General features: G+C 41.1%; 1 protein-coding gene across 2 annotated transcripts; it reads right to left on the bottom strand.

Annotated features, from left to right (window-relative positions):
- Positions 1-46,018: 46,018 nt before the first annotated feature.
- CUNH1orf87 (chromosome unknown C1orf87 homolog) lies at positions 46,019-124,960 on the bottom strand. 2 transcript variants are annotated; one of them, XM_019449095.2, is made up of 12 exons: positions 124,843-124,960; positions 123,656-123,775; positions 105,995-106,229; positions 92,962-93,102; positions 92,137-92,400; positions 90,244-90,365; positions 86,351-86,513; positions 79,627-79,724; positions 67,043-67,107; positions 57,996-58,075; positions 54,294-54,501; positions 46,300-46,460 (listed from the first exon to the last, which is right to left on the bottom strand). In XM_019449095.2, exons 2-12 carry the CDS (start codon positions 123,760-123,762, stop codon positions 46,300-46,302), a joined length of 1,644 nt encoding a protein of 547 aa, XP_019304640.2. In that variant the 5' UTR covers positions 123,763-123,775; positions 124,843-124,960. The 2 variants fall into 2 exon arrangements, with proteins under 2 accessions (XP_019304639.2, XP_019304640.2); XM_019449094.2 differs by lacking the exons at positions 54,294-54,501; positions 57,996-58,075; positions 67,043-67,107 and having other exon boundaries at positions 46,019-46,460.
- Positions 124,961-142,605: the final 17,645 nt, after the last annotated feature.

Genomic DNA, 142,605 nt, shown 5'->3' with positions numbered 1-142,605 from the left:
TTCCCCATTATCTGAAAGTTGAAGGCATTTCTGTCATACTGAAAACAAACTTAAATGTGCCAAAAAATGTTCGTGTGTCCTGTATTAGTATATCTTTGATGCCCTGGAAATCTGAATGCTGATCTAAACTGGCATTTAGAATATTCAAGAAGAAAAAAAATAGCTACTTTAATACCAACTTCTTAGATTTCATGAAGATTTTGGTGAGGAACAATAATACGTAAGTATTGACTAAACTCTAAAAGTTCCTTTCTGGGGCGCCTGGGTGGCTCAGTCGTTAAGCGTCCGACTTCGCTCAGGTCATGATCTCACGGTCCGTGAGTTGGAGCCCCGCGTCGGGCTCTGTGCTGACAGCTCAGAGCCTGGAGCCTGCTTCAGATTCTGTGTCTCCCTCTCTGTCTGACCCTCCCCCGTTCATGCTCTGTCTCTCTCTGTCTCAAAAATAAATAAATATTTAAAAAAAAATTAAAAAAAAATTAAAATAAAATAAAAGTTCCTTTCTATAAAATATAAAATACTCAATATTTAAAAGGAGTCAGGCAAGGGAGATCAGTATTTAATACTGGATATTTTGTGTCTTGTGTTTGTATCATAGTATTAAAATAGCAAGTGTAACATTTTAATATTTGCTGATACACTTTTATAAAAGTAAATCCTAACTTAGTAAGCTTTTGTAAAAAACGAAGGAGAAGTAGTGATTTTTTCAAACAAAAAATTGAGGGAGTTTTCTGCCAGTAGAACTGCCTTACAAGAAATGTTAAGTTCTTCCTAAAGAAGTAAAAAGTTATAGGTCAAGAACTCAGGTCTACAGAAAGAAAGGGAGGGCATTAGAGAAGAAATTAATGAAGGTAATGTAAATCTTGTGTTTTTCTTATTCTTAATTTATCTAATAACAGTTTGATCAAAATAAAGATAGCAGCAATGTATTCAGTGATTATAGCTTATAAATAAGTGATGTGAATGATGAAATGTAAGGGAAGGCAGTAGGAAAACTATTATGAGGTACCTGCACCACTAATGAAGCAGTGCAGTGTTATTTGAAAGTGGATTTGGGTCATTTGGACATGTGCGTTGTAAATTCTAGGGCAACCACTTAACTAAAAAGCAGAAATGTAATTGATCTGCTTGAGACAGCAGAGAAAATGGAATTGTATAAAATGCTCAGTTAAAACCAGAAAAGGCCGAGGCAATTGAAGCCAAAAATAGGAACAAAAATCAAGCACAAGGAGTAAAAAACAGCAATGCATGTGGTAGATATCCATACAACTGTATCAACAACCACTTTAAATGTCAGTGGTCTAAATACGCTCATTAAAAAACAGTCTGTCAGAGTGGATAAAAAAATGACCTCTTTTAGATTGTTGTCAGGGTATAGAAATGCAACTGATTTTTGTGATTTTTAAAATTTTTTAAAAAAATTTATTATTTTTGAGAGAGAGAGAGAGAGAGAGAGAGTGCAAGCAGGAGAAGGGCAGAGAGAGCACCGGGCCGGGGGGAGGGGGGCGCGGGGGGGAGACAGAGGATCTAAAGCAGGCTCTATGCTGACAGCTTAGAGCCCCATGCAGGCCTTGAACTCATGAACTGTGAGATCATGACCCGGGCTGAAGTCCAATGCTTAATTGACTGAGCCACCCAGGCGCCCCGAAATGCAACTGATTGATTTTGTATCCTGCAGCTCTGCTGAATTCATTTGTTAATTCTAACAGTTTTTTGTGTGAAATCTTGAGGGTTTTCTGTATATAAAGATTATGCCATCATGAAAGAGATAATATTAGTCTAGCTTAAAAAAGAATAAAACAGGGGCACCTGGGTGGCTCAGTCAGTTAAGCTTCCGACTTCAGCTCAGAGCATGACCTCATGGTTTGTGAGTTCAGGCTCCCATTGGACTCTGTGCTAATGGCGTGGAGCCTTCTTTGGATTCTCTGTCTCCCTCTCTCTCTGCCCCTCCCCTGCCCTCTCTCTCTCCAAAATAAATAAATAAATAAACAAACATTAAAAAAAAAAAAAAAAAAGGAACAAAACACTTGGGAATAAAACAAGGAAGCAGGGCACCTGGGTGGCTCAGTTGGTTAAGCGTCCGACTTCAGCTCAGGTCATGATCTCACAGTTGATGAGTTCAAGCCCCACATACTCCCACTGCTGTCAGCACAGAGCCCACTTTGGATCTTCCTTCCTCCTCTCTCTGCCCCTCCCCCACTTGCACTCTCTTAAAAGTAAGTAAACACACAAAAAAAGGAATTAAGCAAGGAAGCAAAAGGCCTACACACTGAAGAGTATAAAACATTGTTGAAAGAAATTTAAAAAGACAAATAAGTGGAAAGACACCCCATGTTCATGGATGGGAAGACCTGATACTGTTAAAATGTCCGTTCTACCCAAAGTGATTCAATGTGATTCCTATCAAAGTCCCAATGGCATTTTTTTCACAGAAATAGAAAATATAATAGCATAATTCACATGGAACCACAAAGGACCCCAAATAGCCAAACCAATCTTGAGAAGGAAGAGCAAAGCTGGTGGGCTCACATTTCTTGATTTTAAAACTTCTGATAAAGCTATAGCAATTAATAAAGTACTATAGTGGCATAAAAAACAGATATGCTAATGAATGGGACATCATAGCCCAGAAGCAAACCTGCATACAGATGGTCAAATGATCTTCATCAAGGGTGCCAGATTTACACAATGGGGAAAGGATAGTCTCTTCAATAAATGGTATTGGGAAAACAAGATCTACCTGCAAAAGAATGAAATTGGACCCTCATCTTACATTATATACAAACATTAACCCAAACTGGATTAAAGAATTAAACATAAGACCTGAAACTATAAACCTTCTGGAAGAAAAACAGGGGAAAGTCTTCATACTTAAGTGAAAGGGCACTTTTGAGAAAGCGCACATTTGAGAAACAGATGCATGCAATATTCCCTTCACAAAGCTTGTGTTCAGATCATTGTAGTTAAGAACTTCAGTGCAATGTGTCCTGAGGAGACTGATCAGTATAGATGAGATTTCACCCTTGTAAGGTATTAGATATTTCAGAACTTGTAGCTGAATCTATTTTCACAACCCTCTCTCTAAAGTGAAGTGATTATTCCCGTTTTACAGATGGTCCAATAAGTTCAGAGCAGTGAAGTGTTTTGCCAAAGCCCACAAAAGCAGAATAGGTGCCACTGTGAAAATAGGAACCCTAGTCTTTTTATTCAAAGACATGTACTCATGTTTCACTATCACTTACAAGAAAATAGATTATAGCGACTGTGAAACAGGGTACGAAGGAGTTGTCACCAGCATCATTCAAAGAGAAATCACAATAGGTTATCTGGAGAAGAATGTGTCAGGAGGAATGCTGGATTAGAAGGGCTTTAAGACTCTCTAACACTGGGGGGCGCCTGGGTGGCGCAGTCGGTTAAGCATCCGACTTCAGTCAGGTCATGATCTCGCGGTCCGTGGTCCGTGAGTTCGAGCCCCGCGTCAGACTCTGGGCTGATGGCTCAGAGCCTGGAGCCTGTTTCCGATTCTGTGTCTCCCTCTCTCTCTGCCCCTCCCCCGTTCGTGCTCTGTCTCTCTCTGTCCCAAAAATAAATAAAAAAAACGTTGAAAAAGAATTTTTAAAAAAGACTCTCTAACACTGAGCTTCTATGATTTTATGAGTCCTCCAGGGAAAACAGAGTTAGATATATAGGGATGGATGTATACCACATACCCTTTAAAAAATTATTCTTATTTTCTGTTCTTTGCAGGTAATGGGTAGATACCATTTCGTGAAAGATAAAGCCATCCGATGCTACGTGATACCCTTTGATTTATATATAACTTTTTAATGGGTTGATGTTCAAATTTTAATCCTAGAAAAACTGATCATTTTTCTACAGTGAGGCACATTTAAAATGCCTCTCTTATTTATGTAAATGTATGGCGAGTAGCCCCTTTTGCCCTGGGATTATGGTGTGAAAAGCTTTTAAATCACTTGTTGAAGTTTATCATATACCCAGAAAAGTGCACAAATGATAAGTGCACAGCTCAGTGAATTTGCAGAAAGTTAACTCATCCTGTATAAGTAGCACACAGAACAGGAAATAAAATATTACCAGCAATCTGTCCTCTGCCACTTGCCAGGCATTATCCTTTATCCCGGGGTAAGTTTTACCCTGGTTTATAAAACTCCAGGTTGTCTAATGCTTGTTGAACCAAGCTGAACCCTTGCTGGTCTCACTCAGGAACCAGTGTTCCAGGAAATATTTAGGTTGCTATTTTTTAGATCGAATTTTGTTCTCACTTTTGATCATCTTACTGACTTTATCATCTTCAGTGTCTGCCTCCTTGCCCGTTTTCACATCATCCCTTCAGACTCTGGCTGTTCAGCTGGGGTCCTTCATTCCTCATTGGAAGGATATGAGCTAAGTTCTGAGAATATTAAACACCTTCACAAAAGAAACACGGTGACTCCAGTCTTGTAACTGTTGTTACAATTGTTTCGGGACATGGGATTCGGGCAATTGTTTTGGGACATGGGATCAAATCTTCCCCTGTGGATTATGGGGCTCGGTTATCGAGAAGACGTGAGTACCGATTGACCCTAGAGCTGGATCTAGGCAAGATCTCCGCATCCCCTCCCCTGTCCTTGGAATGTACAGCTGGCTTGCCTTCCCTGCTCCCAGAAGCTACCCCAAGGATACAACTTTATAAGTGTGGTGTTGAGACTATCTGGATGGTATATATGGCTGAAGCCAGTTAAAGCCTCTCTATAAACTTTTAAGATTTGGCAGCTGGGTGTGGAAACCTAGTCATCTTGTGGCCACCGAAGACAATCCTGTTTTAGATCCAATAGCAAAAGCACAATCTATGAAAGAAAAAGTTAAGTTGCCCTTCATTGAAATCTAAAAAAATCGCTCTGTGATAGATGTTCTTAAGAGAATGGAAAGTCGTTGGGGCGCCTGGGTGGCTCAGTCGGTTGGGCGTCCGACTTCGGCTCACGTCATGATCTCACAGTCTGTGAGTTCAAACCCCATGTCGGCCTCTGTACTGACAGCTCGGAGCCTGGAGCCTGCTTCGGCTTCTGTGTCTCCCTCTCTCTCTGCCCCTCCCCTGCTCATGCTCTGTCTCTCTCTGTCTCAAAAATAAATAAAAACATTAAAAAAAATTAAAAGAATGGAAAGTCGAGCCACAGACTAGGAGAAAATATCTGCACAAAATATACCCAATTAAATATATCCAAAGTATACAAAGAATTCGTAAAACTCAACAGTACAACCCAATTACAAAGTGGGCAAAAGATCTGAACAGACACCTCGCCAAAGAAGATATACAGATAGCATATGAACAGCTCCTTGACATTATATGTCTCTGGGAATTGCACATTTGAGCAATAATAAGATACCACTGCAAACCTATGACAAAACAAAACAAAACAAAAAAAAACCAAACCAAAACAAAAAACTACAATACCAAATGGTGGTAAGGATGTGGAGCAATGGGAACTTTCATTCATTGCTCGTGGTTGTACAAAATAGTACAGCCACTTTGGCAGATATTTTGGCAGTTTCTTACAAAGCTAAAGATAGGCTCCCCGTAGGATCCAGCAATCATGCTCCTAGGTATATATCCAAATGAGCTGAAAACTTATGTCCACACAAAAGCCTGCCCGTAAATGCTTATAGCAGCTTTACACATATTTGCCAACCACAGAAAGCAACTGAAATATTCAAAAGGTGAATGGATAAGCAAATTGTGATCTGTGGATACAATGAAATATTATGTAGCAATAAAAAGATTTTAGCTATCAAGCCACAAAAAGACATGGAAGAAACTTAAATACTTATTTTTAGTGAAAGCAACCAGTCTTAAAAGCCTACATACCGCATGACATAATGGAAAAGGCAAAAAGTATGGAGACAGTAACAAGATCAATTGTTACCAGGGGTTTGGGGGATGCAAGTAGGCAGTGAACAGGTGAAGCACAGAGGATTTTTAGGGCAGTGAAATTATTCTGTAGGATACTGTAATTGGATACATGACATGCATTTGTCAAAACCCATAGACCGGTAGAACACAAAGAGTAAACCCTAGTGTAAACCTAGGGACTTCAGTTAATGATAATGTATCAATACTGGCTCATCAATTATAACAAATGTATCAAGATGTTCAGATGTGAGTACCAGGGGAGACCGAGTGAGGGGGAGAATGGTGTTATGTGGGAACTCTGTAGTATCTGCTCAGTTTTCTGTAAACTTAAAACTGCTTTAAGAAAAAATCTATTCAAATGACAGAACTTTTCATTGTATCAATGCTAAATTTTTTTTAAAAAAAATTTTGTTTATTCATTTTTGAGGGGGGTAGGGGCAGAGAGAGAGGAAGACATAAAATACCAAGCAGGCTCCAGTCTCTTGAGATGTCAGCACAGAGCCTGATATGGGGCTCGAACCTGTGAGCTGTGAGATCATGACCTGAGCAGAAGTCAGACACCTAACCGACTAAGCCCCCCAAGTTCCCCTCAATGGTAAATTTTCTAAATGTGATAGTTTATTATGATTATGTAGGAACATCCTTTTTTTTTTTTAGTATATACAGGCTAAAGTGTTTAAGGTTAGATATTATGATGCCTGTAATTAATTCTCAAATGGTTCAGATAAACAGAAAAGGGGGGGAGGTTAGGAAGAGAGGGGAAGCTGAGGAGGAGGGAAGCAGGGAAAACAGGAGCACAAATGCAGTAAAACCTAAAAAACTAGTGAATCTAGGAGAAGATTCTAAGGGAGTATTATGAATAATTCTTTTGTAAGATTGACATTTTGGGAGAAAAAAGGTAAAAGGGAACTATAATATAAAGAAAAGAGAATTAGGGGTGCCTGGGTGGCTCAGTGGTTGAATGTCTGACTTTGGCTCAGGTCATGATCTCGCAGTTCATGAGTTCGAGCCCTGTGTCAGGCTCTGTGCAGACAGCTCAGAGCCTGGAGCCTGCTTCACATTCTGTCTTCCTCTCTCTCTACCCCCTCCCTGCTCATGCTCCGTCTCTCTCTGTCTCTCAAAAATGAATAAACATTAAAAAATGAAAAAAAAAAAAAAAAGGAAAAGAGAATTAGGTGATAGGTCAACAACTCATAGTCTATTCCTAGTTTTGTTTCTTAATAGCTGTAGGGGTTTCTGGAAATGCTTTGGGGCTTTCTGAACAGCACGCACTCTCTTTGGCACTGAAATGGAGACTGGCCGTTCTTAATTATCCTCCTCAAAATAATCGCAGGGCCACCCCAGTGAGATAAAGAGGGTGAAATTGATCTGTGAAGTATCTTTATTATTTTATCTTACATTCCCCCGTTCTTTAAGAAGTTTCTCTCTGGAGCATTTACTTTCTGCAGCACGTAGTTGACATTCTCTGATACTAAAATGACTCAATTTGAAACTTTTAACTTAATAACTTTCACAAACTCACTTATTGCTATGCTCCAGAACAACTGTACCAATTCATTCCACCACACATGAGCACACACACGCACGTGCAAATGGTGTCACTGACTGCATATACTTGTAAGTTATTGCCTTCCTTTGTGTTATTATTTTTTAGGTTTTTTGTTCCATTTAGTTTTGAGATGACTTACAAATATTATTCATCCAGCATATCTGATAAATACAGAAAAAATTGGGGGGGGGTATGGAAGTGCTACTATGATAAAGCTATATTTCATTGGCTATTGGAGATAAAAATTGAAGTGATAAGATGATGCATGTATATTGCATGTGTATTATATGTACAATATAAATATATATAAATTTATATACAAATATATAGTATATATAATGTAATATATAATATATGAAATATATATTATATATTTATATAAATATAAATGATGTATAAATAGAATTAAATATTTGATTCTTAAGAATAAAGAAACAATCTTATAAGCAAACAAAAACCAATTCTAGAAAACTTACAAAGGGACAGGATTGGAGGACCATTTAAAGATTTAGAGAGGAGGCTTCAAAACAGGACAAAATCTGGGACTGGATTAAAGCCTGTAAGGGGAAGAAAATATTTTCCTTCTTTCCTTTCAGGTCCTTTGGCTGGAATTATAGTTAAATTGATAGAAGACAGATCAGTGGGAGAAAAGCAAATTTAATTTTGTACCTAGGGGAGCCCCAAGAATATGAAACTCAAAGAAGTGACCAAAGCAGCTTTTACACCTTTTAGACAGAGAAACAATAATTTTTGAAGAATTGACAGTTCAAAGGGGTTTGCATTCAAGGTAGCAAATTGTAATGATGCAGTTACAAAATTTGTTTGTACAGCCTTCTTGGCCGTGAATTTCCTATATCTGGTGATAAGAATGTCCTCTTACCCTCCAGGTGTAGGGAGGGTTCATTTCACATGAGGAATTTATTTCCTAAAGCTTTCAGGAGGTCAGAGGAGAGTCAGAGTGTCCTTACTGCACTGGCTGTTTCTTAAGTAATTTTAATTCAAAACAATCAATATGCCAAAGCGGCATGTTTTAGGGCAGCCTCCCCTGAACCCCATAAAGATATCTGTAGGCATCTAGGCTGCAGGAATCATTCCACTATCCCATCTAGTGCTGCTGGAAAGCATGAACTCGACCTCCTTTCCCCATCTTTCAGGGCTCCAAAATTTGAGATTCCTGCCGGTCTAGCTTAGATTATGCACTTGCTCCTTTGCTGGGGGATTCAGGTGCCTTGATTTACAATCCCATTATGGTGTGACACAGTGGGGAAGCTGTAATTTCCCAAAAGAAAACCGGGGTGCTGTTAAGATATAAGAGATAATGGATGCTAAATGGTCAATAGGTATATATATATTTTGTATACATATGATATATATATACACATAATGATTTATACATACATACACACATATATACATATATATACACATTGCTCTATGTGCAGTATATATAAAAGGTATATAAATATACATATATACATTGATACACACACATATCTATACTTACATATTGCTATACACACATTGCATCATACAACATATGACACATGTTTACAGGTGATAAGAATCAACAAGAAATGGCGAAATGGGATGGATAAGATAGAAAAACGAGGACGCGGGTGTGGTTAGAAGGTTGGCATTAGTGGGGAGCCTGGGTGGCTCAGTCAGTTAAGCATCCGACTTCAGCTCAGGTTGTGAACTTGCGGTTCCTGAGTTTGAGCCCCGTGTTGGGCTCTATGCTGACAGCTCAGAGCCTGGAGCCTGCTTCAGATTCTCTCTCTCTCTCAAAAATAAATAAACATTAAAAATTTTTTTTAAAAGATTGGCATTAGTGTTTGATGCCAATTTTATCCTAATGTTGGTACAGAAAAGGTTGGGAATTAGAACATTCAAAGGTTCTATATAAATTCAAATATAAAATATATTCAAATATAAAATAGAGCCTAAACTTGAAAATTCCCTGAGCAGACAATACCATGTAAGTCATGTAAGCAACACACAATCTAGCTTATTTTATGAACATAAGCCAAACTTAGCTTGGATCGTTTTTTGTAAATGCCCTCATAATCATAAAAGAGACTTCAGTTACCTTCCCGAAACGCTGTAAGATTATCTCTTTTACCAATCTCCTGCTGTCTAGAAACGCCCACTTCAATAACCAATCCTTTGTAATGGTTAAATAGCTTCCTAATTTTGACTGTATAAGCCATCCTCCATAGTCATGTCTCTGAGCTTCATATCATTTTGGGGCTGGAAATTTCCCAGACTGTGAACTGCTATTATGTGCACGATAAACTCTTAATACTACTTTGCTGATCTGGTTTAATTTGTACTGTTTCTGAATTTTCGGCAAGGTGAAGCCTGACGAAATGGCTGCTGATGAAACTTGTTGCAAACCGTAGACAGTGACCAGGTACCAAGGACACTTAACCCTTAACCCTGCCCTAGACAGGTGGACCTGGTGAGGTGATATGTGTGCACACGGCAGCTGCTGAGGAATAGTATTCATTTATTGCTCAACAACCATTTATTGAGCACTTATCACAGGTTGGTTTCTATTCTAGGCACTGGAGATACAGTGGTGAAGAAGACAGGCAAGGCTCTGGCTCAGGGGACATTATGTTCCAGTTGAAGGCAGCTAATAATAAAACAATAAGAAAAAATCAGATAGCCCTATGCACTATTCAGAAAAGTAAAATAGAGCCAGGCCAAAGAGCATGATTAGTGGTTCCCTAAGGCTTACTGGTCTAGGAAGATCTCCCTGAGCAGGGAACTTTTTGGCAAGGAGCCAAAAATGCTAGTGTAGTTAAGGGCGGGGGCAGAATCCATAAAAGGACTAATGGCTCTATGGTGAGAAGAAACTTGGCATATTTGTGTTTCCAGAGCAGAGTGAAGAGGATGAAGAAATAAAAGGGTTAGGGGAGTGGTTGAGAGATAGGAGGAGGGAGATCATGTCAGGCAAGGAATTTGTAAGCCAGGGAAGAAGTTTGGGTTTTATGTGAATTTTGATCAGAAGCCATTGGAGTTTTTTAATCAAAAAGTGACATGATCTGATTTTTTCCCCCTGTTAAATGACACTGTCTTCCTTGAAGAAAATGGATTGTAAGTGTGAGAGCAGAAGGAGGGTGGGGCGCCTCGGTGGCTTGGTCAGTTAAGTGTCCGACTCTTGATTTCGACTCAGGTCGTAATATCACGGGTTCGTGAGATCAAGCCCCGTGTGGGGCTCTGTGCTGACAGCACGGAGCCAGCTTGGGATTCTCTCTCTCCCTCTCTCTCTGCCCCTCTCCTGCTCACTTCTGCACGAGCATGTGCATGCACTCTCTCTCTCTCAAAAGTAAAAATAAAACGAAACAAAAAATAATAAAAAAAATAGCAAAAGAAGGGAGACTGGTTAGGAAATCATTGTAGTAAGCAGACTGGTAGATAATGGCTTAGCATGACAACAGTAGAGGGGATGAAGAGAAGCATTTTGGATTCAGGATAGATTTTTGGAGGCAGGGTCTGTAAGATGGGCACGGTGATGGAAAAAGTAACCAAAAATAATGATGGCAATATCTCTTGGTATGTTACTCAATCCACATAACCATACTCTGAAGTACATGCTGTTATGAACCCATTTTCCAAATGAAGAAATGGAGGCACCAAAAAGTAAAGTATCTAATTTTTGACAATTAAATAAAACTAGGTCACTGTTCTTATTGTATGTAGGTAGTAGTGCTATTTGTCAAGATGGGGGCAGCTCGGGGCACCCGGGTGCACGGAGCCTGACGTGGGCTCAAACCAACAAACAGCGAGATCATGACTTGAGTTGAGATCAAACTGGATGCTTAACTGACTGAGTCACCCAGGTGCCCTGCCCTGCATTTAAGAAATTCTTGAGTGAAAATGTCTACAGGGTAAATTCATAAAAGTAGACAAATTGGATCAAAGAGTTATGTTCATTTAAATGCTGATGTAACTGGTTTTTCGAGTCTCCACCACCTCTGTATGAGGAGGTCTGTTTCCCTACATACTTGCCAACTTAGAACTAATGGTTATTTGCTGATTGGATTAGTGAGGAATGATTGCACTTTTTTTTCCCAATTTTATTACTTATTATTTTTAATTACATTATTTTTAACCTCAAAAGTGATGTGGTGCATATCTTTGTAAGAGACATTTACATTTATTTTTCCCTGAAATCATGACCTTCACCCAGTAGTAGACTTTTATCTATTATTTATGTTATTTTCTTCATGGTTTTCCTGGTCTTTTTGGATTTGATTCTAGTATTTTTACCATATAGAAGTGTTTGTTTTTTAATGTAGAGTCAGAATTACCATTTTTTTTCTTTTTTTAGGGCTTCACAGCTTTGTGTCATGGTGAGAAAAACTATCCCAGCTGCAGTAATATAATTTCCCCACATTTTCTTTGAATTCTGCTGTGGTTTGATTTTTCCTTTAATATTTTTGACCCATCCGATCCTTATTCTGCTGTGAGAAGGAGGTATAGCTCTAACTTCATCTTTCCCCCAGTGGCTATCCGTTTACTAATTAATTCATCTTCTTCCTACCGATTTAAAATACTATATGTTTTTTTTCAGAAAGTAAAATATTCTTTCTCCCTCCCTCTCTTTTATCTATGTATTTACATATGTATATATGTACCTATCTATCTATTGATCGTCTAAGATTATGTGAGCCCTCTGTCTGTTGATCATTCTATCTATTCATGTGCTAATACATGTCTTTTTTTTTTTTTTTTTTAAATTTGAAATCCCAGAAGCTTAATTATTTTCTTCAATAAAGTTTTAGCCTTGGTCCCCCTACTCCACAACTTTCCTGTATTTCATATTTTTCTGGCTATTCTTTCCATCTGATTTTCATTATCGACTTGGGAGTCAGCTGACCTAGCCAATTACAAGGGAGATCATGGTGGTAAAACCTGATTCTATTGGCATCAAATCACATCTATCAGAGTCTTCCAGACTCTCAGAAGTAAGAAGTCCATCCTTCTAGGTTCTCGGACAAAGAGCTCTCATTTCCTCTCTTTCTTATGCTTCAAATGTAAATCAGGAAATCCAGTTGAGGTGATCTTCAAAATACATCCAGGACCCAAGTATTTCTCCCCACCGCCTCCACTGCTGAAAATCGTTTCACAGGTTATCATTATCTCTCACCTGCATCATTGCAAAAGCTTGGTCTTCCGGTTTCTGTGGTTGCCTTTTGAAACATGCCAGCACATTCATGCCTGAGCAGTTTTTGTTTTTTGTTTTTGTTTTTGCTTTTTTCCCAACGGAGCTAGAAGTTGGTCGCATACACGGCAAGGGAGTAGCAGGTAGGATAGCAAAGGAGAGGCTGTCTGGCAACAGGCAGCGGTGGGGGGCTGTAGTTAAGGCAGGGGGAGTGTGAGGTATGGGAAAGTATGGAATTGTGCCCAGTTGTAAGTAGCCCATTGGTCAGCTAGGGCCTATGGCTATTTTGAAGTGGGTCACCTAAGGGGCTTGTTTAGCCTATTGGTCATTGTGGACCCTTCTACCTTTCTCAGGTCTCCATTGCTCAAACCTGTTGCCTTAAAGTGGCCTCTGCATTCCCCTCTGATAGGTGGACAATGATGAATCTTTGGCATTTGGGTGGAGGTCTCATCTTCAGTAGCTGCTTCATGCTGGGGGAGACATACTGTCTCTACCTAGACTTGTGGGTCCATCAGGGGTTCTGTGCAGTTCAAGACTAGAGCATGGTGTTTTATCAATGTGTTGGTAGGCGATTTGAGCGAAATTCCTTGGTGCCCAGGTGCATGGAATTTAGGGGAAGGAGATCCTCTGATGGTATGGGGTGGAATCCTTATTGAGCCATCATTCGTATATGGAATTGTTGGATTCTAGAAGAATCTCTGTGATTTAACAAAGAGATTGAAGAGGGTGGGACCAATAATCAGGAACCAATAGTCAGGAATATGAGCATTGAGGCCAGGGGTCCTAACAAGGGAAGAAGCCAGGATAGCCATGACCAGGTTTCTTTCCAGGAAAACCACCTTTGTGCTGCATGGTCCCAGAGGGAGGAAGCCACTCAGATGTGTACAAATGTATTTTGCCTGTAGATCAAGGAGGAAGCTGGATCCAAAGAAGCAAGGGAAAAAAAGGGAGGGGGGCCTGAAAAAAGCAAGGTGGTGGCTGTACAGATTGAGTCCATAACATGTGCAGATTCACCCTGGATGAGCTTCGGCTCCCAGTTGTGCCGCACGTTGGGGGGACAGAGTGGGAGAGGCAAGGAAGGGGGTCCTTTGCCCTCACAGGATCTGGCTGTCTGACCTGTTCACCCTCAGGCCTTCAGACCCTACCAGGGAGCCACCTTGGCCAGAGACCTTCAGTTATCTGTACGAGGGTTAGGCTGCTGAAGGGCCGAAAAGAGAGGAGAGGGAAGGAAAGATCCCTCCTAAGGGCAAGAGGGGCAATCCCTCATGCTTTTGGGCAAGGGTGGTCTGGCTGGCTCTCTCTGGAGATTCAGGTCCTCACCATGGAGTAACCTTGGCCAGAGGTAGTCAGTTCCCCAGGGAGGACCAGAGCCAGGGCTACAAAGAGAAAGTCTGGAGAAATTCCTGGATAATCCAGGGGATGTCCTGGTCTGGCATAAGTTTCCTGTGAGGTCACCACATGTGGGAGGACCCAACCTCGTGGAGGCCAGTGGTGTGGGTGGTGAAAGAACTCACTCAAGGCAGAACAAAGGGCGTAGAAGTTTATTGAATATACTGCAAGGGAGCCATGGGCAGGACAGCAAAGAGAGACTGTCTGCCTCAGCAGTTCTTTAAAAAAACAAAATCGGGTCATATCATTTGTCTGCTCATACAGCTGCTGAATGGCTTTAATCCTCACGATAGCCCCAAAGGCCCAGTATCATCTGGTTCTTGTCATTTCCCTGTCCTTGTCGGTTACTCCCCCCTTTCAATCTGCTGCAGTCATGGTACCTTCCTGGAATGCGTCAGGCACACTCCTGACTCAGGGCCTTTGCACTTGCTCTTTTCTCTCTCTGCAGTGCTCTTCTGCCAGATACCTGCACGGCTCTGTCCCGAACCTCCTTCTGGACTTTGCTCAGAAATGATCATTTCAAGAAGGATTTTTCTGACTGCCCTGCATAAAATGACAAAGTCTCTCCCTGCTGTTCCATTTTTCTTTATGGCACAAATTCTCATTCTGCATGCTACAATGCTCTGATTTGTGTTTATTCTCTCCCTCTGCTCCCCACTAGAATGCAAACTCCACAAACAGAGGTGATTTTTTTTTTTTAACTTGCTTCACTCACTGTGGTATCACCAGTGACAAGCACATAGTGGATCCTCAATAAGTATTTGTTGACTGACTGTGTCACAAGAAGAAGAAAGAGGAGGAGGAAGAGGGGGAGGAGGAGGAGGGCAGAGGGGGAGGGGAAAAAGGAGAAGGAGGAGGAGGAGGAGGGAGGGGAAGAAGGACAAGGAGGAGGACTGGAATTCACATCTTGGAAGAAAATAAAGCAATCTGAAGGAGACATTAAGGAAAGTAGGTCAAATATCCAGAAGATAGTGAAAAGATGAGCTTCTGTAAGGTGAAAATGGGGTATTTCACACGTAGCAAAATAACTCATATTTGTATTAGCACCAATAGAATTTCTTTTTTTTTTTTAATATATGAAATTTATTGTCAAATTGGTTTCCATACAACACCCAGTGCTCATTCCAAAAGGTGCCCTCCTCAATACCCATCACTAGAATTTCTAAATGTGAAAACATAATCTTTGAAATTATTATGAGACTTAATGTGTGTGGTACTTGTTAAGTACTGACTTCATTGGAAGCAATTTAAAAAAGATTTTTAGAAACTAATTTAATCTGAGGAAGGTGAGACAGGGAAGCCAAAGCACAGAAGAGAAGGAGCTTGCCCAGAGTTATTTGGCCATAAGTGGTGAAGACAGGATTTAGACCCAGAAGACCTGTGCTCCCAATCTTTCCTGTTGTGCTGCTTCTCTGGCTCCTTTCATTTCCCAACTGTACTGTTTCCTTTGGTCATGGCCCTGCTTGGGACTTATCTGTATCTTTCTTATCTATAAGATGGAGGTAATGGGGTTAGCCTACATGGTATGCTGAACTTTGTAAAGCAAGTGGGGTTCACAAGTGGTGTTTACCGTGGTTATAGGTCCTACCTATGGGATGCCGTCTATGCACTTTGAAAACTAAAAGAACAGGTAAGAACTTGACATGGGAATCTCAAGGACTGCTAATGAAAATCCTAAAACACCCATAATTTCCAAAAAGTGCGTTCTCCCAAAGACAGGCAACGCTAAACGCCACCAGGGTGTGTGATCATTTAGGACGGTGAAATCTGCAGGAAGTTCTGAGAGGAGCCTGAGAACTTTTGGGAAGCAGTGGGTTGAGTCCGCCCCCATGTGGTCATAAGGTGAAATTACAGAAGCTTAGTTGCTTGGGGAATTCTTGCTCCGTCCTTGTTGCCTTCTTGCTCTGTCCTTGTTGCCGTCCAACCCATGTGCCTGTGTCCCAGATCTAAGGCCATTGGTGGAACTCTAGCCATGCCAGTCTTTATCTCAGAGAAAGGTCTTTATCCCTTGTTTAAACTGGTCACGGGATAAAACTTACTTAGGGAGCATAGCATTTCTAGCCTTTTGTGATCTGAGGCCAGTTAACCTTTCTATCCTCGGTTACATCCAAGGGCATGTCTCTGTTCCCTATACCTGCCAGACACACTCCTTGCTCTGGACTTCTGAATGTATGATCCCCTGGCCTGGAATGCCCTTTGCCTCCCTTTATATCAGAAGAAATCTCTGTAACTTTGAGCTAAAAAATACTGTGGACCCCTGTGTCCTTGCTACCAAGAGCCTGAGTTATTTTTGGAGGAATGCAGTGCTTTTGTGAACTTGCATACTCCAGACCCTAGCACTATGCAACCCACTAGCAAAATTGTGACCTTGCTTTCAAATATTCTAAATTGCATTTTATCGTAAGAGTTTTAAACAATGGAAAGCAACTAATTCGGACACCCTTACTTCCCACCTTGACTAATGAACTATCCTCTTAAATGGTTTCCCTGTTTTCATTCTTTTTCTCCTTCAGTCATTCTCCAAATAGTTGCCAGAGTGAAATGTCTAAAAAATGACATTAATAGACTACTAAGTTGCATGGAACCCTCTGCTGGCTTTCCATTACTTGCCAAGTGCCCTTCAAACGTTTTGATTATGCACATTTATTAGTAAAATGCTTTCAGCATCCACACATAACATAGATTTGTTTAGGTATTTACAAATCATATTAGGTACAGCTATAGTCGTAGGTCATGTATGTTATAAAACATAAAAATAAAAAAGTTAAAAATAACAATTCTTACAATGTTTTAATTAACCCTGTAAAATATCTTGCTGTATTAATACTCACATTTTTATGGTAAGAGCGATATTATTGGATGTACTTGAGTATTTTTGAAACTTCTTATTTTATTTCAGTTTTATTTGAGTACTTCATTTCCATGGCTATTGTTAGCAATAACAATAGAAGCTCAAACATTTTTTCAGTATCCCAGCAGAGAATGAATGAAACACTTGGTGCAAATGAAAATCCATCTGGAAACTGCCGACTTAAAGAAAAGGATCTGAACTCTCCAAAATGGCTTTCGGGAGTCTTTAAAGCTTGACACAACCCACTCTTCCAACTTGGCTCTGAGAATTGTTTCCTTTGAAATACTTGATCCTAGACCTTCCGGACAACTTACGGGTCCCAGGTGGCACTGTACATTTTCACATTTTTGTGCTTTTGCATATGCATGAAACGCCCTTGACCTCTTTTGTCTGCAGTCAATTTCTAGACATCTTTCAAAAGTATGCATATAAAGGCCATTTGTCATTGAGCTTTTCCAAATTCCAGCCCTAAACCCTAGACTCAATTGCTTTTTCATTGGGTACTTGGATAACATCTTTACATCCCCCCCCAGCTACACACACACACACACACACACACACACACGCACGCACACACACGTATATATATTTTAGTGTATTATAGATGTTTGATTTATTTGCCCAATTTTCTGCAAGACCAGCAAAGAAACTATCCGTTGACAAGTTCCAAGTTTATGGGAGAAGTTCAAAAAGTGATTTTAGAATGAATGAGTGAATGCCAATAATTGCCATCGAGTCTGAAGACTGCATATGTTTCCCAAATAGTTCTATCATGAATAAACCTGTCACCTCCAAACACGACAGAGGCAGGTCCCAATCTCTGTGGTGGGATGCCTTGATCTCCTGTGGCGAAAAGCCCATATTACTCTTCCTTTGCAGGAGACTTCTTGCCAGGGACTTTTCATAATGGCCCCAGTCACCCGGGGTTGTTCTGCTCCATTGCCTGTATTCCGCCCCAGGACTGCTGCTCTTATCTGTGCTACCCCTCACTGGAGAAAGAGGACAATATCCTGTGGATATTCTTGAATACATAGGTTTATTTTCCTTGCTTCTTTCCTTCCTCCCTTCCTTCTTTCCTCCCTTCTTTCCTCCCTCCCTCCCTTCCTTCCTTCTACCTTGTTCTCTATCATCCAACCTGAGAGGATTTGGAGGAACATGGTCCAATTCAAGAAGCCAACAGGAAAATGAAGACTTTCTAACAATTAATGAATTGAACCTTGGGCTGCACATTCTGTTGTTAACTTGACGTCACTAGCACTCCACCCAAGGACTCTAAGAAGCTACGGGCTCCATTTGCTGGAAACCGCTTCCTATGGGGTTTCAGGTTAGAACTGGCCAACGAGCAGCACTAGCAGGGGATTTGGAGGATGGAAGGGAAGGAGAAGCAAGAGTCAGCTGCAGCCCTACGCCAGGGCAGATAGGGAGTTCTCAGAGGTTTTCCTACAAGCTCTTGATACTATTTGCTTTGCTGCTACATAGTTGGCCGGAGCTTCACAGACATCTTCATCAACTTTATGGCGAGCTCTTTAGAATCACCCCCTACAATTCCCAAGGCTGAGTGTTTGGTGTTGGCCCCCCTGATGGTTGCTCTTCCAGCGACTCCAGTGAATGTTCAAGTCCTTACTCCCATAAGGAATGCCTTCTTCCTGGAATACATGGAGTTGTTGCTGTGTTGTTGACCAAACTCTGCCACCTCTTGTGGTAGTGAGGGGTATAGAATGAGTTAGATAGTTGCGTTGTTGACCAGCGGTAGCGGGCATTGAAATCATCCCCAAACACAGGGGTTTAGAACAACAGCCATTTCATTGGCCCCCATTCTGTGGGGTAGGACTTTGGACGTTCAGAGCTCAGAGAGTATGTTCATGTCAGTTCCATGTGGTGCTGCCTGCAGTGGCTTGACTGAGACTGGGAGATCCAAGATGGTGCCATGTAACACCTGAGGCCTAGATGCTGGCTACCTGCTGAGGCGCCTTGATTCTCCTCCGTGTGGCCTCTCTCTCCACGTGGTCTGCCACCACTCAGGAGTCGCGACTGAGTTTCTCTCCATGGCTTCCAAGAGGGGAAAGCGGAAGCCACGAGGCTTCTTAAAGCCTGAGACCTGAAACCGCAGAGCAGTATTTTTGCCACATTCTGTTGGCTCCTTAAGAAGGGAAAAGCGACAAAGTCACTTTTTAAGGAGTACGGGAGGGAATGTAATGTAGCAGCCACATTTGAAAACCATCTCCACAGTAGCTGAGGAAACTGAGATATACAGAGGTTAAGTAACTTGCCCAAGGACACTCAGCTGCAAGGGGTGGGGGCAAGATTTGGCTCTGATCAGTTTGACTCACATGTTCCTGTTTCCTACCACTATGCTACCTTGCCTTACAAGTTCCCTTTTATTTATTTCTAAAACTCTTCCTGACTACACGTTTATGTGTCCAATTTCCATGGCCCCTCCCCTCCAAAACGCTATCTTCTTATTCTAATCTTGAAATAAATAGCCTTTGGGGCGCCTGGGTGGCGCAGTCGGTTAAGCGTCCGACTTCAGCCAGGTCACGATCTCGCGGTCCGTGAGTTCGAGCCCCACGTCAGGCTCTGGGCTGATGGCTCTGAGCCTGGGGCCTGTTTCCGATTCTGTGTCTCCCTCTCTCTCTGCCCCTCCCCCATTCATGCTCTGTCTCTCTCTGTCCCAAAAATAAATTAAAAACGTTGAAAAAAAAAATTAAAAAAAGAAATAAATAGCCTTTTAACTCAACCCTCCACAACATTTCTCTTTAAGGTCTCACATTAAAAAAATTAAGCAAAAAACCTGTCTCTATTTCAGATAACTAAGTCAGATACCTCTGAGTGTCCTAATACTTTAGTTAGTATATGGAGTCTTTATGTTTTACTTAAGCCTGTCAGAACGCTGTACCTGGGCTTAGATCTTGTTTACCTTTCTATCTTTTGGATCCTATAGCATGAGGGCTAGTGCCTCATCGGTAATTAACAAATATTGATTGAAGAAACATGCAAACAAGCCCACCCTGTTTTTTAAACACCATTCTGGCTCCTCTGTGCCCCGGGAAATGTTTGGTCATTAAAAGTAAGATCTAGGACCTGGGCCCTACTCCTCTTAGTGACTCAGAACCCTCGAGGCTTCTCCCCTGCCCTTGCTCTTCTCCTGTTCCACGTTCAGCTAATTTCTGGCCTTTGCCTTAGTATCATGGCGTTGGCTCAGTTTTTAAGTGATGGTTTTGACATTCTTGGTTTTGACCTTTAATGACTTTTGAGAGCCAGTTTGGATTGGATCTTACCTCGCTTCCCATGTCTGTCATTAAGATCATGGTTTCAGTGGCTCCATTATAATCTCCACAGGAACGGGGACAGTGTCTGTTTTGCTCACCGTGACTAACTACACAATACAAATTTCAAAAAGTATTATGTGGGTTGAACTAACTGGTGCCCGGAACCAGGCCCACCCTGGCCCCTGATGAGACTTCTGTTTGAGACAGAGTGAATGACAGAAGTATATAATGAAGTGCTATGGGCTGCTTTTGCACTAGGGAGGAGCATAAGGACAGATTTATCAAGAGGGGCTTCCCATAAGCCAATAAGCTGAATAATCTCGAGTGAAGCATGCTTAACATAGCCATAATGAACCTTGTGTCAGAGGGGCCAACCGGTTGCCAATTCTCTATGCATATGGTGCTCTTTTTTGCTAAACTCCCCTGGAGCTCCTTTGCTTATTTAACTTTCCTTAATAACCAGCAGATGGCTTCTGTCTGGGCAATCATCAGCTGGTGCTTAGCAATGGCAGATTCAAGAGGAGGCATGGGACTTGTTAGGGGTGGGGGAATCCAGATGCCAACATACAGAATGCCAGGTGAAGTTATCAGGCATTGTCTAATTGGTGTTGGAGGCAGGGAGGACAGCTGAGAGGGGTATTAGAAAGAACCCTAATCAGGGAGCCGGGCAATGGCGGTGGAAATCAGGAGTAAATGCAGAGCAGAGACTAGTTCTGTTCTGAGTGTTCACCGTCTAGCTCTGTGTATTATGCATGCAGGTATGTAGTCAATGTACAGGGAATATAAACTGGGGCCCACCATTTATTCACATATCCTTCCATTCAACAAATGTGTGTTGAGGTCCTAACTGTGCACCAGACCCCATCCAGCACAGCCAGGCACTTGAGATACAGCAGTGAACAAGACAGGGTCCTTCTTGTATCTGTGATTGGTTGGCAGGAACATAGGTCAATACATTCATGCGGTACCATAAGCAAACAAATGGGTCCCTTCCCTTTAGAGGAAGAGATTCAGGTAGGCGGCACAACGGCATGGAAAGGATATTCAGCAACTGGAAGAGTCTCAAAGACTGGGTAGTCAGCTGACTGACAGAAATAAGCAATATCGTAGAGATGGAGAAAATCTAGGAGAGTCCAGGAAAAGCTCTTCTCTGGTTGGTCTTAGTCTTGCTGTGTAGAGTATGAATAATGGCCAGGACATATGTGATGAATCAAACTCCTTACAACAGTGGAGGGCTGCCCTTTGTTTCAGAGTCCAGGCCTGCTCTCCACTGGAATGCTCACCAAGCCCCCATAACCTATCTTATGGAGGCTTATGGTCTGGTGACGAGTGGGGGAAACATTCATTTATGCGTTCAGCAACTGTTTATTGAGCCTCTTCTCTGTGCTAGACACTGCTCTACGCCCTGGGGCTACCATGCTGGGTTACATAGAGACAACAAAAACAGACTGCCCTCATTCTAGAGGAAAACAAAAGAAAAAGGCAACAAATAAATATATGATATTATGTCTGGTAGTGACAATTGCTGTGAAAGAAGATGAGGTGGATTAATTGGCTAGAGAGAGACACCAGTGTGTAGGGGTACTTGAGTCAGGGATGGCCTTGTTGAGAAAGTGGCATTTGAATGGGGACCTAACTGGACTGAGGCAGGAGGCCGTGTGAAGGTCACGGGGAGAGCATCCCAGGTGGGGGAGAGCATGTGTAAAGTGTTTCTGATGTGGTGAACATTTGGTAAGTCTGTCTACTTACCAAGGAGACCAGTGTGGCTAGAGTATAATCCAAGAAAGAGAATAGAAGATGAGTCGGGAGCAGAAGGCAAGGTCGTATTTCGTAGAGATTTGTAGACGAGAATAAGAAGTATAGACTTTATTCCAGGAGTGACAGGAAGACATTGGAGGGTTTCACCTAAGGAATGTTGCGGGTGTGAACACTTCTGCGTGTTCCTGAACGCAATAGATGCAGGCATGTTTTTCACCTATGTTACATTCGAATCTATGCACACACGTAGGACATTTTAGAAAGAGCACAGCATTGTTGTTTTTTGGGTTTTTTTTTTCCATGTTCAAGCTTTGGCTTTGTCTTTTTATCCCAACTAATCTTAATGGGTGAAATAATTTACAAGGAAAAACAGGCACTGCCTCTGCATCAATGTGCTACACTGCACAGGTTTACTAAATGCTAATTTATTCCACCTTCATTTTACCTGCTGGTTCAAAGGCTGGCAGCTTGTGTTCGTTATCTGAATGAATAACTGAATATTGATGCCATTGGCATTGCCCAGTGGACACTAGATGATGCAACACAACGAGCAAATGGTCAGGTTGGGATGGAGTTTGGTGATTGTCTGAGTTCAGTGACTGCCAAAACACCAGGCTGGCACTCTACCTCACAAGTTTAAAAGTGAATCTGGCCTCACTCTAGGGTCTTTAAACCATCTACTCTGGGGTGTTTATCCCACCGATCTCTGAGAAAAGCCCATTCCAGTTCTTGGTGACAATTCAGGTTTTGAATATTTCTTTGTTTTCCCCAGTGATCCAACTGGTGAGAACTGATGAGATACTATCATTTTTAATGTTTCAGTAATTGTTAGAATTGTTTCATGTTATCCAGGACATTTTACTTTTAAACAGCCTTATTGAGATTATGATTGACTTATATATGTATAATCTCACACTGAGATGCAGTTGTCTCATTTAAAGCATACGATTCAGTGTTTGTTGGTATTACATTATCAAATTATATATAAACGCAACATTACATCCTATGTTATATTTTTAAGTGTATAATTCAGGGGCATTAGTTACATTCACAGCTGTGACCATCACCGCTAATTACAAAACTTTTCCGTCATCTCAAACAAGAAACTCTGTGAAACAATAAGCAATATTCAGCAATAACTCCCCCAAACCTCCACTATGTAGTCCTCAGTAACCTCTAATCTACTTTCTATCTTTAAAATTTTGGCTATGCTAGATGTTTCACTTAAGGAGATGCATACAAAATTTGTCATTTGTGTCTTGCTTATGTCCCTTATCATAATGTTTTCAAAGTTCATCCATGTTGTAGCATATATTAGAACTTCATTGCTCTTTAAGACAATGATATCCCATTGTGTGTGTGGAACCGTACGTTACTGATGCATTAGTCTGTTGGTGAACATTTGGGTTCTTTCTATCTGTTGGCTATTGTGATTAATGGTGCTATGCACATTGTTGTAGAAGTATCTGTTTGAATCCCTACTTTCCATTGAGACAGCATCTTGAACTAGAACTTACATGGAATTGGGAGTCAGGAGGCCTCAAGGCTAGCCCGGCATCTGTCTATGAATAACTATAATTTCCTGTACAAATAACTTTCTCCCTGGGCTCAGTTTTCTCATCAATAAACAAGACCAGCTTTAATACTTTTTTATTAGAATGCTTTTAGATACTAGAGTATAAGATTTCACTCGAAAAATAAACACATAAAAGTTTTATTCTATTGGTGCAAGCATATTTTATAAATTCACATCTATAATGCAAAACACTGACTATCATTTATGCTGTTTTGAAACCTAAGAAATGAAATACGAGACTATTAATGATGGTTTTTATCTATTTGGCCCACTGATACATCTCTTTTTGCAAGCAGAAGACCGTTTACCTCATTTTTCTTCAAGGTGTTGAGTGATTTGGTCTCTGATTAATCATGGCAATAAAGAAAACCCATCTGAACCGGTTTAAAGCAAAACGTAAACAAGTATTAGGAGGTCAAAGGAACTCCAGGTTAGATAGAGAATAGGGTCTAATGGTTGCATGGGCAGAACAATACCCAAATGCCTTTCTGGAATGCCTTTCATGCTGTCTCACCTCCACCAGGTACTGGCAGTGTGGAGACAGAGAATGTGAATACTACCTGGAAGACATCTGGCACTGACGTCAATGGAAGCTCACATCAGCACTCTTTGCCATCTACCCGCTCCAGGAATGGATTTGACCAGTGCCTGCTTCCTTACAGTGTGTGTTGTGAATGAAGGTTTTGCCAAGGTGGCAACTAACGGGCAGGGCCTAGGTCACATACCAATATCCTTGCCGTAAGGGAGACTGGAAAAAGTTAAGTCTGACTTCTACTTTGGGGAGATGACATAAATCACACAGGGAGTTCCCCAAATATAAGAAATATATAAGGTTCATGGTTGGCCACCAATTGGACTGATGTCCCCTGAAGTCTTGATTTCTTTCCTCTGGAAAATGAGATGACTATTCCATATTGTGAATTTACTTAAAAAATTATAGGTTGATAAATTCAGCAGAATTTGAGTGATTATGAGGGTTTTCAATGTGATTGATTGCTTTTATTCTGAGTGCCATGGAAGCCAATAGAAGGCTTTGAGTGAGAAATGACATAATCTGGCATATATTTTAAGAGAATAAACTCTTCATGCTATGTGGAAAGAAGATTTATATTGGAAGGGGATGCAGTTGAAGCTTGGGCCTGTTAAGAGTCTATCGTAATAATGTATGGGAGCTTTGGCCAGGATGATATTTGGAAAGTCACAAAAATAGGTCGGAGTGAGGATACATTTTGGGATGGGAGATTATAGGACTTGCTAATAGCATGGATGTGGAATATATGAAAAATAGAGGCATCGAGAATGATTGTAAGGTTTTGGCTGGATCAACTGAGTTGTCATTTTTTTGAAAGAGGGCGAGGCAGGTTTGGAATTGTGATGGTGGTGGGGAATTAGTTCATTTTTTGGAATTGTTAAATTTGAGATAACACTTAGACACACAAGTGAAGATACCTAGTAGTGAGTTGGATGCCTGCAGTTCAGAGTAGAGGGCCAGGCTGGGGAGATAAGTAAACACTGGGTGTAGGCGGTATATACAAAGCCATGGGCTAGATGAAATCAGCCTGAGAGTGCCGGTGGACAGAGAAGAGCAGTGTTCAGAGAGCGGACACCTGGGCTACTCTAACTCTATGCTACAAACACAAAAAGAGAGTTATTATTATGCTTGTGAGAAAAGACACAGAGCATAAGAGACACCATGAGTGGCCCCCCACTGCCAGAGTGGTCCAGCTTGTCTGTTCGAAAGTATGGACTCACCAGATACCCTTTTCCTATGCCTGCTGTGTGGTTGTCCAGGCATCAGCATCCCAATGGAACAATGGCAGTGAGCTTGGTGTCACAGCATTACTCTGACCAACACAGGCATTATGACTTTGTGCTAATTGGTAAGTTCTCATGTCTTTGGTGTATGGCAAGGTTCATTTCTTTTGGAGGTGTTGTGGTATTCAACATCTACCTTCTGACCTGTATCGTAGATCCTTCCTGGTCCCGTCATTAGTTGACCCAGGAGCGGGAGGGTAGAAGACAGACGTAATATTGGTTAAGCTTGACCCTCAGTCAGGTAGTAATGTAGGCTCAGCCCAGTCTTCTTATGGTGGTGCCTCAACTTTTCATGGCAGCGTTCTTCTCCTTCCTCATCTTTACCTGTGTCCAAAGCCTTCCGGGGCAGTCTTTACTTAGAGTCCTTCACGAAGACATTTATAAAAGGCTTGCTACATCCTGGGTACCTTAAGAATATTTATTGTTTCATTTAATTGAATTATCAAAGCAATCCTATGATGTACATTTTCCTTAATTCTTACTATCCCCAGCTTACAGATGAGGAGACTGAGGCTCAGGTAGATCATGCAGCTGGTAAATGGCAGAACTGAGAAACAAGTGCGGGCCCGTTTGACTCCCAAGCCCGCGTTCTTGCTTTATTGCACTAATGACATATCTAATGTATTAAGAGAAAACACGTGACAAACCTGTGAGTGGTTGCTGGTGAGGACTCAGTGGGTTGTCCTAGGAAAAATGCAGGTGCGGCTGATTAAAAAAAAAAACCAAGCAAACAAACAACACAACAGTTGGATTTCTTCAGCAGGAACATCTTTGCAAAAGCAAAGAGTGGGAATGGAGGCAGATGGGAAGCTCCAGTTGTGACTGTCTTCACGCACCAGCTAAGTTGGCTGAATTCATGTTGGAGGAAAGAGGTAAATAGTATACATTTTCATCCAGGTCACCAAACCAAACACCTGTGATTGAAGTTTTTACTTTCTGGGTGATTGTTAATGCACTGTGAAGTCACGGCATTTATGTCTCAGTGTCAGTGGGGGGTGGTTGAAAAGGACAAGTTATTCAGATCAAGGAAATCTAAGGGCTTCAGGCAAACCTACTCCCCAAACCAATCATTTTGCATTTACAGTGTATATCTAATCTTCCTCCTTTTTCTCCCACTGAAATGTGACCTTAGCCTTCATCTCTGAGCCAACCAGCCTTTGAGCAGATGCGGTTTTATGGCTTTGGTTGAGAACTCCAGATACAAAAGCTTACACAAGTTTTAAGAATGAGCTGAGATAACTACGAAAGAAAGCTCTTGCTGGAGGGGCCATGAAGCCAGGAACAAATCTCCAGGCCATGTAATCACAAGGGGTTTATGCAAACCTCTTAAAGGAGGTTTACACAAATACACATCCAATTTCTCCTTTAGAAAGGGCTGTTCCTTTCCAATGAGTCAGTATTTAACAGAGCTTGGCAAAGCGTGAGCCTGTCAGCTGGAAGAAGATGAGGTTTTAAAACCCAACCTATTCTTTAAAGGAGAAAATAACCCTTAAGCTGCATTAACATGGCCTACCATGAGCAGCAGGGATGGGGATTCTGTTATCAAGGCATCCTCTGGGCTGGCGTTTCCTTTCCAGGCTGCAGCAACCTCTGCTTGCCTGCACCTGCCTTGTTATCTGCCTCCTGCAGACGAGACTTGCCTTTGTGTGTGCCGTCTCTGAGTATGTATCTGTGAGCAAGGCTTGGCTTTCTGGGCTTTAATTTTGAATGAGATGGAAAACACACTCGACACAGCCTCTGCCTCCTATGTCTACGTCGTGGGGCAAAGTTCACGTTCATGTTCCTATCTCATGAGAAAGAATGGGCTGCACTGGGTGTAGACATGATGGGATTATGCTCTAACGTTAAGTACTGAAATACTGGCCCTTTGGGGTAGTATCATACTATTTTATTAATACTTTCACACATCTGAGTCATTTGTGTCTTGAGATCAAGATCAAAGACTCAACATTTTCAAAGCATGTGAAAAGACACTTTGCTGGACAGTCTTCCAGCCTGGCCAGGTCTGCAAAGCTCGCATCCCCAGGAAGCCCCCAGGTCATGTATCACACAGCTTCTATTGCAGGAATGATTCTTCTGTGCTCTCCCAACTGGGCGGAATGTGAACTGAAAGAGATGTAGGTAGTCCCGTGCCCACTGGGATCTCCATCTGTAGATGGTAACATTGCATTCAAGGAAACAGAGGGGAATCCAAAATGGCTTATTTGAAACCAATACTATGCTCTCAACACAAACCCTGTGGTGTCTGCCCCTCTTTGCCCCTTCCCCGAAATGTTTGTTTAAAAACCATCTTCAAAGTTACCAAACAAGAGATGGGATTATTTGAGTGGCATCACTTAAACATACTTGAAATTATGTTATAGCCCTGTCTTTTCACTACTCTCTCTCTCCTTTCCCCTGTTACCCTCCTCTCTCTCTCTCTCATCTGTCTTGAATCCCCACTTCATTTCTTTCCCTTCTTGGCCCCAGTTGTCCTCCACAAGGAGGTGGCTAGACTCTCCTAGCAGAGGACAGCTGGTGGGGTTGGTGGAGAACCAGGGAGGGGAGATGGGAAAGAGGTACAGAAGGTAGGGCAGCTGGGTGCTGGCTCTCATGCCAGAGGGTCCCAGCAGAGACATGGGGCACCCCAGTTCCGGTCATCAGCACTGGCTGAACAGACAGGAACAGTGTGTGTGGTTCCATGGACTTGTCACCAGTCAGAGGATGAAGCTGTGGGGGAGGTGGGCAGGCATGAGGGGCACTCATAAGGGGAGACAGAGCACACAGATTGATAAAAGGGCAGTTCTGTGCCATTTTTGTGATGGCATGTGCCTCTCTCAGTGGCTCCATCCAAGGCGGAACTCAGTGGCTCATGCTACGTAAGTTTTGAAACCACTGAAAAAGTTTTAATCAGGGGGAAGCAGATGTTCTATAGCCCTGTGTATGAGGAATAGGACAGCTGGAGTTTTGAGTTCCATTCCTACATGTAATCTTCCTTTGTTGTAAGGATGTTAAATGAATGCAATAAAAAACCCCCTTCATATTGTTGTTCGTTTTCAGCTTGTTGAAGACTGACCTGTTTCCATGAAGGAAGAAAACCATGGGGTCAACAGCATATCTGTTGAGTCATGTAAAGGCTCAATAAATATTTGATGATAGTTCATGTTCCATGGAAATGTGTTCTCTGTGTTTGTTGTTTTTTTTTAATTTTGTTATAAAAGCCTAGTAATCCCATGGCCCAAGTCTCTCAGGAGTCTGATGGATGCTTGAAACGGATCCGGTGATGATCCTATGTTACAGCTCGTAAAGTATTAGAACTGAAGGGGCATCTGACCCACCTTGCACAGAGGAGGAGAAATGAGTTTCTCAACGACACCCGGAGAGTTTTTCACAGAGAGAGGAATGGTTGCTTGATTTACTGGGCAAAACTTCCCACATACCATTTGCATGAAGCAGGAGCGTGGGACCAGGGGTGGGTATTTTCACAGCCCTGAGAGCCAACCCAGGGAGCTCTCTGACCTCAGCTTGCTCTTACTTATTCCCCATTACTGCCTCAGATAAATCCTTCCTCAACCCGTTTCCCTTACTGCTATCATTGTTGGTTGGAAACCCTATCGGGAGCTTCCCAGGTGTAATCAATCTGAAACCAGGCCCCCTACAAGGAGGGCAAGGAGAGATGGAAGAGAGAGGTAGACCACCCCAGGTTGGCAGGTGGCAGTTTTAACAAGCGAAGGGACTTACACACGAGGCTTGCCCTGGGCGCCAGCAAGAGAAATAAATCTCTGCACCTGCTCACCCACCAAGTCTTAAAAGTTTATAAAGAGGCCTCAACACGGTCCAGTCACATATACCAGGCAAGTGTTCTCAGCCCCACATTACTGTCTCCAGGCTGTGTCCTTGCAGCAGCTTCTGGGAGCAGGAAAGGGAAGCAGAACTCACACCCTATCGCCAGGGGAGACGGGGGTAAGGAGCCTCCAAAGGTCCCAGGTCAGCTCACGGGTCAACCAGCGGTCACCTTTTTTGGATGATGTTCCCAGTCACCTCCCTGGCCCTTATGGGGCAGAGGCGGGATGGCCTCTCTACTTCAGATGCTTGGGCCCAGGCATCACTACATGCCCTTCTTCTTACGTGCTTGGTATGGCTGAAAAACACTGGGGTGGAGGTTTAAATGAGATTTTGCTAAAGGAAGGGGGTGGGGGGCATGGCGGCCAGGCTTGCCTCTTTCCTGAAAGGTTGACATCATCAGGAGCCAGGTTTACCTCTAGACGGCTGCAGGGTAATCTCCCACCTCACAACCTGGAGGGACATTCAACCCGAAATACAAATTTACAGCAGCTGTGGGAGTGCGTGAGCTTTTTTTTTTTTTTTTTTTTTTTTTTTTTTAAACAGAGACAATGGGCTTCTTTTCCCGCTCTCTCCTGTGTTTATTTCCTGTAGATTTCTCTCCCTTTACACAAGAGGGCGCTGGAGCCCACGGTACTGCGTGCCTGGCTTGGGGACCAGGATCCAGAGAAAGACAGGACAGCGTCCTGGGTGTGTTCCAGGTGATGGCACCGGCCCTGCCAGTTCTGGGTTCAGGTACTCAGTTGGTGTTCCTGATGCAGAGATGGGAAGGGAGCGTACAAACCCCGCCTGGCATCCAGGAGTGTGGGGGTTCTGGGCCCCTCTGTGAGAGAAACACTGGCCAAGCCAGCTTGCAGGGTATCCGGCAGGGAGTGGCTCTGTGAAAACCCACTGAGGGACTCAGGGTCTGTCAGTCCAGAGAACAGGAGATCGGGGTGAAGGGATCTGGCTCTGCATTTTTGAAGGGCTTTTTCTGGAAGAGAGACGAGGCTTATTTCCTGTGGCTCCAGCAGCAGAGCTGGGACCAATGAATACTGTTTATCAAGAAGGGGGCTTCAGCTGAACACAGGAAGAACTTTGTAGGTGTAGAAAGCAGCACGGTTGAGGCAGTAAGTGCGGGCTGTGGCCTGCCATCACGAGCTCTGTGACTTGGATGAGCCACTCAACCGCTCAGCCCCAGTCTTCTTTTCTGTAAAATGGGGATAGTGATGTCTACCTTGTAGGGCTGTGGAGAGTCATATTTGAAGAAAGTACTCAGCATAGTGCCTGAGGCCTCAAACAACCCTATGAGGCCAGCATCGCTACTCTTATTTTGCAAAAGTGGCGTTCGTTCGGAGAGGATAAGAGACCTTGCCTAGGGTCTCGAGCCCCTGAGGTTACGAAGCTAAAATCCTAAGCCAGGTCTGTCTGTCTGCAGAGCCGCACTCCCGCCAGGGCACCATGCTGCCTGCCTGTGTCAATGTGGGGTCTTCACCCAGAGGGCCCCTGGGTCTGGCGAACTGTTGGCGGGTTTATCTATCACACACAATGACGCAGGGGCACATATGTTGTTCTGGCAAAGGCGAGGCACATTTTCCAATGTCGGTCGAAACAGTGGATGAATAATACAGGGAGAGGGATCAACAGAAGGGGCAAGAGGAGGCCAGAACCGCATCAATTCCCCTGCCCCCAACAGGGGCAGCAGAAGGTGCAGCTGGCGGGGCCCCGGAGTGGAGCCGCCAGCCCAATCATCTTGCCGCTGGGTTGTGCCCAGCTTTCCCTCCCCATTCTTTCTCGTTTTTGACACTTGTGATTATTACCAATCCTGGTGGCGCTGACGCCCGGGAGTGCAATGGTTACCATGGCATGCTTAATAGCGAGAGCAGATGTTTGGCAGGCTAACTCCATGCATTCTAAACACACAAGGCGAAAGTCGGTGGAGGGCGTAATTGATTTGCTGGCTGCGGAGGGAAGCCAGCCCGAGCCCGCGCTGGGCCAGGGCACCATATACTCTAACGCCGCACACAGTCTCCTCATGAGCTGACCCCTTGCAGGCCCCTCTGGCCTCACGTGTTCTCAGTTCCCACCTGCTCCCTCAACACCTGCAGCCTCACAAACAAGCTCTGATCTGTCTCCTGTCTGGGCCTTTAAACAAACTGCCGCCTCTATCCCCAACCCCTTCATGTGGGCAATGCCCACAAGCCCCTCAGTCCTCAGCTTAGATATCGCTCTCTAGCATGCCCTCATGAAGTCCCTGTTGACACGATCACCCTGTTCCTACCCTCTCATAGGACTTACTCCTGTTCTGTGATTGCTTGTTTAATTGTTTACCTCCCCCATAGAAGGTGAGTCTCTTGAGTACAGGGACAATTCTGACTATAATTCGTATAAAAATTACGTGAAATAAAAACTTCTCTCCTTTACCATTCAGTATCCCATTTCTTGCCAAACACATCACAAGTTGGTCATGACTGCAAGTGCCCATGTCTTCCCTCCACACAGGATTATTATTATTATTATTATTATTATCTGCATACAAAGTACACTTTCCTACCTCTCAGCCTCTGTTGGCACCATGAACTCCATCCAGAAACCTGGTGTCTTCTTATTCACGTGTGCCTTTTCAAATCCTGTCCCTCAATCAAGACAGCTCTCAACTGCTGCTCAATCTTCTCTGATATACCCTCCCCCAAGCAAATGTGATCACTTCTCAACCCCACAGGCCCCTTCCCTAATACCCCCACTCCCACCCCACACTTAACTCCACAACATACTGTGTGCATCTCCTTCAGGATCCTTGACCTTCCAAGATTCGGTCAAGGACAGTGGAGAGCCCAAGCTCTGGCCTCAGGCCTGAGTTCATGTCCTGAGCCTACCAGTTACTTGTTATGTATAACTTGCAACATGTTGAATGACCTCCCAGCTTCATCTCTCCCTTTATAAAAATGGATATAATCACACCTACTTCAGTGGGTAGGCATGTAGGTTAAAGGAGATAATATGTAGCTCAGTGCATGGAGCACAAAAAGAACTCATTAAATGGTTGCTATTGTTAACTCACTATTTACCTATTTGCCTGATGCTACTCTCCTCAAGGAGAGGGCCTTCCTTGAGGTCAGGTGCCATAATTCCTCTGCACCACGATCCAAGTTCATGGCTTCCTTTATGTACAACTGGGCGAGTGGAGGAAACGTACCCACTCCATTGAGCTCTACTTTCCTTGTCGGGAAATTGGGGCTATTAGATAATAGATGTCTGAGTCCCTTTTCAACTGTAAAGTTCAAAAATAATCCGAGTCAACTTAAAAGAGCTAGTATGAGAGGGACGTGCATGGAGCAAAGGCATATTGAATTTCTGCTTCACTGTGAAGATGCTGGGGATGAGGCCAGTTTATAGTTGATTATCACCCTGGTGACACAAATGGTTTGCATTCACCTTGCCCATCTAGTTCTGAACCAGGTAAGGGAGAGGCAGAGGAAGAAGAGTGTATGTGTGTGTATTTATGTATGTGTAAGCAGCCATGTGTGTGTGTGTATGTGTGTGTGTGTGTGTGTGTGTGTGTGTTGGGGAGGGAAATGGTGGATAGCGAGGAGGCTTTCTGGGGATAGAACTGCTGAGAATTTGCCTGAAATAAAAATAGACACTTTGGTTTTGACATTATTTTCCAATAACCGCAACTAAGAGTAAAGAAACTTCCAGTGTTATGATAGTGACTCAAATATCAAATTACTAAAGAAGAGTGAGAAAGCTTTTACAAATGGTTTCATGTCGGGTACTGACAAAAGTGAACATTTGTGAAGGTCACTGAGCTGGCCTCCAGCTGGGTGGGGGGTAGGACTGGGAGGATTCTGTCATTTCAGTTATACCAAAGTTTTCAAAGCCTTTTGTCCTATTTTAATAAAAATTCTGTGATTTTTAAAAGCTTCTTCAAGAGAAATACAACTGTGGCTCGTATTTCTCAAATTATGAAGTGGATTTTTTGCGTCATGTTTTCAACAGTTGCAATTTCTACCTCTTTGGAAGGTCTATGTAGGGGATACATAGTCCTTCCACATGAGCCCAATGCTCTCTTGGTTCTGGGCTTATGTGCATGAACCTCAGGTATTTCCCACTTGGTTGAACTACAGTTAGCTTGTTCCGACTTCCTCACTTCTGTTCATCATGTGAGAGGTGAGAATGAAGTCTCTGGATTATTGCCTCTCTATACTTTAAGGGTTTCTCTGGCTCCCACCATAAGGTGATAGGCCCACACAACTCTGAGCTCTGGAGAGCTGGATTCTAAATCCGGATTTGTCAGATCTGTTACACTAAATCTGCTACACCTTTGTTACACCAGGAATATATTTTCTCCATTATGGGCCTGAGCTTCTCATCCGGAGAACACCAAGGTTGGACTCCATCATTTTCTGTGTCCTCTCAGGTGATCATATGGTTTTTCTTCATTCATCCGTTGATATGGTTTTTGATTGGTGAAACCAGCCTTGCATTCCCAGGATAAACCTCATTTGGCATTATACATTTCATGTATTACTGGACTTGATTTGCTAGTATTTTGTTAAGGATTTTTGAGCCTATGTTCATGAAGGATATTGGTCTGTAGATTTCTTTGCTTATAATGTCTTTGGCTTAGGTATCTGGGTAATCTAAGAAATGAATTGGGCAGTGTTCCCTCCTCTTCCATATTCTGGGAGAGTTTATATAGAACTGGTATTATTTCTTCCTTAAATGTTTGGTAGAATATTTCAGTAGTCTCCATCCCTTTGAAGGTTTTTCATATTCTAGTCGGTTGCAGGATGATTGAAGGTACTTCCTGGAGTAGCCCACCTCAGGCCCTTTGAAGCTCCCTGTGAATGGAGGAACAGTGGAACCACTTTTCTGCAGACCGTGTCCAGAGGGGTCCCCTTCTCTAGTCACTTCTGGTGCTATCTCACCAACTTGTCAGTCACAATCTTCCCATAATGATTTTGCGTCTTTTGAAAGACAGCATGGCATGGTGGAAAAGCTCAAATCCTTGGCTCTAGCGTGTGACCTCAGGCCCACATCCCTGAACCTCAGAGAGTCTTGCTTTCTGCATCTATAACTGGGCACAGTAAATTTTAGTTGACAAGGCTGTTGTAAGGATTGAAGGAGATAATACTTAAAAATGTTTGGCATAGTAGACTCTCAACGCATATTAGCCCCCTTCCCGAGAAAATAGGAACACCCTGTCCCATTTTACTCAGGCCATGGGATCCATCTGGATCAAAAGCCTGTTTACTCACCTCTGAATGTGGGATAGAGTTTTTCTGAGGGGAGTCAGAAATGCAAAGACAGAGTTGTTGTTGTTTGTGTGTGTGTGTGTGTGTGTGTGTGTGTGTGTGTGTGTTTTGCCATCTGTTCAACAAGACAAATGAGTTTACCTTGAAAATAGTCACATTACAAAGTGATTGCTGGATGGGAACAATTTGTTATAATGCTCCAATTCCACTGCTTCTTTCCCAGTGGAGAGAATGCCCTCTTCAGTTACTGAGGCTCCATCCAGAGCGTTGCTTCCTAATGGGAACTGGAGAACAGGCAGCCATTCAAATTCTAACTGGGGCCTAGAAGGATGGTTCCTTTTGATTGGAAAAAAAAAAAAAAGTCATGAGTCAGCCGCTTAGGAAAATGCCTCACTGATGATATTAGTACATAGAAGCAATTTCATCTGTCTGGGAAGCGCATTTTCAAGAGGCAAGATTGACAGGGCAGAAAGGACAGAATGTTAATGAAGCTGTCAGAGGGGATGATAGTGTTGTTTCAGTTCTTGGCAGCAGAGGGAGCTGTTGTTTTCTAATCCCGAAATAGCTACTTGGCAGGAAGGTGACATCATGGAGTCTGAGGGAATCTTGGCTTCTTGTTGGCTGTCATAGAGTTCCACGATTTACTTAGGAAAATTGCATTTGGGTAGCTCTTCGCCCTCACTAGGAAGAACCAGTGGGCAAAGGATGGTTAGTCATAGTATTAGCTAGCGCTCTGCCTAAAATTTGCTACGAGTCAGTCAAGTGTTCTCAGTACTTCATGTATATTAACTCATTAAATTCTCACAACAGCAATATGAGGTAAGTCATAATATTTCTAAGCCCATTTGGGGATGAGGAAACTGAGGCAGTCAGGTTTTGTGATTTCTCCAAGGTTACACGGCCGATAATTGTCTGTACTCTTAGCTATTAATAAGTTGCATTTGTGCTTTTGATTTTATTTGATTTTACCAACAACCTCTATGAGGTAGGTACATTTTATTACCATTATTTTATTAGTGGAGAATCTGAAGCCAAGGGAGAGAGAGAGACAGAGACAGAGAATAAGGGAGAATGACCTTTGCAGACTTTGGACTTGAAGTGTTCAAGACGGTTTCAGTGCTAATATTCTAGGCTTCCTATAATTGGCCAATAACACAGAAAAAGAGTTGGAGATCAGGACTCAGTTCCAAGCCTGACTTATTCTTATTGCTGCATTGATTCCCACACGCCTCCCTCCTCTGTGCAGTGCTATGTGGGAGTGAGGTATCACAAGATGCAGAAGCCTAATCTCTGAGCTGTAGATGCCCTGGACTACATTGATGTCTCCCATATTTGAGTTTCTCAGCCCCTGGATCTAGAAATATAGGATGTGATGTTATCTCTCTCATTTGGTAGCCTGGTGACTTTGACCTTTGGTTTCTCTAATCCATCTGGGGAAGTATGTTTTCAAGAGGCAAGGTAGAAAGAAGAAACAAAAATATCATTTTCACCACTCACTACATGAGACAGGGAGAAGGCAAGTCCTTGGCCCCCCTGAGGTTTACTTTCAGTAAGATGGGTATTTGGACCACACAATAGTGACTCTTAGGGTCAAAGGTCTCTCTTAGGGTTGACATTCATTCTATGAAACCACAAGTTTATGTAAAGCCTCAAGTCTATTATTAAATCTTCATATGACGGCAGGAGACCTCAACCCAAAGGAACGACTCTAATGCAAGATTCTTCACCTTGGCACTATTGACGTTTTGGGTTAGATAATACCTTGTTGTCTGTGTGTGTGGGAGGTGTCCTGTGTATTGTAGGAGCAGCATCTCTGGCCTCTGCTCATGGGATGCCAGTAACACCATCACCTCCTTGAGTTGAGTTGGTAGTACCACAACCAAGATACAACCCCTAATAGTGGAAATGTACATACTGCGGTAGACCAGGAGGACAGATGCTTTAGGTTGATGATGATGATGATGATAGGTAGATAGATAGATAACGTTTTTATCACTGGCTACTATGTCCCACGCCCTGTCTTACACAGTCACACGTGTAAGTCACATCCTCTTTTCATCTTCACAGCCGCCCTATGAGTTTGGTAGTGTTAAACCTGTTTTATTGAAGAGGAAACTGAGGCACAGAGAAATTAAATAACTTGATCAAGGTCACATAAAGCTCATAAATAGTGAGCTGAGACTGTATACTTCAGTGATAACACCATCTGATCTCCTCACGGTAGTCCTGATGGCAAGACTTAATGTGTGGGCCACAGACTGGTGTTGGCCCATGGACTGTTTGCTTAAATCTGTGTTGGAGTAAATCAAATGCATCACTAAGCACACCATTTAGTTCGGCTAATATTCTTTTGTAGCCAGACTTTCTCAATGAAAGAAGCATTGCATAGATGCATAGATTTGTACGATGACACAGGCTCCTTATCTTGTTACAGGCAAACATTTTGTTTGCAAGCAGGCACAGAAATGAAAATGTTATCTAATATTTGCACAGAACTTTACCACTGACACACTGTGCTCCCTTCTATAATCTTACATACTCCTGATAGATGTGCCTTTCCAGACCCTATGAGGCTCACTGAAGAGGCAACATAGGGTAGACTCGCTTTCTAGTTGAGGAGACTGAGGGTCATAAAATTAAGTGATTTGTTCTTGCTATTAAGATAAGTTGTGGGTCCAAAATATAAGTCCAAGTTTCCTAATTCATAGTTCACTGTTGTAAGTTCTCAGATAGGACTGTATTCTGATCATATCAGTAAGTGGCTCTCTTCCTCCCTCCGGCTCCATTGTCATTGTAAGGACATAAAAATAGATTACCTTTCTTTCACAGGATGCTCTTCTATTATAAGATGACAGGGTTATCAAAAGAAACAAAATCATAATTCTTTGGTCAGTGTACTTCCCATTCAAAAAGTCGGAATCTCTGGTGTCGTAGAGAGAGCCTGGGTTTTGGACTCGGTCCTAGCTGCCTTATTTACAAATGTGATTTTAGGCAAGATTTTAAGCCTCTCTGACCCTCAGTTCCCTCATGTGTCATATGGGCAAAATCACATTTGCTTGTTGGATTGTTGCAATGGTCAAATTACGTGTATGCAGTGTGTACAGTGCCTACAAGGTCAAGTGCATGGTGGGAGCTAAGTCAATGTGACTTTTCTCTCCTTCCTTTTATCTAGCATTTACTTTTTGATCCACTTCCAGATCTCTAAAACTGTCTACTACGATAGTAACTAATAACAGTGGAAACTAATCTTTATCACTAATGCACAACCCATCTGGGAGAAAACCATTCCTTCTTAAATCAGGACTAATCAATGGGGCCTCAAGACCCAGCTCCGTCCTACCACGAGCTTGTAGGAACAGATGGAAAATGGGCTGGGCAGATGGAAAAACTCCATTTTCCAACAGGAATTATTTATTTGTGAAGTTGGAACCCCTTGGAATGAATATTTTGAATTAGGAGGATGAAATATTGTAAGATTCACAACAGGGCCATGAAATTAACTAATGCACTGTGACTACCAGCCTCACTGTGAGGCAGGGAGTAGGAATAATAATGGGGCCTTCAAAAAATGGTTCAAACACATAAATTATTTACTTGTGTGTGCGTCAGTGTCAATAACTCCCTTGAAGCTGTTCTGCCGATGGCGTTATCCTTCATGTCCTTCCTAAGAAAGGCTGTTCTTATGGCAAGGTCCTTTGCCTTGTGATCAGATTATTATAGAACATGAATATTATAAAATACATGGCTATCATTTTATGAGGCCTGGGTAGTGTCAGACACTGTATGTGGGGTTTTCCATACCTTATATAGCCTTGATAATGATCCTGAGAAGTAGGTACCTTAAGGCCTGCTATTTTACAGATGAAGAACCGTAAATTCCGTGAGGTTTGAGGTTTCCTGCCTCTCTTCTTGTGTCTCAGAGCTTTCCCCCCATAGCCGCTGAACAATCGAGACGTTCATCCGACCACACCACACCCCTTTGTGCTTCGTGTGGAATCTTGGCTGGGCATCAAGAGCCTTGAAGACCCGATTTTATCTTCTCCAGCTTTGCCTCCTCTGCTTTCACCTGGAGCATCGTGCTTCACGTATATGTAACCACAGCTCCCAGAACGGAGGGTGGGGTCGTGTCTCAGGGGTTTTGCTCATCTTGCTGGGCCTACCTGGCAGACTCAGCCCTGCCCCCCAGGTACCCCACTCCCATCCCTGTTTTAGACGGTTGCTTCTCCTTTGCCAGGACTTGGCTCAGTCCTGAAGGTTATAGGAAGCCTTCCCTGACCACAGCTGTATCCCATCACTGGGCTGAGCTGTGTGTGCCCCTGGGTATGCTGTGGCCGAGTACTCCTGGCTTTTCTCTTGCACAGCACTTGCACTCTGTTGTGCTCAGCTGCTTTAGTGTCTGCCTTTGCTTAACAGACGATCAGTCCTGCCTCCCTCATCTCTGCATGCCCGGTACCCTGCACGGCTCTAAGCACAGTGGGGTGTTTGTTTTTGTTGAACTGATGAATGAATAAATGAACGGATGGATGGATAAGAATGACAAATGATTCCTGCCAAAGCGTCCATGTGGTATGTCTGTGGTTTTCGTGATGGCCTCAGACCGACAAATTGCTACGTTATCCATATAGGAATAAGTCACTAATGCCTCCCCAGGATCCCAGAGAGGGGTGAGGGAGACCATAGCATTGGCTGAGTGGTGTTCTCAGAGTGAGAAGGATTGAGTGGGGAGAGAGGTAAATGGGAGTGAACTTTCATTTTTTGATCCACTAAGTACCAGGATGAGAAGCTACTGACAGGGCAATTCCAGACAGCGATCAGTATTAGAAGGAAGGAAAGAAGGAAGGAAGGAAGGAAGGAAGGAAGGAAGGAAGGAAGGAAGGAAGGATGTCCAAGTTAGTGGTATTTGGGCAAGGGCATTTCCTAGGAAGTCTAGGATTTTGGGAAATTCACTCAAACTGTTTACTGAGGCCTGCCCATTGTACATGCTCAGCAAATACTTGTTAAATAAAAAAGAGAGAACTATACAGGTCTGAGTTCCTCTTTTCCCTCCTTAGACACAAGAGACCCAGGGGAATTAGAAGCCCAGAAGGAAGCCCTCCTCTACGGTGGAGGTCTTCGCAGGTCTTGGAGCTGGGAAGGTCTGTGTTAAATTTTGACTCTACCACTCTTTTGCTGAGCCTCTGAGCCTCTGAGTGTCAGCTTTTCACTCCTAAGTGGAAGTAATCCCCACCTCCTAAGGCTGTCATGAGTATCGGGTGAGATTATAGTACCTGGCTCATAGTGTGTATCAATACTGAGAGTTCCCTTCCCCTTCCTCTGGGTTCACTGAACCTTGGCAGGACACAAATCCCAAGCCCTCCCAGTATGTGGGAACACAGTTTCTTGCACCCTGCCAATCTTGCTCTTGGGATGGGGCACACTTACTGCTGGCAAGTGGATAATAAGCCGGGATGGAGTGGAACTGGCAGGTCTGGCAAGGAGTGGCCACTAAGAGCTGTGTAAGGGAAGGTAAGTTCTTATCTCTGTCTCCAACTCCTCTTCCACATTTAGCAAAACTACAGAATTTCTCTGAATCTCAGCATCTTCATCTGCAAAATGCTCACCATTCTTCTTGAATTTCCCTCCATCCCTGGCTGATTCTTGTATTTTTTCCCCTCAGGATAGAGGGTTTATCTGGAAACATGCCTTAGACACTGCACAGGACATCACAGTTGACCTGGTGAGAAATCATTTGCTCCAGGAGGTGGGGGAATAATGAACCCCAAATATGTCTTCCAAAGGCAGGGTGCGGACTGGATCTCAGGCTCTGGAAGCTCCCACTGTGTGTAGGACTTTGTTTTAGGTCTTCTTGAGAAATAACGGGCATCTGATTAGACCAGGCCTTCTGGACCACAGGTCAACTAAGGAAACTAAGGGAAATATTGATGTAATTACAAGTGTGATGATGGTTATAAAAGAGCAGAGGAGAGTAATTCAGTTTAGGGATAGGGATGCCTTCTCTCACCTTTTCTGACATTGGGATAAGGTGGCCAAGACCTGGCAAACCTTGACATGTTTCATAACCCAGATATTCTGTCATTCATGTTGTTCTATACTGGAAAGGAACTACTCACCTTTACCATCACTGACACATTTTCATCCATCTCTAGTGATTCTGAGGATGGAAAGCTACTGAATTAGAAAGAAGCCTACTTTACGGGGTGCCTGGGTGGCTCAGTTGGCTAAGCGTCCAACTTCAACTCAGGTCATGATCTCACAGTTCCTGAGTTCAAGCCCCGCGTCGGGCTCTGTGCTGACAGCTCAAAGCCTGGAGCCTGCTCAGATTCTGTGTCTTCCTCTCTCTCTGCCCTTCCCCTGCTCACACTCTGCCTGTCTCTCTCTCTCTCTCTCAAAAATAAGTAAACATTAAAAAAAATAAAAAGTAAAAGAAAGCAGCCTACTTTATTGTTTATCAGTTCTGATTGTTAGCATGTCTTTTCCCGGGTTGAGTCAAATCCATCTATCTATAACTTGCCCAATTCCTCACTCTACTTCTGGACCCATAGGGGAACAGAACATCTCTCTTACCTGCCTTTCTGTTTCTTTGCTCTCTCTGTCACATGCTGAATATGAGGGCAGGTGGTTCCATGGTTGCATAAGGAATAAGAAATGTTGCTAACCGAGGGCAGCTGGTGGGGATATTCTGAGATTGAGATGGTTTATATGGGATGGGCTGTTTATTCAGAGGTACACACATTGGAAAGTAAAAATGGAGAGTAAGTCAGTGTATGATTATGGAAAGTTTTTAAAAAATATTTTAATGTTTATTTATTTTTTGAGAGAGAGAGAGAAACAGAGCACTAATGGGGGAGGGGCAGAGAGAGAAGGACGCACAGAATCTGAAGCAGGATCCAGGTTCCAAGCTGTCAGCACAGAGTCTGACGTGGGGCTCAAACTCATGGACTGCAAGATCATGACCTGAGCCGAAGTCAGATCCTTAACCGACTGAGCCACCCAGGCACCCCTGGGAAGTTTTGTAAGTAAGGGCACCTTCCTGAGCTCTCTCCCCAACTCGAATCAGGTCTGGAAGAGAGATCCTTTCTTTCTATCTTTCCCTTTTTTGTTTGTTTCTGGGTTTGTTTTTAAATCCCTGATGCCTAGAAGAGCCAGGCACAGGGTTAGTGCAGGTGTTGTTGCATTGACTGATCAAACTTTACATCCTTTTTGGCCACAAGGGAGGGTAGAAAGAAGCCTAAAGTGGAGACCAATTTTAGATGAACAAATTGGAGCTTTTTGGAGCAGGAATTGTCTTAGAGATGAAAAGTAGTGAGGTCCACATCCCTGGAGGTGTTCAAACGTAAGGAGTCTGAAAGAAACTCTGCTCAGAGACAACATGAGAATGTTGAGAAATAGTTTTGCTGGTTGGAATCTTCCAGGGATTGGCCTATTGATCAGTACTTTGGAATTCCAGTGAGACAGGACCTGGGTAGGGGTTCCCTCATGGAACTGTTCAAGATTGTATGGGAGAGCAGGATGTGTGTTTTGAGCAAGGGCTTGGTACAAGGCACCAACTGTTCTCCAATGGCTAAGTCTTCGTCAGAGCTCAATCTGCTTGTGAATTTGTCTGGAATGCATTCCTAGCGGCACCATCTGTTTGGAATTGTCCTACCATCTGACCATTTATCCTCCATCAACTCCCCTCCTCTGGGCACTCTCACTGTCAGTTAAGAGTCTACCCATTGCCCAACCTGGATAAACTGAGTCCGAGGAGAGACTGGACAGCAGACAGGGGAGGAGGAGGGAGACCTTCCAATGTATTGGCATTCAGGGCCATGTTGTATCTAGGAAGTCCCCACCAAGCCTTTGCACAGAACCTGGAGAGAAAGCATGTGGCTGAGCCAGAGCCATATTGTGCTCCAGGCAGTCTGATGGCTCCACAAATAATATTGATGCCTTTTGTTTGGAAACTCTTTGTGGAGGTTTCCCATTTCCCAACAAGCCACGCTAAATGCTGGGCCTCCCCCAAGCCACTGCCTTTTGCATGGTCCCACAGCTAACTGTGCAGGCAGATGAGGGGCCCTGAATGCTAATGAGAGGAGTGGCTGGCATTCCTGAGGCCCCCCAGCTCTGAGAACCCTGGCCTTTGTTGCTAAGGAGCGTTGGAACTGTAGCTGAGAGGCTCTAACGAAGGGGGAGGCAAGGAGAGAAAGAGAAGAAAGGCCAGCATTTGTTTGCAGAGCTTCACAGTTCTCTGGCCAGCTCCAAAGCCGTCCAGTTGCTGATCCCAATTAGAATATCAAACCCCGTATTGTTTCTCTTAATGATCTTGGGAAATTCCTCTGAAGAGTCAGCTAGCACTTAGCAAACTCTTTGGATTGCGTGATCTATACAGTTGTGTTTCTGCTTGTGTGAACACAGGATGCCAAGAGTCCTGAAAACACCCTTCATTTCAGTCCCCAAAAGGCAGTGATGAAGCTGGCAGAGCTGGAAGAGGGCAGAAAGCCCCAGGGCTTCAAACGTTTCATGCGGGGGCTCCATTCTACAAATGTTTTCCGGGTGCCCACCTGGGGGTGAATCTGGGTTCTGTGCTGGAGACGAAGGTGAGGAAGACCTTAGCCCTTTCTGGAAGTGACCTCCAGACTTGCTGGGGAGACAGACCACACATACTAGAGAAAATTCGCTCTAATGTGACCGGCAAGGCACTGTTGGGCTTGAAGTTGTGCACTGGATTCTAATCCTGACTCAGTCACTCACTAGCTGTTGGTCCTTAGGAAAGCACCTTTTACCGCCATGAGTCTCAGTTTCTTATCTGTACAATGGGCATAGTAGTAATGCCAGCATAGTTAGGTTACTATGAGGAGTCAGGGCAGGTGGAAGAATCAAGAATAAGAATGTGTAGGGCACGGTCTCTGCCTTCCAGGACCACACAATCAGGGAGCCACCTGTTGGCTTGGAGGTGATCTGTACTTGGAAAAGGAATTTAATGGTTTGGTCCATTGAATGGGGTAAATGGAAATACTGTATAAGAATAAGATAGGAAGCCAGTTTTCCCTTATGGAGCATGTCTATGTGACAGATACAGAGCTGGGCAATTTGTACCATTATCTCCTTTAACATGAATGACTCTGTGAGGGAGATAGTGAATTGCTCAGGGTCACACATCTGTGAAGGAATCTGTCCAACTGGTGAGATTCAGCTTCTATCGTGTCTTCAGTGACCCATTTTAGAAGCTAAGGCTTTCAGACAGTTGGGGCAGATACAGTTGACCTAGAGTCTCTCCAGGGCATACTGGAGTTTAACCAGGCCACTGCACACAGACACCCATGTAGAAAGGTTCTGCTAGAGAAAGCTGGTCAAGACCACAGACAGCAGAGTTTCTCTACCCAGGGTTAGAAGTTCACAGTCACGGGGAATATACAAAACATCACTGACCTTAGGGGGGAAAAAAGAGAGAAAGGTAACAGATTTTCCATAAGTAAACCATGGGGAAGTCCTAGCACAGAGGTCAAACCAATATTCTAATACATAATGACCTCATAGCATTTTCCTGTTTGCGTTCAATGGTTTGCCTCATGGCAAGGCCTCATTTGACATCTGCTGTCACACTGTCACCTTGATATCTTAGCTTTTCTCTATGAATTGAGTTCAATTTTGCTTCTTTTAATGTTTACTCCGAGAAAACCTAGTGAGTATTTGCTTTTGCAAAGTGGAAGTCTTGCAAATTCGCGCACGTGCGCGCACACACACACACCTTGGGGTGAAGTAGTGGACAATTCCAGACAGGAGATGATCCAGAAACAATTGTCCCCTGGTTCTAGAAGGCAGATATATCTCAAAATTTGTTTTTGCTATAGGGGTAACGTTATGTCCCTGTGTCATGTCGCACAGTCGGTTGCTCAAGCATCCTGATGCTCAGCAGCTAAGGGAAGGGATGTAAGAAAGGTCCATGTCTACTACGTGCAAGGAACTATCCAAGTGACATGCCTCTCAGTGTTTATAACACTTCTGTGAAACACTCAGTGTTTTTATTATTCCTGTTTTACAGTTGAAGGAACTGAAGCTCAGGGAGATTAAAAACTTTCTAAAGCTACCACCTACTAAGTGACGGAGATGGATTTTGGCTGATTTAAAGCCTATTCTTTTTCTGCTCTCTATTGAAGGGTGGGTAGTGGCGGTGGGGTGATTGTGGATCCAGATCTGGCCATTGCTACCCACTTATAGAAGCATTCCCTCAGTGAGCTCTACAGGAGTACAAGGTATGCACATAGCCCTGGGGCACCTTTCTGCTGCGTTCCAGGTCCACGGAGTCCCCTCCAGCTGTGTGAGTTGCTGGGTGCTGAGGCTATTTCTGAGGAGCTAGTCTAGATGTCACACACAAAGAATTGGGTAGGGCAGGATCACTGCTCTTCAGGACCCCACGATTGAGTCTAATAATCCTGCCCTCATGTTTAGGGCCTCCCTTCATCCAGCCCTCTCTCCAGCTCATTTCCCTACAGAGATGTAGAGTGGAAAGGGCATTCTTAGTGTTCTCCAGAAGGCTCTATCCCTCTGGCCAATTATCAACAGGCAAGCAGTCTCAACAACTCTTCTACCCTTTACTTCTTTGAGCCTCTCTCTCTTCATCTGTGAAATGGAGTTGTAAAACCTGCCATATTGAGTTGTCAGCGATGGATGAAACAAAATATTTCCAGGTCCCAGCACACATTAGCTGCCCAACGTATACTGAATTGTCTGATCTAATATTCTAACTTTCCTCATTTGGCATTTTGGTAGTCTGAGAAAGCCATGTTTGTTTGCTTACTTCTCTGACCTAAAAGGCTAGTGGGTCCAAGGGCTCTAGAATGTTAGAGAGGTGGTCCAGTCTCCTTTAAGAGGCATTTTTGGAGGTTACTCAAGGATTATAAAAACTAAAGCAGGCTCACACTTGAAGCCCTTAGAGATCATTAATGTTAGTGAATCAAAACTATTTTATTCTTAAGATCTTGTTTGTAAGACTTTATGAAACATTCCCCCCCCCCTTCCACCCTGTATAAAACGGATAAAAAGGGATACTCAGGGATCTTTTTTACTTTTCCCCTTGACCTAACTCCTGCATCCTGTCTCCTGCACAGTTTTGAAAACCAGAATCCAGGTCACGCAACGTTAATGATGGTTCTGGGAACACATTTGTCTCTGAAGTCCTAGGCTAGCATTCCTTCGGTGAGCTCATGCTACCTGGGTGGTGTGATGTGTGTGTGTGTGTTCTGGGGGAGGTGCAAAGTTAGACAGAAGAACTATGGGGACTGGTGGAAACTTTTGCTTGATTTTCCTGCCAGAGGGAGCAAAGAAGATGTTACTTAGTTCAGAACCCTTTGTCACTCATTGAAACTTCTATCCTATACTCTGGGAAAAGGACAGTGTAACAGCATCTACTTTTGTACTAGAGAAAATATCTCACTTGTTCAGAAAACATTGCTTGGAATTCTGCTCCTACCCTTAGTATTAACCTATTGTTAATAATTTTATTTTTCTTATAATGTGGAAATCCTTCCTAGAACAGTGACTAGAGGCGGATCACACATCCAAAAATGATATAGTTAGGTCTCTTATGTGACAGGCATTTGAGGGAGTTGACAACAATATCTAGCATATTTTTTACTCTATGGAATTTCAGGGTTTGCAAAAGCAAAGTTTCCTCAGCAAGGTAGAAAAAAAAATCGTGTAATGTTCATAAGGAGCTTTATTGGAATAAAAGGGGGTTTTAAGAAATTGGGTTCTTGCCACCTCAGGAGAGGAAACCTGGTTTTCTCGGGTCACTCTGAGCTGCCTATCAGGGAGTATCATAGCTAGAAATGAAGCCCAAGTCCAAAGCATCTTCAGTTGCTGCATCGGCCTTGACTCTGTGACAGTGTCTCCACTGCTATGCATGGGCTGGGGAGAAACACGTGTCTGGGTAGAAAGGAAGAAAAAGGAAACATCTGTTCTCACAATATGGGTTTGTTATCATAGCTCCTTTAAGTACTGGAGTGCTGGCTCCAAGAGCATATTTTCTCCCGCACGGAATCTCCTCAAGGCTTGGTCGATTTTCTGAGGGCTCAGGGACAGGTTGTAAATGAGATTGTAGTTGTGAATGAGGCGTCTGGCCCGTTCCTTTTCCAGGACTCCTGCGATTGGGTTGGGTGGGTGGTAGGTTTTGAAAAGAAGAAAGAAAAAACAAAAAAGAGAAAACAAATCTATTAGCTCAAATGACTTCTGTGTAAAAACAAAATGCTAATATTTTGACACTTTAGGCTTCCTAAAGCAATTTAAGCTTGTTCTTTGGGGCCATAACACTTTAAAAGCCAATTTTTAAAACAGGTGGAGTGCCTGCGAAAATCGATTTCTAATTTTTCTGGTTTATTTTTATCTTATGGAAGTAGCCAAACACGTTCCTAAACAGGCAGGTTTCAAACAGCCCATTTTTATGCTTTTCGGGAAATGTATTTGCTGTGACTCCCTCCAGCTTGCTGTGTGATTATAGGTAAAGCATCACGTTTCTCAAGGCTCAGAGTCTAAATGTGTATAGTTGAGATGGTAGTGCTTATCATCACAGGATGTGCTCTGGTACTTACGTGTTATATGTATCAATGCCAAGGTGCTTTCCATGTTAAGGGTAGGTGGATGTTGGTGGTTGCAAAGAGGAGTTTTAAAGGTAGAGCAGAGCATCAGCAAAGATCAAGAACTCACTTATGAGCTCCTAACTGTGAGCTCATATATGTCAGATACAGATATGCGCTTGGGAATATAGAAGATTTAGAGAAGTGACCTTTTAACCTCAGGAAGATCCAGTTGAGACAGTCAGATATGCAAAAAATTAACTAGAATGCAACAATAACAATAATCACACACACGCATGTGCGCGCACACACACACACACACACACACACACACACCATTTATCATGTTTCAGGAATGCCTCCAAACATTTTACCAGTAGCAATTCATTTAATGCTCACAACAGCCCATTTTACAGAAGAAGAAACTGAGGCATAGAGACGGTAAGTCACTTGCCCAGGGTTGCTTAAAACCATGCATTTAACCACTACACTACATTATAGAGTAAGGAAGAAGAGATTATTTTAAGTGAGGCTCAGATTTTTTCCTAAATATGTTCCTTGAATTTGGGGGATCTACACCACTGGTGTCAAGAAAAGCTTTTAAATATCTTGTATAGGGATTAAAGATGCATCTCATGCATGTTGTTCTTCTACTCTTCTATACTGGTGTGGGCTGTGGTAGCGATTGTGGATTCTTTCTCAAAGAGGCCAGAGATGGTCCCCGGGTCATGTTGGAAACATCACTACCAGCCCATTAGAGTTTGTGTCTACTGGATACCTGTTATCTCTGTTGAAGCTGCCAAGTAGTATTCATATATATTTTTTTAATGTTTATTATTTTTAAGAGAGAAAGAGAGCATGAGCAGGGGAGGGACAGAGACGGGTGGGGGGGGGACACAAAATCCAAAGCAGGCTTCAGGCTCTGAGCTGTCAGCACAGAGCCCGACATGGGGCTCGAACTCATGGACTGCGAGATCATGACCTGAGCCGAAGTCTGACTCTCAACCCACTGAGCCACCCAGGCGCCCCAAGTATTATTTATATTTAAATGAGCAAAGACCACTGAGCATGATGCTTTCCTCTGAACTGCTCCCTGATGGGTCTTCTTAGCAGTGGACTATAGACAGGTCCTAATATGATTTATTCTATTCGTTCTGTTTGGTTCTGTCCTGTCCTGTCCCATCCTCCCTCCGTTTGTTTATTGTCTATCTCTTCTATTAGAATGTTGATCTTGGCAGAAATAATTTTCTTTGGGTTGGCCAATTGCATCTTTGCAGTTCTCTGGATTGGGTGGCTGTTCTTGGTCTGGTCTAGGTTGGATCCCTCAAGACATTTCCTCATATTCTGCCTCTGGAATTATTAGTCATGGACTTTGGAATAAGTGTCTGGCCAGGGAAGGTATTTTAACTTTTTGAGCCTCAGTTTCCTCAACTTTAAAATAGGGATAATTAAATTGTATAAAAACCAGTAAAATAATGAAAGCTTAGAACAGTGCCCAGAACTATTAATCACTCATTAATGCAAGAATTATAAGATGATTATAATAGTTATATCATCAACATTATTTAAAATATATAAGAATGTATCTTAATAAAAAATTTTTAAAAATACACAATTTAGTTTATATTTCAATCACAAATTAAAAGTAATGTTAAGGGGTGCCTGGGTGGCTCAGTCGGTTAAGCGTCTGACTTCAGCTCAGGTCATGATCTCACAGTTCGTGAGTTCAAGCCCTGCGTTGGGCCCTGTGCTGACAGCTTGGAGCCTGGAGCCTGCTTTGGATTCTGAGTCTCCCTCTCTCTCTGCCCCTCCCCTGCTCACGCTCTGTCTCTCTCACTCTCAAAAATGAGTAAATGTTAAAAAAAAATTTTTTTTAAGTAATGTTAAAAAATACATCTAGAAATCACCACTGGTGTGCATGGGGACATTTTCTGCTATCTTCTGAGCTTTACCATTGGTAGAAGATTCCTAGTGTCAAACAAGAGTCCATTGACTGAAATTTGTATCTAATTTACTGTCATTAGGGGATGCCTAGGACAGCTGCATAAAATAACCCTTACAATCTATCTTAGGGTTGAAAACCTGTTCTTGTCCCACCAGAACCAAAATAAAAGAAATAATAAGACTTCCTTTAACATCTACTTTATTCTACAGTTTACAAAGACCTCTCAAATGTAATTTGATCCTTTCTCAAATCTGGGGAGGTATGTTTTATTATTTTATTTTATTTTTTTAATTTTTAAAAATCATTATTTATTTCTGAGAGAGAAATAGAGTGTGAGCAGGGGAGGAGCAGAGAGAGAGGGAGACACAGAATCCAAAGCAGGCTCCAGGTCCTGAGCTGTCAGCACAGAGCCCGACGCAGGGCTCAAACTCACGAACTGTGAGATCATGACCTGAGGTGAAGTCGGACGGTCAACCGACTGAGCCACCCAGGCACCCCGAGGTATGTTTTATTATTAACAGTCTTAGTTTATAGATAAAGAAACAGGCTCAGAGGATGGATATATATATATATATATATATATATATATATATATATACTGGCTTTCAGGGCACAGCAATTAGTAAAATCTGGAGTTGAATCTAAGTCTTCTGGTAAAAACAAACAAAGAAACAACCAACAAAGCAACAAGCAAAACCTCATGTTCTTTCTGGTGTGTCATGGGAGTTTAGTGTAGTGGGAAGTCCAATAGAACTGGGTTTGAATTATGGCTCAACTCCCCACTGGCTATTCTTTTACCACTTTGAGGTTGGCTTTTTCCTCCGTAAGTAAGGACATTAATGCCTTCAGCATGTGGTTGATGTGAGGAGTTAGTGATTCAGTGTGTGCAAAGTCCAGACTCATGCAAAGAATGTCCTTGAGGTCTCTCATTGCATTCTGCCTCCTTGAACGTGAAAACGATTTCTATCTAGCCTTCAGTTCATTGGGAAAATTCCAAATCTACCATTCACTCAAACATTTATCCCAACCACCCTTTTTCCTTTAGAAAACACGACCAGTTATTCACAGTCATTTCTTATTCTTCCTCTTCAAGGATATTTTCTTGACAACCCCTGTTAGAAAATAAGCACAAAGTAGGTTCCCAGAAACACTAATTTGATGATGGATGGTCTGTCTTCACCCTGAATGAAGAACACCCTGGCCTACATATTTCCTTGCACATAATAAAGAACACTGATTCATCAATAGGCAAAGTAGGTATCATCTGCTCAGTGTCTAGATTGAGGCTGTGGTGGTCAGCTAAATACTGTGGTTAATAAACCAATGAAATGACCTCAGTTAATCCTCTTTCCTCATTAAAGATAGTTTTAGATGTTCCCAGATCAGGCTGACACATTCCCTGGCTGACAAGGAACTAATGAATTTCATAGAAACAGAGAAAACAGGCATAAATAGTGAAGAGGCCATGAGAGAGACATTTCAAATCTGCTGGAGTCTGCCTCCAAAGTCAACAAAACTCTGTTTTTCCTCAGAAGAGTTCAGAAGTATGAGAAAGGTCCCAGCCATTGGGGAGTCTTTTAGCAACTGAGTTTATGATCCATCATCCATCACTGCAACTTAACATTTGTTTCTTTAGAAATGTCTTCTCTCTCCACCTGACGTTTTTTTGTTTGTTTATTTTTGTTTGTAACCCCATCACCGCTCTAGTTATGAATACCTAGGCTCATGATTATTTCAGTAATGGCTTTTTTAAAAAAAATGTATTTTTATTTATTTTAAGAGAGAGATAGAGAGCAAGCAGGGGAGGGGCAGAGAGAGAGGGAGACAGAATCCCAAGCAGGCTCCACACTGTCAACACAGAGCCCAAAACGGGACTTGAACTCACCGACCATGAGATCATGACCTGAGCTGAAGTCAAGAGCTTAACTAGCTGAGCCACCCAGGCACCCTTTCAGTAGCCTTTTAATCTCCTTTTCTCCAGTATCATCTGTAAATTATCCATCTTAGCTTTTCTTGTGCTCTGCTCTGGTTGAACCTTTGGTGGACACTGGGTAGAGGATTATCCTAGGACTTGGGATTCACAGTAGGATTTCAACTTCACTATCCAATCCAATAGAAATCTTCTAAGCTTTGTGGGAGATGGTTTCAACTCAGAGCATCCTCCCCAGTTATCTAAAGCTTCTCTCTCTGGGAGGCTCACTCAAGCTCTCTCTTCCATGGAACCCTCTCTGAATACTCAGCTCACATTAGATGATGAGCTTCTTTTCATCTCTTCTCTCTTTTCCTTGGACTCTAACTCTTGTGTCTTCAATTATGATGCTTTACTATATGTTGTCCTTGAAAATGTTTGTTTTTCAGCATTTAACTACTCTTAGTCTTGGTGTCAGACCTAAAAGCTCCTTGAGGTCAGAGACCATGTCTTTTTTTTTTTTTTAATGTTTATTTATTTTTGAGAGAGAGAGAGAGAGAGAGAGAGAGAGAGAGGCAGGCTGGAGGAAGAGCAGAGAAAGAGGGAGACACAGAATCAGAAGCAGGCTCCAGGTTCTGAGGTGTCGGCACAGAGCCTGATGCAGGGCTAGAACTCAAAAACTGTGAGATCGTAACCTAAGCCGAAGTTGGACACTTAACCTACTGAGCCACTGAGGTGCCCCCAGATACCATGTCTTATCCTTTCGGGTTTTCCTTCTGGTCCAGACTCTAACAAAGTGCTGGGCTGATAACACATGTTTAATAAATGATTTTCTAATTCAGCTAGATTAGTTTTTCATTAAATTTTTTTTTCTCCTCCTCTCTTTGGTAGAATTGTTTGAAGTCCTTGGGTATTATATGGTAATTATACTTTATGTGGTCTAGAGTTAAGTGATTTGGAAATTCAAAACAAAATGAAACAAGAACACACAGTGAATGAAAATACACGCATTGCTACTATTACACGATTACTTCTAGAGAGTACTAATGCATCTGCTATTTCTTTTGTTGAGATATAATTGACATATACCATGGCATAAGTTTAATTTTTTTTAACGTTTATTTATTTTTGAGACAGAGATAGAGCATGAACGGGGGAGGAGCAGAGAGAGAGGGAGGCACAGAATCTGAGCTCCAGGCTCTGAGGTGTCAGCACAGAGCCTGACACGGGGCTCAAACTCACAGACTGCGAGATCATGACTTGAGCCGAAGTCGTACGTTTAACCGACTGAGCCACCCAGGCGCCCCTACCATTGTATAAATTTAAAGTGTAAAATATGATGATGTGATACATGTATCTATTGGGAAATATTTACCACCTTAAGGTCAGTTAACATATCCTTTATCACATACAATTACCATTTTATTGTGGTTGTTACTGTGGTGGTAAGCATATTAAAGCTCTACTCTCACAGCAACTCTAAAGTATACAATACAGCATTGTTAGCTAGAGTCCTCATGCAGAACATCAAATCCTTGGAACTCATTCATCTTATAACTCAAAGTGTGTACCCTTTGATCAACATCTCCCATTTTGCCTGGCAACCGCCGTTCTGCTCTCTACTTCTCTGAGCTCCATATCTTTTTTTTTAAATTTTTTTTAACGTTTGTTCATTTTTGAGAGACAGAGAGAAACAGAGTATGAGCAGGGAAGGGGCAGAGAGAGAGGGAGACACAGGATCTGAAGCAGGCTCCAGGCTCCGAGGTGTCAGCACAGAGCCCGATGCAGGGCTCAAACTCACAAACTGTGAGATCATGACCTGAGCTGATGTCGGACACTCAACCGACTGAGCCACCCAGGTGCCCCCTGAGCTCCATATCTTTAGGCTCCACATATAATACGCTAACTCATCATGAACACAGAATGTAATTAAGTACAATGATTTCAGTCCAGGTGCTTTTCTATCTGCTCCCTCTTTTTCATTCTCCAGGCTTCTGACCTTGACCTGGCCTTCATTTTCACTAGGACATTGCAATAGCCTCCTTTCTCCTTTCCCTGCTTTCAGCTTCTCCTCAAATCTGCACGTAGCCATTGAGGGTCTTTCTGAGATACGACTTCATCATACCAGTTCTCTGCTTAGAAACTCTCAGTGCTATTCATTCCCTTTGATCTAAATCCAAATTCCTTGGTCTGGCGTCTAAGATCTTCTTGGAGCTAGAATCTTATATTTTCTACCTTTATCATGTAACATTCTTCTTAATAGCCCTTGTCTTTTTTCCAAACCAAACTTCTGACACTGAGCTTCACACATAACGCTTTGCTTGGGTAACTCGCACTTTTGCCAGAAAAGTCTATTTCATTCCTTTGTACGTAAACCGTGCTTTATCCTTAATGGTTAATTTCACACTAGCATAACCTTCCCGGATCACCTCACTAGGAAGGAATTCGCCTTTCTCTGAATGCCGACATAGCACACTGTAACGGTATTTATCACCTTCCATCTTGGATTTATTTATGTATTTATATTCATTTATTTGTTCCCTCAAAAAAAAAAAAAGTTGAATAAGGGTGCCTGGGTGGCTCAGTTGGTTAAGTGTCCGGCTTCAGCTCATGTCATGATCTTGCATTTTGCGGGGTTTGAGCCCTTCGTCGGGCTCTGTGCTGACAGCTCAAAGCCTGGACCCTGCTTCAGATTCTGTGTCTCCCTCTCTCTGCCCCTCCGCCACTCGTGCTCTGTCTCTCAAAAATAAATAAACATTAAAAAAAATTAAAAAGTTGAAAAGAATCATGCAAGGTACTAGAGCTAAAAAAGGAATATAGTCTACTGGTGATATTGTAGTAAGTCTCCAGATAAAAAAAAATACAATATATCAAACAGGATAATGGTTGTTAAAGAAGTCTAGGAGGCCAGATAAAGATTGGCCTAGATCTTTCTTGGGGAAATCCCGGGAGTCTCAGAGGAGTAAAGCCTGAGTTCTAACATAAAACATGTTTAGGTTAGGCATGAGCTAGCCAGGCGGACAAGATGAGGAGTTGGCAGTGGGTAAGGTAGGAAGAAGAGAGGTCGACAGCTCAGACTGTCTGGGCATAGGGTTAGAAAAAGCAGCCACAGGGGAAAGCATAGCGTGTTTGAGGAAGACAAGTTCTTCATTATGACAGGGTAGGATATGCTGAGAGAATAATGAGTTGAAGGAGAAGAGACTGGTCAGGTGGACAGAACCAGCTTTTGCCTTGCTGAGGAGTTTGGAGTTCAGCCTGCCAGTGGGCACGCTGAAGGTTTCAGTCAGGAGTTTACAAGATTGGATTATGGGTTGGACTCCAGTAGTTAATGGAGGAGGATCAAAGACACAAGAAACTGTAAGCAAACTGGTGGGTGATTCACGTCTGATTCTGATTCATCTTTGTATTTCCTGCTTGTGATCCCAGTGCCAGTGCACGTGGTTTCTATACAAACTGTACTTGGTAATAAGTGAGAGAGAAGGAGGTGTCCACTTCCAGACTAGAACACAAATAGAAAGGTGTATCCACTGTATGCGTCCCACTTCACCTGTATTAGTCAGGTCACACAGGTAGAGGGCATTTTCCAGCTTCCTGAACTTGTCAGTCCATGTCTCATATTCTTCAGGCTCGTTCTTCATCATTGGAGTCACGAGAGGCTGTGAGATTGGCCTGACCTTCAAAGCTTTCAGGGGATCTTTGGGGGATGAAATCTCAGCAGGAGGGTTTTCTGGTTGCAGCTCCTCTTCTGGAATTTTCTACCAAAACAACACAGGCATCTCACTGGCAATACATTCACCACAGAGAGCTCCTCCAGTCTCTTGGCCAAAGATGAGGCCACACAGCTAGCAAGATTTATTGCAAGGTCTGGCTTTGTAAAGCTAGAGGATGTGTTTCAAATCGTCAGTGCCATAGGACCATATCTGCCAATTCTTGCTGGATATAAACTACTATGTTGAGTGCATGTGTGTGTGTGTATGTTTTAAGAGAAGAGTGAAATCATGACTTTCATTCAGTTTACATTTCTGATTTACACAAAACAAAGGTTTTTGTAACTGAGACATTTCATGACATCCTACTCTATTTTATACTAGTGGGGTTACACGAGGGGATGGGCTTCAGGCAATGCTTATAATTTCTTGGTGGGAAAACTTCTGCATCATGAGTGTGAGATTCTTGATGAAAAGTGATTGAAACAACACTGATATGATCTTAGGCTCCTGGGCTCATTTTAACAAAGCATAAGTCACCTCTGCGATCTGTCTGTCCTATTCATTTAAGAAAGGAAGCAGCAGCCCAGGGAATAGAAGTGACTTACTAAGATCAGACAGTCAATGGTAGACACAAAACTAGGAGGAGGGTGCAGAGGTCATGTCCAGCTCATTGTGGTGTTCTAACTCTGCGCCCTGCACAAAATAGAGATGCCTTTAGAACAGGTAGACAAATGAGTCCCCGCCATGCCATGTAAGACATTCTGTCACTTATCGTGAAGACAGAGAGTGGGCATCTATTGTTTCATCTGATCAACCCCACTTTTCCAGGAATTGCCCATCTTGTCTATCTACATGGTTGTGGAGAGAATTACCATGTATCTACATGCATGGTGCAGGACGAGGCATCTAATAATGAAAAATGGGCCAATAAACACACTTTCCAGTGACTGGGGAACTATTTGTGAGAGCTAAAGACAGAGAGATAGAAAAACAGAGTCATTCTGTGTAGGAGGTAGGAATGCAGCAGATTTTCCACTCAGTGTATTGGAAATGCAAAAAAGATGGTCTGTTGAGAAAGACAGATAAATGGATAGTTAGACAGAAGGATAGATAGACAGAGGGTAAGGAAGTTGATGGCAGAGAGAAGAGAAAAAAATATAGGAAGACATGATGTCCAAGTCCCTGAATTGGGCACACTGTTACAGTTCTATCCTTAGGCAGCATAATATGCTTGTTTACCCTTCCAGTATATTTCGTTGTTAGGGTTGGTTCTATTAATTGCAATCCAAATAATCTCAACTAATTTGCCATAGAATCATTCCTCTACCTTTGGTATAATATCTGTGCTTCCCCCAATTTTCAAGTATCTGAATTTCTCCAGTTTTGTACCTTTGTCTCAAACTTCTCATATACAAGTTGTGAAAATCCCAAAGCTCTAAAAAATAAAAATTGCAGTAAGGAACCAAGTTTTGAGTTTGTTAACAAACATGGATTAAGCTGCTGCTGGGGAATATGAAGAATTGGTTTGTTTGAAATAATAGAATGCTATATGAAATTGAACCCCTATGGATGACCAGCAACCAGCAAATTTTAAGAGATTAATATAAAAGAATTCCTCTTTGATATATATATATTTTTTTTCTGACCGGTGCTCATTTCTCTTCAGAAAGCTCTGAGTGCCTGGTGGAGCCAGGGAGAGGAAGGGGGTGAGGGAGGAAAGGGGAGAGGGGACCGCAAGAATCCAGGCTGGCGCCTGGCAGGAGGAAGATGGCAGAGGGCTAAGCGGTAGCCACTGCCCGATAAAATCAGTGTTAAGAAACAGCTGAAAGTTTTCATGAAGTAAATAAACAGGACTCTACTTTTTAGAGCCTTGGACCACTTTAGAAATCTGATGAACGCTTTAGATAATCTACCCAGCTAAAGGCACACATGCATAGAGTTTGGTGGATGATTGTAGAGAATTCAAAGAGGTCATTGGATCTGAGAAACTGATTTAAAATAACTTTGTATTTCTTCAGATAGTTCAACAGTCTCTTTGACCACTAAAGGCAGGGAAAGGGGGGATTTGTATGGACCCGAATTAGGCTCAACCAAACAAGTAAGTAACACATCCTATACTGTTTTAGTCCCACGTTATCAGGATCAATTCCAAATTCCTTACTTGGCACATAAGGCCATCCAAGTTCTTGTCCTTGTTTATTTTCTTTCGGCCCTATGTATGCATCTTTTTCTCTCATCTTTTTCCAGCCACAAAAATCCAGAAAAAAAATAATGCCTTTATGTTTTATACATACTATTCTCTCTGTTGTAAAAGCCCTTCTTACCACTCATGCCTTGATTGGTTGGACTTCTACACATCCTTCAAGACCCAACACATATTTCACTTCTTGTGGGAAGCCTTCCCCAAAGCTCCAGGTGGATTGAGGGGTGATTCTTTGTAGCCCCTTTATCCATCCCAGCACTTATTCCAGGATATTGTGATTGTTACAGTGTCTCTCTCTTCTACCAGAGTTCTAGAGACCGGGTCTGTGAGGTAGTCATTTGTGGATCGTCAAGGTCTTGTTAGTGGCTTGGCACATACTTGGTTCTAAAGACATGTTTACTGAATGAGTAAGGGGATGAAGAAACGATTTTCTCTGGGAAAATAGGAAATTTGCTTTACCAAACTTCTGCTTCAATTTCACTCCCTAAAAATTGGGGCAGTGAATGCTGCTTATACAGGAATGTGAGAAGAATCAGTTATTGCAGAAATGCAGCAAAATCCTCAAACAAGAGGCAAAATAAAAGAGCAAAGTATATTTTTTATAATCTTATTCACAACAGACTTAACACTCAAGGAGAAAAGCATTTGCTGTTGTTTCTTGCGTGGCAAGAGGCTTGCCAAAATGGATACTATTTTCTAAAATATTTCAAAGTGTGAAGTGCATGAAGAGGCCTCCCGTCATTTTAAGATGAATTATGTTCTAATCCGGGCATTTAAAAAACAACAACAACAGAAAAACTCAGGCTGTTTTTCAATTCTGTCTGCATCTTCTTTTGGCTAAGTGCTGGGAATATTAAAGCGGATTTTAACTGCTTGCCAGATTTTTTTTTTTTTTAATCAAAGAGCCCATTACATTTTAAAATGTGATGTCTGGGGAAAAGGTCACCCTCAGTTTCTGGAAGCTGGACTTAAGATGTTAAAATAGGTCTCATAACCATCTTTTATTTTGATGGCAGTTGGTGGATTGGTCACAGGCTTTGGAAGGACACCTGTATCCATGCTACAAGTCCAGTTTCTTGGGGGCAGATGGCAGGCCCTTCACCTCGTGTTGAGAGAGATCTGTGTGCGTACCAGCTGGGACAGGAACCAACCCACACTCTCAGAGTTCTTCCTCCCTCCTCTGTTGGAAGAGAGTCTCAAAGTCAAAGATAGCCTGACATCAAGGTGTTGGGTGGAAATCAAAAACCCAGAAGGGAGGGCCCCACCCAGCATCAGAAAATAGAGGGCCAAGGATCGTTGAAGCCCTTCCCCAAGCTCTGGGTAGCCAGGTGCATACCATATGTTCTGTTCTGCCTTGAGATATCTTAGCAACTTCAGCCTGCATGGTAGTGGCAGAGGTTTCTTTTGCTTTCTTTCCTGGACAAGAAAGAAAAAAACCGAAGGGTTTAGTTTGGCCTCTTCATTTTAGTACATACACATACCTACAGAGGCAAAGAAAATGTTGAAGCTCTGTTATGGGGTTGGCACTGTGTTGGGTGCTAGGGATCTACTGGTAGATAAAAGAGATCTGGTAGCTGCCTTGATGGAGCTCACGAAAGGGAAGCAGACGCTCCAAGTTATTATTCGGTTACAAACTACCAGAAACACAACAAAGGAAAATGTGAAAATATTTGAACATATATTGAGGTAGCGGTGAGAGCGGTGGAGGATATGAGAAGGCTCCTTGGAGGAAGGTACACGTAAACTGGGGACCTGAGGGGTGAATAGGAGTTCCCAGGTAAAAGTGATGCTGGCGGTGATGCTGGGCAGATTGCTTCAGATAAGCAGAGACAACAGCCCATAGCGCCGCCTTGAATCAGGAGGGCTTTTGCAGCTTGGAGAGTGGCAAGGGCCCTCCTTCCATGGTTCTGCCTCTTTACAGAGAAGCAGGAACTTCTGCCCCTCTCTCCACGCAGGTGTGTGCCTCAAGGCTCTGGTAAAAGCTTTGCCTTCCTTGCTCCTTTCAGTGTTCAGAAGTGCTGTACAGGAAGAGGTTTGGACATCATTCCTAACCCAGGGGGTTCCACTGCCCAGACACTACTTGCTCAGGCTGCTGCCTTCACGAATAGAAGAAATTTCCTTAGGATGCAGGAAAAAGACATGAGGCTCTTCTGCTGAAATCCTCTTAGGCTTATTGTGTGTATCATCCATTCATCACTAGCCGCTTCCATCACACTGGGTCTCACTCATCTGTTTCACAAATCCATGCGACGACCACACAGTACAGATTTCTGGGGACTTCAGCTTCGATGTTTAGTGCGTTGTTCAAATATGCCATTAACAAATACCTGTTGTTCCTGAGTGGGGTCTCACTACTTTCAACAAAAATGGTTTAATCAATACATTGCGCAGAAAGGTGGAGAGTGGAGGCTCTGGCCTTGGGTTGGAGTCCCGGCTCCTGTCTCTATCAGCTGTGTGGCCCTGGGCAGGTTCCTCGTCACCACTGTGTCTCAGTCCCCACTTCTGTCAAAGCTGGATAGTGCTGCCCAGAGTTTAGTGTGAAGATTAAATGGACTAGAAACTGTAAAGTCTCTTAAAAACTGAGAACAGGGGCGCCTGGGTGGCGCAGTCAGTTAAGCGTCCGACTTCAGCCAGGTCACGATCTCGCGGTCTGTGAGTTCGAGCCCCGCGTCAGGCTCTGAGCTGATGGCTCGGAGCCTGGAGCCTGTTTCCGATTCTGTGTCTCCATCTCCCTCTGCCCCTCCCCCGTTCATGCTCTGTCTCTCTCTGTCCCAAAAATAAATAAAAAACGTTGAAAAAAAAAAAACAAAAAACTGAGAACAAACTGAGGGTTGATGGGGGGTGGGAGGGAGGGGAGGGTGGGCGATGGGCATCGAGGAGGGCACCTGTTGGGATGAGCACTGGCTGTTGTCTGGAAACCAATTTGACAATAAGTTTCATATTTAAAAATTAAAAAAAAAAGAAAAGAAAAGAAACTGTAAAGCAAACTCCTGGCACACAGCAAGTGCTCAATAAATGTTAACTAATAGAGGCACCTATGTAGGGATGCTCATGTAAATTAACTTACATTTCAGATGAAAAAGCCTTTTGTTACACCTTTAATATTGTACCTGTGAGCCATGACGCATCTTCTCCCTCAGTCTCTTGATGAAGGTAAGGTGACTTCATGATATCTGAAGCTTCATTACCCAGCATTAGAATAAGTACTCAGTTAGACTAAATGAAGGACCAGGTGCCCTGATTTGGAGCCTAGGAAATAAAGCCACTGAATATATAGTTCTATTCCTCTAATTCCTTTTCAGGTCCTACGGGAGGAGGGATTTCTTCTCTTCATTTCTTTATTCCCCTGTACCTAACCCAGATGCTAGAGTAAGACTTAATAGATGCTTAATGAGAATCATGATAGCCAGTTCAGGCAGCCCCTTTGAGGCAGATCCGATTTAATCAGCTGAAAATTTGTCATGGGAACCCATCCTCACCTAGTAGCGCTGGCCCCTGCTTATTTCGCCCAGTATGTGGAAGAAAAGCTTTCTGCCGGTGAGAAAAGGTTCCAATTACTCTGAATGATCAAGTTTGAGAGTTAAAAGGATTCTGGAAGCAGTGTGTAGCATAAGGGTGGCAAGATAAACTTTGGTGTCAGACCTGAGTGCTAAACCTGGTCCTTCCCTTAACCACCGCAAGCTTTCAGATCCTGACGTTGTCAGTTGTGGAAAGGACATGACACCAGCGGTCTGCAATAATATTGTGGCGATTCAAAAGAAAAAAGTTACTGAGAGAAAATACTTAACACGGGGAAGATGCTCCATGCAAGGTATTATTATTTGTTATTGTGTTATCGTTATTATATGATCTTAAATCTCATTTCCCCAGAAAACGAGACTTAGCATTAATTATGATGTGAGCACTGTTTATTTTCTGGGCACTGTTCATGTACATTATCCCTTTTAGTATAAGAGCTAGAACCTAGTCTTTGTTCCAGGCCAGTTTCTCTCTGGTGTCTGCACTTCTCTAAGTTACATTAGAGGAAAATACAGGCTAGTCTCCCTGGTCTCTCTCAAGTTTCCCTTTCTCCCTTCTAATACCTATGAGCATATAAAGAGGTAATGGTTTGCACATGTAAAAATGGTTTGAGAAACCCGAGGCAGAACTAATTTTTTTTTTTTTTCTAACACAGCAGGAAGGATAAATAATAACCATCTGTCTAGTCTGCCAGTTGATGATTTGTACTGGAGGAAATAAGCCAAGCTGGCTTCTAGAGATTTCCAGGTGTTGGAAGGGCCAGGTTTTACAGGGCTTCCAGTGGATTCTGATAGTCACACAGCCAGCCCTCCCTGCCCCCACCCCCCTCCACTAATGACTTGAAATCGTGGTCTTCAGTGTTGGCTGCTAATATGCTACCACCTGGGGAGCTTTAAAAATTACCAGTGTCTGGGCGGCACACCAGACCAATTAAATCAGAATCTCGAGGGGTGAGAACCCAGCTCAGAACTTCTAAAGAATTCTCTAGGTAATTCTAAAGTGAAGCCACAGGAGAAAACAACTGATGTAAATAAAGACTTCTGGCCTCATTGGACCTAGTGAATGAACTTTTGTGAGAAGGAAACTAATATATGTCAGATATCTCAATATATGCCAGACATTTCCTCACGTGTTTTCTTAATCTCAAGAATAACCCTGCAAGGTAGAAATTGTCTCCATCTTACCAAGGAGGAGACTGAGGCAACACGAGGTTCAGTTTCTTGCTTAAGACAATAGAAGTAGCATTAAGTCTAGGATTCTAATGCATTCACTCATTCAACAGCCATTGTTAAATGCTTACTGTGGTACAACAATGAACAGGACAGAATCTTCTCATGGAGTGCGCATTCCAGTGGTGAGGGCACGCAGATAGATATGTAAAATAATGTCAAGTAGTGATAAGTGCTAGAAACACAACTGCAGCCAATTATGGGGTTGGAAAGTCTTGGCAGTTTCTATTTTAGGGAGCAAATTCACCAAAGGCCTCTTGAAGGGACATTCAAATAGTCCTGAGAAACAAGGAACAAAGGTATGCAAATGTCTGCAGAAAGAGCATTTCAGGAGAAAGCTATGATAAAGACAAAAGGTCACAAGGGAGGGAGGAATATTTGGTGCATTCAGGCAATAGCTGAGAGGGGAGTCTTGTTGATGTGGGATGGAAAGGGAAGAGAAGCGGGTTAAGTATTAACAGAACTGAAGGGCCTCATGGGCCATACAGGTGACTGGAATTTGTTATTATTATTATTTTGGCTTCCATCATTCATTTCTTCTCTGGTGATTGTTCTCTTCATTATCCCTTTCTAGTGATAGCAACAATATTTTGGTTGGTGGGCACCACTCTTCCCCTATCATGGTGCTGTGGTTTGGTAAGAATGACCCCCATTTCCAACTCCAAGCCTGGCCTCTGGTTAGTTGAAGACTATCATGGTTATCCTAATCACAGTCTTGATTCAAAGGTGGACAAAAAAATCTAACCTAAGTGTCTGAGGCTAGAGGAGACATCCACTACGGTTTCTCAGCTAGCAAAATTCCTCTGGGAAGGATGGGCCAAAAGAGAGTGCTGTGAACATGCGATGAGCATAGCTGTCATAGCTATTTTGTTACTGCAGAAGAAGTGCCTGGAGTAGTTGGGGCACCACCAGGTAGAGCCTAAAGATGATGCCAGCACCATGTACAGCAGAGCAGAGAGCCAGAAAGAAACCAAATCTTGGATTTTAACGTTTAAATGACTACATCCAACCATGCTTATAGTTCTTATTGCTGCCAGACTTTTCATTTAGATAAACCAAACCTCTTTACTGTCTCAACAGAGTTGGCTTTTCTTAGAACTATAAATAGTTCTAAGTAGGAATTACTGTGGTTATTTTTTTCCATAATAAAAGGGAGGTTAAACTCTTAGTCATTTTTCTGTGTTATCTTGAGTGATAGGTCTTCAAGAGACGTTTGAGGGGATCAGTGAACCTCTGAGGCTACAGCCATTCCCTCCAATTCCCCCTCATTAGCAGCTTTGCTGTATCCCTGCTCTGTGCTTCCTGTTTTTTCTTCCTCATCCTCACTCACAGGCTCCATAGTGAAGAAATTCGGTTTGGGTATACTTCATTCTTGTGAAATACTATTTTAGACCTCATACCGTAGCATGTCTGGAGGGGTCTGAGCTCTTCTGTATTTGTCTTAATGGGAGTTCATAGCATTTCTTGGATCTGTGTCTTGAAGTCTAGAAATTTCTAAGTCATAATTGCTTCAAATATTGCTTCAGCTCTATTCTCTTCCTCCTATCTTTCTGTGACTTCATTACATATATACTGGATTTTTTGCTGCTTCCTGTATGTCTCACATACTTTTTTGTATGTTCTATCCTCATTTCTCCTTCATGCTTCAATATGGATATCTCCTACCAAACTATATTCCAGTTCACTAATCCTTTCTTCAGCTGTGCCCAACCTTGTGTTCAACTCATCTATTGAGTTTTTAAAATTTAGTTTTTATATTTTTTACATCTAGATATTCCATATGATTCCTTTTATAGATTTATTTGCTAAAATTCTCCATCTTATCCATTTTTTATATATATTACAGTTTTTTAAAAAATCCATTTCCTCTTTTGTATCATTCCTGATTATTTATAATTAAATCTGGACATTTTGTATGAATAATTCTAAAGATTTTATATGATTTTAACTTCTTCCAAGGTTTTTTTTCTCCTTTCTATACGATATTCAATTTGAATTCCAAATAATAGCTTTCAGAGAAATACTGTTCTGTCTTTTATCTAGTCTTCGGGTTGATCTTTCCAACAGGTTTGGTCTGCTGTAAACTAGTCCATTCTATATCTTAGCATAAGTCACAGATATTAAGTATTTATGTGATAATCATGTGTACATTAAAAAACAAGTTCATAGGATTCTTGTGGGTCCAAATGAGATAAAGTTTGTGATATAAGGCATATATATATACATGGATCATTTTAATAGGTTATTATAGAATCTTTGAATGAAAACAGGCCCCAGGAATGAGAAAATTCACAATTCTTCACACTCAAAATGAGTAGCTGCCTTTAGTTTCTTAAAAGGTACCTTCTTTCCTTTCATAACACTCACCTGTGGAACTAGAAAAATGGGAGATAAAATGCACCCCCCTTCCTCCTCCCCCCCCACTGAGGGCCTAAGAGCACTTATCAGCATAGCTCTAGCAATACAGAATGGGAAGAGATCAAGGCATTAACTTTCTCAGTAAGCAACAGGCCATCACAACAACAATGCCACAATAGCATTGCCACAGTCCTGTCATTCTGCAGAATGCAACATTCCCTAAAAACTATTGTCAGACTCACACTTAGCCCTGTCAGAGCAGTAGGGCAGGTTTTTATTTCTTTCACATTTTCTGTTCTTTTTACAGATGAGAAAAATGGGTCCAAGATACGTAAAATAAGTTCCAATATAAGGTGGTTATTTAGTTGTAAAAGTGTGACTTCTACCCTTATTTTTATATGGTTTTCTATGCCATATGTTATGGGTTAAATTCTGTCCCCCCAAATTCTTATGTTGAAGTCCTCAACTCTTGTTCCTCAGAATGTGACTGTATTTGGAGACAGGCCATTTAAAGAGGTGATTTAGTTCAGTTGCAGGCCATTACAATGAGGATACCAATCTAACTGGTGTTCTTATAAGAACAAAAATTTGGGCACATACAGAGACACCAGGGATGTGCACACACAGAGAAAAGACCATGTGAGGATAGAGTGAGAAAGAGGCCACCTGCAAGCCAAAGAGAGAGGCCTCAAAACAACCAAGCTTGCTGACACTGACTTTGAACTTTTAGTCTCCAGAACTGTGAGAAAATAAATGTCTATTGTTTAAGCCACTGTAGCAAACTGATGCATCAAATGACCCAGCTTATATTAGAGAAAGAGAGAGTGTTCGGTTTAAATATTTGTTGTTGAGGGGCGACTAGGTGGCTCAGTCAGTTAAGTGTCCTACTTTGGCTCAGGTCATGATCTCACGGTTCAGTTCGTGAGTTCAAGCCCTACATCGGGCTCTGTGCTGACAGCTCAGAGTCTGGAGCCTGCTTCAGATTATGTGTCTCTCTCTCTGTCCTTCCCTACTCGTACTCTGTCTGCCTCTCTGTCAAAAATAAACAAACATTAAAAAATGTAAATATTTGTTATCATTTTTTAAATTTTTTTTTAACGTTTATTTATTTTTGAGACAGAGACAGAGCATAAACGGGGGGGGGGGGGGTCAGAGAGAGGGAGACACAGAATCTGAAACAGGCTCCAGGCTCCGTGCTGTCAGCACAGAGCCCGACGCAGGGCTCGAACTCACAGACTGCAAGATCATGACCTGAGCCGAAGTTGGCCACTCAATCGACTGAGCCACCCAGGTGCCCCAATATTTGTTATCTTTTGATGTACTTGTTATGTCTTTTCAACAAAAGTGAATTCTCTGAGGTTATAGGCTTCACCATGAAAAATGAACCCTGACCTGAGATCACTCTGTTGTCTTCTAGCATATCCCTTTTGTCTCTTTTCTATAATGGTGGGCTGGGGATCTACACATTTCCCAGATTCCCTGGCCCACTGGCTTTAGGCTGAATTCCAGCAATGGTAGACGTTTGGAGGGAGATTGGAATGTGAGAGGAGTAGAAGTACTAACTTCCTGTTTTTGGAGTCAGTATCTGTCCAGCATCAGGGGAGAGCTATTGCTATCATGCTTTTCACCATTCTCAGCACTAATCATCTATGGAAACTCAAAATTCAGATTAACAGCTACAGCACATCCCATTCAGTGGGCCCAGTATTGACCACATGGTGCTCTGTCAAAAATCCAAGCACCAGCCTCATTTGTGAAGGACTGAGATTCAAACTATGTGGCGTTCCAAGAACGAGCTGTGTGGCACCTCCTTCAGAGTTCTTTCTCTAGCTGCTTGACATATTCTCGGAGATCCTAGAATCAGCTAGGTAGGAATACTAGCCAAGATCCTGCTATTAGTACCCTTTGTCTGTGTTCCTTTAGCCCTAAGGATGATAGCTGCTTCCTACAGCTACTAATACCTGGGTTACCTCCACTGTCATGTTTTGAATTGTGTCTCCTAACACAGCTACCACTGGTGCCCATTAATGTTGTCTTATTTGGAAACGAAGTCTTTTTTATGTAATCAAGTTCAGATGATGTTGTTCTGGATTAGGGAGAGCCCTAAATCCAACTAACAGTGATGTCTTTATATGAAACAGGAGAGGGGGATACAGATACAGAGACGTTAAAGAGACGGAGAGGGAAGAAGGCCAGGTGAAGACAGAGGCAGAGAGTGGAATTAAGCAACCATAAACCAAGGAATACTTGGAGCTACCAGAAGCAGGAAGAGGTAAGGAAGGACTCTTTTCTAGAGCTTTTAGCATGGCCCTACTTGGTTTCAGACTTGTAGTCTTCAGAACTGTGAGAGAATAGATTTCCGTTATTGTAAGCAACCCAGTTTATGGCACCGTGTTGCGGAAATAATTACACACACCATTCTCTTTTTGCTCTTTGAATCTCCTAATGCTTGTGCAGCCAATCCCCCAATCCCTTCAAGCTTTTGGTACCTTGTATTTTGATCCAAAAGGTAATTAGTAAATGGTTGATGGATGTAGTAAATAGAGAAATCGCAACAGCAGATTAATATCAATGCATATTTTTTCACCTGTCATATTTAAAACTTGCTAATTGCTAAATATTTTGCCCAAATTCATCTTTATAATTTCACTTAATAATATGTCTTGGAAATCTTCCTGTATTTAGGCCAGCCATGTTATTTTACAGCTGTGTAGTTTTATCAATTGCATCGACTGTAATTTAATTAAATTGTCCCTGAAAGGATTTTTCATTGTTTTCCATTCTTATTTTTTATTAAAAAAATGTTTTTTGTGTTTCCATTTTTAGAAGCATTTACCAAAAAATATTGCAATAGGCTTTATTTTATTTTATTTTATTTTATTTTATTTTATTTATTTTTTTGTGAGATGCAGGTAGGGTAAGTACCTAGCTGAAGGATTCCTAGACCTGAGGGGTTGTGCCCTTAGGAATTCTAATAAATAATGTCAACTTGTATAAGTGTGCCTTATCCATCTTAAAGGGCTATCACTAGAGAATGTTTCATGATATAACAAAACCTGAAGGACTATGCATTTTATGACCCAACTGGCCTACAAGAATAGCCAGTGAGGCAATTCTGACTCTTGCCTTTTCTTCACTGGTGAGCCACTTACTTTTCTGGGAGCAGTGAGATGGAAGCCAACAAGCAAACCACCGCAGCAAAGCTGGACAGTCAAGAGTAGCTCTGGGAAATGAGGGGGGGCGGGTGTCTCTCAAGGAACAAAGTAACCCAACTCACCTGTAGGCAAATCATGTGGCAAATCGGAGGAAGCTTTACTCAACAGTTCAACAAAATTCTGCCATCTGTGCAGGAAAAAAAAAGCACATAGTATTGGTGGTCAATGCAGAAGCTCTGAAAGAAATGTGCAATAAATGTCAAAGTTTATGTTGATAGTGATATTGAGGGAGCCTTTTGATACCTGTATCGTTCATGGTGTAATTCAGGACACAGAAACTACTTCAGGTGTCTCTACTAGAAAGGGCTTTCATATGGGAAAATGGGTGCTTACAAAATTATCGCAGGCTCAGTAGAGTGGAGATTGGCATCTACTGTTCTGCTCAGGATCAGGCTTTAGCAGATATAGTCCTGAGGAAATTCTGACTGATGTCTCAGTTGCCCGTGACTGTGAGGTTGGTGACTAGGCAGTACAAGGTCCATTTTGGCTGCTGGAAAAACTGATGCCTGCCAGGGTCTGGCATGGCTACTACTGCAGGAAAATAAATATTTAAAATGTCCCTCCCCGCCCCTTCTGCCTTTCAAATCTCATGTGGTTGCATCTCACAGATGGAACTTAAATCAATTCCAGAAGGTTGGTGTCAAATATTCTTTTGTAGCCTTCCCAGGAGTGGGAAGTATTGCAATACAGGAAAAAAAACATAGGAGGGGTTAGAAGTGGGTGCTGAGTGCAAATAGACAACATTTAGTGAAATCCCCAAGCAGAAACTGCATTAAGCAATATACGTGCATGTGACAGAGAGTCATTTAAGGCTGGTAAGTACTTTGGAACACGTTGGTAGTGAAAGTCACATGTATTTGCTTGCCTAACACCTACCCTCCATTTGTATACAAATATATTCTTCTCTGGGGTGAGGGACTATAATCAATGTCCCATACCCTACCCTAGTCAATGTTGTGACTCACCTTGTCTAATTAATCTCTATTTATTTATCACTTTCTCCATTCATCCCTCCCTACCTTCCTCTCTCCCATTCTCTGTCTCTGTATCTCTCATTAATTTTTCGTTCTGGGCGCGCCGGGGTGGCTCAGTTGGTTAAGTGTCTGACTCTTGATTTTGGCTTGGGTCATGATCTCATGGTTGTGAGATCGAGCCCCACATCGTGCTTTGTGCTGGGCATGGAGCCTGCTTAAGATTTTCTCTCTTCTTTTCCCTTTGCCCCTGCTCATTATCTCTCTCCTTCCCTCCCTCCCTCTCTCTCTCTCTCTCTCAAAAAAATTGGGATTCTGGTTTTTTTCCAAACTTTTATTTTCCCCCAGATTTTGCATAACACCATATCCTTTCAAAATATTTCTTTTTGCTTATGTTAGCAAAAGGCAGTTTCTGTTGCTAGCAACCAAACCGTACCTGGTAAGAATTTTTATCTCCTCCTTGTCCATCAGTCAAGCAAATATAAAGAATAAGTTGTGAGATACAGAAGCCCTGGATTTTCTAGAAGTGGTCTAATGTCACGTGACAATAAGATAAAAAAATGATTCATTAGACATGCAACTGGTCTGTTTTGCTTATACCTCATAAAACTTTCCCTATACACGACATCGCAAATCAGAAAAGGTCTATGGTTGGTATAGAAAGTAAGGCTTCTAGACCTTCCTGTCACTTTGGGCACAAGAATAGATAAGGCATAGGTATGCAGCACCACAAACCAGATAAGGTGATGACTTTATCAACTACTGAGGTGCTCTGCAGGGAAAAGACAGCTGGAGAAGCAGCACTCTCGAGAAATATCTATAATCATGCAAAGATCTGATCTTAGCACAGATCTGAAGGTGAACTACAATAAAAGAAATTCCTGTCTTCTATGCCTGTTGCAATTCTCTCCTCTTAGGAGGGCCAGGCTTCTGCCTACTGTATCTTCTGACCCTTTGAAAAACAGCCACAACAATACAACAACAGGATGCTAGTTCCGTTGATGTTTCCTCATTGTACATTTCTTCTTCAGAGCTGTTAGAAGCTATCAAATATGAGATAAGGCATTTGGATCAAATGGCACCAGAAACTCTCCTGCCCCTTCTTGAATGGTGCTGAGAGGAAGAGGAGGAGACTGCGAGAAAATTTTGTCAGCATTGAAACTGGACACTGCCTGATTTAAGTGGTGTATAGGATTTATGTGACCAATGAAAACTTTAAGTTCCTTCTAATAAAATATTTTCTTTCTTCCATAGTCTTTACATTACCCTGGAACCTTCAAAGAGCCATTGACAATTTGAATGTGAGAATGGGTTCCAGTTACCATTGTAGGTACTATAATTCTGATCATAGAGGCAAGTGCCAAACTCCCAACGCAGAGTCAGAGAGGTCAGGACTGGACAACAAGGTGTGTGAGCCCATTTCTAGATTCAGGCAGATCTGAGTTCAACTTCTAACTTCCACTGCAGTTACTAAGTCCAAATGGCTTTTAGTAAGCATTCTGAGTACTTTATGTGCATTTTCGCCTTTAATTTAGACAGCTGTCCTATGAAACGTGTAAGTGAAATGCCCAAGGACATACTGATCAGTGAGGTAGCTAGAATTTAAACTCAGGCTCTTTGACTCCAAATCCTGCACCCTTAACCATTGTGCTATATGGCCTCACACGTGAATGTAATATAATTTGGTTTCAGTTATGTTTTTTTTTCTCCTTTGGAATCCCATGAACACGGCTCCAGTGTCTTCTGATATTTATTATTGCCGAAGTTTGAGGTCAGTCTGATTTGGGTTCATTTAAAATTAATTTTTTCCTTTATTTGCTTTGGTTTAGTTTTATTTTGTTTTTGGCCTGCATCCTTAAATAATATTCTTTGTCTCTGGAAACACAAAACTTTTGTCAGGATAGACATGGATACATTTTTTTCCCCTTTATTTAGCTTAGTCATACTGAATCCTTTCAATCTGTATACAGAGCGTTTTTTTCTTTTTTCCCCATCTCTGTAAAGTTTCTTCAGCTGTGGCTTTTGTTGTTAGTTCTTGTTCAGTTTTTCTAGTTTCTTCTTCCACAATGCCAAGTCCTCTTAGGTTCAATTTCTATTCTTATTCGTCTATGTCTGCTCTCCTCCCTCATTTTCTTCTGTTTTTCTTTTCTAGATTTTGTGAAAACCTCTCAAGTTTGACATTATGTATTAGATTTTCTCTGCTGTTAATTTTCCTTTTTATTGATTCTTTTTTTTATATAAATAATATTTTATTGGAACACAGCCACAGCCATTTGTCATGTGTTGTTTGTGGCTGCCTTCAGGCTATAGTGACCTAGCAGAGTAGCAGAAATAGACTGTAGACCCACAAAGCCTAAGTCATTTGCTACCTGGCCCTTTATAGACAAAGTTTGCTTACTTAAAAATATAATACAAATATCCTAATATCATCAAATATCCAGCAATATTCAGATTTCCTTGATTATCTCCTATTTTTTATTGAGATATAATTGATATGTAACGTTATATTAGTTTCAGGTGTATAACATAATGATTCAATATATGTATATAGAGAGAAATGATCACAATTAATCTAGTTAATGTATATCAACACACATAGTTACAATCTTGATTACTTCTTTTGTTAATGTTTGTTTATTTTTGAGAGAGAGTGAGAGACAGAGACAGAGTGCAAGCAGGGGAGGGGCAGAGAGAGAGAGAGAGGGTAGAAACAGAATCCAAAATAGCTCCAGGCTCTGAGTGGTCACAACAGAGCCTGAAATGGGGCTCAAACTCACAGGATGTGAGATCATGACCTGAACTGAAGTCAGATGCTCAACCTACTGAGCCACCCAGGCGCTCCAATCCTGATTACCTCTTAATACGGCTGTTGAAGCTTCAGTTTCCTTGAAACTATACATATTTTACCAAGTTCTTTCTAATTTCTTCTGTTCACTTTAGGACTTTTCTAAATTTTGTTTTAATAGCCTTTTAATCTCATTATGCTTATTACTTTCCAATTGGTTTCATTAGAGGACATGGCTCCATACAGCCTACAGAGAACACCAATGGTTCTCTAAATGTTTTCCGGTTTTTAGAGTAAGTCACATCCAAAGTTCACTGCTATTTGGAGCCAACCAGATTGCCATGACCTACCTGTCCATGGTCTGCAGGATTTTTAAAAATTAGGCCTGATAGTGGGGTTTTCTCTTTATTCACTGTCAAGTGAGGAGCTGTTCACATTCTGCACAACCCAGCAGATGAACTGAATAGTTTTCCCTTGGCCCTATTCACTGCTCATTTAGCCCTGCAGTCAAGGAGTGAGTGACAACCCTCACCGATGCCTGGTAGCCCTCTGTTGGGACCCAGGGTATGTATGTCATAATGGATACACTCAGCATATACAACTACCACAGATCCCTCTCTCTGCTCCAACCCACATGACTTTAATGTCAGGAATGATGCCTCACCAAATGCAGACATCACAGCCATGTTTACCCCTGCCCTCCTTCCTCACCCCAACTTTCTGCTCTGTCATTCCTGGGAGTTGTGCTTTCTGCATAGGTACAGGAAAGCAGTCTGTGAGGAAGTGGGCATGTGTGTATCCTTGGGTGGGGAAAAAGGGCAGTAGTACTCTAGCAGCTACAGAAAGCAGTGCCTGTGTCATTTTGTAGTTGGTGAAGACTTGGGGCCTCCAAATCAAGGGGAAGTCTGGTGAAGGGACAAGGGATCTTCTGTCTGTTGTACTTCTCACAAGTAGACAAGGCAAAGCATGGGCGCCAACTCGCTGATTTTCCCAGATTCCATTTACTTATAGTAGGTGAGATTACTTCTAGATTTTGACACTAGAGTGCTTATTAGTGTGTGTGTGTGTGTGTGTGTGTGTGTGTGTGTGTGTGTGTGTGTGTTTGGCTCTTTTTTTTATTCAGTTGGAATTTTAATCATGGATTGTTAAGTGGATGACATTTTATATAATAAGTATTATATATATAAAAAAATGTAAACAAAATCCTAAACACACCAAACATGCAAAATGTGGGCTATTTCATAGGAATACCCTTGTAATCTTCATGAACTTAACTACAGGTGACATGTTTCTTTGTGAGCTCCATACAGGCTTAAACCAAAAGTGTGCTGGTGCTGACTTCCCAAACCCGTTAACTTTCTCCACCTTGCGAAGTGTATGCTCCAGCCAAAAACCGAGTTCTCCAGACTTGCTATGCTTTTGCTTGCTTCGTTGTCTTGGCACGTTCTGCTTTTCCCTCTGAGACACTCCCCTCCTTCTTTTTTCTTGTTAGTTACTACCACACGTCCCCCACCAGGCTCAGCTGAGATGTAGTATAGAATAGTGCTGAAGGGCCAGCTCTGCTCAGACTGCTAGAATCACAGGTTAAGTCCCATGATCTGAAGCATTTGATCATTAGAGCCATGCCCTGAGGGATCCTGTACTCTTCTCCTCCAGCTGAAAGGGTACAATATATGCTAGAAGGGGGAGGTAGGTAGGCTGTCATAACAAAATACTGTAGACTAGGGAAATTAAGCCACAGAAATTTATTTTCTACAGTTTGGGAGGCAAGACGTCCAAGATCAAGGTGTCAGCAGGTTTGATTTCTGCTGAGATTCCTGTCATTAGCTTGGAGGTGGCTGCTTTCTCTCTGTGTCCTCACATGGTCTTTTCTCTGTGTTAGCCCATCCTCGGTGTCTCTGTTTCCAAATTTCCTCTTCTTGTAAGGATACCAGTCAGATCGGATTAGGGCCCACCCTAATGGCCTCATTTTATTTAACACAATTGCCTCTTTAAAGGCTTTGTCTCCAAACACAGTCATAGTATAAGGTACTGGAGGTTAGGACTTCAACATATGAATTTGGGGAGATGCAATTCAGCCTATAATAGAAACAAAGATTCAAAGAAGCCCAACTTTTGGGACAATTTACTTAAGGTCTCTGAATCTCAGTTTACTCATCTGTGAAGTGCATATAAAAACATAACTCATGGGGCTTTTGGGAGTATGAAATGAGATAAGCCATGTAAAGCATCTGGCCCAAAGCTTGTGTCACATGAAGTGCCACATGCATCGATCCCTTACACTCTCAAGTCAGGAGGTTATTTTGGTTATGTTGTTTAAAAACCCAGTGACCGGGATGCTCATTCTACTCCCACCATCTTCCTTTGTTGTCACCTTCTTGATGATAGAAGCTATGTTGTATTCTTCTTGCCTTCCAGTTAACTGTGAGAAGCACAGCCCTTCTCTGATCCATAGGCAATAAATTCTTGAATCCATACAAAAGGATTCTTTTTACATTTGACAGATGAGGAAATTAAGGTGAAGAGAAATTAGTGATTTGCCCAAGTGCATTTCCGAGCAAGAATTTCTATCTAGGCAGTCCATGTGATTCCAGAGCTCATGCTGCCTTTCCCCAAGGACAGGGACTGAGAGGTAGAGGAGGTGCCACACCAGGGAGGAGAAGTTACCTCCAAGCCCTGGGCTCTTTTGGATCATGCCTTCCTCTGGAACTTAAGAGCTTTTGAATCTGTATCTCACACCTCTCCTGGGTCTTAGGAGGGAGGACAGGATGGAGCTCCTCAAATCCAGTCTATGCTCAGCACCAAGCCCAAGGGTGGACCTAGCCATGGAACTCAACCAGTTTTTGTAAATCCCCTGTGCTTTGCCACTATCCTATAAGCTTCTGAGTTTCCTAGACCTGTCAGCATAGTGTATTAAGAGTGAAGGCTCTGAAGCTAGAGAGCCTGCTTTTGACTCAGCCTCAGTGATGAATTCATTTACCAGTAACCTGTTGGTTTTAGCCTCTCTTTACCTTAGTTTCTTCTTTTGAAAAATAATAGTACCTACCTCATGGAGCATTCACAAGGATGAAAAGAGTTAATATTTGTAAAGCGCTTAGAACATTGCCTGGAATATAGTAAGCTGTATATAAATGTTGGCTCTTAATAATAATAATAATAATAGGAAATATATTATTGAAAGTAATAATATAATCATAATTATTAATATAATTAATAATAATTATTATTATTTTCACCCCATATGGATACGGACTTCTGCAAGAGAAGACTGGAATTAATGAACTCTTAAAAGACATGTCTGGTTTCCAAGATCCAGCCAATGGGCAGACCCATAAAATGTCTCTAATTGCTCACTGTCTACCAATTTTTCTATTCCCATTTACAAGTAATTGCTGAATCAAACACCTCATGTTTGCTTTATCTCCTAAAATCCTCTGGTCATCCCTGGGATTATCAAACCAGTCCTTTTCAACCTAATTGCACTCTTCATAATGGGCCAGATGTGGACGAGAAGTCCTACTCGTGGCTGTGTCAATTGCGGCTTCCAGAGCAGCTACATTATTTATCCCCTCCCCCAAGACAATTTGGCTTGTGTGCCTGTGTTTTAAACTGGGTTTGAAGCATTTAATTTTGCCAATACAATTTTCGGGTATTAGTTTGCCTCCTGTTCTCTCTCTGCCCTCCTTAATTACCATTTATTGCAAAGTCACACAGAAACATTAAATGCTAATTCTGACTTACGTGTTCCTGGCCAAGAACAAGGATAATAATTTCCATCCAACACAACCTGAACTCATTTTATATAAGGGTGATTCAGAGTAGAGATTTGAAATCGTAATCAAGTCTTTCTCAAAATCTCCTTACCCTAGCAGACATTCACTAATGTCTCTGCTAATTGGTAGGCAAATGGCAAAAAACAAAATCTCAGTGTTAAAAAAAAAAACGCAAAAAACAACAACTTTGTAACATCGTTGGTGAAATTGCTCCTCTCATCAGCTCTTGCAACGTGACAGTTTAAGAAGGGAACACAACTCATTTTATTTGGTTAGATGGGGCTAATCCCACATCACCATAATCCCTCCTGATGTTTTATTGATTCTAAAGGACATTTAATCAGGAAGCAGCTCAGCACTAGAATCCCACTAATTAGCAAGCAGCCACATTCCAAATGGGTTCCCAATTGAACAGCAGATTAATGGACAATATGTACTAAAATAATGATTCGTGCATTCAGCTCTTAAAATGTGTGTCTAAATTGCATCTTTAATCTCTTAAGGATATAGGTTTGCATACAAAGCCCTTAACGGAATGGATTTAATTCAACAGAAGAAGCTTTAGCCAATGACTGTTTAAGGATGAAACAGGTTTATCACTTATAAATGCAATTCTTCACTGGTTCTCATGGTTTGATGTCCTTGAACATTCAAAGGTCAAAGGTGAATAAAGAAACTGGTGCGCTTCTCTGATATGCATATAAGCATGGGAAATTGAGAATATTGATATATAGCCTAACCTCATTTGCTTCCCATTCACTCTTACTCTCATATCTCTGTTTCCTGTAATCTTTGTTCTGGACCCCATGTTTTAATCAGGTACACTATGTACCAGGTATAATGTGAGCTCTGATACTTGCATTTTCTCCATTTATACTGATGCCTTTTTAGGACTCCCAATTTTAGCTTATTGGTTTTCTATTCGGCTCTTAGCCCACTTTAATGCTTTTGCTGCTTAACTGCCTCCGCCCCCCCCCCCCCCCCCCCCCCGGCCCCTTACTCAACTACCATCAAGATTTTACAGAAGGGAAACTCCCATGTTCAAAGCTGGTCTAGTGGAAATTCATTGGCTAGGCTCAACCTCCTCCCATCATTTATTTATCAATTGATGTTCCCATTAACCTTAACACTTCTATGTTTCTCTGTATTGCTCTTATCATCATGTGATGTATCACACATTCCAGCGTACTTATTGTTTCTCTTCCCCGTTAGAATATAAGCTTCAGGGCACCTGGGTGGCTCAGTCAGTTAAGCATCTGACTCTTGATCTTGGCTCAGGTCATGAGCTCATGTTTGTGAGTTTGAGCCCAGTGTGGGGCTCTGTGCTGGCAGGGTGCAGTCTGCTTGGGATTCTCTCTCTCCCTCCCTCTATCTCTGTCCCTCCCCACTCACATCCTCCCCACCACCTGACTCTCTCTCAATAAAAAAAAAGAATATAAGCTTCAAGAGTGGGGAGACTGTTTAATTCATGTCTATATTCCCAATGATTAGAGTAGTGCTTGGTAAACAGTAGGAACTCTATAAATGTTTGTTAAATAAATGAATAAATAAAGTAATAAAATATTTACTGTGTGCTTTCCATGTGCCAAGTACTGGCCTACAAGATGTTGGGAATATAATATGAGGGAAACAGTCATGTTTCTTGCCAGCATGGAGATTACGACCTAGACACTGAAGTAACAAATCATATAAATAAATACATAATTATAAATAATGATAAGTTTTAGGAAAAATAATAGCTGAGTGCTAAGAGAAAGTATAGCACAAGGAACCTGGTTTTGATGGGGTGGTTAGGAATGGCCTTCTTCAATTTGACCATGAGAGGGACTTAGTCACAATTTGTGTATCTGCATGCATTCCTGAGACTATTTTGAGATTCCATCCCTTCCTTAATTCAGTTCAATTTCATAATGCTTCTTGAATTCTAATATATGCCAGGCAGCGCTCTAAACACTTAGCATACATCAATGGGTAAAAACAAATATTCTGCCTGCCCCCTGGAACTAGAGCTTATAGTCTGAGATCGACTGGTAACAACAATAAACATCATACATCAGCAAATCACCGAATACATTAGAAGTTGATAAGTGTGGAGAAGAAAGCAGAAGGAAAGCAGGTTAAGAGGAAGAGGAGTGAGAGACCACAACTTTAACGAGGGTGGTTAGTGTAGGCCTCACAGACAAGGTGACATCTGAGCAAAAAAATAAAGATGAAAGGGTTATCATGGAGATATCTGAGAAAGAACATTTTAAGTAGAGGATACAGTCAGAGGATAGTTGCTGAGGTGGATGGGTGCATGGTGTGTGTGAGAAAAAGAGCACAGTGTAACTGGAACAGAATGAGCAAAGGAAATTGTAGATGGAATCAGAGAAGCAATGGGGGAGCAGATCATGTAGAACCCTTTATAAGGACTTTGATGTTTTTTTCTTTTTCTTTCCTCCGAGTGAAATAAGATTCTCTTGCAGTTTCATGAGCAGAGCAATGATATAAATTATGTTAGGTTTTAATAGATCACTGTAGCTGTTGTACTGAGGATAAACTAGGGAGAAGGGAGACGCCTCGTTCAGTTAGGAGGCTATTATAGTAATCCAGGAGAAAGATAATAGTAACTTGAACGAGGTGTAGTTAAGTAACAATAGAGGTGGTGAGAAGTAACCAGATTCTGGGCATATTCTGAACATAGAGTTGATTTACTAGTTAATTTTTGATGTATTCAACATAAAATGTGAGAAAAAGAGAACACTTAAAAATTACAGGTATGTCGGCTTCATTTTAATTCAGTTCAAAATATGTTCTAATTTCCCTTTTCCCTCTTACCATAGGTTTTTTAGAAGTGTGTTGTTAGTTTCATAATGTTTGGAGATTTCCAGGATTTTTGTGTGTTTGCTTTTAATTTCCAATTTAATTCTATTATGGTCAGAGAACATATTTTATATGATTTCATCATTTTAAACTTACTGACATTTGTTTTGTGGCTCAGAATATGGTTTGTTTTTTAAATATTTCATGTATGCTTAAAAAGAATCTGTTTTCTTCTGTTGGTGTTATGTAACTGCTACTTATATCAAGTTATTTGATAATTTAGTCCAAATTTTTAATATTGTTACTGATTTTCTATCTGCTTGTTCTGTCAATTACTGACAGAGAGGTGTTATATTCTCCAATGGTAGTTGTGAATTTGTTTATTTCTCCTTTAGTTTTATTTTTTTGTTTCATGTAACTTAAAACTATATTATTAAGGACATGAACATTTAGGTTCATTATGTCCTCTTAATTAATTGACTTTTTGGCATCCCTTGCTTTGGAATGCACTTTGTCTTACATTAATATAACTGATCCAGCTTTCATTTCACTAGAGTTAGCATGGTATATCATTTCCATCCTTTTACTTTTGGTATGTCTTATATGTTTATATTTTAAATGGGCTCCTTGTAGACATCATTTAGTTGAGTCTTGCTTTTTTAATGGAGTCTGAAAATCACCTTTTAATTGGTGTGTTTGGATTATTAACACTTAACGTAATTATTAATATGGTTGGGTTTAAATCTAACATCTCAATATTTATTTTCCATTTATATTATTTATTTCTTGTTTCCCTTTCATCTTTTTTGTCTTTTTTATTTAAATGTTCTTATGTTTCATTTTATTTTTTTAATTAGCATTTTAACTCATTACATTCTTCTTTCAAACAAAATTATACTACTTAGTTTGTAGTATAAGAACCTAATCAAGAACATTTTCATTTCCTCCTCCCAGATTTGTATGCTATTGTCAAATGTTGCACTTATATTATGAATCCCATGCTTCAGTGTTCTTATTTTGCTTTAAACAATAAATTATCTTTTAAAGAGTTTTTTAATAAAAAATGTATTGTTTTTCATACATACATTTACTATTTCCAGTGCTTTTAATATTTTTGTGTAGATCCAAAATGATAATTTTCCTTCTGCCTGAGGACTTCTTTTAATATTTGTACTACTGCTCTGATGGTTATAAATCCTGGCATCTCCATCTTATCTTTGTTTTATAGTCTATTTTGTCTGATGTAATTATAGTGACCCCAGCTTTCTTTGGTTCCCATTTGCTTGGAATGTCTTTTCCATCGCTTCACTTTCAGTCTGTATATTGTCTTTATATCTGAATTGAGTCTCTTACAGGAAATATATAGATATGTCTTGTTTCTTTTTTATCTATTCAGTTACTCTGTATCTTCTGATTCAAGAATTTATTCCATTTACATTTAAAGTAATTATGGATAGGTATGTACTTATTGACATTTTGTTCATTGCCTTCTGGTTATTTTGTAGTTCCTCTGTTCCTTTCTTTTTCTCTTGTTCTTTTCATTTGTGGTTTAATGACTTTCTTTAATGATATACTTAGATTCTTTTCTCATTGTCTTTTGTGTATCTACTATAGGTTTTGCTTTGTGGCTACCATGAAGTTTACATATAACAACTTATATTGATAACAGTTTATTTTAGACTGACTGGTGGAAATACGAACTATTCCCAACCTTTGTGCAAGATCTAAAAATTTTTGTGTCTTTCTTTTGTCTCCCCCCCCCCCCCCAAATCTGGCTTTGGGTAGTTTCCTCAAATGGATATATTAGCCAGTACTCACATGAAGACTCAAGAGCAACTCTTTAGAAAGAGAAATGTTCAGATCTCTCTTCTCCACTACTCTGTACTGTGCTTTCTAACCTTCTTAGCCTTCTTGAACTCCAAACGCCATCTTTTTAACTAAAGAAGAATCTGGGCTCTGGATTTCCTCTTCTTGTTCAGTACTTAGCTTACCTTATTTATTTTCCTTTCTTCAGGAATTGCTGTTCTGTGCTGGCTGGTGTCAAATGTCTGAAAACTATTGTTTCATAGATTCTGTCCTGTTTTTAGTTGTTTAAGGTGGAATGGTAAATCTTTTCTTGATGGTCTATGATGGTTGGAACTTGAAATTTCCTGCTTTGTCTCTCTATGACCAAGAAGACTCTGTCCTTAATATAAGTAAACATTCCTTAACTATCTATAAGTGATGAAATTGATAGCTTCACAAAAAACTTCTAAAGACAGATTTCAGTATTTAGTATCCTAATAAAGGACTACGTGAATAAAAAATCAACTTACTTTATTTCACCATGATAACCCAAATTCTGGTGGCTTAGCAATGTTTCCAGAAAACTCAAAGTCAGATACAATCCATGTTTTCCGCATATAGCCCTGACCTGCAGAATAAGAAAGAATTTGGAGTTTTGTTACAATGAAATTAAGATTTGAATTTCCTTCCCATAATTAGAACCCATATGATTTTGACAAAGAACTAGTACCCAGGAGTGAATTATCTCATCAGGATATCACTCACGACAATAATATCCCACTGAATGAGCACTGGGTGATATCTGGAATTGTTCAATCACTGTATTGTTCACCTGGGACTAATAGAACACTCTATGTTAAATATACTGGACTAAATTTTTAAAAATTAAAATAAAAAAATAGCAAATTTGTATTTGGTTGGTGCCGAGGTATTGCTCATTATTCAGAAGCCATCGGACTTTGAAATGTTGGTCTTAAATTTTTGTCAGCAATGGAATTGGTGGTTAAGGCCTAGAACTTATATACAATTATTATTTAGGTAAATTGCAAAAAAAAAATTGTGTATCTCCTTTGATTTATAAAACAAGCTTGAGGTATTAGCATGGTCAATATTGCTATCTGCATTTAATATATGACAAAACCAAGACTTAGACTAAGTCACCTCCTTGATGTTACACAGTTAATAAATGATGAAACTTAATCTAGAAACCAGATGCCAAATACATTCCTGTTGGATGATTGAATAAGGTGTCAGTGCTGTTTCCCAAGTACTTAATATTTTCTTAATTTAGCTGACAAATCAGTTCAGATCTCAGGTTGGTGGGTGGATGACACTGAGATTCAAACATGTCAGACTTTTAGGGGTATGATAACATGTGTTGTGTGTTTATCTTGCTGTTTAAACATGGACTTTGGAATGAAACAGTACTCATTTTGGACACCAACTCTGCTTTCTGTGATCTGTGTGACCTTTCTGTGCCCAATGTTTCATCTACTAAGTAAGACTAGTATTTTCTACTTCCTAGACTTCTGAGGTTGACATGAAAAAATAAGCAATTAGAATAGTGTCTGGCTTCAAGTTAGGCATTTGATTAATATTTGTTTAAATGAAGAGAAGGAGGAAGGGAGGAGAGAGAATGAGGAGAAGGAAGGGAGGGGAGAGAGAGAAAAGAGAGGACAGAGGATAGAGGGATTAGAGGAGAGGAGAGAAGGGAGAGAGAGAACAAGGAGAAAGAGGGGAAGGAGGGAAAGAAGGAAGGGAGGGAGGAGGAAAGGACAAAGAAAAAGAGATGTCTAATTTAGTGTTTGGATTAAATAGTAGCTACTATTACTACTTTGAGAGGAAGTTCAGTATAGTGACTGTATTAAGCATGTTTTTTATCTTGAGTGATTGTGCCGCCCCCCCCCCCCCCCCCCCCCCCCCCCAGCTAGCCAATTCCTAGATTTAGTAAAGGACTGGCTTGAAAGTATGCTTTTCTTTCAAATGCAAACCAACCTCTTTCCTGGGGCTCTCACACTTGGGCTGCTATGCCCTTATCACCCCCAGGGCCAAGTACTAGGTGACAGCCCCTGAGTCCCTGAGCTCACTGAAATAAATCCAACTAGCTAATCCTAAACCTGCTTACCCTGCCTTGCCCCTTCCACAATGAGGGCTCTTGACCACATTTTCCCCTTATCCCCTCTGCTTCCTGACCAACCCTGCTGCTTCTGGTGTGGCCTGTGGGAATGTGCCATGCTCCCTCCCCTTGGAAACTGCGAGTAACAAACTATCTCTTCAGTGGCAGTCATCTCCTGATCTGTTGGTCAGACCATAGCTGAATAATAATAAAACCTGGATTTTAAAATAGTGACAAAAAAACTAATCTTGGTTTGTCTTTATGGAAGGAAATAGCAATAAATCTAAGTTTAAAACTTGTACATGTTACTTACTAGGTATAGAGGAGTAATGTCAAGGATGTTTCAAGGAGGGAAAAAAGATCAATTTGAAACATAGAAACAACTTAGTAAGAGTTTATAAGAAGAATAAGGGGTCAGGAAAAATTCCAGGCAGAAGAAAAACATGTGTAATTAATGGATGAGAAAGAGTATGGTGCTTTTTACAAATGGCATGTATTTTGACATTACCCACCTACTATAGTTTTATACCCTTTTCTAGACTGGGCAGTAATTATTTGTTCCCTAGAACTTTATTACAAAACCTTGGCTTACTGAGGGCTGTGGTTGTGTTTCATTCATATTTCGATCACCATTGTCTAGCACCATATTGAAAAATAAAGTATTAATAATTTTGAACAGATGAATACATAGACGAACAAGGAAGCGAATGAATGAGATGAAGACAGAAAAAAATAGAGTGTGTACGGGCAGAGATTGGCAAAAGTAACTTTAGAGAGGTAGAAATTAGTGACATTATGCCATTTTAGTCCGTAAATAAGAATGGAATTATCCTCGTGATTACAGCATATTGATGTATTTTTAAACATCAGAGGTTATTCTAAAAACAGTTGATTTACTTCTGGCAACATTGAGTTTTGCCCTAGGCTAAAATGAACAGCAGATTAGAAATAGTACATCAGGGTTCCTAGAAGCAGATTGATTGATAGCTGCTAAGAACTGACAGTTATAAAGGAGCAAATAAATAAATAAATAAATAACAACAACAAAAAAACCAACATCTAGCAGAAAATCCTGCCAACCTAGTGTTACTCAGGATTATTACTAAAATTCTTTAAAGCATGAATATATATAATGATGACCCTTATTCAATAAGAAAGGATTTCATTATGTGTAGTTTCTTCTGTTTAGTAAGGAAATGTTTTTTAATCAAATGTAAATAAAATGTCTACATTATTTAGAAAATTCCACGTGAAATAAATATTTATTTCCCCAAAATGCTCCTTGAAAGAGTGGCACACAGATGCTCTCTCAACTTCCTCTCTTCCCACTTATGGCTCCATTTGCATTTTACCCCATCACTGTACTTAAACTGTATTTGCTAAGTCACTGGTAGTTTCCATGGTTTGAAATTGTGTGAGTACTTTTCAGTCCTAATTACAGATGGTATCTTCATAGCATGAAACATGGCTGATCATGCCATTCTTCTATAAATCTCTTTTTTGGTTTTCCTGACCATCCCCATGTCTCATTTGATTGTTTTTAGTCTCCTTTGCTGGCTTGTCTTCTAACTACTCCTTAACAATGAAAGTCCTCCTCAACCTTCCTTCTCACTTTCTGTATGTCCTTGGGTAACGCTAACTATTCCCATGGCTTCAACTCCATATTGAAGACCCTTAAATCATTATTTAATTTCTCAACCCAGATCAATGTGTTTAAAACTGAACTCCCCATCCTGTCCTCCACTCCTCCAAAGCTACTCCTTTTCTGTTTTCTATCATGGTGAAAGGTATCACCACTCACCAAGTTGTGAAAGCCAAAATGTTGGGAGTAATTTTTGGTTCTTCCTAATTCAGGGCCCATACCCAGTTAGTCACCAAGACCTACTTTACTAGCTCTATCTCCCCTGTTCTGCCTTGGTTTAAAACCTCATAATTTCTTGCTTGAATTGTTGGAACAGCCTTCTAAAGGGCTCTCTTTGCCTTTAATTCTTCATATTCCATTAAGGTGCTTTTGGTCAAATTTCAAATTTGATCGTATCATTCATTCACTGTTTAATATCTTTTCATGATCCTTTTGGGCCTTCAGGATAAGGTTAAGCCTCCTAGAAAGACCCTTCATAAACTGGCTCCCACTTTCTCTTCTAACCTCGCCTTGAGCAGCATCTCCCACCAATCCCAGCCACCGCATACCTGCTGTGTCCTGTCCATTTGAATGACTTACAGTTCCCTGAATTAGCCACGCTGTCTCTCCTTTCAGTTCCATTTCACATTATTCTTTTACATAGAATGCCTTTCCCATCCCTTAGTTTGCTCCTCCTCCCAATTCTTTGTCAAATTCACTTGTCCTCTAAGATTTAGTTTTTGTACCATCTCTTCTGGAGGGTTTTTGAGGCAGGCTAGTTTGGTGTTCCTTCTTTGTCTTTCAAGTTACTGCCATTACTCTATTTGTCATACAGAGTTGTGACATAGTTAAAATGTCACCCTTCTCCTGGGTTCCTGGAGAACTGAGGAACTGAAATCATAATAGTCTCCTCTCCTTAGTGCCTTCGCATACTGCTCAGAACCCAGGATGTGGACCTACATTGCTTCAGCAATCCTGCCAGAAGCCATCATTACATCAAGACATGCTAGAGGAACAGGATGAGGGAGTCCACAGAATGAGGATGGGAGATGTTTGATATGTTTTTAGACTGTTCTATGAGAAGGGCAAAATTTCATTCGAGTGGCAAGACCCATAGATTATCCTTCAAGAATACATTTATTTGAGAGGTTATAGATGATCTGTGAACACTCTGAAATGTTGGCTGTGAGGATGGCAACCCCACCCCCCTCAACACAGGGACACAGAGTGCATTGATTTCATGAGAAATTTAAGGAAGCCTGTGATTCTTTCCCCTACGCTCCAAGGAGATTAAGAATTACTGGTCCAACAAGAAAAGCCCTTCCAACTCATATCCTTTCCTGGTCTACTCTGAAGTCCTGTGTCTAAAAGCATGAATGTTGGGGCACAGCTGCTGCTGTTTTTTTGTATCCAATGTCCCTTGGGCCTCAATTTGTCTCACGTTCTGGGGAAACAGAATTCTATTTTATATGCCTCCCAGACTGTAATATACTTTGAGTGAGTTCCAGATGTCTTAAGAGATGCCAGATGGCTGAAGAGAGGCAGACCAGCTTCAAGGAAAATGTGCCCCATTTCCTTGGATATGAACCACAAATTTAAGCTTTCAGGACCAGCTCTAAGAACCAGTACTCAATGTGGCCATCACTTGACCCTGGGAAAGATTCCCCTTCCTTGGGCTGTTTTGAGTAATAATTTAACCAAACACTGAATTTTTTTGTTTAATTAGAAGAAAAGGAAACTAGTATTTACGGAGTGCCTCATGTATTAGCGTGCTAAGTACCTTCACATACTTATCTTGCTGAATCCTCACAATAGATGCAGGAGATAGATATTTCAAACCCAGTTTTTCCAGTGGAAAAATCTAAAGACTCAAAGAGTTTAAGAAAACTTATTTTGATTCCCAAGTTATTTATGTTTTATTCTCCAAGTATTATCTGAGAACCTTCAAGCTTCATTGATGGTGTTATGTAATTTCCAATCTAACAGAGAATTGCTGTTTCTTACTGATCTGATGAACGTAGTGAAAGCTATTTATGTTGTGTGGAATCTCTGGTAGTGTTCTCTCTCTCTCTCTTTCTAGTGACACATGCTTGCATGTGTCATATTCACATACGTACACACACAATTACACCCTACTATGACCTTTGCCTTTGCATGATTAGTTGACTGTATAAATGAAAGCATAGAGAAATCTGCTTCTGTCCTGGGATAAGTGTCCACTGTCATTATATTGTGTCCTTGCTTCCTTAGTAAACATCACACGTTCTTTTAAATTCTTTCTCATTTCTAACCTGTTTGCCTAGATGAAAGGCATTTTCTAATCTTTACTATAGCATTTTCTTTTTCCTCCCCCCTCCCCCCTAACTAATTTCCAATCCCTTTATTCCCCTGGAACTCTAAGTCTTGTATCACAGACTTAATGGATGATTCCAGATACCTTTTGCCTAATAGAGTTCCGATTTTGGCCCTCAATATCCCTCTACTCTTCTGTACTTTGAACCCTGGCTCTATAGCTTGCTAGCTGTAGTCCTTGGATGATTCAGTTGACCTCTCTGAGACTCAGTATTTTTCATTAAACGGGTATTATAACATCTATCTGGATTTTGTAGTCATCTGTAAATGTTAAATTAAAATGGTGTAACTAAAGCATTTAGTGCAGTGGTTGGCACTTAGTAAGAACTCAATAAAGCTTGGTGGTGACAAGTTGTTGCTAATGGAATGGTAGTAATACTCATAATTATTATTTGCCCTGTATCTGAGGTAGCCTCATGCCTAGGGTTTGTTTTGCTGAAGACAATACTTGAGTTAATATGGTTCTGGATCTTCTTCCATAAGACACATCTGCACTGTTAATTAATGTTCCCAAACAGCAGACCAGTCTCTATCAGCAATAAATCACACTAGTTCCTAAACTTTGGTGTTCCTAAAGCATGAGATACCACATGCTGATGTCACTGGAAACTGGTACAGGGTGTGAGAAATGAATATTTGGCCTTGGAAAAATATTTATTTTCCATCGTGAAATGTTACTTGGGTGTTGTCATATTTTCTATTATTTTTTTAAAAATTTTTTAACGTTTACTTATTTTTGAGAGAGAGAGACAGAACACGAGTTGGGGAGAGACAGAGAGAGAGACACACACACAGAATCCAAAGCAGGCTCCAGGCTCTGAGCTGTCAGCACAGAGCCTGACACGGGGCTCGAACTCACGAACTGTGAGATCATGACCTGAGGTGAAGCCAGACACTTAACTGACTGAGCCACCCAGGCGCCCCTCATATTTTCTATTATTAACATAAAACGTGTCCCAGTGTAAGTAATTCCTGGACCGATTCTGCACATTCCATAATTCCTTTTTGTCGTCGTCGTCTTTTTTTTTTCTCCTCTCAGGCACAGAAAACAAGTGTATAATGTGATCCACAGGCAGAACACAGATCATAACTATGCTTTCTTATAGACCCAATGCCCTGAGGCAGCCTTTGGAGATCAACACATCTGAACTCTAGTTTTGGTTACCTTGGGTAGGGGCAGGGAGCCAGAGAACGAGCGATCTTCTTTTTGAAAATTCCGACTGAGGTTCTCTATGTTGAGTTTCCCATTAGTTGTCCTTAGTGCCATCAAGATCTCTGACAGGCTCTTGCTCACTTCTGACTGTGGGCTGGCATCCTGATGAGCAGTACTGTTTGGAGGGGCAGGGGAAATGCTATGAAAAGATGATCTACCCAAAGCCGTTCTATGTTTTCATACCAGATCTCTCACCCCTGACTTACACTGTGGAACCAGAGAACCCACCCAGAAAGGTCTTCTAAATCTCAGTAACCTGGTCATGGCATCTGAGCATGAAGATTTCCTACATTCATTCCAATCGATTCCATTCTCCTGACCACTAGAGTCTCTTCTCCATGAGGCACCAACCAATTCAACTAGAACATAAATCAAACTTTGTAACCTAATCTCTAACTCTTTTTTCCAGTTGAGAGAAAAAATTGGAAGTGACCACAGTAGTTTACTCTAGCTGCCTGATCTTACTTCTCTTAGGCCCAGATAATTATTGATGGGAAATCAAATTTCCCAACCGTTCATTGCCACAAGCAAAGCAAATCAGATCCTGCCAGATCCCTGTAACCGGGGAACCTATTTAGAAGGAAATCTTGAATCGAGTGAACTTCCTCTGTTATCCTTGACTTTGCAATTTGTATCTGGAAAACCCAGAAAAGTTTTGGTAATAATGATTTTGCAAATGTTTATAATTATTAAGATGGTTTATCTCACTGACTATTGTTACTTTAAATAATAGGTGAAAAACCACAGGGCGATAAAGTGTTACAGTCGTTTACTTATTTGATTTAACTAGTGAGATTTTTACTCATTTAGGATTCACATGATGTTCCTTCCGGATCCGTCTGAACTGTCTTCTCGGCAGTGGAGCTTTTCCTAATTTCCACCGTCTCAACGTCAAGTGCCACTTCCCTACAGGGACATTCTGTGACATCCCTCAATCTCCACTCCTATAAATCAGCCTCCTTTCAGTGGTATGCCAGTAAAGTTTAACAACCTGCTCTCCAAGATAAGGCCCTAATCTGTTAGCATTACTAATTTTTACGGTGCAAGTGCTCCCACCATGGCTGACTTCAAGCTACCAACCCGACGTCACTGAATGAGTATCTGGGAAGTGGTGCTCCCAGTTGGCTCTCAGTGGTGCTCCAGCACCCTGTGCTTGATCAGCTCTTTTATAATTCCTTGTTCTTTTCCTTAATAAATCTCCCTCGTGTTGCATTCACATCTTTATTTCTTTGGTCATTGCCTCGTGTCTGGCTTCCCTATTAGACTGCTCCATCAGATGTGGATCAACTCTGTTTTGTTTCTTACTATTTCCTGGGGATCTTGTGCAGCACTTGGAATCGATTCTTTTTATATGCATGTATTTAACTTTTACTAAAGGTCATATTGCACCTTCTTTTGCTCTGTGACTCTTACTCGGGCTTTGGCCTAATAGCTAATATTTTCCAAAAGCTTGGTACAGGAAGGGGTGGCTGTTTGTCTTTGTTTTGGTCACGTAGTTTCTTCACCCTCCTTCCTTTGTTCAGAGAGTTCTCTAGCTCAGGAGTCTGCCTCTCACTCCAGCCGAGGAAAATGCTAGCTATTTGGTTTACTAGTCTCTCTTTGCTGATAGAGCACATGACCCAGGCCTTGCCAATCAGATGTATCTGTCCCAGATTTGAATCGCAAATTTTCCTTCCTCGTTCCTTTTCTTGCAATGCCATTTCCTGGGGGTAGGAATTCATGAGGCTTTGGCCCCTGACTCTGAACACCAATTGCTAAATGGGCAGGAGTTGTATGGAACCCATTTGTTTCAGCTGGTGGGGTTTCTTAGGAAACCTGCTGCAAGAGTGTGTTTCATCTGGTCCAACTTAGGTAAGGAGAGCCATTGCCACTGTTGTTGCCACAGGTGATGCTGGAGGCTTTTTAAACATCACAGAGCTGCCCCATTAAAGGCTCTCCCTGACAGAACGAGGGAGAGCCTTTTCCTGAGCAGCACATTGATTAACAAAGAGCCTGGATTCATTACGGGCCATCAGTTCTGCACTTCCACAAACATGCTGTCTGGTTTGTGTAAAGCAGCACCTTCTCTGATGAGTTCAAAATGATCTCTCTGTGCACCTCTTTTACAGAGTAGATATCCAGATGTCCCTGCAAGTGGATAATTAGGGTGCCAATTACATTAAAAAAATTACTCGTTGAGCATCTTCCACGTGCCAGGAACTATGCTCAACACGGAGTTGGCTAGGGCACACGCTATTATCACTAACCTCAAATGTCAAGTACATAGTTACAAGTATCACAACTGTTAGGCAAGGAAAGGACTGTGGGGCCATACCACAAAGAGATACAACCTGGTCCAGGGCTCAGGAAAGCCTTCCTGTCCAGGACCCATAGTACCCGTACCTGCCAATGGGTAACCATGTGTTTTAGTGCATAGCTCACCGCCTCTCTGGGCCCAAATCTCATGGTCTGTGTTTTATGAAGTGTGGTTGCTGATTATTAAAAATTTCTGTGGCTACAGGCGCCTACGTGGCTCAGTGGGTTAAGTGTCTGACTCTTGATTTCTGCTCAGATTATGATCTCACGGTTTGTGAATTAGAGCCCTGCATTGGGTTCTTCACTGACAGTGCAGAGTCTGCTTGGGACTCTCTCTCTTTCTCTCTCTCTCTCATTCTCTCTCTCCCCTTCTCCCACTCTCTCTCTCTCTCTCTCACAAAAATAAACCTACTTAAAAAAATTCTGGGGGCTTTATGGCTCTCCATAGCACAGTTGCTCCCAGATATTTGACTCATAGACCCACATGGCAGTGTCACTTTCTTTGCAACTTGAGCCCTTGAGGGAAAGAATGGGCCTTGCCAACCTCTGAATTCACTGTGCACAGCTAGGTGTGCCTGGCAAGCATCTGGTATTCAACGAATGTCAAAAGGGCATGAAAATGGCGCACTGTAGAAAGGAATCAAGTCTAACATTTGGCCCAGGGACATTTTTACAGGAAACTCTAGTTCCCTAGAGTGAAGTGATAAATTCCAATATCATGGCTCTTAATCACTGTGTCTCATTATTTGTAATGGAAAGAGTATCTTCTGGTAGGATAGTTTAAAAAAAAAGTAAAAACACTCTTCTATAGCATTTACTATGTATCGGATACTGTTTTTGAGAACTTTGCCTTGATTGACTTACCATTATAAATCTATGAAGTGAAGGGAAATCTCTTATGGTTTCTATTTCACACTTGGAGAATGGAAGCACAGAGAGGGTAGCTGACTGTCCTCAGGTTACATAGCCATTAAATGGCAGAAACAGGAATTGAGCCCAGGCTTTAGGTAATGGAGGCTATGTTCCTAACTACTGCACTTTGTCAACTTTCTTGGAGAACACAGAGACTCTCATGCTTTATTGTGCCTCATCTCTAATGATATTCCTCACATCCTGTTTTTACTTTGTGTCATCTCTTTCCTTTGAGATTATATGAGGGGATTATTGATTCTTGTACCTGAAACCTTTCTTTGCTAGTGCCCGTAAACCAGGAGTTCACTCATGAAGCGTGTTTCTGGAATCATACCTTAGAGACTGGAGCTCTGTGCCAGTATACAGTCATTCCTTACTTCATAATGAGGGTTTTCCTTTTCACATGGCAACCTCATAAAAAAAGACACATGCTTGATCTCAAGAAACTATGTAATTGTTGCAAATAACTTTCTGTACTGGCTTTTGTACCAGAGAGAGGAAATGATCAGCATAAGCCCAGTGTTGGTGAAGGGCATGGTGATTCTACCTTGGGTGAGCTTTTCAGGTGAATGGCCTCTGATGTCACTGCCAGCTCTAGAAATCTAGGAACACTATGCCCAAGAAAAGAAGGAAAGTACCCTTGGCCATGATCGTGATAACTCTGACTCTTGTTCCAGTTGCTGCCCACAACTCTTTGGCTTTGCTGGGGGTCATCTGAAGCTGCAGCTTTTAAAAACCAGAAGAGTTTTCCATAGCTCACCTGAAAATCCAATATGAAAAAGAATGCTGTCATTTAATGTACATATAAGGGAAATAAATGCCCATAAGGGAAATGCCTGTTGAGGTAGAGGGTATTTGGAATTTTTTTTTACCATTAAAAGTTTCTAAAACAGCCTTAAACATATAGTATAATAATTATTAGTGCTTTTGAAAAGCAAATATTCCTACTATCCCCCCTTCCTGATTGCCTTGTGGTTCGGTAGGGCTATGGGAACAATTCTGGCCGATGAGTTGTGAGCAGAAGTGACATGTGCTCCTTCTGGTTGAGGATTAAACTGCTCACACGAGCCCCTCCATAGCTCTCTTTTTATCCCCCTCTGCCAGCACGTCCAAAAATACTCCAGAGTTGCTACCTCATCCATGTGGGTTTGGGAGCTAAGATAATGGCAAAACTGTGCCTTACCTATTAGGGAAGTGTAAGTGAGAAGTAAACTTTTGTTGTTTTGAGCCACTGAAATTTTGGGGCTGTTTGTTACTACAGCATAACCTAGCCTCTAGCTGCTCTCTCACATCTCATATATTTATTATATATATAGCATTTGCTTGTATTTAGATATATCTAGCAGATATGTTTGGATTATTTGAGGACAAGGTCTTATTAAGCTAAGTGAAAAATCTCAAGACCACCCCCCCCCCCAGTCCTTTTTTTCTTTTTAAACATGGGAAAGGACTGAAATAATGTTGTCCATTTCCATTGCTGGTCTGGATGACATCCTACGGACTCTGGTGGACATACAACTCCAGGGCAGTTGGGGGATAACCGTGGGGGAGGGAAGCTATATAAGGTTCTGACATAAAATCAATCTCAGGCCAGAGAATTTGATTGAATTGAAGATTCACAGTGGCTATACTAAGTTGACACTGTATTGCTAAATACTTCTCATCAATATACAACTAATTATAGTTGGTTAGTTGGTTAGAAATGGGCAGGAGAGAGAACTAACATTTGTTTGAATACCTACTAAACGCTAAGCATGCGACCAGGTAATTTGCACTTATTATATTACTAAATTCCCAGATTACCCCTATGAGGTTTGTTTTAGCCTGGTTTTCTACACATGCTCACTCATGATTTACCCATTGCTATTGCTTTTTCTATTGTAGGATATATTCCTCTAGCACCCTGGTTACACTTGGACTATGCTTTGTATCTACCCATAAATGTGAGCTTGGGAAGTGCAGTGTTCAGAGCAAGAACGCTGGACTTGTCACTGGGGAGCCTTAATCTCTGCTTTGGGTCCACCATTAATTCTCTGAGTACACTAAGCAATTTCCTTTCCCCACTCTGGATCTCAGCTTCCCAATTAGTCAAATGGTGGTGAATTGTATTTCAAGTATACCTCCAACCTCTAACTCTTTAGGGAACTCTCTACAATGATACATCCTAGTCAAATTCTCCATTCTCATCTCAGAGCCTACAGACTGACCAACATGTAAGTTGACTCAAGTGAGCCCATTTTCCTGAATCTGTAACCCAATAGTGCTAAGGGCAGATAATGAAAGTCAGGAACAGCAGTCTTTTAAAAAGAAATTAAATAGAGCTAAGAGACTTAATCCATTTTCTATTCTGGTTTCTTCTGACTAGAAATTTCCACATATGAATACAAGTAAGCTTTGTGTCTTAGGAATCAATAGTAAAGGTTATTTTTAAGAAAAAAAAAGAGAAACTAAAATTTTAATTCTACTACTCTGGTGCGTACAAGTAAAATAAACAAAAGGAACCCATGCTTAGAATAGCAACATGGCTGTACCATTTCTGGAGAGCCCCTCTTAGAAAATCTCTGGCAAAGGATCTTGACTATTGGTAACTGTAGAGGGACTTCCTGTCTTAAGAAAAGGTGGCTTAGCTGAGACTGGAGAAGAAATCCTGAAGAGATAGGATCCAGGATCTTCAGCTCTTTCTGAAGCTTTTTTAGTAAGCCAGAACTCAAAGGGCGCGAGCTGAGTTCTCTTCTGACCAGGGCAAGAAGAAAAGCGTCTTCTCTTGTTGTTCCACTTGGCCTCTGGCCAAAATCCTGACACAAGAGCAACAGCAACAATCAATTAACACAGCTCTAAAATGAGAAGTGACGGCCAATGCAAAGAAGCAGAAGCCTAGTGGGGCTGATATCAGAGCACCCACTTTCAGGCCTCATCTAGAACAGTGCAAGCTGGTAACAGCTGGAGGTAGGTATTCATTCTGGGCATATTTATTAGTTTGCAATACCTCGGGACTGTTGCCTTCCGAAGAAGAAAAGAAGAAAATCATTTTAGAGTGCATACTCTGTGAGAAGGCTACTGAAGGTATATCATCCGTCTTCTACAAAATAACTTTTTAAATTATAAGAGAATTTAGAATGCCAAGTTTTAGAGACCCATTGTCTCCAGAGGAAGAAGGTGGAAGAAAGATGAGAAGTTCAGTTGAGACAATCAAGGTTTGCCTGTAAGCTCACCAAGGAGGTTCTTGGAAGCTTCATCATATGGCCTCTAGCATCCCTCTCAGACTGTCTCATTATCTGCTGCACATCAAAGTCTACAGGCAACAAATAATACCCTTCATCCACAATAGAAAACAAGGCAAGTCTTAGTATACGTACTTTAGGTTGGTCAGAGCTGTCCCTTGCCATCTGTTCCAAAGACCAGTCTCTGAGGTTTCTCCTGGGGAGGCCATGGATATAGGATAGGGACTGGTCTCCAGTTGGTACTGAGATACAATGGGCATTTTCCTGGATGGGAATCTTAAAGAAACAAAGACAAATGGTAGTAAGGATCAGAAGGAGAGAGGAAAAGAGAAAGAAGAAAGAAGGGAGAATATGAACGAGGAAACAATCTCTTAAAACACATTCCCAGTTCTAAGTGACTTCAGTCCATAGAGTGACTGAATCAATGAGTCCCCAAAGAATGCTTGTCTCAACATCAATCTCAGCATTATGCAATTCATACATTTGACAAATATATTAACAGTAAAACAGTGCCGTTTCATTTGTGCAAGAAAGAACGTATCTGCGACAAAGGAAAAATAGGTATATCATAAGGCATTTATAGGCAAATATAGGGTTCTTATTAGAGATAAAGGTATCCTTAGGCTGTGTGGGTGTGTATGTGTGTGTATGTGTGTGTGTGTGTGTGTGTGTGTGTGTGTGTGTGTGTGTGTGTATTAAGCTCCACACCCAACGTGGGGCTTGAACTTACAACCCTGAGATTAAGAGTCCCATGCTCTATGACGGAGCCAGCCAGCCACTCCTTTAGACTGTGTTAATTAACAGATTGAGGAAGAACAGCAAAGGCAATTGTGAGTTTTGTCAGGAATGGAACAGAAGAGATTCAAAAGCCCAGAATATTATATCCCAAAAGCAACGTTCATAAAGTTTACAATAGGATAAATGATGGAACAAAGGTGAGTGATGAAGTACCATTCGCTCTTGCCATGGTGTAGGTGTATTACTCATGTTTTTTATTGTCTATATTTTATGACGTTTTGACATCTCAGGTAGCCTTGCTGGCTGAAAGAGACTGCCCTTCCCAGGGTTCATGAATTTCTCACGAAGCAAATATTTCCCCTGCCCCAAACCAACCCAGTCCAGATACTGGATAACTAGGGACCACCCCTATGCTCAAAATCTGCTGGAATTATTCATGCTAGCCTGTCCTAAGCTGTTTACCCTACGCTGCGTTGCCTTTCCTGTGGAAACCTGTATAAAGACTGTAGCCTGTGCTGTCCCCTCACTTCTGCCTCCTGACAGAGCTTGGTCCTTCCTCATGTGTTCCTATGATATGTGGCATGCCGCCTTTGTGTGGGAAATGTAAGAAACTATTCTCTGAAAGGCAGTTGTCATTATATCTGTTACCGTGTCATACCAGATAAAAATAAAATCTTGGGAATAAATTGAGACACATGATTATTTTTGATGTCAGGTAATTGAAAGGAGACATTATCAGAAGGATTCACTGAAAGCTGAATGTCTGTATTCAGTTGATAGTCGTGTTGAATAACCAGTCAGTATGGATAGCAACCTGTAGGTGCTTTATAGTCGTGAAGCATTTTAAAGAGGCTCTTTAAAGTGGGAAGAGTGAGCAGGAGTGGTAGAGAGTTCTAGAATAGGCATAAAAAATAATGACATTGTGGAGCCTAGGTTGCTCAGACAGTTAAGCATCAGACTCTTGTTTTCAGCTCAGGTTATGTTCTCATGGTTTGTGAGATCGAGCCCTGTATTGGGCTCTGTGCTGACAGCATCGTGCCTGCTTGGGATTCTCTCTCCCCCCCACTCTCTGCCCCTCCCTTGCTGGCATGTATGCATGAGCATTTTCTCTCTCTCTCTCTCAAAATAAATAAATAAAGGTAAAAAAAAAAAGGAATTGTTCAAAATTTACCCCCTAGTAAATTGTGCAGATAAGATTTGAACCCTACATTTCCCCCACTACCCCAGGAGGAGAGAGATTCCACATTCAGTCCACAGAGCAGTTTCATCCTATAAAATGTTTGGTTAGGTATTTCAGGTGTTTCCTAGAACTTTTTCTTTTTCTTTCTTTAATTTTTTAAAAACATTTATTCATTTTTGAGAGACAGAGCATGAGTGGGGGAGAGGCAGAGAGAGGGAGACAGGATCCAAAGCAGGCTCCAGGCTCTGAGTTGTCAGCACAGAGCTCGATGAGGGGCTCAAATTCACAGACCACAAGATCATGACCTGAGCTGAAGTTGGATGCTTACACAACTGAGCCACCCAGGCGTCCCTAGAACATTTTCTTAGAACAGTATGTTTCTTTGGAAATTATTTGTAATATAAAACATTTCTATTTTCAGCCACATACAAATATTTTTCTGCCTCTGAGCATTGATGCACTTCTATATTGCAGGATTCTTTAAAAAAATTTTTTTTTAATGTTTATTTATTTTTTAAAGAGAGAGAGAGAATGAGCAAGTGAGCAGGGGAGGGGCAGAGAGAACAGGAGACACGGGATCTGAAGCAGGCTCCAAGCTCTGAGCTGTCAGCACAGAGCCCAAGGCTGGGCTTAAACTCATGAACCATGAGATCGTGACCTGAACCAAAGGCAGATACTTAACTGACTGTGCCACCCAGGTGCCCCTATACTGTAGGGTTCTGAAGGAGCATTTATCAATACTTCACCATTCCAATGGAGTCAAGGTGTCCCTTTCCTCATTTAAACACCACAGTTTATTGAGTGCCTTTATCTTCACTACAGATACAGGTGAACAAGGCAGGTATGCCTCTTGCCATCACAGATCTTTTAGCCTAGATGTCCACAGACTAAATTTTATAGCCTCTCCTATGGAAAGAGGAAATTATATTCTACTCCCAGGACTGCTGTGAGGAATGAGTATTATAATGTATTGTAAACAATTTGTAAATTCTAAACCTTGATTTGTTATTTGCTGTGTGTCTCAATAGAGTGAGAGCTCTGTGTGGGCCAGAACAGTCTGGTAGCCCGCTGACTCCCAGCATTTAAGAACAGTGCCAAATTTGAAGAACAAATAGAGAAACACAGTGTGAGAAAGGTGACGATGGCCTGTTCAGGCCCTGTGGCGTGTGCCTGGCTTCAGACTTCTCCCTTTGCTGACATCAATCACCCGGGGGCTGTTGTTTTTCCAAACATTGTATCCACAAAGTGTCAAAGAAGATAACAAGGAAGATGTTGATGAAGAATTACCATGTTTCTGACTTCAAGGGTTGCCAGAATATCTGTAAAATCTCCAGTTCTACAGGTTTCTCTCATTTGTTTTACTTTGAATCACAAAATAGTGCTTGTGGCTAACACACAGTGGATTTGGGGCATAACACCAGTATTGTGACCTTTACCTAGAAGAATTGTTACAAATGAAGCACAGAAGTTTAACACAGATTTAGGGGCGCCTGGGTGGCTCCGTCAGTTGATCGTCTGACTCTTGAGTTTGGCTCAGGTCATGATCTAATGACCATGAGACTGAATCCCATTTTGGGATTCTTTCTCCCTCTCGCTCTGCTGCTACCCCACTCATTCTCTCCCTCTCTCTCTCTCTGTCTCTCACTCTCTCTCAAAATAAATAAACTTAAAACCATTAACACAGATTTAGTAATTCTTCTTGGGGTGTGGGGAGTGTAAACAAGACTTTTAAAAAATATTGATTATTAAAAAAACTATTTTAAAGTGGTTATATTGTGATGGGGAGCCTGGGTGCCTCAGTCGGTTGAACGTCTTTGACTTCAGCTCAGGTCATGACCTCTCGCTGTTCCAGAGTTTGAAACCAGCATAGGGCTCTGTGCTGACAGCTCAGAGCCTGGAGCCTGTTTCAGATTCTGTGTCTTCCTCTCTCTCTCCACCTCTCCCCTGCTTGTGCTCTCTCTCTCTGTCTCTAAAATAAATAAACATTAAAAAATTAAAAATAAATAAAGTGGTTATATTGTGGAATCCATGAACACCCTCCTCCAAGACAAGTGAACACAACGAATTGTCTTCATATTGTGCAATGCATAGCTGGGGCTTGAGAGGAAATCTGCAGAGACAGCATCTAATGCAGATTTGAAAAGTTCTGTTTCTTCAACATTTGAGACCAAGGTGTTGATGTGTTCTAGAAAGCTGTTAAATGGCTCAAAAAGAGATGCTAGTGATAATAAATACAATCATGAGAAAGATGGATATAAAAAGCTTGACAGGATTTCTCAAGAAATGTAGAATTGAAAAAAAAGTATTTCCAAATTAATAAATTTAACATGTGATTTTTATACCTGAAGTCAATATAATAAGTATTAGCATTAATCATTTGAGTATTTTATTTATATTTACAAATATAAACATATATATTTATAAATATAAACATTTATATTTTCTTTACATTTTAACTTGCAATTATAGAACACTTCAAACACAGGCACATGTGGTAAGGATAGTATAATAGAATTCCATATACTCGTCACCAGGCTGTAATTATCAACTGAAATGCTTGTTTTATTTATACCCACATCACCTGCCACCAGAAATGAAGTAAATAAACCACAGATGGGCTATTATTTCATCCACATTTTTTTTTTAGCATGTATCTATAAAGCAGTGGTTTTCAAAGTGTGGTCCCTGGGCCAGAAACCTCAGCATCACCTAGAAACATGTTAGGAATGTGAATTCTTGAGACCTACCCCAGACCCACTGAATGAGAATTTCAGGGCTTGGGGTCCAGATATATGTGTTTTAGAAAGCCCTCCAGTACTTATAACACATGCCAAAGTTTGGCAACTTCTGCCTTAAGAGTAACAAATTTTTGAAAATATAACTACAATCCCATTATAATACTTTTAAAAGCAGTAATTTCTCAACATCTTCAAATATCCAGTCAGTTGTTGAAAATCCTCCAGTTATCTGATACATCGTATTTTTCAGTTTGTTAATTCAAAACAGGAACCAGATAAGATCCGTATATTGTAATTGGTTTAAATCTTTTACATCTTTTTAAATTTCTAGTTCTTCCTATTCCCTTCACTGCCCCACCCCCGCCTTTTTTTTCCTGCCGTTTTTTTTTTTCCCCTTGTAATTGATGTGCTGAAGAAGCCGTGTTGTGTGCCCTATAAAGTTTTCCACAGTCTGGATTTGGTTGCTTGTATTTCTGTGCAAGGTTTAACCAACCGTCCCATCTCTATCTTGTAAAATAGTTAGAACCAGGGTCTTGATCTTATTCAAGTTCAGTTGTTTCAGCAAGATCCTTTCACAGGTGATACATTGTCCCATGCAAACAAATGCGGTCAGATTCTTTCTTTTTATAGGTACTGATAAGCTCATTGCTTTACTCCATTTCTTTTCCATTAGGGTTTCATAAATGGTAATATTCTTATCCTATTATTAGCTCTCATTTATTAATAGGAATGCTTCTTTACAGAGAAACTGTCTTCATTAACTATTATCTAAAATACAGTTTGTGTACCTGGGTGGCTCAGACCTCTGCACACTGACAGTGTGGAGCCTGTTAGGGGTTTGCTCGCTCCCTCTCTCTGCCCCTACCCTGCTTGCTCTCTCTGTCTCTCTCAAAATAAACTTAAAAAAATACAGTTTGTATAGAAAAGGCAAACAATAAATGCTTCTATTATTTACCAATTTAAAAAATAGTCTCCCTAGCGTTCTCCCAGGTGACCAATGAGTTTTTTTTTTTTTTTAATCACTATAAGGTTATAGATTTAAGCATATACAATGCATTTAAATCCATTAAAATTACTTTTATTGATAGCCAAAAGATCCCACTTTTGACTACTGGGAGCCTTTAATATTTTATTATTATTATTATTATTATTATTATTATTATTATTATTTTAGTGAGAGCCATTTTAAGTTAGATTCCAAGCCTTTTTTTTAACAAGTCTCGGAAAGTGTTTGGTATCTCCATTGCTTCTGGTGTAAGTAGACATTCCAGGCTCAAAGCTGGGATCATTGTCAGATCCAGTGTGAAGATTTTGCCCATTTTTTCTTCCAAGAGTTTTATAGTTTTGGATCTTATACTTAAGCCATGGATCCATTTTGAGTTAATTTTTATATATGGTGTTAGGTGAAGGTCCAGCTACATATTTTTGCATGTGGACATTCCAGTTTTCCTAGTGCCATTTCTTGAAAAGACCATCTTTTCCCCATTGAATCATCTTGGAACCCTTGTTAAAAAAATCATTTGACCATATATGTGAGGGTTTATTTTGGACACCCTATTCTAATCCATTCTAATGTCTGTCTTTATGCCAGTACAATAGTGTTTTGATTACCATACGCTTGTATACCTTCTTTATCAGGATTGCTTTGGACGTCAGGGTCCCTTGAGATTCAATATGAATTTTAGGTTGGATTTTTCTATTTCTTCAAAAAAATGTCAGTGGGATTTTGATAGCGATTCACAATATTAACTTTTTTTCTATACAAGAACAGCATACCTTTTCATTGTTCAAATCTACTCTTGTGTCTTTTAGGAGAGTTTTTTTATTTTTTCTCATAAAGGTTTGGACATTTCTTGTTAAGTTTGACTAGGCATTTGGTTTATTTACTTATTTAATTAATATAGGTATGCTTTTATTTGTAATTATAAATGCTGCCTTCCATTTTGTGTCCTAACTAGCTTTTGTTTATAATATATGAAGGCCACTGATTTGTGTATGTTGATGATATAAATCTGTTTTGTCAAATTTTCTTAGTGTTTTAGTAGTTTCTTCATTAGCGGTTTTTAAATTTTATGTGTGTAATTGTATCATTTGACAATAGTTCTTCCTCTTTCCAATTATTCTGTCTGTAATTGCTTTCTTTTTAAAAATTACATTGGCCAATACCTCCAATTTTATATTAAAAACCAATGGAAATAATAGATATGCTTGATTTCTTTCAGACTCTAATGTGAAAGCCTCTAGTGTTTGTCTAGTAAACAAATGTTGGATGTTGGCTTTGGGTAATATATAGAGAGAGGCATTTTGGAAACAAAAGTGAATAAGAAAATTTTTATTCTCAGGGAATTTATAGACTCATGGAAGGAGACAAGGAAGCCTATGTTTTTATTTATATATAAAAAAGTATTCATTTACTTATAAGGTTTATTTGCAAGAAATCTTACCATAAATGATGTGTTTATGAGAGGCATTACAGTGTAGTACATGCATTTTTCTCAATGTTGCCCTTGAGGGGGCAAAAATTTATTCTTTGGGGGCAAAAAATTCTAAAATATTATAATGGTTTCTAGCACTCAAAGGCTCAACTCTACTCAACAAAATAGTATTTCTTGGCATTTAATCCCATTCTCTTTAGGGAGAGTTTTGATTTTTCTCCTGAGGAGTGGGGTCCAATAATCAAAGAGAGATTTAGACAGGTATAGTGGATCCAGACTACTTGGGTTCACATCCTAGATCCACCAATACTCAACTGGTTGTATGAGCTTTGGCAAATTACTTCATGTCACTCACTGTGTCTCAGTTTTCTCACCTATAAAATAGAGATGTGAGCACCTACTTCATACCATTGTTTTCTATTTTTTTAATTATTCTTTTTTAGTGTAACTGACACACAAGTTTACATTAGAGGAAACAACCCATTTTAATAGTATAGCAACATCTGCCAGAGGGGTATGCACAGACTGATTTATAAGTACCTTACAAAAGGCATTTACCACAATCTTGGTGATCAGACAGCGATCCTTCTTAGTAGAGTTGATATCTCAGTAAGTTGAGACCCTAGTGTAACTAGAGGTTACATGAAGAGAATTTCATATAAAAGGAATAGCATGGACAAGGCATAGAAGACAAAATGGAACAGAACTCTATCTGGGAAATAGACATTGTTTAGGGAAAGGTGGGCATGTGAGAGAAGTAGAGACAACAGAAGTGAGTTGGAGTGACCATCAAGGACTTTGCATTTTATACTAGGGCAAAGGGGATTAAACAATGGTTTTAAGTCTTTTAAGTAGTGGCCACACTTGAGTGCTTCTGAAGTTCTTCCTAAAAGAGGCAAAATATATACCCTTGCCCCAGTTGTGTTGTGCTTTGCCATGTGGTTTACCTTGGCCAATGGGGCAGATGTTCGTGGATAATGATGTGGAAGTATTGGGGTTCAGAGCCAACAGCCAAGAAAGAATGCTTCAGACATCTTTGGTGCAAAAAGGTGGTTTTATTAAAGCACAGGGACAAGACCCATGGGCAGAAGAGCTGCATTGGGGTTGTAATGGGTGACTGATTATATACTTTCAAGTTGGGAGGGGGTTAGGGATAGCATAAGTCTCCAAGGAATTTTGGAAGCAAGGTTTCTAGGACCTTGAAAGGGCTAGCTATTGTTAGGATAAGGTCATTTGTTACTGTCTAATAAAACCTTAATCATAATTATGTGGAATAAAGGCAAAAAGGAAATGTAGATAATATCAAATTTCCTTAGAACCTGCAGCCCATTGACAAATACTTGAGGCTGGCAGAGTAGAACATTCCTCCAGGAATTCCCAACTGTTTTAATATTGATACTTTCCTTGAGGGAAAAATAGCCTTAGCTTGACAATAGTTAGGCTTCCAGTATCCCATGAGTCTTCTCTAGCATATTAAAATGCTTTTGTAGGGGCACCTGGGTGGCTCTGTCAGTTAAGCTTCCAACTTTGGCTCATGATCTCACAGTTTGTGAGTTCGAGCCCCACGCTGGGCTCTGTGCTGACAGCTCAGAGCCTGGAGCCTGCTTTGGCTCTGCCCCACCTCACTTGTGCTCTGTCTCTCTCTGTCTCTCAAAAATAAATAAATGTAAAAAAAATTTTTTTTAAATGCTTTTGGAAACTTCCCCCGGTCTTTACCTCCCCCAGCTCCCAAGTAAACAATCAACTATTCCTCACAATCCCAGGGCAGCTCTTTCTGCCCATGTGTCCTATCCCTGTGCTTTAAGAAAACCACCTTTTTTGCACCAAAGACATCCTAAGAATTTTTTTCTTGGGTTGGCTCCAGAACCCCAACATTTGCACATCAATAAGATCCTTCAGATGTATATCAGTGAGCTTTATGCTTAGAGGATGATTGCAAACATATATTTGGGGGTAGAGATAAAGGGAGTTTCCAAAGGAATTTTTTTTTATGTTAAAGGAAACCTACAGAATCCTGGAGGTCAGGATAATGTTAAGCTAAGATCACTTTTTGCCCTCAGCAAAGAGTCAACATTGAGGCAGTTGAGTTCCCAGAGGAATGTCACTCTGCCTGTCTCACAGACTTGTCAATGGGCTAAGTTGCAAGGAAATTTAATTTTTTCTTCTGCCTTTGTTTCCCACATCAGATACGACACAAGCAAAGACTTAATACGTACTTGTGGTAGAGTCTGCTGTCTTGAAACATTTCCATTACTATAAGAAGAACTTGCCTTGATGAGCCTACTGGGTTCAGAACAGTAAGAAAAACCCAGAGCAGACCTGAACTAAATCTATCATTTGCAGCCAAGCCTAGAAAAGTCTAAATAAAGGAAGCAAAAGCTGTCTTAGCTCACATCTGCAGATGTGAGCATAAATGATTCTTGGTATAAACCACTGAGTATTGGGGTGATTTGTTACACAGCAGTATTATTACAGTAGCTGACCAATACAGAGAGAGAAGCATAGAAAAGGACAGCCAGTTTGGAGATAATTAAAATCAACTTGCTGAGGTACAATGGTGGTCTGACTAGGATGATAGCAGAGGAAGCAGAAATAAGAAGGCATTTTTGAGAGACATAAAGGGTTAGGATTTAAAGGGCTCAGTGATACTAGATTCAGGGAGAGAGAGAAGGAAAGCATGCCTAGGTTTCTTGCTGATATAAACGGCAAAGATGGGAGTCTACTCTGTGAGACACAGACCACAGAAAAAGAGCAGGATCAAAGGTTCTGTGTTGAACATGATGAATCTACCAATGCATGGCCAAGTGGAAATGTCCTTGACCTTTGTCTCTTCATCTACAAAATGAGGATAACATCATGTGCCTCCACCTACCTCTCAGGGTACTGTGGAGAACAAGTAAGATAAAACACACAAAAGCACTTTGAAAAGAACACATTACCGATCAACTATGATAATTATTAAAATTAAAGCACTCACACTTTTCATTTTCATGCTGCCAGATGCAAAAAACACGCTCTAATTTTATTTTTGAAACCGTGCTACTGAGTTTGTAGCTAGTCACACATTCTTTTTTATTTTCTGAGAGAAGGCAGAGCTGATGCTTCTGAGAAATAATACAAACAGTATTTGTATTTTCAAAGACACATAAGGAACAGAATTTGGAGAAAAAGGATTCTAAGGCTACTGTTAAGAAGAGCCAGGCTCTTGACTTGTAAAGCCTCAAAGTAATCACTAAAGCTCTCTGGGCCCCTCATTCTTCATTTCGGAAGTGGAGATTTGTACTTGCTGATTTCTAAGATATCTTACTGTTCTCAGATACATGAAACGATGAGCTCTCATAGCATTTTCAGCTTCACTTACCTCCTACTAACTAATGATACTCTTCAAACTTGATCTGTAATTTAGAAAAGAGTTTCACACTTGCCTGTCCTCACCCACGTTAGCTCAGTCTTTATCAGCAACTTTTCTTTTGGAGCAAATTCAGGCAGTCCAGATTGCCTGTTACATCCCAGGCAGGAAAGCTTATTTTCATCTATGTGTGAGAGAGAAGGATCTAGAAGGAGTTCTGATTGGTTTACTTCTTTCACTGCAGCAGAATTCCATTTACCACTTAGTCAAGGTGGTAATGAGGGTCTCTTTACCAGGCAACTGTGGCTGCCATCTGGCAGGCCAGCATCATAGACTCGGCAGACAGAACCAATTAGTCAGAACACACACCTCCCAGGAGGCCTTGCTGTATTTGGTGGCTGGGTGTTAGCCCTGCTGAGTCTCCCACAAGAAACCTCATTGAGTTCTGGGAGGGGAGGAGCAAATCATCCCCCTCTAGCACTACAGAGCTAGCAAAGAATCCGTATCTTGGAGGTCCAATAACAGCTTATTCAGTGAACATTCTGGCCATGATAATGGCTACTGCGGAAACTGTTCCATGAATGGGCTGCTTGATGTGGTAGAGGGAGTGTCAAGAAACCCATTTCCATTTATAAGAGAAAAACTAGAAATGACTTAAATGCCCATCAGTAAGGGATTAGTTAAATGAGCCATATTATATCCATACAAAAGAATGAATACAGTTGGTGGTGATTAGGAACCTAGGACTTGGGCTTCAATTGTGGCTCTGTCCCTTCTCAGCCTCAGGACCTGGGCAAGGCACTTGACTTCCTTGTTTTTCAGTTCCTTCCTGTACAGGCTGAAGAGAATAAGAGTTCCTACCTCATTGGGTGCTTGGGAGTACTAAGTTAGTTAATACATGTACAGAACTTAGAATGGTGCCCGGCACATAATAAATGATATTTAAGTGCTTGTTCTGAGTATGATTCTCATAGAACCATTCAAGATGATGCTTAGGAAGAATTTTTTAAAGCCAGGGTGAAAATTCTTAATATGAAATGAATTGAGCAGGATCACAAGGAGTAAATACATAATGATTCTCATTCTATATCTATGCACAGAGAAAAAAAGAAAGAAATATGTTATTATTTTTCTTTGGTTGAGTTTTCTTCTTATATTCTCCATCTGCCAAAATTGTACATGAGTATGCAGTACTTTATAATTAGAAAGATGATTTGAAAAAAAGAGAGAGAAGAAAACCTGGATAAACATCTTCTCTCTACACTTATGAGCCTCTTCAACTTTTCTGAGCCTCAGTTTTGTTTTCCTTCCCTTTTTGAAGTAGGCTTCATGCCCAGCATGGAGCCCAACACAAGGCTTCAACTCATGACCCTGAGATCATGGCGGGAACTTAGATCAAGAGTCAGATGCTTAACTGACTGAACCACTCAGGTGCCCCCTGAGCCTTAGTTTTATCATCTATACCATAGTGATAGAGAAAACACTGGTACCTACCTCAAGGGGTTAATTCCAAACAGCAAATGATATAATTTATCTGAAAGCAACCAGTCAATAATAAAGTGTTTTATGACATGATATTATTACCAAGGTTATCCTTGGGGAGTAACAATAAATACATTAATGCAAGAGTCAAAATTATGTAAAAACTCAGAGGTCTTTAGAAGTTCACAATAGGTCACTTCACCTTTGCAGATGCACTATATCCTGCTGCAACCAGGCCCTGAATTCAAGGACTACTTATAAGACAGCCGAAAGAACACATTAACTGGGGATTAGGAGGCACCATTTCCAGTGTAGGTTGCGCCACTGACATTCTGGGCAAGTCACTGTTCTTTTGGGACCTGTGTTCAACTAGACCTTGCAGAGTATGGTCTGAGGTCCACTGGTGGGCCATTAACCACTCTAAATTATAAGCTTTGCAGAGTTCTTACGAGGAAAAGATCACAAATCTATAGGCTTTTATTTTCTCAGATGACTAAAGACTAGCTAGGATCTAAGTGATTTAGTAAGGGCTATTAAAATTATAAACTAAAAATAGTTATGTTAGAGTTTACTGCAGACTCGAATTCAGTATTCTACTGAAATATTTGGCTGTCACTTAATGCTTGGCGTCACTGCAAAACTCCGACTCTATGTATCCGTCTAAATGCAATTTCAGCAATTTTTGGAAGTGGTACTTTGTTACCAATGAATCATTAGTTTTGTCTTGATTTGGATCCAGTTTCCAATTGCTGCTATTCTTGCTTTTTAATTACAAATTACTAATCATATGGATTCATCATTATCAAGTTAGTGTGTTGTGAATTGTTTGGTTGATTCTTAACAGAGTGCAGAGATATATATTTCTATCAAGATGGTTTTGGCTGATAATTTTTTGATATACAGTTCTGGTCGCATTGGATTTTGAAAATAAATGAACTCTTTTTGTAATGTTAGACAGACCTTTCCCCTTGAGCATATCCCAGGGTTGCATGTACATTTACATGTATCACTATATGATCATCACTGATTTAGCTGCAGGTGGAGTAGGTTGGCCAATTCACTTGGTGGTCAACCAGAATGCAATATACAAAATGATCTCAAATTTATTTTCTGATTTAAAAAATGAATTCCAAGTCCCTCTTATGCAAAATATATTAATTACCATTAGTACAAGGGTGTGTGGTATGAACCTAATTTGAATTTTCCTAGTCAATTACCAAAAGAAGCTTGGGTTTTTGTCACTCACTTTGCCATCCAGAAATCTGCTTGTGAGTGCTCCTGTGAGGAATTTCTGGTTGTTCTCTGGGCTCTGGTTGTTCTCTTGGTGCTTGTTTTCTTCCTCATCCTCTGGGTCATGGTTGATTTGATGATCAGTAGGATTAGTAGGAGCTGGGGAGTCTCTGCTCATCTGTCTTGCACTACCAATCATGGATTTCTGGAGTACTGTTTGAGTTTCTGCCTTCAAGTTCTCATTTTCCTTGCTGTGAAGAAACAGTTTTGCACTTTGTTACTCACAGGGCAGACTCTGAATACACTAGGCTGGCATAAGAAATAGAGGGTGTTACTCTGGTGGTGTGAACAGTGGTAACTCAGCACGGTGGAATGAAGGAGGAGACGTTGGTTACTGTGTATGGATCATTTAGCTAGAGAGACTGTGCTATCCCGTGGCTTCTCTTCTTCTCAAGAGTCCTCCATTTACATTTAATATTAAATAGGGAAAAGAAAAGGAAAAACCAACCGTAGGAATGATTCAAAGAAATGCAAATAATAAACAAACTAAAAAAAAAAAAGAGTCTACCTTGTTTACCAACTGAAGACTCACAAATCAAAGCAATTATAAGACATCATTTTAAATTGAGAAAACTTCGAAAATAAGAAAGTCAAATGCCAACGTCCATATAAATAGATATAATTAATATATTGGGTGACCTGACAAAATGTATGAAGGCTCAGTCAGGAAGTTGCAATGCTTTAACCTACTAAATCAATATTTAAAATTGTGTATTATGGAAAAGAATGCAGAAGCAGAAAAATTTTAAATTCTAAGTATTTAGTAATAGGTGAATATGTTGAATATTTCATTCTATGTTCATATGATAGAATTTATAAAGCCATGAAAATAGTTAGGAATAGTCTTAATGACACAAGAAAATGTCCAGTTATACAAATAAGTGAAAACTATAATTATCTCAACTATGTAAAATGCATGTACATAATATATGTGTTTATGTGTGAGAGTACATAGTACATCTAAAAAGAAACATGCCAGAAATAAACAGTAAGTGTCTCTGGGTAGCAGAATTCAGAATATTCCTAAAAGTTTATTTTATGATATTACAATATTATTTTATAATCAGGAAAAGTCAATTTCTATATAGCTATAGAAGGCACACTAAATTCCAACTGTTAGTATTGATACAATGCAAAGGATCCATTTTAAATCATGACATCATCGGAGCATAAAACAATCACTCCGTTACTTGTTGATTTGATAAAGCCAAACAAAGCACAGGCAATGATTTGAATGTATGTATGCTTTTTATAGAAATCCTCTTGGTTGAGGTAGCATGAGAAGGAAAGAAGGCCTGATAAAGAACTCAGAGGAACACCTACATTTACAAAGAGCAGAAGAGCCCTACAAGGAGATTTAGAAGAAATTCTCAGTAAGGCAGGAGGGAAACCAGGAGTGTGGGGCTTGGAAACAAAGTGAAAAGGATGTTTCCAGAAAGAGGGCATAGTCAACAGTGTCAGGGGCTTCTGAGAAAGGTGAGTTCTGAAAAGTGTCCATTGTTTTAAGCCATAAGGACACCGACAGGAATCTTGAAAAAGAAGCTTCTGTGAGGTAATGGCGATGGATGCTGGGCTGAAATAGGCTGGGGAAAGAAGGGGGCAAGAAACCGAATCCCAGAGGTATAAAGACCTCTGCAAAGAAGTTTGGCTGCAAGAGGGGAGAGAGATGGATTGGTAACTGGAATGCAATGAGGGTTTCAGATTGGGCTTTGTTGTTATCATGTTGAAGGATAGTGGAGACATTAACACAATTAAATGTCAATGGTGCCAACTGAGCCAGAGGGAAAGAGAGGATGTCATTGATGAAATATGATGAACCCCAACAAAGTGAGGTGGGGTGTCATTGAGAGAACAGAGGTAGAAATGAAACCTCAGGGTAGGATAGTAGGGAGATAGGTGAGGATGTAGACAAATTTATTTATACATTGGGTGACAGCTTGACTTTTCTCTTTGATATATAAGGTATGCTTCCCTGTTGGCTCTCAAGGGGGAAGTGCTAGGGAAGGAAGTCTGAACTAAGGGCAGATGGCTTGAGGCAGCTGCTATAAAAAGTGGAAAAGAGCTGGTCAGAACAAGAAGAAAGGTCGGCTGGGTACAACCAAGTAGCCATGAAGGTTGGAGACCACAATTTTGTGGCTTCGGGCTGAGAGGGGGCATACCCTTCTCTAGGATTGCCTAGGAGTCCTTGTGGAGATGGGAGAAGGAGAGATGGGCGCGTTCAGGGCTGGGATTTTCCAGACGGGTGCAGTCGAATGACAACAGAGCAAGGTGGGAAAGTGAGGACAAAGGTGTGTATTTAACAAATAATTCTTGTAGTGAAAGATGACATAGAGCATATGATCCCTGACCTCAAGAAATTTAATTTCATTTGGCTGTCCAAAAATAACACAAAGAGTAAAGTTAACCACAGGTAAAAACCTGCTTCCAGAAATTAGATCGATAGCTTCTAGGTAGTGGTTACCTTTTTAGGGAGGTGTAGAGCCCAGAAGGGAATACCAAAGGCTTCTGTGGTATCTGTACTCTTCAATTTTTTTTGGTTTTGGTTTTGTCTTTTACCTTGGCACTTGTTACAAGGGTTTAACACATTTGCGAAAATTTGGTGAGACTATATATATGACATGTGCATTTTTATGTGTGTATATATAATAGATACATTATATTTCCATAACCTGTTCAAAGAAATTAGTATAAAATTTACATAAATATGAAACATACTTAATTAGCATATAAATCAATGTCAAGTGAATATTACAGAGAATCAGTGCTATTTGAAGTTCATAAGAGAGACGAATAACTAGGATTTGCAATGGTTGCAAAAATAATATTACTGAGCATTTAACTACATGACAATCCCATTAGAGCCATTCACATACACTAGGTAGTTAATCTTGAGATTAACCCTATAGATAGGTGCTTATATTATTTTCGTTGTTAGGATGAAGGAATTCAGGCTCAGAGAGTTGATGTGATTTGTCTCATTGTACATAGCTTTTCAATAGTGGAACCGGAATTTAAACCTAAATCTGCCTGATGACCCCTGAGTGCCTAAGGCCCATAGAGTCAGGAGAGAATCCATGAAAGTTTACATTTTGTGAGGAGCAGAGAGTAGAGGAGGAGGAAGTGCAGATTTGAAGGCAAGAATGGGTTTGGGGCAGAGAGTTAACTCCACTGGATAAAGGCAAGGGAGATAAATCATCTTTTCGTTAATCACCTTCAAAATCCTTTTGTGGGCAGTTTCAGGACAGAACTGCCTGAGAAATGTGAAATGTATCTGCCTGTCTGTTAAAACAGTCACAGTAGATGTAAAACCAAAAATAACCTGTTAAATCTGTTCAAAGTAAAAGCTGTTTAAAAAAAAAAAAACACAACATACATAGCACTTTAAAATTATCACGAAAATGACTCCCCAGCTGAGAAACGGCATGTGCCTGTTGTTAGCACAAACAATTCGTCAACACACATTGGTTGTTAGGCTGTTCACAAACGCACAGTTCTTTCTTCGAGGCTTGTGTGCTATCTACCTGCAGAACTGAAAATAGAAATTTGCCATTTGAAGAGGAGGAAAAAAATGCCATCAACACGATCTTGGAAACAAGGCACGACTGGCTTCTTCATGTGTACTTCTGACCTCGGCTGCAGCTCTCAGGGACGCCGTGAAGAGTTTAGTGCCATCCTACAACTAGAGCAATTAGGATTACTGCATTGCTGGATGATAAATAAATGAGGCAAAAGCTGTTCAGTTGTTCCCTCTGTCACACTGGGCTCTTCCTGCAAATCAGCCCTTTAGGGCACCGTCTACTAGAGCTCAGAGTCTCAGGGTTAGAAAGAAACATTGCAAGGGCTTCTGGGAGCATCGACTGCCCAAAGCAGTGTAGAGACTTCCCATTGGCCCACCTCCGGTATAACTCCAACTCACCAGATCTCACATTTGATTTGGATTACACCCCTGCCGAGAACATCAAATCTCAAATGGAGGACCCAGGGGGGCTCAGGGAAAAGGTCACCAGATGCCATCTTAAAGGTCTGCCAGCCTTGGCAGGGACTCAGTGCCACCAGCTTCCAACTGTGCGCCATCTAACAGGCCTCCAACCCTCTGGAGAAGACAGTCCTGAGTGTGCCAAGGCAGTGAATGGGGATCCAATTTCAGTAAATGAAAGCATGTTCTTATTTGGAAGTAATAGTAGATAAGCAACACAACCAGACTTTCCTTTTTTAAAAAGACAACAACAAAATAAAAATATGAAATGGGACTGGGGAGGGGAGTGTAGCTGAAAATCTCACCAAACTCCATGGGGAAGCTGAATTGTGAAGCCTGAGCTAATGTGGCAAATGTTATTGTGATGAAGTGTGAGAGGTTTTTATTTTTTCTTCTTCGTCTTTTTTTTTTTAATGCCAGAGAGGCATACCATGTATTATTATGATAGAAATTAAACCTTCAGAAAGATTTTTAAAGTACTTTAACTCCTAAACCTAAGCCCAAATCATTTCTTCATCATTGGAATTCTATGAATTAACATTCTAAATGCTTCCATGAGTCAAGCGCCATGTATAAATTTACATAAATCCTTCCATGTTAGCTTAATCATCCTGAAGAGTGGGTATTTTATCATCATTGTGCAGATGAAAAACTCAACGATCAGAGAGGTTCAGTACATTCCTCAAGGCCACCTTGCAGGTAGAGATCTAGGATTCATTCCCAGGCCTGTGTGGCTCTAAAACACACGCCCCTTCCTCTACATTACTCCTCAATTTTCTACCAACAATATACAAACTGTTTTAAGCAACAGGATTTTTATTCTCTTTTAACAAGTTAATAAAAAGGAACATCTATCAAGGCATCTCGTCCATCTTCCCAGCTAGACTTACGTCCCTCCACAGAACCCTTAAGTGGCTGACGTTCCGCTGTGGTTCGTAAACTTCCCAGGGGCAAGGAATTCATTATATCCCCAGAGTTATTCCCAAAGCATTCCATTTCTTTCTTCACAACATTGAACCGAACTCTGACATCAATGAAAATAACCAAAGTTGATTTCTCAAGGCAGAGTAAAATAAAAGGGTTATTTGAGACGCAAAATGAGCAACCAATCCAATCCGCTCTTACTCTTTGGCGTGATGTACTTTTGGCTTCTAGAAAATGATAGCCCAGCACACCTTCCTCTTCTGCATCTTTCTTCCGTCACTTATATGCAGTTGTACAGCGTGACATACACATTTACACCGCGGATGTTTTCTTCTATTTGAATTGTCTTTCAGCTATGCACTACTATTTTATTAATGTTGTATTGGGCATCCAATGGGCTGCATGGTCTTTCAATTTGTGAAAAACTGTGTGATAACAGAAAAAATAGAGTTATGTAAACAGGAGATCATAGACCAATTTCATACCAAACCGGCTTAAGGAGGATGGGAATGATACGTGAAGGTATTGACTGAGAGGAAGAGGCTAGAAAGCAACCAAAAACATTTGGGGTCTGAGAAATTGCAATCTGGGAGACACAGAGTGGACCAAAATTGATAGTGTGCTCCAAATTCCAAGCAGGGAGTACAGGTTTGTAAAGGCAAAACCCACAAGATTGTATAGCTTGTTTTGAAGGAATTATAATTGGTGCTGACAGAGCGAAACTAATATATAAGTGGCTGTTTACTTAACAGATACTACATTTTACCTATTTCAGTCCAGAGTAGAAGAGTATGCTCCAGAAGGTGGTGGAGTTGCAATTTTCAAGTTGTAATTGACTAAAATCAGAAGTCCCTGGTGTTCCAGAAATTGAAACAGGAGACTGCACAGAGGCCTGGCTTCCTTAATATCCACCCCTCCCTGTTTTCAGTCATTCTCTTTGTAATGCTTACTTTGCTTTGGAATCTTCTTCCACAAAGGAATTGACAAATAAAATGTAGTTGAAAGAGGAGATAGGAGGTGGGAAAATATTCCAGAAAGGATGAAGGGCTCGTACTTGGAGACAATGACAGTGGTTTCTAACCTTTGAACCTCAGACCACCTGAGGTGGGTCATAATCATGCAGGATTCTGGATAATAAAACACAACTTGGATCATTCTGAACTCAGTGAATTGGAATTTCTCAAAACAGGACAAGAAAATCTGTATTCTTCACAAACATGTCACATCATTCCTATGTACACTGAAGTTTAAGAAACAACAGTGTAGAGAATGAAAAAGAGGGGTGGCTGGGTGGCTCAGTCAGTTGAGCGTCTGACTTCGGCTCAGGTCATGATCTCACGGTTCGTGAGTTCGAGCCCCGCGTCGGGCTCTGGGCTGACAGCTCAGAGCCTGGAGCCCGCTTCAGATTCTGTGTCTCCCTCTGTCTGCCCCTCTGCTGCTTGTACTCTGTCTCTTGCATTGTCTCAAAAATAAATAAACATTTAAAAAATTTTTTAAAAAGTCTTTTCCATAATTGTGCAAAATTAATCCTTAATCACAAGCAGTATAATGTAGTGGTTAAGGCCATGAACTATCTGTCCTATGGACCTGATTCTTAATCCTAGCCCCAGATGTCAATTGACTTTGGCAAATTACTTCACATCTCTGATTTCCAGTGTCTCATCTGTGAGATTAGAAAAATAATCCTTATCAATATAAGATGTACAAATTATGTACCACTGAGCCTGGATCTCAGTCAGCCCTTGACAAATGGTAATTTTATGTTAGTCCTAGAGTAGAGTGCTATCTCCTTTATAAACACTTCCTTCATCACCCAAGTACAGAGAGGTGCTCTTCTTTCCTATGGACCCTAAGAACTTTCTTTACTGGTAAACTAAAGTTCAAAAGATCAAAGTTTCATAGTACATAAGAACTGAGGAAAATTTATTTCGATAGGTAAAAAGAAACAGTCCAGGGGCGCCTGGGTGGCTCAGTCCATTGAGCATCCGACTTTGGCTCAGGTCATGATCTCACGGTTCATGGGTTCGAGCCCCGCATCAGGCTCTGTGCTGACAGCTCGGAGCCTGGATCCTGCTTCGGATTCTGTGTTTCCCTCTCTCTCTGCTGCTCCCCTGCTCACACTCTGTCAATCTCTCTCTCAAAAAATAAACATTAAACAATTTTTTTTTTAAAAGAGAGATAGTCCATATAATCCATCTCACCGCCTTGTAATTGACTAGCAACAGTGAATCCAAGTTCTAGAAATCACCTACTTTAAACAAAGGAGATTAATTAGTATTAAAATCTGCTCTGATAAAGCATAATTGTTTAGAATCACTTTCCTTAATTTTACAGAAAAAAACCAAAAAACAAAAAACGAAATATTGAGTCATCACAATGTCCTCAGGTGGATTATACCCAGGAGTTTTGCAGACTGAGCCGTTTTTAAATCTTTGAGCCAGCCTTTATCAGCTGGAAATTTAACGTCCTTTGCACTTGCGTTCTAGTCTGTTTTGCTTTTGCAAGTCTAAGCAAAATGACAGTGCAAAACTGGCTTGCCTTTTCTCCAATTAGCTCAGTGCTTTAAGGCACAGTTTCTGAGCCAGGACTTCTGTCCATACTGTGAGAGAATGCAGCACAAACCATTCTCTCTCTGGACCACCCCCCAGGTACATCCACGTGGTCTATGGAAATGAGGAGTGATAATTATTGCTATGTTATTTTGTTTAATTAGGTTGAACTAAATCAGGGGTATCAGGAGATCATGGATTTAAAAAGTGTACTAGAGGAAAGGAGGAGAGGATTTTTAGGGCCGTGGAAATACTCTGTGATGATGGATACATGTTATTATACATTTGTCCAAACCCTTAGAATGTACAACAGCAAGAGTGAACCGCATTGCAAACTACAGACTTCAGGTGATTATGTTGTGTAAATGTGAGCTCATCAACTGTAACAAATGTATCACTCTCGTGGGGGACGTAGATAATGGAGGAGGCTATGTATATGTGTGGGCAGAGGGTGCATGTGGTATCTCTGTATCTTCCTCTCAATTTTGCTGTGAATCACATTGCTCCAAAAAAAACACATTAAGGTCTAAAAAAAGTTTACTACACAAATTCTCAAAATTATAAGCAGTTAAACTAAATGTGGCAAGGTGCTATAGTATCTCTTTATAGAAAATTTCCACATACAGACAGGAACTTTTGTTTTTTTGTTGTTTTTTGTTTGTTTGCTTTTAATGTTTATTTATTTTTGAGAGAGAGAATGTGAGCAGGGAAGGGGCAGAGAGAGAGAGAGGGAGACACAGAATCTGAAGCAGGCTCCAGGCTCTGAGCTGTCAGCACAGAGCCTGATGTGGGTGAGCCCATGAACCATGAGATCATGACCTGAGACTAAGTGGGACCCTTGACCGACTGAGCCACTCAGGTGCCCTCCCCTTTTTTTTAATGTTTAAATTTTGTTTTGCTTTCAAACCAAACTAGGATTTTACAATTTTGTAATCTTTTAAAAGAACTTCCAGTCCATAATATAATGCAGATATCTTTACACATCGATACTTATGTCTCCATGAGAACATTTAAAATATCTAAACAGTATTTCATTGCATGGATATACAATTTATTTAACTGGTCCTATTTTGTTGAACCATTTACTGTTCTCCGTTTTTTACTAATTTAAACATTGCTGCCCTACTGGACACTTTCCTATGCCTCCAGTTCCTTCCTCCTTCCTCAACCCAGGAAGCTGATCTGTGTGGACTAATGATCTGCTCTGATGCCTTCTGGTTCTGGCTGGTTTTGGCCAGTGGGTGGCCCTGGCAGGAGATGACTCTTTCTCCGCAATGTTGCCTTAAGTTCCTTGTGTTTCTTGCCCAGAGGTGACTACATTTCTCCAGGTGGCCTGAGCTGCAGAGTGCTCCCCAGAAGCATTCCCCTCTTCTCATCTCTGCAGACTGAGGACGGCTCACAGCTTTGCCTCAGCTAGCCTGTGGTTCCTGCGCAACACCTTGACTCTTAGAAACAAAACCCTTCTGGAATCATGCTAATTTGAACTTACATAATCTGTTTCCTGTGGGACCCAGCCTTATACATTATTATGTAAATTTAAAAAGGCAAACCATCTATCCATCTATAATTGTTTCTACAGAGTTGATTGATAGAGATTTTATGCCAAAGTACATGCACTTTTAAGGCTTTTGATATGTGTACTTAAAAACCAATAGCTTATGAGTATTCTTTTTTTTGAAATCTTTGTTAACCCTGGATATTTCCCTTATAAAGTCATTTCCAGTTTTATTGGTAAAAATAATGTCTCGTTGCTGTTTAAATTTTTTTCATTGCCACTCAGGTTGAATCTCCCCCACACCCATCACACACATATCTAGTGTTCATTTTTTTCAATGCTTATTTATTTTGAGAGAGAGAGAGAGAGAGAGAGAGAGAGAGAGAGAGAGAGCTCGAAGCAGGCTCCATGCTGCCAGCACAGAGCCCACAGTGGGGCTCAATCCATCAGGTCATGACCTGAGCTGAAATCAAGTTGGTCGCTTCACCGACTGAGCCACTCAGGCACCCCTGTAGGTGTTCATGTTTATTTCTTCTTTGTGAATGGCCGATCTAGATCTTTTGCTAGTTTATGAAACTCAGCTGCTTGTCCTTTTCCTACTGATTTTCAAGAGCTCTTTATACCGCAAGAAGAAAAATTTTCCCGTCATATATGTTATAAATGGTGTCCTTCTGCGTTTGCCTTTTACTTTTTATTCTGTTTTTTGAAATATAGATTTTTCAAATGGTAAAGTAACAACTTTTACCTCATAGTCTCACTATTTAGGATACATAGGCACCTATTTTTTTAATAACATTTATTTGGCATTTATTCACGTAATGCCGTACACTCTTACTTAAGGTTTTTGTTTGTTTTTTAAGAGAGAGAAAAAGAGCATGAGTACGAATGGGGAAGGGGCAGAGAGAGAGAGAGGGAGAGAGACAATCTTGAGCAGTCTCCATGCTCAGCAAGGAGTCTGTCTCAGGGAACAATCCTCTGACCCTGGGATTGTGACCTGAGCTGAAATCAAGAGTCATACACTCAACTGACTGAGTCACCCGGGTGCCCCCTTACTTAAGGTTTTATGCCTATGTCTAAAATAGTATCTCATGCTTCTTTATATGCCTTACAGTGCCAACAACAATAATAATAATAACAGTAATAATAAACCACCAATTGTAGGAGATTAATAAACAGCTTATTGTAGTAAAAAGGCATAAGAGAAGTATGATTTTAACATATTACTCGATCACTTTGAACTTGTGAAAATGGAGATAAAAGTGTACCCTCTGATGTTGCTCTGTTTTAAGGAAAGATGGGAGTCTGTGGGTACTAAGATTTTATGTAGATTATATAGCAAGAAAAGCGATAAACAAAGATAAGATGTTATGCTCAGTTATTTCTCTAAAGAAAAAAAAGAATAAGCAGGGTACTTGAATTCTTAAATTATAGGTTTTATCTAGTTAATTGGTCACTGCTACAATCTCCTGCGTGGATTACCATAATGACTCCCTAAATGGTCTCTCTCTTTTTACTCACATCCCTTCTAATTTATCCTCCACACGGCAGCCAGAACCATCCCTTAGAAAGTATACATTTGACTGTGACTTCTGCTGCTCATAATATTCCAAGGGCTTCCCATTCTGCATAGAACAAATCCTAAGTTCCTACCATGGCCCACAGGTGCCATGATCTGAGCCCTGCTCTGACCTCATTTTCTACCCCCTCTCCCCTTGTTCACTCTGCTACACCAACATTGGCTTCCTTGGTCCTCCCTAAACATGCCACAAGGCTTTCTAGGGGCTGTTCCCTCTGCCCACAATGCTCTTTCCTTGGGTATTTGCCTGGTTTACTCTCTGTGCAGATCTGGGGAGGCACCAGGAGCATGGAGAACACCTGCAGAGTCACTTGGTACAGGCTGAACCTCATAGACAGAAAGGCAGCAGCTACGTGGGTGCCCTGGTCTCTGGGTGCTGTGCTTCTGAAAAACCTTATCCTCTCACTTTTTACGAAGTGAGCATGAGGTGGCCTTGCACAAAAAAAAAATCTGCTTAGGCTCCAGGTGGTCAGTTTAGGTGCTGTTCGTAGCAGGTGCTGGGAAAGCCAGATGTCTAACATTGGAGAACTTGGAGCTTGTGGGAAGTTGCAGCCAGCCTCTTCTTCTGAGGCACGAGCAGGAAGAAGAAACCAAAACTTCTAGTTTTATGGAAAGTTGGAATCTGGTGAGCCACACGCACCAGTATTAAGTTGGGCCAGTCTTGGCCAGCTCACTGTTAAGTAACCATGGATAATTCTTATTGGATAATTCTGGCTCTTGTCTCAGTTCCAATGACATTTGCTCAACGAAGCCTTGTGGGAACACTCTCTGTGACTTGATATACTGTTATGATCCCCCTCTATTTTTCCTCATTTGAACAGTCATTCTTCATATGTTTGCTATATGTCCCCCATCATTAGAATTTTAGGTATACTGCTGTATTCCCTAGACCTGGCACTCAGCAGGTGCTCAATTAATGTTTGTGGAAAGGAGATTGATGGAACTCCACCTATGCACTGATTTCTAAAGCTTTTCACATTAGCACTTTTAAAAAGTTCAACAAAGCAAAAAACAATGTATAAACATGAAGGGCTTTGAGGGATCAAAAAATGACAGAATATGGGCTCCAGGATAATCATGTGGGGAAATACCAAAACTTTCTTCTTTCTAGGCTACAAGTATCAACACACATTATTACCATTTTTGCTATCCCTTCCTGTAAAAATCTGCAGCCAGCCTCCCTGTGTTTAAGAATGCCATACTAACAGCAGTGCAACTATGGAATGAAGTGCTTTGGGTCATTGATTCTTGGCATTGGAAGGAACTGTAGAGGCCAGCTTTATTCACTGGAAGCATCTATACTCACAGGCATTTCTTGAAATGAACCCAATTCCTCTTTTATTTAATGACTTAATCCCCAGGTTTTATAAATGTTCCCCTAGGCCACGTTTCACACCCTAGGTTTTCCATCATGCAGTGCCTTCAGCGGCCACACTCTTAGCGTGCCAGGGTCCCTCCTAAAACGTGGCCTGCAGAAGCACAGTGCTGTACAGGTGGCATATCCTGTTCTGAATCCACTGGGCCTCGCACATCCCACTCTGTGGATACTCTCCGCTCGTGCTGAGCTCAAACCCAAGGGTAGAGGGGAAAACATTCCATTTTCTCCTCTCCTCTCTACTACCACCACAGACTTCTGGTCACCAAACGTGTATGGGTTTCCCCACGCCAAGCAATTCAACCCCAGCTGGGTATCCCTACGAACCAATTCAGTTGTGACGATATCTACCTAGAGTCAGCACAGACCCTATGGGGTAAGGGTTCATTCCCACAAGACTGCCCCACCCTCTTCGGACATCAGTCACAAGTCCAGTGTGTTTTTGATAGACCCACTATAAATCAGGGTTCTTTCACTCCCCTCCTCAGGTTTGAGTAATTTGCTGGAGCAGCTCACACAACTCAGGACAACAGTTTATTTAACCAGACTATTTATTGATTATAAAAGGATATAACTCAGGAACAGCCAAATGGAGGAGATGCACAGGGCAAGGTATGTGGGAAGGGGTGTGGAACATCATCTGTATCCTGTCCAGGCACACCACCCTCCCAGCACTTTGACGTGTTCAGCAACCTGGAAACTGTCTGACTTCCATACTTGTGAGATTTTTAGGGAGGCTTCATCACCTAGTTATGCTCAATCATTAAGTCAATCTCCAGCCCCTCTCCCCCTTCCCCGAAGATGGAGGGTAGGGCTGAAAGTTCTGTTCTTAATCACGGCTTGGTCTTTCTGCTGACCAGCCTCCATCCTGAAGCTGTCCAGAGGCCCACTGAGAGTATCCTCATGGAAACAGAGACACCACATCACCCAGGAAATTCCAAGGAATTTAGGAGCGTTGTGTCAGCAACCACGGTCAAAGACCGAATACTAGAACAGAAGAGGCACCTGGTGCTCTTGTTATCTCCTAGGAAACTGCAAGGGGTTTAGGAGCTCTGTGTCAGGAACTGGGAGCAGAGACTAACATATATATTTTCTATTGTTTCACAACAAGTAAAACCCAGACATTTATTCCATAGAAACATTTACACATACTCTTAATTAAACACAGACTTTGAGTGTATCTCCGTTGATTTCGTCTTGTTGGTTTTAGCTCATTTTCCTGCCAGGGCTTTCCAGCATTCTTCTTCCTACATGTTTACTGAAGTGATTTGTCTGTCTTCCTTCAGTTATGGATTTAAAAAGGTCAAGGTGCCTGGGTGGCTCAGTCGGTTAAGTGTCCGACCTCAGCTCAGGTCATGATCTCATGGTCCATGAGTGTGAGCCCTGCATTGGACTCCATGTTCACAGCTCAGAGCCTGGAGCCTGCTTCAGATTCTGTGCCTCCCTATCTCTCTGCCCCTCCCCTGCTCATGCTCTTTCTCTCTCACTCAAAAATAAATAGAGATTAAAAAAATGTTGACTAAGAACAGGGTTACACACAAATCCTCTTAACCTCCCCACTTCCAACATGTAGTGTTGACATCAATTGTTCAGTCACCACCATGTTGGCATAATCTGGTTTTAGTCAACATGTACCAACCCTTAGTGACCATCACTTTCGTGTTTTGTTGTCACAACTAATATATTTCATTCTTTGGCCTGCAATTTTGCCAGGGATTGTCCACAAGCCTCAGGTTTTGTGGTGTTATTGCATACTTTTATCTCCTTTTAGAAAATGGGAATATTTGTCTCCTGTCAGTTGGCATTATCTTCTTCTTGATGAGCTTTGGAAGATTACTCTTCAGAGTTCCATAGTTACATCTGCATAATACTTTAGCAACATGAGCCTTTAGATTTGGATTTAAAGCAACTAAGCATTGTCTTTCTAGCTCTTTATTTTTCTTGGCATCCACTGTACCCTCGTTCATTTATTAGGCTTTCAAAATGTAAAGACTTTGTACTCAGTGCTGAGGGTGCAATTGTGCACACAGGATTTACAGTTAAATAGGGGAGCCAGAAATGCATAGGAAATCATAGAGTGTGACAGTCCCTTAAGGTTGCTATGGAAGCCCACGGGGGCGAAGGGCAGGGGGTCAGTGAATCTGGGGCTGAAGGTGGGGCACCTGATTAGATCTGCATTTTAGAATGATGATGCTTGCTGTACTTGAAAATTTGGCTTCTCAAACTGAAATGTTGCTTAAGAGTCCCCTGGGAATTGACAAAAATGCAGATTCTGGCTCACTGTGTCTGGAGAGGGGCCTGGGATTCTGCATCTAACCAGCTCCCAGGTGAGGCTGATGCTGGTTTCCATGGACCACCCTTTGGGGAATAATCCTTTAGATGAGTGGATTAGAGTAAATAGAGAGAAAGGAAGGCTGGTGGGGTGATGTGGGAGGCAAGTGATGATTCCAAAACTCGGGGACACTTGTTTTATTCTTTGAAGCCTGCAGATCGATCTCCTTGTTGAGGAATTTGACTACTAAATGGGTATTGAGTATTTTTCTTTCATCTGTCAATAACTGTACAGGCTAAATTAAGGAAAGAGGGAGGGAGCTCAATTCCAATCTTAGTTCTTAGTAACCAGCCTCACTTTAAGCCCACAGGGTCCTCACTTGTCTCATCTATAAAATGGGAGACTGGTTGTTATGGGCTGCATTGAACCCTAAAATTCATATGGTGAAGTCCAACCCCTAGGACCTCAGAATATGACCTTGTTTGGAAATAAGGTAATTGCAGATATAATTAGTTAGATTGAGGTCATACTAGACTGGGATGAGCCCCTAATCCAATTGACTGGTATTCTTATAGAAAGGGGAAATTTGTACACAGACACATATACAGGGAGACTGCCATGTGAATCTTTGATTTGTGCTTCCATGAGCCACAGAACTGCCAGAAGCAGGGAGAACGACCTAGAAGAGATGGATTCTTCCCCGGCTCTACTAACCCCTTGATTTCAGACTTCTAGCCTCTGGAACTGTGGGACAACACAGTTCTGTTGTCTAAGCCATCTAGTTTGTGGACCTTTCATACAGCAGCCCTGGCAAATTAGTACATTGATTTAGACCTTGAAGATCACATTCAGGTCTGACATACTATTCGACCTTCTCCACATAGGTTACAGGAAATCTGAACTAAATGTGGTTATACAGGAGGATTTCTGTTTTCCATCCATTATGAATTTGTTTTTAGAGATTATTTATTTATTTTGAGAGAGAGAGAGAGAGAGAGCAAGAGAGAGAGCAGGTGAGGAGCAGAGAGAGGGGAGAGAGAGAATCCCAAGCAGGATGTGTGCTGTCAGCATGGAGCCTGACATGGGGCTTGATCCCATGAACCATGAGATCATGACCTGAGTCAAAATCAAGAGTCAGATGCTTAACTGACTGAGCCACCCAGGCATCTCTTTCCATCATTAATTTGTAATTTTTCTTTTTAATTCAGGTTGTCCTTTTAGAGACTTCTTTCTTTTTTGGCTTTCACTTCTGTTTCTTACCTAGATTTTTGACTAACAGACTCATCAGATTCAGCTCAAAGAATAAGCTCTCTTGAGACCTGGGCTGAAGGGTATACACGTAGCACAACTAAAATGCTTCCGAGATAGATTTTAGGACATACCTGACACGACAGTGGTGTGTCTGTTTTTACCTCAGCAACAAGAACATTTTGAGAATCATTTATTTTTGAACTATCCAGAAATATTTTAGCTAAGTGTGTTAATTAATGGTCCTATGTAATTCCAGCCACGGTAACATCAAGCCCATAGAAAACAAACGAAACGACCTGTCTTGATGTTCTTTAAACTTTTTTGTCTTATGGTCGTCATAGAAGAAAAAGAACTGCGTCTTTTATTTCACAGTTCATGTATCTAACCTAATGTAGTCTTTTATTTCCTGGATTCTGAAATTTAAAAAAATAAAGAGAAGAAAATAAAAGGCACCTTTTCATAAGACAAAGGAAATTTTTCCCTATTTAAAAGGACAAGGACCCTCCCCAACCAACCCTTTTAGGAACATATTGGACTCTGATACTCCTGGAAAAAGAAAGGGATTTGGGACACAAGGGGCTACAGAAAGAACCCCAGAGCAGAATGGAATTAGTACAGTAGTAATGTTGTCTCTGGATGGGAGGAGAACTGAGCTAGGCATCCAAACTGACCCTAGTACTTTCCTCGCCAAGCACGGACATTCAGTAGATCTTATCACTGTAAGATTATTATATGATTATATCACAGTATCTTAGTTTTCTTATCTACAAAACAGAGGTAAGTGGCCTCCCAGACATAGAATAAAAAAAGGGATGGCAAGCATTCCATAGAATGAGATTTGATTTTTTATTAAATGTCTTGTATCCCTGGAAAAATATGCTTCAATAATAACAACAGAACCACTGAGTGAGCATCTTGAATACATTCCTGGGCACTGGAAAGGTGTTTTGCATACTTTTTCTCATTTGGTCCTCATAACAACCCTACTAGATACATGTGTCTTAGCCTTAATTAATAGATGGTAGAATCTGAGGCCAGAGACATTAATTAACTTTCTCAATGCCAAAAGGCCAGGAAGGCAGGGAGCCAGGATTCAAATTCACATCTCTCAGCTCTGTAGGGATCCCAAATGCTGGACTCATGGGCCGCAAAACTCCCTTGCTGTGCCAGACAGACATTACTAATTGATTATAGCACTCACTTTGGAATTTTTCTGGGCTGACAATACTGATGGTGGGGAGTTAAATTTACCCTGCTAATGCCTATGCTCCATAACAGTGGTCCTGATGGCCTCATTTTCAGAGATTCCGATTCAGTAGGTCTTGGGTTGGATTCCAAATCTTTATTTGTAAGGGTTTTCTAGATGTTTCTGATGGCAGCCAGGTTTGGTATCCACCACTTTCAGCACCTTTGTTTTGTGAGGCCAGATTTTATCAGTTTGTCTCTGTGTTTGGTCTGTCGGTGTCTGAAACCAATGGAAAAGCTATGGGAATAATCTTAGGAGGGAAAGGCCACGATTGACCAGCTGCTATTTACGGGATGATACTAGAGCAAAGGCAGGTCTCGTGCTTTCTTTTTTCTTTTGTGAACCACCAAAATGCTGGAAGGAAGACCTAGTCATAGGCTTTTGTGCCAAATATCTGGTGAATTTTAAAGATCCATGAGTGTTCTCCCTTACATGTGATTGTGATGAGTTGGAGGGAAGAAAGACCTCGTACCTAAGCTCTGAGAAGCCCCTGCTTTGAGCAGTATAGACTATAAATAAGAGTAAATGAAAATCTTATAATTTATGATTCATTATTAATCCCACCCCTTTAATTCATAACAAATTGACTAACACTGACCCCCCCCCGCCCCCGCTAAAAAAATTACTACATGTAGTAGATTGCACACCTGATGAGAAGCAGCAGAAATACTCCATTAATATTTATAAATGTCTCTTTGCTTACATTCCTCATCTATTTGGAAAATCTGCCTAAGTAATTAAGGAGTAAGGGAAATTATAAAGATGAAAAATATCAGGAAAACAGTGCTCATGGAAGTTATCAACACGATTTTACTTCTACTGTTACTCCTTCATGACTTAATTTTCCATGGACAACATTTTAAAAATGTAAATTTCCAGATTAAAAAAACCCAGCAACTCCAAACTTCATTATCTTCCCAGCAAAGCAGACATTTTTCAAACAGTAAACTTACATCTCTGGCTTCTCCACGAGGTACCGAAAGTGTTTACTTCCAATGATTTTCACCACCATCTCAGGCACTGCATCTGATCCACACGGAGTCTTCCAAACAGAAGACATGCTTCTCAAAATCCTTGGGTTGGAAAATAAGTAAACCTTTCATCGTCTGGATTTCCCTTTAGTCAATTTACTGTTGTCAATTATAACAACAAAAATAGCAGCAGAACAAAGTGCTTTGCCTATCTTATCTCACTCAACATTCCTAATAAAGGCATGAGTAAGATATTCCTAATTATGATTATCATTCTTGTTTTAGTTGAGGGGACAGGCATAATGTACTTATGCAACTTACTCAATATCATAGAATCAGTAATTAGCAGATTTGGGAATCCCACTCAAGAGGTCCACCAAATCGGTCTGCTGAGCCATTTGGGCACTCTACCTTTCTGATATCAGGTGGTTTCCTTCCACCTTTCTTATGTGATTCTTGTGAAGTGAGAGAGGAAACCAGGGCTTTTCGTGGGTATGTGAAGATCTTATATTCAGCTCTCATGCTCAGTTTCTCCTTTTACAAAACCAGGATAATTCCAATTTTATTCCCTGGGTTTTAGAGTGAATCCAATGAGATAATACATCTGAAGGAGCGCTGTACATAGGAAAGAGGGATTTTTGTTGTTATTGTTGATGTGTGTTTCTGCAACAATCCAGTGAATCTACAATTGAGATCCAGTATTAGATAAGTACTGGATGTTTATACAGATCTGATGCCAAGGGCAACTCAGACGTTCTATAAACCTGGCCCCAGAATGATCACTCTCTTTCAGAGTCTGCTATTATTGAAAAGTCTTCAGAGGTCATTCTAATCCAAACGCTGGTTTTACAGACTAGTAAACCAAGGCCCAGAGAGGTGTATCATTTGACCAAACTCACACAGCGAGTGAGAACATACCTGTTTCTAGTGTGCAGGTCTGAAGTAGACCAGCGCTCTTCCCAAGACCCCAGCTTCACTTAGTGTGTGGCCAGCACACAAGAAAGACCTGCTCTGCCAGGATAGCCCTGTCCAGTGGAATCTGCAACCTCTGTAAAACTGTCTGAAACTTCAAGGACCACAGTTTGTGATTGTGGTGTCCACTGTCTGCCCAGCAGCTGCACATCAGTCCTGAGCCCTTTCCTTGGATGAAACAGAGGGGGAGGCCTTACCCCCGAGGCGGCGTTTCCCCACCCAGGCAGCTCAGGGATACTCCGTCTGTGCTCTCCCAGGATCGCGACCAGAGACAGCCTGCGGGGGAACATGGTGGGGTGGGGGATTGGAGGCCAGGAGTCGCGCCAATCACCCGGCCCAGCGCGCGGGCGGGGCTGCTACCGCCGGGTGGCTAAGGACGCAGAGGCTGTTGCTGGGCGGGGTCCGAGTCTTCTTCCACCTGCTGGAGAGGGGAGGGGGTGGGCTCCTCCACAGGCGCCGGGGTGTGGCTGCAGACAGGCGAGTCTGAGTGTTCTCCCATCTGTGCTTTGGAGCTTCTCCAAGACATGTGAGCGTCTTTCTTGCAACTCCTTCGCTCACCTGTGTGATGAAATGAAATAAGAATATTAAAAAAAAATAAGTTTGAGTGGTATCTGTATGCCAGATTCCTCATTTGAGCCGGGCAACTATTATTACTTGGTAAGTTAACAATTACCAATAACATAATTTTATCTATATTTTAAAGATTAAAAAAAAAAATAAGGCTTGGGGGTGTTGAGTAATTTCCCAATATCCCACGAAGGCAATTGACAGAGTGAAGATTTGAATATATCCCTACACATCCCAGATTTCCAGAAAGTTTTTATTGTTCAGAGACTAAAGCAAACACGGGTAAAGACACTTTAAATTGATTCCAAAATGGTGTTAGTATTTCCAGCAGCAGCCCCAGTAACCATCCTGCCTATCTCCTGCCCTCTGGCTGTGCTGTGTTTTGTGATTTACTGTATCATCTACTGGCACATGCAGTGTGATGAGACACGCATCCCCCCTCTAGGGCTCTCTCTCTAGTGGCAGAGACACACAGGACATTCTGTGATATACAAAGTACCTCGGGGGAGGAAAGGGGACAGTTCCCTTTTTACTCTGCCAGCCCAGCCTTCACATGGTCGCCAGAGCAGTGTTCCCAAGGCCCAATTCTGATAAGTCCCCACCTCAAGTCAAAGGACTCCTATCAGCCATGACGGTTGTCCGTGGTTTCAAAGTCTTCCACACCCTATGCTCAAGCTACTTCTCCGGGGCTTTCTATACTCCATCCAACCCAGTCTACTAACTGGCCTGGCCTGAACCTGCCTTTCTTCCTTCCTTCCTTCCTTCCTTCCTTCCTTCCTTCCTTCCTTCCTTCCTTTCTCTTTCTTTCTTTCTTTCTTTCTTTCTTTCTTTCTTTCTTTCTTTCTTTCTTTCTTTCTTTCTTTCTTTCTTTCTTTCTTTCTTTCTTTTTCTTTCTCCTGTGCTTTATTCATTCTGTTCTCTCTGTACAAGACCCTTCATGTTTCCTCACAATCCATTCTTTAAGTTCCATCCCAAATGGTCAAGTGTATGCACCTGGGAATCGGATACCTTGGGTTCAGATCCTGGCTGTGTTAGTTCACAGTGATCTTGGCAAATCACTTAAAATCTTTGTGCCTTGGTTTCCTCTTCTATAAAATGAGGATGGCTTTTTGTGAAGATTAATTGAGTTATATAAGTAAAGCACTTAGAACAATGGCTGACACATAATGAGCAATATAAATGTTTGCTATCATCATTATTATAATTATCTGTCACAAAGCCAAATCAGATCCCAGAAGCTGAAAATGGTTTCTCTATTCTCTGTATAATTTGTGGTTTCTCTTTTCCATAAAATGTGTCTTTCTTTGCCTGATAGTGTGATTACTTGTTTGCACTGGTTGCCATACCTTCCTGGATTTATGCTTGTTGTAGGCTGAATAATGGCCTCCTGGACATCCCCGCCCTAATCCTTAAAACCTGTTAATATTATCTTCTGTGGCAAAAGGGACTTTGTAGACGTGATTAAGAATCTTAAAATAGGGAGATTATCCTGGATTATCTAGGTGGGTCTTAAATATCATTGCAAGTGTCCTCAGGAGAGGGAGGTAGACAGATAATGGACTGTGGAAGAGGAAGGAGTAGATGTGACCATGGAAGCAAGAGGTTAGAATGATTTAAAGAAGGGGTTTGAGCCAAGGAATGCAGGTGGCCTCCAGAAGCTAGAAAAGGCAAAAAACAAAAACAAAAAACCAAAACAAAACAAAACAAAAACCTCCTCTGGAGGCTCCAAAAGGAACCAGACCCTACTAACTCCTTGACATTAGCCCAGTGAGACTGATTTTGGGCACCTGGCCTCTAAAACACTAAGAGAATAAAGCTGTGTTGTCATAAGCCACGAAGTTTGTGATAATTGATTACAGCAGCTGTAGGAAACAAATGCAATGTTATTGAAGAACCCACTTCTTTTTTACAAATGTTTATTTTTGAGAGAGAGAGCAGATGCGCGTGCACATGAGGGGGGAGGGGCAGAGAAAGAGCGGGAGAGAGGGGATCTGAAGCCAGCTCTGCACTGACAGCAGAGAGCCTGATGTGGGGCTCTTGACCTGAGAGCCTGATCACCAGGAGATGCTTCGTGACCTGAGCCCGTGTCAGAAGCTTAACTGACTGAGCCACCCAAGTGCCCCAGGACCCACTTCTTCATAGAACTGATCACATTCTATGGCTCAAGGAGGCCAAACAGAATTCTTGTTGAGGACCGCTGTACAGGTATTGGATAAAAAGGAGGCCTTCTATCTTTTGGGGTTACTAAAGTGTGAGGATAAGGTATTGAGGTTGTTGGCAGATATTTATGTCAACACATATGCCTTTTCAGCAGATGAGGAGGAAGCCAGATCAGAGCTGAAAATGGAGCCAGTGTGGGGAAGGGAGTGACAATGAAGAGCCTGGATCCAGCTATGCTTGAAGCTAGCAAGATTCTAGGCCTCCTAAACACTGAAGTGAAAAATGTAGCTCTTGCTGAAAAGATATTGTGAAATGAGCTTCATTAATCTTTACCTAAAGAGTCCTGGCGAATGCAGAGACTTTTAAAACTCCAGGTTGCTAAGGTTCATATGTGGGCTGCAGTTAATTGATTGGTATTTTAAATTTCACTGTTAATTCTGTGATAGACCTTGAAGAAGTCAATCAATTTTGATCAAATCAGTTATTCTACTAAAGGCTCCCTTTGACCTTATCTTGACCTAAAGATTTTATAAATGCCAACTTGAAACACAATGACATAGAGGGAGGATTTCCACTGTAGCTCTTTTATTAGTTTGAAGGTATCCACTTGAAATTGGATATATTTCTTTCAGATCCAAGGGAACCTCTGCTTTGCCATTTCCTAGCCAAATGACCTTGAGTAAGCAATTTAACTCTTACCTTCCGGTGGAGACAAACAATAATTAGCCTGAAGATTGCTATCAGGATTAGAGATAGCATTCCTAGAGCCCCTGACATGTAATAAGCTTTCATAAATTGTATTCAATAGCAGCTAACGTTTAGTGAATATTTATTATGTGCCAGACATTGTACTAAAAGCTTTTTTTAAAAAATGTTTATTTATTTTATGTGTGTGTGTGTGTGAGAGAGAGAGAGAGAGAGAGAGAGAGACAGACAGACAGAGAGACAGACAGAGAGACAGAGACAGAGAGAAAATCCCAAGCAGGCTCCACCCTGCTGGAGATTCAATGTGGAGCCCAATGTGAGGCTTGTTCTCCCAACTTGAAGATCACTACCAGAGCTGATATCAAGAGTGGGATGTTTAACTGACTGAGAGACCCAGGCACCCCATCCTTTTTTTTTTTTTTTTTTTTTTTTACATATGCTCCTCACTCAACATGGAGCCCAATGTGAGGCTTGAACTCACAATCCTGAGATAAAGACCTGAGCTGATATCAAGAGTCAGTTGCTTAACCAACTGAGCCACACAAGTCCCCCTGTGCTGTTCATTCAATATCTCATCTTATGGATTTAATATCTCCATTTTAGAGGTGAGGAATCCAAGGTTTAGAGAAGATAACTTGCTGGAGGGAGCATAGCTAGGAAGAATCAGAGCTGCAAAAAAAATCCAGGTGTGTCTAATTCTAGAAGTACCCTTTATAGCCACTACTCCATACCTCCTCTGTGGAAGTTAGCCATTATTGTCAGTATTGTTATTAATGTTGATGTTTTCATTGGCACTGGTTTAAGGCTCTAGTTCCCTTAGAGAATGCAGATTCTATGCTAGAATTTTTTTTAACATTTATTTATTTTAGAGAGAGAGGGAGAGATGAAGCACAAGCAGGGGAGGAGCAGAGAGAGAGGGAGACAGAATCAGAAGCAGGCTCCAGGCTCTGAGCTGTCAGCACAGAGCCCGATGCGGGGTTTGTACCCACAGACCATGACCTGAACTGAAGTGGGACACCCAAATGACTGAGCCACCCAGGTGCATCCTATGATAGAATTCCTAATGAGGAGTGGCCTCTTCTTATCTGGGATTTTCTACTTCACACTCTGGTTTACAAAATGACATAACCAAGAAACATCTCTCTAGTGGTTTATATTAAACAAGGCAAAACAAAAAGCTATGTAATAAATGTCTCCAGAAGATTAAATACTGTGGTTAAAACTGTCCTTGAATTCAACAGCTTTAGATTACAAGTCACCAGAGAAGGATTCCAGAGAAACATCTTCCAATGGAGACAGCTCTCTTTCTTTCTCCAAAGAAAGATGAATAGCTATAATAAGGAAACCAAAGAATGCTTCCTCCTAAAACTTCACGATTTTACATTTACCATCAAGTGGAGTAAAGAAAAGGAAAAAAAAATGCCTCCAAAAAATGTTTTGTTTTTGCCCATATAAGTCAAAGTAGAATGAGTTTATAAATAGGAAACAATAAGGCACTGCTCTTTTGAACAGTTTAATCGCAGATATGTAAAAATGAGGCATTTTGCGTTGAAGTCTCTGTTCAAAAATAGAGATAAATACTGATGTTAAACTGAACTGTACTGCAAAGAATTTGGGGCTTTACACATTTCCCCCCTCATAAACATATGGGACCCAAGCCAATGATCTTCTTTATGACTAAGGAAGGACTGTGGGTAAAAAGATGAGCAAATGACAGGCCGATTTTCTAACAGAATGCAAATATGGCTGAGTTTCTTTTCCTTTTTAAAACCCTCTCCTGGCTCTGGAGAAAGAAGATCACGTGGCATACTGATTAGATGGGCCAATTTGGGGCCCTGTATTATTTACTAGGTTGCCATAGCAAAGTACAACAAAGTAGGGACGTTATAAAAAACAGAAATTTATTATTTTACAATTCTGGAGGCTAGAAGTCCAAAAAGGTATCAGTAGGGTTGGTGCCTTATGAGGGTGGTGAGGGAGAATCTGTTCCATGCTTATGTCTTGCTTTTGGTGGTTTACTGACAATATTTGGCATTCCTTGGCTTGTGGATTTCAGCCTTTATGTTGGCTCGCGTGGTATTTTCCCTGTGTGGGCATCTGTGCCCACTCTACTCCAGGATAACTTCATCTTAACTGATTACCTCCCCAATCACCCTATTTCCACATAAGGTCACATTCTAAGGTCCTGGGGGTTAGGATTTCAACACGCGAATTTTGGTGGGATACAATTTGCTATCAACAGAATGTCTGTGGACCCCCACAGATTCGTATGTTGAATCCCTAATTCCCAATGTGTTGGTATTTGAGGTGGGGCCTTTGGGAGGTCATTAACTTTAAGTGAGATCATAAGGGTTGGGCCCTCATGACGGGATTAGTGCCCTTAAAGGGAAAGGGACTAGGGCTCCCTCTCTCTCCACGCTGTGAGGGTACAACAAGAAGACATACCTCTGCAAACCAGGAAGAAGGCTGTGTTTCAGAACTGTCTCCTTGATGTTGGACTTCCCCGACTTCAGGACTGTGAGAAAAAAGTGGTTGCTATTTAAGCTATTCAATCTGTGGTATTTTTCTTATAGCAACTTGAACTAAGACACAATTCAACCCAATACAAGCCCTAACTGCTTGGTTTCCAAACCTGGCTATGAACGTAGGATGAGTTACTTCAGGCAAACCACTTTGCCTTTCTGTAACTTTATTTCTTCATGGGTAATACCAATACCTACAGTAATGCAAGGTTGAAAGGAATGAGAAAATGTTTAGAACAGTGTTTGGTATCTGGTAAGAATTTGTTGCCATTAGCCTTACCTCCTTAAAATAATATATGCATCCTTTATTATGGCCCCCTTGATGTGGTTCTTGCCCACTTCTCCAGTCTCGTCCCCAACTCTCTTTCTCCCCACCTAATTAACTGAAGCTGTGCCATATTACCTAAAGTTCCTTCAACCTTCCATAAGTTTTATCCCTCATGCCTTTTTAGAGGTGGTTGTTTTTGCTTGAAATGTCTTCCTTGTGGCCCCATTTCAAACTTTGAAGATAAAGTCAAATGTTACCAACTACGTGAAGCTATCTATTCTCAGTGTCCCCAGGCAGGTGGGCGTGCTCCCTTAAGTAAACCAGCAGTCTTAACACCTTCTACTCTTCACTGTAATTACTGGTTCAATATCTTTCTCCCCTGTGGAGGTGCTCCTGTGGATGGTAAATGTTACATCTTGTTTGTCATGCGGCCAGTTCTAAGCACGGTGCTGGTACATAGTATGTATCATGAACACGTATTGGATAATTTGTAACAGTATGATAATGATGATGATAATGTTAAGGAAGCATCATTTAACAAAGGATAGCTTCTTCTATGTATTTAAGGCTTACTATGTGTCAGTCCCTGAGGAAGGGTCTCAGTTAATTTCAGTAATGATCTCTTAAGGGATAGATTATTTTCTTTGCCCTGCTGATGAAGAATCTGGTCTCAGAGTACTAGATCAGACAGGAGGACTATTGGTGGTAAAAAGCAGAAACTCCACTGAAGGGGATTCTAGCAAAATGGGTATTTGTCATGAAACTCACATGCAGAAATGAACTCAGCCCTCTGAAACATGAGGGACATGAGGAGAATTTTCTTTTTCTAACCCTTATTTCTGCTCCTCTCTGTGCCTCAGCCTCATTTATTCTTTTCTCTGCTCTACATTGGTGTTTTGTGATCCCAAGACCACAGGAAAGGAAGTCTCCCATAACAATTCATGAGTTTATATCATTTCCATTCAAGAGACCAGTACACCTGGAATTTCTTAGTCCCATTTACTAGGGACAAATTATGGTTGGCTTGTTTGGGTTAGGAGACATTTGGACCAATAAATCATTGCACAGGGGAAAAGAAGGTAAATAGAACTGTTAATTGTTGGAGAAGCCCTTGGCTCTGGAGAAGAGCTAGTATGCAGAAAGTTACAAAATATGGGAATCTGGTAGAGATTAACCAGATAGGAGGTTGAATAACTTGCCCAAGGTCTTACAGCAAATAAATGGTACAGCAATGATTCAAATTCATATCTGTCTCACTATATAGCATTGTATCTTCTTGGAACATGTGTTTTTAACTTCTGTAGTATAATATTAAGCAACCTGGAAAAACGTGGTTGTATTAAAAGGTTCTAGAGAATGAGCACAGAGACGTTCTCAACCACAGAAAGACCATTCCAGTCACCTCTGCCCTGGATTGTTAGGAACCTTACTTGCTTTTAAGTTTGAGCATCTGTAAATCACAATATCTCAAGGTTGAAAGGAACCTCGCAAGTTACCTTGTCTAATCAATTCCTCCATGCAGCTACATGGAGCATGGATAGTCTTCAAACCTTCTTGCCTAGTGATTCTGAAGGCCGCAAAGAGGCTATAGGGTAGAATTCAGAGCACTGGCTCTGAGGTCAGAGGCTTGGGTTCAAATCCCAACCCTGCCATTTACTATCGTGTGTCTTTGGGCCATGAGCTTAGCATTTATGCCTAGTATCCTAATCTGTGAAAGGAGGATAATAACAACAGTTATATCATTCTTTTTTTTTTCCAAAGCAATATTAATTGTGCACTTACTGTATGCGGGCCCTCATCAAAGTGTTTTGTATTTACCAACACATTTATCATCATAATAATTCTATGAGGTAGAGAGTGTTATTTTCAATTAAGGAAACAGGTAGAAAAGAGTGAAGTACCTGTCCTAGGTCGCCCAGTTGGTGGTAAGCCTGGGATTTAAATGCTTGCAATCTGGCTACAAAGTTGATGCACCATCCACCATGTTATAACAGCTGCCTGCTGTTCTTGGGAAGAGCAAGTGATAAAACAAACACAAAGCACTTAGCACAGATCCTGGCACACTCTGCATCGTCAATAAATATCCACACAGTTGCTACCTTCCTCCCAGTCCCAGTTTTCTTAACACCAACCCCCAAGCCTGAGTGCCATAAAGTCTTCCATTCTTGAATGCTTGTGGGAGAAGCAGGACGCCTGGTCCATTTGCTAATACTGCTTCATGGTCTAGAAGAAGGAACTTGTATAGATGCAGGACTTCTCAGTGCCCAGTATCCCCACCAACTTCTAAGCATGGCTTAACTAAGATAATGCTTCTTCCTTTTTTTTTAAAAAAAATGTTTGTTTATTTTTGACAGGGCACAAGTGAAGGAGGGGTGGAGAGAGGGGGGCAGAGGATCCAAAGTGGGCTCTGTGCGGACAGTAGAGAGCCCGATGCAGGGCCTGAACCCACGAACCACAAGATCATGACCTGAGCCGAAGTCAGATGTTCAACAGACTGAGCCACCAACAGAATAGAAAGTCCAGAAATAAACCCACACATAGCCACCCAGGTGCCCCAATAATTTTTTTTTTGGAATAGGAGTAAGAAAGTGGTTGAAAGAAGGAATGCTTCTTGATAGTGCCCCCCAAAAGCCTCAGTTGATTTTATGGCAAAACTTGCTGTAATAATATCACTGATGTATCTATACCTATTAAATATTTACTAGGCATAATTTTATGGCCCTGGTTTGAATTGTTGAAGATACAATGATAATCAGATTTGAATGATCCTCTCAGAATTGCTAACAGGGGAGTTAAAATTTGCTCATAAACAATAATAATCCATAACTGGGTAGGTTAATATTGTTAAAATATCCATACTACCCAAAGCAATCTACAGATTCAATGCGTTCCTTTTCAAAATTCCAGTGTAATTTTTTCACAAATTAGAACAAACCATACTGAAATCTGTATGGAACCACAAAGCCTCCAAATAGACAAAGCAATCTTGAGAAAGAAAAACAAAGCTGGAGACATCACACTTCTGATTTCAAAATACATCACAAAGTTATAGTAGTAAAAACAGTATGATATTGGCATGAAGACCAGCACAGAGGTCAATGGAACAGAAAAGGAAGTCCAGAAATAAACCCACACATAGATGGTAAATTAATTCATGACAAAGGAGGCAAGAATATATGATGAGGAAAGAACAGTCTCTTCAAGAAATGAGGCTGAGAAAACTGGACAACTACATGTAAAAGAATGAAATGAGACCACTATCTTATACCACGCACAAAAATCAACTCAAAATATTTGAAAGACTTGAATGTAAGACCGAAACCATAAAATTCCTGGAAGAAAACATAGGCAGTAAGCTCCTTGAGGTTGGTCTTGGCAATGATTTTTGGGGGTTTGACATCAAAATCAAGAGAAATAAAGTGAAGATGAATAAGTGGGACTGTATCAAACTAAAAGGCTCTACGTGGAAAAAGAAGCTATGCACAAAATGAAAAGACAACATACTTAATGGAAATACTTGCACATCATGCATCTGATAAGGGGTTAACATCCAAAATATACAAATAACTTGTAATAACTCAATAGCAAGAAAACCCAACAATCCAATTAAAAATGGGCAAGGTATCTGAATGGACTTTTTTTTTTTTTTCCAAAGAAGATACACAGATGGCCACATACATGAAAAGGTACTTAACATCACTCATCGTCAGGGAAATGCAATTCAAAACCACAGTGAGCTATCACCTCACACCTGTCAGAATGGCTGGCTAGTAGCAAAAAGACAAGAAATAACAAGTGTTGGCAGGGATATAGAGAAAGAAAAAGGAACTCTCGTGCACTGTTCGTGGGAATGCAAATTGTTGTAGCCACTATTAAAAACAGTATGGAGTCTCCTCAAAACACTGAAAATAGAACTACCACGTTATCCAGCAATTCTACTACTGCATATTTATTCAAAGAAATGAAAGCTCTAACTCAGAAAGATAAATACATGCTCATGTTCATTATAGGATTCTTTACAGTAGCTACGACCTGGAAACCACCAAGGTGTCCACTGATGGATACGTAGATAGAAATTATCTTGCCATTTGCAATGACATGAATGGATCTTGAGGGCATTATCTAAGTGAAATAAGTCAGACAGAAAAACAAATAAGGTATTATCTCACTTATATGTAGAATGTAAAAAGCAAAACAAAAAAATAAAAACCTAAACAAATCCCATAGGTACAGAAAATTGGTGATTGCCAGAGGTAAAGCATGGGGAATGGGTAAAATGGGTGAAGGGGTTCAAAAGGTACAAACTTCTAGTTATAAGATAAATGAGTCATGGGGATGTATTGTACAGCATGGTGACTATAGTTAATAATATTGTATTGTTTCTTTAAAAGGTACTAAGAGAGTAGATCTTAAAAGTTATTATAAGAAAAAAAATTGTAACTGTGTGTGGATGGATATTAATTAGACTTCTTGTGATCATTTAGCAATGGTTACAAATATTGAATCATTATGTTGTACACTTGAAACTAATATGTTAAAAATCATTATATAGGATATAAAGTAAGAAAGAATAATAAGAAATAAGTATGAAAACTTGAAGGAAAAAGAAATTCAGAATAGTAGGATTGGGGGAGATTTCATGGAAGAGTTAGCATATGAGTTGGGTCTTTTAAAGGTAGGTAGTCATATGGCATGTGAAAGGGGAAGAGACAGTATGCTAAGTGGAGAGAATAACATGAGTGGAGATTTAAAAAAATCAAGAAATTGTAAGATGTGGTGAAGGGATATTGTCTAGTTTCATGGTGGAGTGGTGGAAGGAAAAATTTGGATGGTAGGTTTGGCCCAGATTGTAGCAGATCCTGAGTATCATATTAAAATGCACCTATTATTTTTGATGAGGACAGAGAAACATGTATTGTATTTTACAGTATGAATGAAATGACCTCACCCACAGTGTTAGTTGGGAGAGTCCAAGTTATGCTGTGCTAAGAGACAATACGTAAATCTCAGTGTCTTTTTTTTTGTTTGTTTATTTATTTTGAGAGAAAGAGAGAGCAGAGGAGGGGCAGAGAGAGAGAGAGGGAGAGAAAGAATCCCAGCCTATCAGCATCAGAGAGAATCCTGTGCTATCAGTACGGAGCCCAATGGCGGGCTCGAACTCACAAACCATGAGATCATGACCTGAGCTGAAAACAAGAGTTGGACACTTAACCGACTGAGCCTCGCTAAAGGTGCCTCACTAAAATCTCAGTGTCTTGATAAAAAAGAAGTTTATATTTGTTCATGCAAATTGTGCTGTGCATTTGAGCAGACTCTAGGACAATTATTGTCCATGTGTTGGTTCAGCAATCTGGTCTCTATGGACCCTATGGCACCTCCATTTCAACACTTGCTTCTGTGGTGACGGTGGCAAGAGGAAGAAAGTTGTGGAAGGTTACCCACCTGGAACTAAGTGCTTTCTCTCAAAACCATACATGCAGTGCTTCTATTGTCCAGATGAGGAATATGGCCTCCTTATTACAAAAGGGAACTGAGAAGTATTGTCTCTGTATGCCCGGAAACAGAAAAGTGGATACTGATGAGCCCTACGAATGTCTACCACATGCACACTTACAGAAAAATTACTGATTCAGAACAAGATTGTATTTACAAACAAAATAGAGATATGTAAGATTTCTAATATACTATTAACAGAAATTTTCCCATCTGTTACACTTACCACTTTCAAATGAAGGAAATGTTGTTTACGGTTTATCCACCCACAGCCCATAATGAAAGAAAGATACCCACTTATTTCTATAATCTGCCTGTTATTATCTCTAGAGTAGCACGAATTGGTATACATTGCTTGTGATGTAGGTTCTGCCAACACGCAGTGGATTCCTGCTTTGGTTTCAGCTGCAAGCTGCCCTCTAATTAGTACAGACCATGTCTTCCAAAGAAACACCTCCTTGTCAGAATGTGATGAGAGAGAAACCCACACTTAAAGAACTGAGAACACCTATGTGATGTGAATACACACGGTTGTCTACAGGTGATATGAACATGTTATACAATCTCAAAATGTCTTACTCTTACATAAAGTGGAATGTAGAGCTAGTAGGATTTGAGCAAAAGTGCCTGAGCTTTGACATCAGAGATAAGTTAGAAGCCTAACTCTATGAATTAATTGCTCTGTGACTCTGAGCCTTGGTTTCTTCATTTAAAAAAGATGGCATTGCTAACAATACAGCTGTCAAAATGTATTAATAATAGCTAAAGTTGAGAACCAGGTGTTATGTCAAGCATTCTTACATGTGCTACTCTTCTCTTTTTATTTTTTTAAAATTTAATGTTTATTTATTTTTGAGAGACAGAGAGAGAGAGAGAGAGAGAGAGAGAGAGAGCGAGAGCAGGGGAGAGACAGAGAGAGAGGGAGGCACAGAATCTGAAGCAGGCTCCAGGCTCCAAGCTGTCAACACAGAGCCAGATGCAGGTCTCGAACCCATGAACCATGAGATCATGGCCTGAGCCAAAGTCTGATGCTTAACTGACTGAGTCACCCAGGCACCCCTACATGTGATATTCTATTGTATCTTTCTATCATCCATCCATCCATCCATCCATCCAACAGTCTTCTGTCATCAACATGAATAAGGACAGTGATTCAGTTCTTATGTAGTGGGAGGGCGTGTTTCAGCTCGAGTCTAAACTGAGATTTAGATGTATTGATGAACTAAACTGGTGAATAAGACCTGAGATACCAGGTTTGCATGAAGGGATTTTTCCAGGGATGGAGAGGGTTGTTGAAGGAGAAGAATGACTTAGTTTTATGTGAGTATCTAGGACTGAGCCTGAAATAGGATAGACATAATAGCATTTGTCTGAAATTTAGGTACCCTACCCATGTAACCCAAGTCTAGAAGCACATGATAAAAGGGATGATGTGGGGAGACTCTGAGACACAGAGACACGAATGGCACCTGTTTGGTGAGCAGGTGACAAGGTGTAACACAAAAGAGAAAAGGGGATGTTTCTCTCTACTTTGGTGTGAGAATTAGAAGGCAGCTCTGCTCCAGTCTCTTGGGGGTTTGATGCTTTAATTGCTCTGGATCACAGCATCTTTGACAGGTAATCAACATTCTCCTGGAGGGCAGCCTCATCTGAGGCAGTGGCAAGATTCTGCTATCCTCTCGTGGCTTCCTGGACAGTTACCACATCCTCAAGGGCAAAAAGAAAACCAACAAAAGTAAAGTGTTGGTATGTTGGTGAGAATGCATGGAATACCCACTGGGATCCTTTGAAATTTATGGGAAGCTCCATCTTTAATATCAGATCTGTAGATTCTAACCTGAGGTCTGACTTGAAGGGGCTCAGAAAATCGTTTATCAAAGAATGAAAGAAGGTATGAAGAATTGTCCCAGTCTCAAGTGAATGCAGTGTTTCCCAATGGGGACAGTATTGGCATTCTTGATGGAACATTCCTCATTATGCAGGACTGTCCAGAGCATTGCAGGACATTTAGCAACATTAACTCATGAGCATTAGATGCTAGGAGTGCACCCCATTCAAGGTAGCAATAAAAATATAAGCCTCTTTCCATTTCAAATGCTCATTCTGGGGATGCTGTTCTTGGATTGAAAGCCATTGATCTATAGAACTCAATGTTACTGTGCAGCCTTAGAACCACTATTTCTGTGGGAACCGGTAGAATCTCTGTAGAACAGGATCTTACTTCTCTGTACGCTCAGTATTTATGACTGATCTTTTTCTCTTGCTTCCTTTGCTCTGTACTCTAGGAATCTCTTAGAAAGGAATTCTACTTGACATCCCAGTGTACTTGTCCAGGGCAATGAGTCTGCCAAGTTCAACCTAGTAATCTGAGGAACTGATTTGGCTGCTAACTTCTCTGACTCTAGAAGCTTCTCTGTATTGCATTAGAACTGGTAGAGATTTCAGAAATAGGAGTCAAAATATCAGCTTTGCTGATGGTCCAGTAGATGTTAAGGATCACAGCTCTTTTGGCAAAAGTAGATTTGGGATCTTTTCTACCTCATAGACCATAACCCATGCTACAGCCTTTTAGACTCTGGCTGGAATAGTATATGTGTATGTGTGTGGGAGAGGGGCGGGGGAGCGAGGTGAGTGAGACAGGAGAGAAAGATGCCTTTCAGGATCATTTGTTTGCCATAAACTTAAAAACATCTGCCTCCTGAAACTCCAACAGCAAAACTGCCAATTCTAATACACGCCATTGGGTGGCAGTAAAACAGAAATGTCTGCAAAGAAAGCAGAAATCCCTTCAGAATTATAATAAGTTTTATAGACCAAGATGACTGCGGTTGTAAAACATTATGGTGTATCAATTGGCATATTTGCTGATCAAATCTTTACAAGGTTCGAATAGACTCGTAAATACTGGGTTTTCTAGTTTGGCCAATTCATGCTTCATGCTTCTGTTTCAGACATTTAGGAAGGCGGGAAATCCAACAAATGGTTCAAACACCAAAGCAATATGCCACTGACAATTTGTTTTCCTGTGATTGAGGCAAAATATATATGCCTCGATTAGAAGCACTACCCAAACAAGCAGAATCTGCTACATTCAGAGATGAGCTCATTTCTCATGCAAAACACAGCCCAGGCTGGAGTGAACCAACAGCTAAATCATTTTGCTACTTGATTTTTGTAAGTGAGTTCCAATTCCCTTACTATTCCCACAAGAGTCTTATTATACAAGGATGTTTCCATTTTTTTTTAAATAAGTAGTTACTGGCTGATGATAAAATCAGGTGTTATGACAAATGAATAAAATCACAGGGCAGGAGGTGATATCAAACACCCCTTTCATTAAAGTGTTGGTGTCCTAAGAATGGTTGAAAAGAGGAGTGGACTGGTTTATGACTGTCAACATTTGAAATGGGGAAACTGAAGCCTAGGTGTTAATTAACTTGCCCAAAGACATGTGACCAGTGAGTTATTTAGCCAGACTGTGAAATCAGATTTTCCATTAGGCATTGGATTGACTGGGACACCGATTCCCTTTAGAGACCCATTCGAGAATTTTTGGCTACCCAAGCAAGCCAAGAAGCGAAGCTTCTCTCTGCTTTGTTTTTGTAGACATGTACACTGACCATTTTTTTAAAAAAGAGAAATTGAAATTCCTTGGAAAGCTCACCTTCATCAGATAGTGGCTGCTTATCTTACATTTATAGATAAGGATCTTGTCTCTGGCCACAGAGACAACTTGTCACTTCCCACAGATTCTGCCTTAGGAAAGGTCTTTCAGTTTCTTCCTTAAAGATTTTTTTTTTAAGTTTATTTACTTATTTTTGAGATAGAGACAGAGCACAAACAGGGGAGGGGGAGAGAAAGAGGGAGACACAGAATCCAAAACAGGCTCTAGGCTATAAGTACAGAGCCTGACGTGGGGCTTGAACTCATATGGGGCTTGAACTGAGATGATGACCTGAATGGAAGATGGATGTTTAACAGACTGAGCCACTCAAGAGCCTCTTCTTCCTTAAAGTTAATGTATATGTGCCCTTTGCTCTTTCTAGAATCCTCTGCCTGAACATCCATTAGATATAGAGTGGAGACCACATCTGTTTTGCTAGTAGTTATATGCATGAAAGTGTTTGGCACAGAGGAGGTCCTTAAATAATTATTGTGTAATTGAATAGACTGATCCTATCCTGGCTTTTACACAGTGATACTCTTTTTGAAGAGGTAATATTTATTCAAGAATTCAAAATAGGGGCACCTGGGTGGCTCAATCAGTTAAGCGTCTGACTCTTGATTTCTGCTCAGCTCATGATCTCGCGGTTCATGAGTTAGAGCCCGACGTTGGGCTCTGTGCTGGCCTGCTTGGGATTTTGTCTCTTCCTCTCTCTCTCAGAATAAATGAATAAACTTAAAAAAAAGAATTCAAAATAATATAGAGTAGAAAATGTAATATCTATTATATATTATGTATATTTATAATAATTTTAAAGAATTGAGTTTTAATTTATTCTCACAATGTATATGCATATAATTATATCTATACTATCATCTATGTACCTATGCATGAATCTGCATATCAAGTATATATAGACTTCATTGTTTGTTTTGCTCTAGGGAAAGAGAAGTTGATAATTATTGATTTCTGTTACGTGCCAGGTACTATATTAGGTCTTCATACATAGTGATGCTATTTAATCTTCAAATATAAGCAGCTCAAGTGATGAAATTAGGGTTGGGAAAATTGGGTAATGTGTCATGTGTTCAGAATGTAGGTCTGGGTGTAAATCCAGAAGCTCACGGTATTTCTGTTCTCCAGAAGTGACTGCAGAAGAACATAAGTCCCTCTGCAAAGGTAAGACAGCAGTCAGTGGCAGAGCTGAGTGGTAGAATCTGGAACGTTTTGGCCTTTACCTCCCCTTTATCCATCAGACTTTCTACTGTGTATAATGAGAAAAGGTAAGAATTTGTTTCCATTCTGCTGGAGTAATTTGGCAGATTTCAGGATTTCATGAGGTCTAGACTTTCCATTGGTTCTGTTTATACTGAGAAATGATTCATTTGGCAACTGCCTGGGACCCATGTGAACATCTGCTAACTTGTGGTATTAGCTAGTTCACAGATTCCTTGGTCCTCCTGACTTGAGCTGCTGCAGAAGTTCAGGATTGGGAAACACAGATTTTGTAATCCATTTGTTTGCATGTAAAAAGGCGTTTTCAGCTCTCCCACTCCTTAGTGATTCTTTTCTAAGCCATCTTGCTGTGCATTTGTCAAGGAAATTTGCCATTTTCAATTAGGAGACAACAATTCAAGTTAGAGAAAGCTAAGCACCAGAATTCATTGAAAAAAAAAATTAGAAACAGTTTAAAAATGAGAATGGCCGTATTTGCTCTATAACAAACGGAGCATTGAAAAAAATCAATAGTAAAAGCAACAACTAATGGTGATAATGTCTTCCCTGACTCATAGGGATATTTAAGGGTAAAATGATGTAATTGATGGGAAACACTTTGAAAAATAAAAGCACCATGCAGTACAAGACATTACGCTTATTATACGATTGTCCTGAAGCACAGCTAAAAGTAAGCCTTCTCTCCCTCGGGACCAGATGTCATCATTGATAAATCATTTGTGTAATTCCCAGAGTGCAAAGGATTTCTTCAGGGCTCCAGGCTCTGGTACTTGCTGTTATGATCTCTCTATCAGGGTGTTCAATGGATCTGGCCAAGGGCAAGTCACACCCTCTCTAGGCCTTTGTTCCCATATCTTTGAGCTGGGGATTGTTATTACTACTAATGGCTACCATGTGCAGAGTAATTCTATGTCCAAGATACAAAGCATCTTAGGTTTATGATTTCATTTAATGCTTATGGCCCTAGAAGTGCCTTATTTTATAAGGAAAATGAAGAGGAAATGAAGAGGAAAATGAAGCTCAGAGCAATGAAATGTTTTGGCCTGGATCACACAGCTAGAGTACTGTGACGTGTCTGTAGAGATCGACAGGTCTTAACTTTAGGTATGCTGTATGTATGGATTGTATAGATTTGACTTTCCAGCATGCTTTCCTCTAGTCCTTCTTTGGAGAATTGCTCCTATACCAGAACATACTCCACAGTATTCTGACAGGGCTGCTAATCCCATGTACCTCTTCATGTCAGCACAGGGTAAATAAAAGTATGACCCGGTCCAGCCAGTCACAATAATTCACACAAGGTGTCGGTAAAGAATGAAAGCTTGGACGATCAGAATTCCTAGGA

This window comes from Panthera pardus, unplaced genomic scaffold, assembly GCF_024362965.1.
Source record: "Panthera pardus isolate Hobbes unplaced genomic scaffold, ASM2436296v1 HiC_scaffold_11, whole genome shotgun sequence".
NCBI lineage: Eukaryota > Metazoa > Chordata > Mammalia > Carnivora > Felidae > Panthera > Panthera pardus.
This window is presented reverse-complemented; position numbering and strand designations above follow the sequence as displayed.

Coding starts and splice junctions, on each gene's coding strand:
- CUNH1orf87 (XM_019449095.2), bottom strand. CDS start 123,762: ATGTCTTCTGTTTGGAAGACTCCGTGTGGATCAGATGCAGTGCCTGAG. Junction 79,725..86,350: donor GCTCCCTGCCCCTACCCAAG/GTAACCAAAACT, acceptor CTTATTCTGCAG/GTCAGGGCTATATGCGGAAA. Junction 46,461..54,293: donor GTGTGACCTGACTAATACAG/GTGAAGTGGGAC, acceptor ACCCAATCGCAG/GAGTCCTGGAAAAGGAACGG.